The following is a 102694-nucleotide window of genomic DNA, read 5'->3' on the forward strand; positions in this document are numbered from 1 at the left end:
CCATTGTTTTGATTTTATGGCTCATTTACAGTATGCTTCAGTCTAATCAACCCTGATTCAGTCAAAGTAGGACAATGTTTTCACATGACAAGTTCTTGTAAACTCATATCTGTGATAGGCAAATATCAGCTGGTAAAATCTGTGTGGCTATCCAGTAGCTTTCTTCTCCCTGTTCCTCAAATTCTTTCGGTTCCCGTTGCAAAGTCTCTCCCCTGAGCACCCACTATATGAAGAAAAATGAGCAGCCAAGATGTTGTTTGCAAAGAGAAAAAGACTGGAAATTTGTTTTACCGAATGAAGCTACTTGTTACGAGTATATACTGTAATGTTATCACCTATTGTAAACACAAAAAACACAAAATGTTGAGAAAACCTTTTGTTCAACACCTGCTTTGTTAGTAAAAACAGAGGTGAAATAAATGCAATGGTCGTCTGCTGTCTTGGGCCCTGCTGGATATTTAATTGATGAGGAGAACGTGTTAGTACATAGTAACACACACACACACACACACACACACACACACACACACACACACACACACACACACACACACACACACACACACACACACACACACACACACACACACACACACACACACACACACACACACACACACACACACACACACACACACACACAGGTCTCTCAGGTGGTGGTGTGAAAGACTCCACCAGTTGCTGTTTGCAGCCATATCCTCTTGCACGGCTAATGCAGCCACCAACTATAACATATAATATTAGTATATTAGCAGTATCAAAAGTGATTTTTCTTTTAACTACCTCTGTTGAAAGGAGCTCTTCTGGTAATGATTTGCTTCTTTTTCTAAGGAGGACAAATATTTAACATTCCCTGGAACTCCACTTCTTTAAAAGAGCAGGATTTACCCTCTGGTTTGTCACATCCTGGTAAAGTTTGATAATCATAGCTACTCTTTTCTTCATTGTTTTACTGTGACAATGGTCAAAGCATGGTAGTATCTGGTGGATTTTCCAGTTCAGCTGAATTTGCCTGAAAGGCATGACTTACTGAGTGGTCTTGTGAAACTATTTTGAACTTGTCATGGATGGATTATGCTATCATATGGTGGACAGACAAGGCTACATTTCCTGGTTGCTGAAAGACTGCAGCCATCCAAAAACTGGGATGGTTTGAAAACAAATATTTAAAGGTGCACTCAGCTAACATTTTACTATTATGTTGTATTTCCACTATTATTATGTCTGAGCCACATCCTAAACATCAAGAAAGGACAAACTCTGGACTCATAACTCATACTCCCTCTCAAATCATTAGGATGTATGTTTTTGAAATAATGATAATTATAAAAGGCATAATTCAATCTTAAAATATTTATGAGTGTGGGCCCAATAGTGAGAGCAAGAATGTGATGATGACACTTTGGCAAAAACAATTAATGATGTGAAAAAACTTTGCTCAATTGCTTTGAATTTATTTGAAAACAGCTCATCTTGCCATGTTTCTTCCAACAGATGGCGCTGTACATCCAAAATATATGTATCACGGGGGAAATCCCTGCAAGTGTCCCATTATGAAGCTGCACTGATCCTCGAATACATTACAGAGAAATGCTGGACAAATATTACAGAAAAAAAACAACAACGCTGCTTTTGAAATGTTACAAGAATGAGCTACTTTATCATTTGAAATTAAAAGACAATCAATAATATCTCACTAAAGTCACATTTTACCAGTAGGTTACCACAGACAACTATATGATCAAGAAATATAAAATAATTTTGGCACATTTTTGCTGGTTCTGTTGAAACAGAAACCAAGACAATAATCAGTTCAATGTGGTTCCAGAAAGTAACACATTTCTCAAGCCTCAGGTTTTCCAAGCCTCTTTTGGTACAGCCAATTTATTCATTCAAAATATTAATAATGTATGTGTAGGCTATATCTTAATATTATTTCAACCTATTTTTGTATTTGATAGATGTTAACTTTTGTTTATGTTTTCAATAATGTCTACATATGTATGACTTCAATTCATGTTGAAATGTGTGTTCAAGCATAGACCCTGCCAGGCATATCTCTACAATGACTTCGTTCAGATGATACAATAATGCTGAGAGAAATGATGGCACAGCAGTGGAGCAGTTTGACCTCCCACCGGAGGAGTGGCGTTGACAGAAGGATGGTTCAGCAGATAGAGGCGGCAGCATGCCGCGCAGTGCCACAGACAAACTTACCGGTGCAGTGAACCCAGGCTCTTTTTTCCTTCATGCCACTGGAGGGAAGACAGCACACAGAGCCAAAGATCAATAATACAGCGGTAAGTCATTTACACCTCGAGACTGTGGAAACAGTTTCTGTTCAAGCCTTGTGAGCATGCGTGAAGAGGCGCTTTGATCACAAGTCACTACAATGTTTCTGCTCCTTTTCCTACAGGATGTTTCAGGTGCCTTCAAGACTTTTATAGACCTTATAGTGCTTCATGTCGCCTTAAATATTTTTCTAATCATGCTGCCTGAATGGACTTAAGTTTTGTTGAAATACTTGTATTAATGATCACACGATCAAAGAGTGAGCTGCGCGCATAAATGCGCAAGTGGAGTGTGTTTTGTTTTGGTAAAGGGGTTTGTAGGGTCAGTTACTACTATGTGTGCGTTTAACTTAATTAATCGTGTATAAGGCGACCACTATATTTTTGGAGCCAAAGCTGCGTGATAGGCCCATAAAGTCAGTCATGTTGTGGGACTTTATATCACAGCAGTTCTTGAGATGTTGTCAGCATCATGTTTGTTGCATTTTTCAGTATTGTGCTATTAAATCTCATCATTAACACGTTTCGACCAAAACCAGATGTATGCTAAATCTTACTATGATAACCTGTCTGTTATATCCTACAGAGGCTTCATGTTGCAGTTGACTGAGTGTGAATTTGTAGCGGAGGAATAACCACTCAATGTGTTCCTTTGCCAGGTCAAACATCAGCAGCTGCTCTGGTGATCCGCTCTGCTGAGCACATTCAGTAAGGAGATTTATCACACGCAACCTGAAGACATGAGTGGCAACAAGAAGTAAGTAACTCCATCAAGCTCTAATGATTTAATTCTCTATGCAGAGATAATTCAATTGTATCTAGCACACCTGTGAATAGAAACAGCTGCTGGTTCTTAATGTGAGGAAGGATAAATTAAAAAAAAATTCAGAGCAGTTCATTAGTGTTTTGATAACAAGGCTGAAGACATTTTTCTGACTGGTAAGAGTGAATGACTTCAGTCAGTGCTGGAGGTCGGTGGGTTGTAGGTGACTTCTCTCTACTTCAAGGTCAAATACAAATCAAATCATTATATCTGACCTCAATGTGAGCTACTCTGTTAAATAAACTCCATCTGTTTTAGCAAAGTACACAGAGCTGGGCATTAACAAACCCTTTTAGGTCATTTTAAGTTTTAGCATGTTAAAGTGTAAACACATGAGCAGCCATGTAATTGTTTTTTTCAAGAATTGTAGCCTCAGAGAAAAACAGACCTCAGATTTAACAGTGCGCAAACTTGAGTGACACACACACCAGTGCTGAACGCTAGTGTAGAGCTAAACAATCCCAGATGCCATTTAGAAGGATGTAATTAGTATAAAACCTTGAGCTTTGATTTACAAGTATTTGTGCATCTTTAAAAGGTGACAAGGTGACAACAACCAAACTGTTGGAATATTTTTTTTTTCTGGTTGCAGTCAGAAAGCCATCAGCCTGCCAACACAAAAAAACCAAAATACAAGCAAGTGTTGGTATGAGTTCAGTCATCTAAGTCCAGAGCATACTTGTGTAATTCCCAATAATGTTGACATCATCTGGTCGAGGAGACATTTTAAAACTGATAGCAACAAATTCAGCCAGGATAGTATGACTGGAGCGATTATTAACATCTTCAATCGTAATCATATTGGAACCACAGTTTCAATATCTCTGTGTGAGGGTGTGACCCCTGTTGATTTTGACTAAATAATGGAAACTTTTGGTCTAGTTTGTGTGACAGTTACCAAGAAACAAAGACTCTAAATTGTGCTCAGTCAGGGAAAACCCTACTGTGACTATCGTAAAAAAAAAAAAAAGAAAAAAAACTCTAGATCTCCTTTATTGTGTAGAGAAACCCTCTAACTTTCAGAGAAATATGATTTTGGCTTTTTGCCTTCATTGCACGAGGGATTTGCCTTTTCAAACTTGATTGCACTACAGAATACTTGTTACATGGCCCGGACAGATTTATTCACGTGGAATGACTGTAGCAGATACTGTATCCCATAACACAGTCTGAAAGCCTTCAGGCTGTTTGATGTTTCCATGGTTTGGACACACAGTTGACACTTATGCTATACAGAGTACACTCTAGAAACAGATAGGGAATGTAGGCTACATGCAGATTACTATAGGTTCTACAAGGACGGAGCGACTGATAGGTTATCTGTCACAGTGACACACAGATAGTGCCTAATATATAATGACAAGTGCAAAGTAACAGCCTGTCTAATTCTGATGGCTTGCACAGTATGTAATAATATTGGTTGAAGGTTTAACACATTAATACATATGTATGTTAAAATATTGATTAAAGGGAACATTCAGCCTTAAATAGTTTGAAGCTCTTAAGCTCTTGGTGTGATCTGCATTTGTGGGTTCATTTTCCATTTTTCCTGTTTCCCAGTTTGGAACAAAGGCCATCATGTTAATTTAATGTTGTTGAGCGGTAGAGAAAGACAGAGAGGGAGAGAGAGAGAGAGAGAGAGAGAGAGAGAGAGAGAGAGAGAGAGAGAGAGAGATTATCTATCTATCTATCTATCTATCTATCTATCTATCTATCTATCTATCTATCTATCTATCTATCTATCTATCTATCTATCTATCTATCTATCTATCTATCTATCTATCTATCTATCTATCTATCTATCTATCTATCTATCTATCTATCTATCTATCTATCTATCTATCTAGCTAGTATACTATACTGTATCTATATACAATCTATATATGTTTTATATGTATATAAATGTGTGTAGATCTTTTAACTGATGCTTTGTGTGTGACAGTATATATTTTTAAAAAATAGTTAAATTACACCTTTAAGGTGACTTCTTGTTGCAGCTGTGACTGACACCAGGCTGGTCCTCATGGTATCATATCCCATAATGTCTCTGTGATTTTAGTTTAGTTAGTTGATGCTTAAAAAGAGCTGCAGAAAATGTTAACTTCAGTGGAGGCCAACTCAATCAACAGCAGGCTGATATCCGCAGCCACGCAGAATACACAAGTATTAAAAGACAAGATTCTGCAGCTTCCCATTGGTTAACCGGCTGTCTTTGCCTGAGAGCTATTGAACACACAAATGATCAAAACATGAAGTACAGTTATCAGTCAGTCATTTATGGTCGCTTGCGGTATTTTTCATGATGCAATTTAAATCCAGTAAAGAGTTTGTGACATTAGTGAATGATATATATATATATATTTTTTATCATAACATAATCTTTAAAGGTAAGGCTTAACATTTTTTATTGCATGTGAAAACCACTAAAACCAAATCCAGAAATTCTGTCAACTATTATTTTTACTCTTCTGCTACTGAAATGGCTGTCCAGCCATTCCATGGGAGATTTTATTTTGATTGTTGGAAGATTGTCTTGGTTAAAATTGATTATAGGACAAAATAAGAGTTTGGTAAAAAGTTACAGGCTCCTTCACTTATGCAAAATTCAGTGTAGACATGTGAGGGCTGTCAGTTCAGGCTGAGTTGTGCCTGTTATGCCCAGGGTTGTTCCATAGGTGGCAACGAAGGAAGTAAGAACACCGGTATCAGCAGGACAGCTGGTGAAGTCCAGAGATGAAAGACCTCATCTTTTAGATGTGGCTGAATTATGGTGTTATTTCAGAACTCTTTACAAGATGACCCAGAGCAGACAGTTTCACATCATAATTTGTCTTTTGTTAGAATACTTTTTAGTAATCAGTCAACTATATCTGAATTTGGAGTATTATAATTAAATGTAGCAAATACAAAATTTCTGTTTTAGTTTGATCCAAATAGGTGTATAAGTTAAGGTTGTTATGTAAATATGTTCTGAAAATAACATAAAACTAATTTGAAGTTGAACAACTATGTCTTTAGAATAATTTGACTTCAGCATACTTGAAATCATTCATATTTTTTACTTCCTAAATGTTGACAGGAGATTTTTTTGTCCACACATCAAGCTGATATGGTGACAGAGTGGCTGCTTAAAAAGATTAGTATATGTTGAAATAACTCTGATTACATACAAATCCTGATAAAGAAAAAATAACAGGTAACTCTGCAGTGGTATTATTGTTGCAAATACACTTTTTTTTTACCTGCTCTGTCTTTAACTTTTCAAAATAAGATACTGATAAAGTGAAGTCATTATAAGCGACATGTCAATTATACATAATAAAGCACTGAGCATGGATTATATTATATATGTACCCTCATTCTGAAATCCAAAACAGTTGGTACAAAACTGTTCTGTAGATGACCTTTGACCCCCCTCATCCCACACTTACTTGGCCCATGTTGTCCAGCCCCCTGTGACCTAGAATGGATTAAATTGCTGAACACGTGTTATTAGCATTATTGTATCAAATGGACAGTATATCATATCTTCAGTTTTTGGATATTATGAAAAGATTTGACCAAACTTGAGATAGTTATTTGACCATGTATGTTTTGATTTAAAGTCAGATTTTTTTTGAACAATTCAATTAGCTTGTAATCCCATTACAGTAAAACCCACTGCTTAAGTAGTTGTGTGCTGTCTGTATTTGTGCATTGTGTTGGTGGATTAATGGGGCGCCATTAATGACATTTTTATTGTTTCTAATAAAAACAATAGATGTGAGATTTCAGTAATAAAATATGAAGTTTATGATGAAGATACAATGGATTTTTATTTACTATTTGTTCAGGTTCAGGAGAGTGCAGAGGAAGATCCAAACACACAACACGGAGGCATTGAACTTTATTTAGGAAAAGCTGGTTAACAAGAAAAAAGGCAGACAACAAAAACAGGCAATGTCCAAAAACACAAACAGAAATGACCAGAACCAGAAATAACCAATCCAACATATCTATCAGGCAACTGGGAGGTGAACAGATAAGTCGGAGAACTCGGGCTGAAGGACTGGGGACTGGAGAATGGGTGTTGTTGAGTGTCCCAGGGACAGGAGAGGCAGTATAGAGCAACCCAGCGACAGGAGAGGCGACTTTGAGTAACCCAGGAGTAAACTTGGGATGAGGAGCGGCAACTTGATCAGGAGAAGCTTTGAAACCAAGAGAATGATGGCCAGGGTATTGGGCAGCTGCTGGGCCCAATTTCAGTGAGATCGTCTTCATGGGGGTTCTTTGAAAACTAAATTTGTTTTCCAGAATAGTGACTTTTGTTGATATTAGGGGCAGGAGAAGGCAGCAGATCATCAGGCCAAAGGACTGGGGGCTAACTCAGGAGGGCAATCAGGTAGTGTTGCCTTTGTTAAATACAGAAATGACAGATTTTCAGCAGGCGCTTGAGAGGGTGCAAAATCTGTCATTTCTGTATTTACTTGTATTTACAAGTGTCTTGTGTGAGTTCAGCTGACTGAGAATTCATACCATAATGCCCACAACACAAAATATAACAAACAAAACTTTTTGTAACTGCCAGCCTAAATGAAACATGGTGAAGTCTTTTTTTTTTACATTTTAGTGTTTGTTGGGAAACAGTACGATATATTTTTGGTGAGGATAAATGTGTGTGGGGACTTCTTGGAGAGCGCCAGAGGCTCTGACACGCCGGCCTGCTATGGGCTTGTGTGTGTGTGTGTGTGTGTGTGTGTGTGTGTGTGTGTGTGTGTGTGTGTGTGTGTGTGTGTGTGTGTGTGTGTGTGTGTGTGTGTGTGTGTGTGTTGTCACTTAAGTAAAGCCGGCATAATCCTGTAAGGGCGGATGAGTAGACAGACATGTGATGCCCCACTTGTTGGAGTATGGTGGAGAGGGGGGCTGGCAGGCATTACCAACCAGATGGAAAGGCTTTGTAGCGTGTGTGTGTGTGTGTGTGTGTGTGTGTGTGTGTGTGTGTGTGGGCGTTTGACCTATTAGATACAACATTAGCCGATTCCTTTTCTGATGTTATTTCCCCAATTATGAGGCTAAAAAACCACCTTGATTCAGTGTGAAGTGGAGACGGAAGCACATGCAGATTTCGATGAGTTCAAGTCTCTTGTCAGTTGGACATTTTTTTGCGCATGACAAACACTTGTCACGCTGCCCATCACACTCAATTAGCAGACTTCCTGTCCTCTCCCTCACCCCCCATGGCCAGATTAAAGCCATGACACCATACTATCGACTGCTCACTTTGCCCTCCTCAAGGACAACACGCATTCTCACAGTTAGGGTAGTTTACCTGCTGAACGTCAGATCATTAGGTGCTATCTCAGAGCTCCGAGGTTGTCTCATAGGTTGTCTGTCAATGATTCTTTAACCGGTAGAGATGAATGCCACCAGCAGCACCAGACTGACCCCTAATCCGAATTTATTGCAGGTGAACGAGCCAAAGTGTTATGGCTCCACATTGTCGTTGGAGGAGAAGTGTGAACAGTCTTTCTTCCTTTTTTACTACTACAGAATGGAAGACGAGGCGGTGCTGGACCGGGGAGCGTCCTTACTCAAGCACATTTGTGATGAGGAGGAGGTCGAAGGTAAGTTTACCTGCTCCAGTATTTCTCTGCATGTGACACACACACAAAAAAAGTCTCATTTTACCTTTAACTTGATGTAAATGGCAATATTTAAACATGACTGTGGGGATACATTTGAAATCTCCATTTGGAGAGTCACTAGTCAATAAGCTATGTTACTTAAAACAGAAAATCCTTTTCCTAAATAAATCACAGAGTATCAGGAAGGATGTTCTTTAGCCTTTTAGCGACTGCTAAATTCGCATACTGCATGCACGTACACCCTGATGCTTACCTGGTTAGTGAGCTGGCATGAAAAAGATGTAGAGCATAGAGCATGTGAGGTTGTGTTTACCTCACTAATCCCCTCAAATACCTACAGGACAACAAAGACAAATAAGAAATTATACACTGTGTTGGAAAATGTTTTCAACATGTGCAGGTTAATAATTTAAAAAAAAGTAAAACTAACTGTATTTTCTCTGAATGCTTATAACAACGATTAATCCCATCAGGGAATGTAGTTAAATTGTAAGTACAATTTCTCATCAGTTTAGGAATCTGTCTTATAAAGTAGATTTCAAAGTTGTGTTAACACAGCAAAAACTGTAGTATGTCAAAATATCTCCATTTTGACATACTCAACAGCATGTGAAGTGGTCTCTTTTGTAGCTACTTTAGTGTTTCAGTGAATTTAGCAATTCACCTTTTTTTTTTTTTTTTTCTTCATATCTCAGTCTTTCCTTGCTGCTCATGATGCTTCTTGATGCCCAGCAATGAGTCTAAGTGTGTGATGACAGGTTTCTTGGTTCAAGTCCAGCATATTAAAGGCCCTGTCATGGACCCATTTTTAACATGCAAGAACCTAATATATTGTTTTGGGTTTTATTTGGGAGAAGTACTGAAAATGGATCCAGAACAGAAAAAGTTTTGTCCTTATCAAAAAAGTATTAAACAACCAACAAAAACCCAGATTCATTCTTCCTAAATGACTGAATTTGAACTGAAGAAACAACAAAGCAAATGAATTGTCTCCAATCATTTTCATAATTGCTTGATTAAAGGGCCATGTAAGTAAATCAAAAAAATGTAGCTCCTTTACGAGAGTTTATGCAATTTACATTTTTGTGAATGATTTTAAAATGCCTGGTTTCACATTTAATATACAAATATATATGTACTGTATATATGGATTCCGTTCATCTTTCTACAGTTTGAATCTGTTTAACCTTTGGAATATGAGTTATGTAATCCATCACAGCAAACTACAAATTCATTGTTTTACAACTGTAAAAGGTTCGTTGTGATTTGGTGGGCCCTATTTGCAAAAATTAAATCATAAATATGTTGTTTTTTTGTTTATTAAAACCTCAAACTAAGAATATTTTTGTTACCATGGAATATGAGCTGTTCTATCCACCTCAGTAGCGGCTTTTCTTCATCAGAGTCCGCCATGTTGCACCACCTTATTTCTATAGAAGCCCAGAACGAACAAAGCAAACACCGGCTACTGCTAAAGAAGGCCTTTTGAGTTTTTTGTGAGTTTTGTAGCCACCATAGATTCTCTCATGTGGTCGGAAGGTGAGACACAGGCGAGTGGAATTCAATTGGTTACAATATAAAACCTCATTGCTTGATTCCCCTGAACCTTAAAGTTTGGTGGCATTTAAGTTGCTTTGTTAATGCATGGTAACTCATATCACAGAGCAGACTGTACAAATTAAACTGCAATTGCTATTTAGCAGTAGGACGTTGATGTACATTGTGATCGATTACAAGCTTCAAGAGTTTGATAATTGATTTTTTCACAAAAATGATTATGAATTAATGGCTTTTTAATGGCTGTTTAAACAGTGGCATTGTTTGATAACTGGGATGTATGGTATATTTGACTTGGACTAAAACATTGAAGACCACAAGAATGATAAATTACATACCTATACCCATAATTATCATAACAGTCAACACTGGGATTTACATAGCAGCGTCCCTCCTGCCAGAGCTCAACATTTTGTCTGGCAGAATCTCAGCTGGGAGCGTACATCATCTCTCCAACTTCACGTATGTAACCAGCGTCTCAGCTTTACCTTCATGTGTCCTCATCTGCTGTCGTAGTTTCGTTTTGTAGTTGAGCTCGCTGAGTTCAGACTGCTCCCGCGTTGCTCTCTCAGAACTGACAGCCGACTGATCGGACGAACAAAGAGAGCTGAGGTAGCTTGACATTTCTCACGTTGTACAAGCTAATTCTTGGAGAGAATCTCTGTTCCAGTTGCCAAATCGCGTTTAGTCTCACTCGGTATCTGCACGTTGCGTCACAGACAGTGCTGATGTTCAAGATACACAGTTTAGTTATGCAGTTCAAGTCCCTTCTGACCGTTGGCTGTATAGTTTTATGACTCTGTGCTGGTGATAGTTATAGCCAGAGGCTTTATGCATACCGATGCCCCATTCTTGGTCACAAGGATAAACTGATTTGATTTTGGGGGTTAAAGGTCACGGTAACGGGGCTCTCCCTTCGACACATTCTTGTAAATGTGGCATCTCAGGACTGCTTCAATGGGGTTGTACTTCGTCTCTTAAAGAGTCTGCGGTGTGTTTTAATCAGCATCATCTCCCATTGTCTTTAAAAACCAGGTGTGCTTGCACCCTGATTGATTGCTATTATGACAACATATTTGCCCAAAAAGAAATTAAAAAAAGGGTTGCATGTTTGTGTGCTCCTGCAAGTCCCTGTGTGTGTAACAGGCAGTGTGTATGTGCGTTTTCCACCCACCTGTGTAGGCAGATATTACTCTCCTTATAATGCTCCCCTCCAGTTTTTGTTAGTCAATCATGCACTCCATGAGTGGACACATGGCTGCAGGTACATTTAATATTTAAACTTTGTCACTCGGCGGGAAAATGACTGACATGAATGTCTGAAACTAGCAAAGACTCTTGAGCTGCGCTTGGTGCTCCTTTGTGCCAGGTGTAATATAGAGCTCATAAGTGAATATAATAGTAATATTTGTTCTGACAGAGAAACCCAGAAACCAACATCAGCATCAGTATGCTGTCAGTGCTGCGTGGCGTGTTGCCATCCTCCCCACTGGTCTGGGCAGGTCTCAGCAGAGCGGTTACTGGGGAAACTGGTGGTGGCGTTGCCTCTCCTCAGAAATCTAGTGAGTTAAAACAAACCTCCCAGCAAGCAAAAGGATTTCATTTCATTCAGTGTGCTTACGGGCAGCTCCAAAAGAAGTTCCTCTTCCACTCCAAAAAGGAGGAGGAAGTTGTTTCACAAAGCTGCTCTGGCAGTGTACAAATCTTCCTTTCCAGCTCCTTGACTTAACTATTTTTTATTCGTTCTCCTCCATCACTCTCTTCTCATTCTTTCACCTGCTTTCTTGTCGCGGTTCAGCCTGCGCGAATGTCTTCACGCTCTTCTTTATTGCTCATCTATTAGCTCTGCTGCTGCTGTTGGTCTTTATAAACTCTTTCTGTCTGTGTCTCTGTTCTTCTTTTTGTGTCGGTGTTCAGCCTTCTGCTTCTGGGTCTTTCTGTCCTGCCCACTTGTTGTTTGGCAAATCTGATTTCTTCTTTGGCCAATTTTTACATTACTAAGCAATTTGCCATTAAAGTAACTGAATTATTTTTTAACATTATGCATGCTATGTTCAGTGTATCCCATGATTCAGTTCATCCACCTCAGATATCCTTGAAATTTTTCTCAGCAAGTCTGATCATCTGATCCATTGTTTTATTGCATATTTGTAGTTGACTTAAATCTTTTACTACATACCATTCGTACACCAACAGATGTTCTTACTTGGCTGACTAGTCTTCTTTTGAGCACAGTTTGGATGTGTACAGTCTGACCTTGTTTGCGTGTTTACTTGCACAGCAGGCTACCAATTTTAGCCATGTAGATGTAGCTTCCACTACATTTAATTTGGCACTCAAAATGGCAGCTTATGTTCAGCATGCAAACAAAATAACACTTGTAGCATTTGGAGTAACAGCATTGTAACCATACGGACTTTTTATGTTGCTGCAGCAAGGTCACAACTTTCATATTCCTCATTCATCATATTTTAGTGGGATTCCTTGCTCTTGCAGCTACATAACCAGCACACCAGCTTGACTAAATAGAGAGCAGCCATTCTTAATGGTGCATGATCTTTGGTTACCGAGTGTACAATGCCTATAAAAAGTATTCACCCCCCTTGGATTTTTCACCCTTTTGTTGCTTTTATACATGAAATCATGATCAATATAATTTGGCTCTTTTGACAAGAATTTGCAAAAAAGCTTCTTTCATGTCAAAGTGAAAACAGATTTTTACAAACTAATGTCAATTAATTAAATATATATAGTGTAAAATAAGTGTTTGCATAAATATTCACCCCCTTTAAAGTGACTGACCTAATTCAACAGAGGTCCAGCTAGTTGATGCCAGTAGAGTCACAATTAGTGAAATGGAGATCACCTGAGTGCAGTTGATGTGTGTCCAGTGATTGTAGTATAAAAACACCTGTCTGGGAGGTCCAGTCCCTGGTTCATCAGTATTCCTGCTACAATTGCAACATGAAGACAAAAGAACACTCCAAGCAACTCAGAGAAAAGATCATTGAAAAGTATAATTGTAATGATTTCCAATTCACTGGACATCCCACAGAGTTCAGTTAAATCCATCATTAAGAAATGGAAGGAGTATGGCACTTGTTTAAATCTGCCTAGAGCTGGCCGTCCTCACAAACTGAGTGACCGGGCAAGAAGAAGACTGGTGAGGGAGGCCACCAAGACACCTACGACCACTCTGAAGGAGTTAAAAGCTTCAGTGGCTCAGATGGGAGAGACTGGACATACAACAACTGTTGCCTGGGTTCTTCACCAGTCAAAGATGTATGGTTAGAGTGGCAAAGAGAAAGCCACTGTTGAAAAAAGCTAATCTAAAATCTCGCCTGGAATTCGCCCAAAGGCATGTGGGAGACTCCAAGGTCAATTGGAAGAAGGTTCTTTGGTCTGATGAGACAAAAATTTAGCTTTTTGGCCATCAGACTAGATGCTATGTTTGGCAAATACCAAACACTGCACATCACCACAAACGCACCATCTCCACCGTGAAGCATGGTGGTGGCAGCATCATGCTCTGGGGATGCTTCTCAGCAGCAGGCCCTGGAAGGCTTGTAAAGGTAGAGGGGAACATGAATGCAGAAAAATATCGCCAAATCCTGGAGGATAATCTGACTCAGTCTGCAAGAGAACTACGATTTGGGAGAAGATTTATTTTCCAGCAAGACAACGACCCCAAGCATCCAGCAAAAGCAACACAGAAATGGTTCAAAGACAACAAGATGAATGTTCTGGAGCGGCCAAGTCAAAGCCCAGATCTCAATCCAATCGAGAATTTGTGGCTGGACTTGAAAAGAGCTGATCATGCCCGATCTCCGAGCAACCTGACAGAGCTTGAGCTGTTTTGCAAGGAAGAATGGAGAAACATTGCAGTGTCCAGATGTGCCAGCCTGATTGAGACACATCCACACAGACTCAGTGCTGTGATTGCAGCCAAAGGTGCATCTACTAAATACTGACCTGAAGGGTGTGAATATTTATGCAATCATTTACTTTACCTTACCTAACCCTAACCCTAACCCTTGACTTTAGTTTGTAAAAATCTGTTTTCACTTTGATATTAAAGAGTTTTTGTTTGTAAATTCTTGTCAAAAAAGCCAAATTATATTGACCATGATTTCATGTATAAAAGCAACAAAAGGGTGAAACATCAAAGGGGTGAATACTTTTTATAGGCATTGTAAATCCCAGCAAAGCTCCATTTAATGTCAAACTGAGCAAAACTGAAATATATCAGAAATCATTTGTGGATGAGCAGAAGCCTTTAAAATGTAGCTTTTCCCTGTTAAAGGTGAGGTGGATCACTCTGACTCTACTCTATTTACTCCTGAAGACTGTCACTCACCCTGACGTTTGTAATGGTTTAATGTAGCAAGTCTTCATAAAATTGTGCAAAATGACAGATGTTTAAAACTGGCACAGATCAGTACTTCCAGTACAAAAACAGTAAAAGAAACACATTTGAACCATTTTGGAAATCTTGCATGAAGCTGTTTTCCAAATCTATGCAATGTTATGCATGAGCAACAATGTGTTGTGATTGGCAACATTCATATTTTGGAGCTTCAACATCTTTTGTTGTTAGTTTGAGAGGCCACTAATTCATTTATCCAGTCTTTCCAAATTTGATTGAACGTATGGTTTTTTTGTAAGAGTAAGTGAATTCCATTTTTATTTATGTATTTTCTTTTTGGCAGAGGATGCTGACAGGGTTTGAGCTGTGTATGATTGCTCTTGTGTTTTTATATTATCACATAAACATGGAACAGGTGACATCTTTGTTGAACCTGGTGGACAGCAGCTCTGCTATGGGTTATGCTGGTTCTGTCTTTGTACTTCTCTTGTTCTTTTTTTCCCCATTTGTCATTGGTTTCCAGCATTAATTTAACTCTCATTCATGTTACGTCATTTGAGACTGAAAGTCACCATAACAGACTAATGGATTGAAGGAATATATATATATATATATATATATATATATATATATATATATATATATATATATATATATATATATATATATATTAGTTTATAATTTTGTGTCATAAAATGTTCAGATTTAAGCAGTTCAAGCAAATCAAACTGTTTGTTTTAGTCGGTTTCAATATAATTTTTAAAGAAAGTTCAGTCACATCATCAACAAAAAAAGCAATCAGGAGAATATCTAATTAGTGTATTTGTAACTCACTAAGCCACATTGAAAAATTGAGCAAAGACAGCGAGGTTGACCAAGTAAAATATTCTTTCTGGTTCACAGTGTCCTTTCAGGTATCCCTTTTGGATAAGACAAATCTTTTGGGATTTTCTTCGTCTCTGTTGCTCAGTATTAGCTTGGTATGGTGATCTGCCCGTTTCAGTGAATTTAGATGAACCCCTAAAAAACAAGGCATTGTGGTACAAGTGAATAATGAATGCTGTTGTGTTTCAAGAGAGATCATTGTTTGTTGTGCTGAGGGGGCTGAGCCGCTTCCTGGTTCGGTCATGTGCAGTGCTTGGTTCAGCTTTGCCCGTCCTGCTCCGAACGGAGACATTTGACACTAATTGCATAGAGCCTTTTGTTTCAGAGGCACTTTTGATGTTTACTCTAAAAGGTATTTTTCTATAGTATTCTTCTGCTACAAAAGGAGAAATTCCTTTTAAGGTTGAAGGTTTCATTTCAACTCCTGGTTGACCCAGACAATGAAACATAAAAGCATGCAGCTATTTAAGAGACAAGGAAGGATTCTTGATTATTCTTATATTTTCTATAATAGTATTTTATACCCTTCAGGGATGAGGAACTCCACATTGACATATAATATGGAGTATATGTAAAAAAATAGCATTCAAATGATTCAAAATCATCCTGTAGACCAAACAGTTGCCAGTTTCCCGAACAAAAACAAACACAGTTTAGTAGCTCATTTAAACTTTAAGAACTTTTCCTGGATCCAGGAACCACTTGTGGTTCTGTTGGGTCTAAATTTAGTACCACAGCAATGATTTCTGATGCCAAAGGAGTCCCTCTTCAGGGATTAGGACTTTGTGTTGTTCCAGTGTCTTATGTAGATAATTTGCACTGATTAACATGGCCGATTAAACAGATACAAAACATACACACAGCTTCATTCAGACTGCAAATAACATAAACTTATGTTGCATCATATGGAGGTGTATCTAATATTACTTCCATTTCATCAGTGATTGACGAGTAAGTTGTAGAAACACTTTTCAGCATAATACAAAACGATTTACTAGCAAAACTGCATCCACCAAAATGACAATAGTGTTGAATCTGTCTTAAACAGTTTAAACAAAAACTGAACTCGATTATATTTATAAAGGATTTATTGCAAGACTCTTGAAATCAGATGGTAGAGCGGGTTGATCACTAATCGTAAGGTTGATGGTTCAATCCCCGGGTCCTCTGGTCCACATGCTGGTCACGACAATGAACCCCAAGATGCTCCTGATGGCAGGCAGGCTCCTTGCATGGCAGCTTTGTCACAACTGGTGTGTGTGTGTGTGTGTGTGTGTGTGTGTTTAAATGGGTAAATGGGGGGCAAATTGTAAACCGCTTTGAGACTGCTGTGGTGAGAAGGTGATATAAAGGTGCAGACAAGTTAGGTTTTGGCCAGGTATACTAACAAACTTGCAAATTAATGTATAGCTGCTTTCACTTATTACCCAGAGGAGCTGCATGTGAGAACACGACTGTCTGAATCAGTTGGACCAGACATTAAACAGACTTTAGTCTTTCACCTCCCTCGTACAAAGTCGGTGTAATTCCTGACTTTGCCCACGTGAGAATAGAGCAGGTCACCGTCTGCAGAACTCACAGTGAGGAAGAGAGACTGTTGATGACAATTCAGTTGCGTCTTCTGCATACTCCATTAAGGTGCCATTTCTTACCTGAGCTGAACAGAGTATTTGCAGTAGGTGGGAATGTGTCTGACACAAACAATCTCCTGCTGTTGCTACATGTTTAAAAGGGCAAGTTTATATGAGAAAATGTCTTAAGTGAATTTTTTTGTATTCCTTCTTAGAGAAGAAAACTCTGATTAACTTGATATCACTGACAAACAATGAACTGCATTTGCTAGTTTTAGAGGCTAAAACTGTCGTCCATATAAATCGTTTTAAACTAATGTTTCTGAATAATCCAGGCCTTCTAAATCCATTTTCGCATGTATGTATATTCTAAATAATAACTGATTCACCAGCTTGTCATTAAATCAGCCGGTCTCAGTGGGACTTCAAATCCTTTTGTATTTATAGCATGTTGGAATGAAATCCACATCCATCTCATGTTGGCTTGTTATTAGCAAACAGTGTGGTCTGCTTTTCATTATTTACCCTAAACCACCCAACTACAAGTAAAACTGGAGGTCCTGTTGGTATTTTGCCAGCATGTATAACAGGGATGTAGTTGTGCAGACAGGTTTGGCGTCTTAGCTGCTACGTGCTACTTCTTTTTCTGTCCAAATATTTGTTTTGACAGTGTACTGCAACCTCTATTACCCTGCTCTGCTACACTGTCTCGGGTCTGTTGTGGGCCGTGTGAGAATGTTCCCTCTTGAACTGAGTGGAGAAGTGGTCAAAATTAGGTTTGGGTTATTAATAGTGTTGTATTTCAATTATTCAGCAAGCACTGCAGACGTCATATCATAATTTGTTTTAAATGTTTAAAAGCCTGATGTCACATTTCTCAATTTTGATTATGATTGTCAATTTCAGAAAGTCACTGAAGTTCATCATTGCATGATCATAGCAATCTGAATTTGTCAGGATGTTATGTATCAAAAGTATTTTTTGCTCTTTACAGGTCACCACACCGTTTACATTGGCGTGCGCGTACCCAAGAGCTATCGACGTCGCAGGCGTCACCGCCGGAGACCCGGCCACAAGGACAGAAAGGAGAGGTTGATGGAGAACGCCTCTGACAAGTCGGACACAGAAAACAACGATGAGGCCAGCAACAGCATCCTCAAACCTCTCAGTAAGTTCTGATGGACTCCATGTCAAGGCAGATTAGGTTTCATGTCTGTCTTATCTGAAGGCTGCTCTCTTTTCCAGAAAAGAGCCCTACAAACTCCCCGTGACCCCAACAAAGTTGCTGTGTCCACTTAGTGGCCAGAAATAGCGATGCGTGTCCTGCTGGGTGACGAGTCGGTTTGGACAGAGCAGAGTGAATTTTCATCGGAAGTAATAGCTGCTCTGACGCAATTGTACTTGTGCTGAATGAGGCGGTTGAGAACAGTGTGTAATAGACTTGTCAACCAAACTGGCATATGACAATGTCTACAGAGAACCACCACCTTTGTTGTCAGCTCCTTTGCTGGTCTAAAAGCTGGTTAGAGGCACCTTGACTGTTTCTTGGTGTAAATTGCAGCTCAGTTTTGTCACCACAACCAGTAAAATATATCTACACAAAATTCAGGAACTCTGCTTTGCAAAGGACTGCATTATAATAATAGTTTATTTTAATTGCAAAATGGGGATAATAATACGCACGTAGCTACGTTCATATTTTATACTGTTCACCCAACTTTGTCCACCCTGATGGGAGCTACCATCCCACTCTGGTAAATTATCATTTACCAGTTTTTCTGCACACTGCAGCTAAAACACTACAGGTGCCTCAAACTGTCAAGACGAGTCAAATGGCAACGTACCTGCTCTTCAACACAACTCTGAACAAAATGTCAACTGCCAACATCATATTTGTTCTAAGTTTGTTTTCACCGTCTCACCCTCTCACAGACAGCTCAGCTGTCGGTCGCTGCCAGTCAAAAACATCCAGAGTCCCGACCAGCTCCCTCTCTGTGTGTCCGCCTAGCTGCTCTGCTCCAGGCAGTCAACTTATGATGCTAAAATGCCCCAAAACTGTGAGCTGTGTTATGATTCACTGCAGTCAAGTAATGCTGCTTTCAGGGGAGGTCAGAAAATATGATAGGATTTGTTCAAAGGCAAATGTAGGCACGAAAAGTTGATGGGTTCGCTCTGCTGTTGATGTGAACTCCGGGGGAATAAGGGGAGGCTGGAGGGGTGTATAAGGCGTGCAGTTGGGGGAGAGGAAGGGGGGTAGTGGGGCATCATCCATCAGCCCTACCCCAAGTGTGTGTGTATGGTTTTGTCCCTGGTTTTAGATATAAGTGTATCTGCCTTGGTTGTGCATGCAGGTGTGGTACCATCCACTGTATATGTGTTAGTGCTTGTGTTTTTGGACCTTCTTCTGTCCCGTAGAGAATAACGTGCAACACGGCCTCAGGCTGCTGAGATCTGCGGATGCTCGGACAAAGAAACAAACAAAGTTTAAGGGTAACTTCCAGTGTAAGGTTATAGTCGGTGACTATGAATTGAGAGCTGAAGTTTCAGGTGTAAGCCGTTCTTCTGTCCAACGATTTAAAGTAATTTTTAAACACAATGTGCCACTTGCAATTTATAATTTTGTCTCTGAGCCTGGGCCTCAATATAAATCGGAAGGATTTGCAAGATAATTAACAGTTCAGAAAAGTTTCAGAAGAAAACTCGTGGATTCTTAAACTTGACCCAATGATAGAATGGAACTGCTGAGGTCATAAACATACAGGCTACCACAGATTTATGATTTCATTTTGGTGAAGACAGGAAGCTCCTGATAACAATAATATGCAGTCATTCTGGAGAAAGTAAAAGATGGTAATTCTTTGATTACACCAGGTTTCTGTGTAACTCTAGTCCGCTGTGAACAAATCTTAAAATGTCCTTGCTTTCGGTCAAATCCAATAATAAGGCAGGCCACTGTCATTCCCAGAGACTGGTGTGATTCTACACATGCCTGCTTACACATGATGTGATGAGACCGAAATATGCCGAAACTGGATTTTCCAGTGTGTACACATCACCTGATGAGGGGGATTGGGCATACATCCACTCAGAGAATAGATTACAGCCAGCCCATCTGGTTGTTGCTAGCTACTGACGGCAATGATGCATATTGAGCAAGATTTCTTAGTTTTATTGATTTTTGGGGAATGTTCCTTGATCACAGTGAGAAGTACTGACCTACATGGAAACATATTGGTGTATAATAGGCCAAAAAAAAAAAAACGGATTTCCTTTGTGTACCAGTGATTCAGATATCATGTTGCTTGCTGTTTGGAATGGAAAGCCCCCCAAAAAGTGTAATCTGATTTTTGTCTAACTCTGACTCAAAGAATAAGACAAGTCAAACAGTGACACGTTGTGAGACGTTGAATTATGATTTGTATGATATGTTTTTTCTCCCAAAAAACTGCCATGATTGTTCTTTTTAAATGACAACTCAATTTAAATTTTTTTTTTTTGTGTCAAACCTTCCATGTATCATTCTGCACAGTTATTTTCATATATCCAAGAGAATCAAGAAAAACACTGATCTTGTGTATCCACTTTGAAACTGTGGCGATTGTATAGATATTTTGTGCTGTCAATGTGTGTGAAGCTTCCACGTCTCCAAAACCAGAATTTGTAGATTCTTGGCAGCATAGTCTATATTTGAAGCATTGTCTGCTGTTAATCAACTTGTGATCAGTATGTGAACACGTATAAGGATTTTTTTTTTTTAATTTAATTTAATTTTTTTTTTTTTTTTTTTTTTTTAAGTCTTCACTCCTTACTGTATTATCTGAGTCTAGACAGACATGGATGCAACTTGAGTGGTTGGTCGAGGCATACAACAGTGAAGCGGTAATTCTAGTTTTCACAAACCCTCAGGTTTATCATGCTTCCCCTTTGTAGGTCTCCATCCCTAATTTGAGAACCACAGTGAATACATGACAAAAATAAAGAATAGATACTAAAAAAGGTGATAGATAGTCAGCTTATACATATATACATACATATATATATACACACACACACACACACACACACACACACACACACACACACACACACACACACACACACACACACACACACATATATACTGTATATACACATATATATACATATATACATATATATACACATATATATACATATATTTCATTTCTTTAATGCAGTTACAGAGATGGATGATTGATGCTTAAGAGACATTTTAAACCATGAATGTTCACCCCACACCTGTACACTTGTAAAGATGTACATTAATATTTACAGATCCATGAGAAAAATCATCTGGGAATCAGTAAAATAACTTTTTTTTTTTTATCCAATAGTACTTAGTGAAGGCAGGCTATGATGAGGTAACATCTGAAACCCGACACCCCCCATTTGTTTTCGGCAATGGTGGTATTTCTCTTTTCATGGACAATGTGCTTACGCTGGCAAAAAAACATGAGCGTTGAGACTTTGTTAGCAGTCATCACTAAGACAGTTTGCTGGTTCTTATTGGTGAAATAGTGTCAATGCTGTTGACTTTGTGGAAAATCTGTCCTGGAATGAAGGTGTTAATGAAGTGTATAGTCAAATGGCATAACAACACAGAGCATACAGTACAATACAGTACTGTTATACAGTCAACTATTCATTTATTTCATTATATGTAAACATATTTGTACATTCTATATTCCATTCGATATGATTTAGTTGCCAAAAGTCCCTTTTAGAGGTATTTACTGATTATGTCGTAGATCAGCGCTCTTTGTTCTCAGGCTGAGCAGAATGTATGAACAAAATGGAGATTTTGTTGTAATTATGAATTTATCTTTTCTTCTTTGGAAAACTATAACAATAGTAGATTCCTGGTATATTTGTACGAGCAGAGACTTGATAAAGTAAAAACAAAACATTGATCCTCAGCAACAGAAATATTTGCGGTTTTTTTTTTTTTGTGCTAGAAAATAGAAAGAACTTGAAAGTTACCTGAAGAAAAAAAAAAATGCAGCCATGAATGAAGTCAGGAAAAGGGCATGTTAATGTCTGAACCTACATGGATAATGCTCTCAGAAAAAGAAGCTGGATTTCATTACATTTATTTATTGGAATTATTAGATAAACTTCAGAGGATGGAGCTAAAGACTCTCAGTTTTACATAAGTAGCAACAATGAGTCAGATTATTTATATACCCAAATCCCAAAGTGATTTCACAAGCCTTTATACTTTATATATATATATACATTTATAAATAGCATAACTAGCGCCTTGATTCCTATAAGCTGTAGAAATGGCAAGATTTCCCATGTTTGTTTAATTATTTGCAAATGTTTATGCCATAATTTTGATGCTCAAAGGATAGTTGATGAGAAGCAGACTTTGTTATTTAGCAGCTTAATTATCAGCATCTATAGAAATTAGTAGGTATAAAATGAACAAATGTTGTTGTGAACAGTCTGTATATCTTGTTTGGCTAACTGGTCATTCTAACATGTCAGGTGGTTCAAACAAGCCACATCAGCCAATAGCTAGCTATCTAAAAAGGTCATGTGCTGTCCCTCTGACCTTCTAATGTTGTGAATGTCATAGGCATGAAAATACAAAATTAAAACTTGCATTGATTTACTTTAATGCAAGGCCATTCTATGAAGCTGAAATTTCAGTTAGTTACTCCAGAAACATGGTTTGTATTGTTTGAATGTTTTGCCATTGATGACTCGTGAGCAGCTCTGCCTGTCAGACAAAAATGTTTATACAGCTAAAACTCTGCAGGCATCTGTCAGGCATGCAAAAACTGACAGGCATGCAGTATCCCTAATGTACTGTTATTCACTGCCCCGCTCCGTGTCACTCTCTCTGGGAAACATGGCCGCCCCAGGGGAAGGCCCTCGTCTGTCTGGACTGAAATCCTCTTGTTTGGTCAGATGGACACTGCAGGGACTGCAAGTTCTTCCTGCTGGTCACATGCGTGTCCACTACACAGCTATTTGACCCCTGCTCATTTGGATGAGTTTTTTTTTTTTTTTTAAATATTTTTAAATGCTTTTCCTATCTTTTTTTTTGCATCCAATGTTCTCTTAGAGTGGATTACAGAGATTACTTAGAAACTTTGCTTGTACACAAATGGTTTTAATTTCCTGAAGTCAGGGAGAACCTGCTTTGACAGTCATGACTTTTTGTGACAGACCTCCACTTTCATGTTCATGTTTCATTGTATGGATAGAAATCTTTGGATTTATAAAGATTTTCATGATTGAGTTGATGAATGCAAAAGTCGAGATAGAAATCATTTTTTTCTTACTGGTTCCTAAAAAGTTGCGACAGTAATATGTACGGCACCTCTAAACATTTGTAGCTACCTTTAAAAGCAAATTATGATTACTGGTCACAAAAATTACTGTATTACCACAATTATATATGCTCCAATAGGCGCCGTTTCACACAACAATTATATATTTCCCTGTTCATTGTCTGGTCAGAGAAACTTAGAAAAATCACTTTTGCTTCTTGATATTTGTGTGCTAGTTGTAAAGCCTGTTCCTAACTGTTCTTACTGGGTTGGTTATCATCACAGATTGTTTGCATGCTCTGTAAGACCTATATTATTCGCAGAACAGCTGTTTGTTTGGCAAAGGAAAACAGATGCAACAGTTAAACATGTATTTGGTGTTGATTGGATAAAATACTTAAACCCTTGAAAGGCCACCACCTTATATACCGGTGTAGCTTTTACATTAACCCACTGTTAAGTCTTCTAGTTTGTATTTACTACAAAATAAACAAGATAGGATATTTTAGACAAAGACAGAAGATCAAAATGACCCGGAAAAGACAGTTACACAGTATTTCTCATTCCTGACAGTTAATTAAAAACCAACGGCTCTGAATGAAGGCTTTCCTTTATCACTACATTCTTAAAGATGTGATAATAACTACCAACGTTTCTGTCTCGTTTCGCCTACTGTTGGTTTGGGCCTCATCTAATTTACTTCAGTAAATTACATTTGTTGTGATCAGCTATAGTTGGTTTTATTGTTGGTTTGTGAGCAATGCAGACGTTTTGTGATGGATTTTGGGCCAAAGACTCTTCATTGGGGCAGAGTCTGGAATAAAGGTTTTATAATTTCATTTTTAGGGAGTAACACCAGAAGATGCTAATGGAAGATTTTTTTGATTCTTGAAAAAAAAAGTTCTATTTGATTCGTTTAAGCATGCACTATACTGTTTCTGAACTGTCAAGAACAAGGCAGATTTTTTTTGTCCTTTAACTTGAACATCTTTTCTGTTGAATTCTCTCTTCTCAGCCAGTAAACAATAAGGCAAAGTCAATTACTTTTTTAAATATTTTACTCACTTTTTTCAGTTAGTGGAAGCTTTGAATGTATAATTAAACCAAATAATTATCATTAACTTCTTTTAATTAGATTTGGTATGAATATCACTACCGAAGATGATGAAGATTTTTACGAATGACGTGTCAGATTTGTGGTCGTGGTACCTTTCATATGTTTCCTCAGTGTGGCTGAACTCTTCCATGCCTTTGTAAAAGTCCATTTACTTAATTTAAGCGCTGCTTAAATTTATTAAGCAGGTTAACAAAAGAAGTCAGTCAGGCAGACCGAGGAGCTGTTTAATCTAGAACTGAAGTAATTATAACTTCTGTTGTGATGGGTTGGATTGTGCTGTGAACACTGACGACACAAAGAAAATGTGGTTTTACATTCAGTAAACCTGCTGACAGGAAAGTGGCCATTTCATTTCAGGTTATTTCAGTGCATCTCTCAGATCAGGTTGTCAACTTCACTACCAATTTTCAAATATCACAAAACATATTTATTCTCACTGGCATCTCCAGATTACGCCCAATTTTAATTGTAGTTCTTTTTCAGTGTTAGTCATTCTTGGGTTTTGTTTGAGCTTAATATTGTTCCTAGTCTCTTTGAATTTTGCTTCATTGCTAAATTGTCCCATGACCCACCCTGTTCAGGATAAAGCGGGTATAGATAATGGATGGATGGATGGATGAATTGCTAAATTGTTTCTAGTCTGATTTGTTTGTTGCTGTGCAGCACTTTGGTCAATTTCTGTTGTGTAGAAATGTAAAAGTGACCTTAGTGTCTTGATTATTTCCCCCCCCAGCTGGTATTTGTTACATTCTCATCAGAAGTTGCCCACCTCAGCTATCACAACAAAATACCAGCACTGGATGGTCTGGGTATAAATACTGTGCTCTCAATGAATCCCCCTCAGGGTGTCACTCTGCATTCAACCCAGTCCCTTCTAGCTCCCTGTGTGCTAGCTGCCCTGCATACTGAATGATAGACTTTGTGGCATGGAAAACATTTCCTGCACTTATTGCTTTGAATGAGGTGACACAGAGTTACATTATCATTTCATAAATGGTCATAAATAATGAAAATGAGACTAGATTTAATTTGGCTTCTTTACAGTGCTGTGATTTTCAAAAAGGTCAGAGGAGAGAGAAGGTATTTGTGTAGGATGCATGTCAAGAGTGGGACTAAACAGGCCTTTAGTGGCAGTAACACTAAGCTTTCTGCTGGGCAGCAGGCATTCTTCCTCCATCCACTATCCCATGAGCCTCTGCTGCTGGGACAAAGTCCTCTTTGTATGTCCATGGCTCTTGGCTAGAGCACACAGAGCTTTGAAATTGCGTTTGAACGATGGGATTTTCATTTCTAGCCCTCCTTTTCGTGCTTGCTCTCACCCCTCTTTGCTTTCACTCTGCACTGAACCTCACCCTACTAACCCCCCCCCCTCCCCATACCCCCCTTCCTCTTAGCAGCTGGTTGAATGGGACAGTATTGCAGTGACACCAACACTGTGCTTGTTACCAGCTTGGTTTTTTTGCTGAACTGCATGGAGAGGCAGCACCAATCTTTCATGAGGAATAAGAAGATCTCTCTCGGAAACCTTTCAGTGAAAACTGTTTATAACTGTTTCCAATGCAAAATGTATTTACCTTGACTTCATATGGAAGAAGGATTCAGGGATTATTTAATTACAATTGTATTATTACTGTAAAAATTATAGTATTTCGTGCTGCTCTTTGTGAGGAAAGCACCTTTACTGCTGTGCACTTACTTTCCTACTTTTTTTTTAATAAACTTATATGCATTTAAGGAATACAGCAGTAGGTGCTTTGCTAAGTCTACATCATTAAAGTCTTTGCCCTCACCTTGCACTGCTTGCCGTTGTTTGCATGTAATTTGGCTCATATAGGTATTTAAAGCGTGTGTTAACTGTTTATTGTAATCAACGTAAAGCGCTCTGGCTGTGAGAGTCAGCTGAATGTGTGTAACGCACATGTAAATTATTCATTCTAAGAGGTTATTAAACAGGTTGTGGTGACTTAAGCTAGTTGCGGCTTGTGGGAATGTTTGTGTGAGCATGTGTGCCGGCAGACAGTTTATCCTCCACCTAGTAATCTTATAGCTGCTTGTCTGGCTCGTACCTGCTGTTGTTGTTATTGTGTCAAAGAGAGCACAAGACGGGGAAACTGCAAGCCTTCACCTCATTTACTATCTGACCATGGTATGATGTGCTATAAGTTCTATGTGTATGCGAACATCTAAATTTCACCCGCAAATCAAAGTCCATTTAAAGACTCAGCTCTTAGGTTAAAGTGGATCACTTGCCTACTTGCCGTTTCGTTTCTTTTTGTTTCCGATGGGATTTTTTTTGTTCATGGCAGTTGTTTAAGATGCTTTTTTTAGACTGACGAGATTTAGGACAAATAATTTGCATCTTTCAAATGGGCTTATTACCCATGGAGCTTGACATTTTCTATAGGCCTGGAGTTCACGAGTTGTGATGTTTTTGCTTACATTTTCAGAAATGGCTGAGCCATTTTTCTTTCTCACAAGTTCCAAGCAATAGTAGCTTAGTGGCTGTGGCTACACTATGAGGTCTAATGCATGATGAGCATCCTTCTGACTGAAATAACACAGCAAGAGTTCAAGTTGCGGTGACATTGGCCTTAATAAATCTTTTAAAGGCAAACATTTGGACATGTCATAGCAGGTAAACCACAGGTGTGATCAATAACATTAATGGGTGCTGCGCTGAACTTTTCTGTTAATAAGCTGGAGCTCTAATGATATGGCATTCACTGGTCTTGTATGGTTTCATTGCTACTGACAGTTTTTATGTTTGTACAAACATGGGCCTGTTTCCATGTTTCCATCCGTGATTATTTGCGGGCTCTCACTCAAAGTTCAAATATTGTTTGCACTTTTAGGATCATGTCGACCATTTACAACATGTTTGAATAGCACTGAAAAGTATTATTTATATATCACTTTTGTTGAAATTGTGTTTGGCTGTTTTGTGTTACTCTCTAAATATTCAAATGAGAAGACAAGGGAAAGGAAAGCCAAGCCACAGCTAAAGAATAGGCCAGTTTGTGGAACCATTTCCTAATTGTTAATGAGGGGCTCCAGGGCACCTTGCCAAGGCTAGAGGGCCAATGGTGAAGGGCTGTTTGAATAGGGAAAGGGGGGCAGAGAAGGAGAGGGGGCTAGTGTTGGGGACACTGTCACTGAGGGGACCCCAAAACCCCATCGGCCCCCTCCTACCTGGTTCACAAAGTGCTGGAGCAGGCAGCCGAGAGTGGCTTTCACTTCCACCAGAGACTTTAATGAGGGTCTAGCTGCTACTTTGGGACTCTGGTGAGCTTGTGTCGCTTGCACACTTCTGTCTGATCATCAAACCCTGGGTCAGCTGACTTGGAAGTAAGGGGGTACCCTGATTCTAAGGATGTCCGACAACAATAACCAAAAAGAGAAGGAGGAAAAGGAAGAGAACACAGAGGAAAAAGGAGAAGAGGTCGTGGTGAAAATTCCACCACCTCCACCTCCTCCTGAGGTCAACGGGAAGGGTCCAGCCGAGGACGAAACGCCGGTGCTCAAACCCTTGCCCAATGGATACCATTGCCAGCCTGTGAACCGCAGTATTTTTCCTCTTTCCACAGTCTCACCAGCAGCCGAGAGGATCCGCTTCATCCTTGGGGAGGAAGATGATGGCCCGGCACCCCCACAACTCTTTACTGAGTTGGACGAGCTGCTGTCCGTGGATGGACAAGAGATGGAGTGGAAGGAGACGGCCAGGTAAGAAGCCCAGTCCTCAGACTCCTCTCAAAGTTTCTATGTACACCTTTGACACAGTTGTAATCATGTATAATAAAACTTCTCCATTACTTTGAGTATGTAAAAATATGCTCTTTCAAGGTTACCCTAAACAATTCCTAATATCGTTATAGCTTTAAACAGCCATCCCAGAGCAAAGAAGCTGAACATACATTCAGTCTAAAATCGGGCTACGAGGGTTTCACAGGTTTCGTCTGTGTGGCCCACTAGTGGGATGTGATGGGATAGAGATGGGATGAGTGTTTATACATCATTAGTATTGGATGCACAAAGCGTTCTCAGGGGGAAGCTGGATCCCCCGGGCCACTGTTTGAGGCACCAAATGAGTTGGTTTGTTCTCCTAACCTCTGACCAATTGTACTGCAGATAGAAGTTTTGGTTCACTGTTGGTTGAACAATTTGCAGAGAAACTCTACAGAAGAACTCTCACTACACTCAATATATTGTAAAAGGGTTTCTACTTATATTCAGAGATTTTAGTGCTGAGATCTGTTATGAATTTAGTTGAAATTCAATTTAGACTTTTCCAATTTTAAGGATGACAGATGATAAATGTGTCCAGCTACAGTCCCCTTGCCTGAAGGTGACTGATTGGTGACAAATTAGCACAGATTGACCTTCATTGAACTTTTAAATTCAAACGATGACACAATTGTCTGTCCGCCCTGGAGGAAGTTACATTTCTATTCAACCTGGATTAGACCAAATACTTAAAATGACGTGTATTTTTGCATTTGTAGGAACAATGTGGGAAAAATATTTCTGATCATGTCAACCATCTGAAAAGGGTAAAAACACCAGGTAACCAGGTAAAAACAGACCAAATATTTATCTACCTGGGATTGTTTTCAAGATTCAACAAAGTACTAGGAATATTTTATTGTCATTCTCTCAAAATGCAATATTGTATTTATAATCAGATAACATTCTTATTATTAACATAATATTTTCAGGGGAAGAAAGTTGTGTTTCTTCAGTTCACTTTACAAAATAATATCTAATAAGACGATAAGTACATGTATAGAAATGTCCACAAAATAGCTTCAGAAATTGTCTGTCAACAAGAATTGCTTTTATTTTCATGAAGGCAGATTTTTTTTTTTTTTTTCAAGGGTTTTGACAAAAAAAGGTTTGGCTTCAACAAAATTGGGCCACAATATAATTGTACTTGTAATAAATCAATAGGATTTCTTTGTATTGGGATCAGCGGGGTTAAATGTTAAAAGAGGATTGCTCATAGATTGCTAACAAAACTTGGGAAAAAAAAAAAAAAAATCAATCCTGTACTTTTATTATTCTGAAAATAATTTAAGAGATTAAGAACTGGTGCAATGTGTCACCAAGTGCACTCAAGGGACTCAAAATGAATAAAAGGTCTCACAAGTGCTGGGTAGTGCTGGCTGTGTGCCAAGTGCAATTTTGTCTGCCAAATTGGCCAAATAAAACTCTGCTATAGAAACAGCTGCTTAGTCCCAGTGCACTTTCTCATCTCTCTGACTGCAGGAGGAAGGAGGTGGGAGGGGAAGTGATTAAAAACATACATGAATAAAAAAGAGATCAAATACTGCATTTGACTGAAATAATTGCTCATTTAACTTTCAGGATAAAACAAATAAAGTTTTCAGGTTTTTACCAACATAATCAGCAAGATGACCTCCATCAGACATTTTCTCATGCACCTGTCTGCCAGCGGTGAATTAAACAGCTCTCAATTTGAGCGCTAAGAATAAAAAAACATAAATTAAAAGACGAAATGAAGACAGTTTGAAGTACAACAGTGCATTTATTCACCAAATTGCATTTGATTTTTGTTTTTTTCATTTGAGAATTTATCACATCTTGTCATTTTCGGAGTTATCAAAGATTGTGGAAAAGATCATTTTAAAATTTTTTTAGGTTTGCATTTTTGGTTATTGCCTGTAAATGTCTGAGCTCTCAGTTTGTTCCAGCGCTTTTTTCTCACACGTTTTCATCCCTCCAGGTGGATCAAGTTTGAGGAGAAGGTCGAGAAAGGAGGTGAACGCTGGAGTAAACCACATGTGGCAACACTGTCCTTACACAGCCTGTTTGAACTGCGGACGTGCATAGAGAAAGGCACCATCATGCTGGATATGGAAGCTTCTACTCTGCTTCAGGTCGTTGGTAAGTTCAGCTCCTACTGTACAAAGGTAATAAAAAGTGTTTATGTGTACTTAGAACTTTAGCAAATGATGATTTTGTTTTGTATTAGCTTGCCCATTTTGACTATAAAATTGTACTAAACTACTTACAAAATAAAAAACTACAAATCTTCTGTAATAAGCTCATTACTATGAATTATGTTCATATGGTCATATTGCAGTGAAAAGTATTCAGGAGAAGGCCAGGCAGGGTGGACTTTTATGGACTGATGGGTCTTTGTCCCATCTCGCATGCCAATTTAGAATTTACTTCTACACTCTTTGCTCAAGATCATAATCTGTCCCTAAACTTTAGTGTTAGTACCATGAAATACTTTGAGTTGCCTACATGATTACAGAGTGAAAAGGCTAATAATTATTTTGAATATATATATATATGTGTCAAAAAGTGTTGACAATGAACATTTTGGGAGGTGTGAATGGATTTTTTTTTTTTTACATTTTCACTTCAGTCAACTGTGACCCTGTTTAGGATAAAGTGGGTATAGGTAATGACACGTGCACATGCCCACACACTCGATACAGTATTGGTGTCAAATTTAAGGACAGCCAACCCCCTCCAGTTGTTCCCAGAATGCTCTGAAATTGAGTTGATTATGTCTCTCTGGACTCCTCATCTCATCTCAATCTCATGCCATCAACCCAACGTTTTTGTCTGCATGAGGAGGCATGAGGAAGCGTTACCTCTTGGAGTGATTAATGTGAAGTAATTGACTGGGCTGCGTGGACTGCATGGGCCGAGTGGTGCTGGGCCTCTTGCTTTGTGGCGTGCACACTTGACTGATGGGCCATTAACAGCACTACCCCTCCACAACAAGAGACACTCCCCGAGGCTGCTCCCTGTCAGCATTCAGCCTCCTGACCTTCTTTTTAAAAATAGGCTAGACCGTTAGATTGAGCCTTTTCATGATGCCACGAAGACGCTCATACAGAAGAATTGCAGGCTGAAAGGCATTAATTGAGTCCTTACAAGTATGAAGCGACTTTTAATGTTGACTCAGTCATTTTATTTTAGTGTTGGTATATCGAGGCTGTCGGGTAGAATGCTGCCTAAAGGGGAAAATAGTCCCCAAATTAAAGCCTGGTTTAAACGAACAGCCAATGTAATATTAAGCAAAATGTACACGTTTCACAAAGTGGTATTTAACAGTTCTTTCTATTCATTTAGCTATTTATTTATTTATTGTTGTTCCTGTTAACTTTTTAAAATACTGTCTGTCTCAAAATGCTTGATGAGTTTATTGTAGGGCTGAAAGAATATTTATTTATTTATTAAATAAAGAATATTTTGCTAAATACAACAATACAACATTGTTAAAATAGAACAATTTACTGTTAACTTTGGAATTTGACATTATTTTGATTAATGGAGGAAATAGTCAATAAATTGCACTACCATTTAAAAAAAACCCTAGTTTGTTGTTTCATTTTATATTATCCTGAATACTAAAATCATTTTCCCTCATCTTTTTTTCTTGTCTCTCCTCTCTTTGCTTCTTAAGAGCTAATCACTGACAGCCAGATAGAAAACGGCCAGCTGAAAGCAGAGCTGAAGGATAAGGTGATGTACACGTTACTACGGAAACATCGCCACCAGACTAAGAAGTCCAATCTGCGCTCTCTGGCTGACATCGGCAAGACGGTCTCCAGTGCAAGTAGGCTGTTTTCCAACCAGGAAAACGGTAATACTGATGCCAGTGTGGTGCAGTCTTCTTTTTTTTTTTTTTTAATTTTTTTTTAAAAGAAATTATAGCAAAATAATAACATACATGGGTTCAATTGAGAATATTTTTTTTATATACCCAGGTTACATTATATTTTTTGTTTATTTAAGTTAGGACCTGAGGTGTATAGGGAGTTTTGAGGAGAGAGAGGAATTCCAGTGTATCTGCTGCCCTCCTCTGCATAAAGTCACTAATGTGGAACTAAATAGTCCCTCTCTGAATTTGTTGTCCTCATTTTAAGTGTCTTAACACAAAAAAACATAGTATAACATGCTTACTAAACCCATCATTTAAATAGTGAAGTGAAACATAAGCTTATAGATGTCTTTTGGTAATTCAACATAAATATTTGATTTGATCACTTGAGCAACATTGTAGGCCACTGTCATAACCGCATGCACAAGTACATGACTTATTTGAGCAAAGTTTGTCAGCACCTGTAAGTTCAGGTGTAGCTAATTTCAAACTGACTACAGCTGTAATTTTAAACACTGAAGAACTGAGTCGATGTCTAATTTGATGACCCTGGTGAGAAAAGTCTAAGGCCATAGGAACTCGGGAAATGCATGTTATAATTACAATACAAAGTAACACCTCTTTTCATTACACAGGATCTGCTGTCACTTTGTCTGACTGAAAGTTATGAGATAAAGAATTATTACAACAAGAACTTAAGATTTATGCACAAAACAACAACAATGACAACCCATGAGAATGGATGAAATTGCATTTATTTATCATATTCAGTTGGATTGTATGTGCTGCTATATGAAAAAGGTTCAACTTTAAGCCAGTGCATTATGAATATCAAGTGTACTGAAATTTAATTCGGTCTCAAAATCATTTGTGAAATTGAAATAAACAATTCAGTTGTCTGAAATAATGAATATTTTTCTCAGAGCAACTGCACTGAGCAAGAAGTTAAAACCTTGTACAACAGCAGCAAACATCATACAATTTATTTGACTGTAAAATTAAAGGAACAGTGTATAGGATGTAGTGGCATCTAGCAGAAGGTTGCAGAGTGCAACTAACTCAGTACCCCTCCCCTCGAGAGACAGTGTTTGGTTTGTCAATTCTGGGCTACTCTAGAAACATGGTGGTGCAACATAGCGGGCTCCTTGGAAGAGGATTCGCTCCCAGGTAGACATAAGGGCCTCATTCTGATGTAACAAAACATAATTATTCTTAGTTTCAGATGATTATTCACTAATGAAAATATAATGAGAAATATTATATTCCATTTCTGCCAATAGATCCCCCTAAAGCCTACACACTGGTCCTTCAAAGTCATATGCAACCCAGGTCAAACTGACATTAACAGCATTTGTATAAGTGCTTTGAGTGTAACACAGTGAGTAACTAGATGTTTTACTGTGTAAATAATATATTACCAGCCACGGGCCTTTGGAAAGTGAAGATATTACTGCTTATCAGATTGAAGAATCATTTTGATGATCAAATAAACGTCACCTTCTGTTTATGATCCCACTTGTTTGCAGGGGTCGAATGAAAATTCACAATAAATGCCTGAATCTGTCATCAAGATCAGACTAATCCTAATATCACTGATAATCATTAATTGATTCCAACTTTTGAAGGATAAAGTGCATCTGTTCAGTGCTACTTTCCAAGGGCCAATGATCTCTTTATTTAATGACTACACTCCTCTTGCCTCATTGTTTCTCTGCACAGCTTGTAAAATGCATAAATCATGTTGTTCAGCTCTTTATAACAGGCACTTGATTTTGTTCACCGAACAAATCTTTTGCTTTGGCTCAATGAACTTGTCTATCAACTGTCCTGTCATCTCTCCCTTCCATCTCTCTTTCCTCCTTTTTGCTTGCCTGGGCTGGGTTCGATAACCTGCTGCTTCTACTAACAGCCCGCAGTCCTCTTGAGAACTCTGTGACTTGCCTCTCGGGTCGCATCTCAATGGAGGACTTGCAGACCCAAAGGAGTACAAGTATGGACTGGCTTAGTAAGTTCACTGCACTGCAGTCTTATGTCACATTGCTGACCACTGATCAGTTCTGATTTGTAGGTATAGAAACAATAAAAACAATAATATTAACAATAACCTAAAAGTTCATTTTTTCTTCTCTGATTTTTGATGAAACAGAGGCATCTTTGAAAATACATAGCTTATGTAGCTTATTTGGCTTTGGGTAAATATCATAACGTTCACTCAAATGTACCAAACCAAAATTATATTTTTGTTGTTAGTTAAATGCTTCATTTATGTCAAATGCCTCAGTGTCTCACTTTGTAAGTCAGGAAAATGAGACTCTGCAGCTTTTTTTTGTTGACGCAGATTCAAAAACATCAAATTTCCCTCGAGACATCAGAACTGACAAAATGGTCACCTGCAGATTGAACGTAATCACGACTAACTTGTAATTTAAAAAAAAAAAAAAAAATGTATGCAGTAAAGTAGATTTTTATTGTATGTGCTTCGTAGTGTTAATCAATAGTTTTTTCATAAGTTTCCTATTTTTTTCCTTTTAATAAAATGTTCAGTTTATGCTGTAATACATTTTATTTAAAGAGATTTTTTTCCCCCGATACAATACAGCAATATTTGATCCCATATACAGTAAGTGTAGTTCTTTTATCTATGGCTTCTAGGCTATATATATATACACCCAAAAAACATGCACCTCAGGTTGGTTGGCGCCGCGGTCGTGTCAGCCTGTTGCAGCAGCTCCCCCTCGGGATGCTGCTGTAGTGAAAGAATTTCCCCTCGGGGATTAAAAGAGTACAATAAAATTAAAAAAAAAAAAAAAAAAAAAAAATATATATATATATAAATATATATTTGTAAATATTTTTTTGTTTATAATTTTTTACATAAAGGACTTAATTTACACTTGCTGCATCATACTGACACAGATGTTATTACCCACAATGTTGAGGAGAGAGATTTTTGGAAGGCAGTGGCCCCAGATTTTGCACTCTTAAGGATTTTTTCCGCTCTTTATACCCTCCTTGAACTCTGGCAGCTGCAGGGCTGAAGTGAGGTCACATTCTGGTGTCAAATCTGATGCTGGAGTTGATGAGCTAAAACTAACAGTCAGCAAAGCGTCTAATGTTCACCTGCTGTGGATGGGGAAAGCACTTAGTGGAAGACTATCGTGTCAAAGAAAGGGCACTGAGAGGACCAGATATTCTCAACAGTAGAACTCTGATTATTAAAGAATGGATACCTGATAGTTACCGTACAAGCTGATTCTGCACACACTAAAAAAGCTTTGAGAAGGAGGTATGAAGAATAATAATTCCACTGTGATATTTGAGTGGATTGATTTAAGATAACTGCCCATTTTAATTGGAAATCTAAAGAGAAAAGTCTACATCATACAACTTTTAAAACTTTACTTTTGATTTTGTACTCATAAATATGATGATGTAACACTAGATTGTTAAGTTTTTTGATCAATAACTGAGATACTCCCCCTAGCGGAGGATGTAGCAACCTCAACAGTCTCAGCTGAGAGCATTGAGAGTTTTGGTTGCATCGGCATCGGCATTTTAGGTGATGCATTGAATATTTGAATAATTTAACTCAAAACTTTATTGGCTATTTCATTATTGATTAAATGTCAAAGTAAGCAAAGAAATCAGGAGGTGAAACGAAATTGAGGAGGGACTAAATTAAGCACACTCAAAGCCCCTGATGCAAATAATTTACTCACAACACAGATGAAGAGCAACGTCATTAATTTTATGTTGTTGATACATTAATTGCATTGAGAGCTTTGAGTGTTCTTTGAGTGCACATTTTGTGTATAAATTATGCAGTATCACACTCCATGTCGTTATTTTTCTAATTAATTAAGTCTATCACAAAAAAGAAACATTTTAATTATCCACCTTTTGAGATGATTTTACCTCAAAAGTGAGACTAAGATCTCACAAGCGTATCGTTACCAACAAACACCTTGTTGCACCGTTCCATCTATCTCGGCTCAACTGGGTTCATGTGGAGCCACCAAAATAGTAACTCGACACAAACACAGAAAAAAAGCCCCTTGCGCTGTACCGAGTTGCAAATATGCTTAGATCCTTGCTTAGACCAGCTTTTCCCTTGTATGAAAATAGGGCCCAAAGTGTCAAGTTTCCACATTATACCTGTGTAACTTGAATTGGTCTCGAATTGGCTTCGAAACTAACTTCGATCCTGCTTGTAGGCCCATCCCTGAAAATCAGGTTTTCAGTGAAACTTTTCACTATCAGCAGATACAGTAAATGTTGAACCAGCCTTGTAGCTTTAAACTTTGCACAGACAATGTTCTGCACAGTGAAGTTCAAACCTTCAATTGTAGGAACAAAAAGAAAAACACATTTTTGGCGAGAGGGGTATTTGCATTTTTCAATTGGTGTACTACATGATTTATTATCAGTCGTTTTTGTTTCTGTCCTGAAGTTTGCATGGAAATTACTGCTGTCTTTGTTATTCTTTTTGGCGCTGCATGTGGAGCAAACTGTCAGGGCCACTGTCCTTTCCTGGGTCTCTGCCATCCTCTTTTCCACTCAGTTGTTATATACTAGAGAAGGTGAAGCTGGTCTAACTACTCAGTGTTGCTATGTCTTAACAGACAGTCCTACTACGACACACCGAAACCTGGCATCCAGCAGCATGAACGACATTTCTGACAAACCGGAAAAAGACCAGGTAAGTTTGACCTGATAATTAATTTTTATGCCTTGAGAGCCCGCAGACACTGAAAATCTGACTGCACCCAACGTCATAATTCCGAACATAGCGATCTCCGAGTCCTAATATCTAATTGATTCTGGAATTCTTTTTTGAATAGACAACCAGAACACTGATCAGAAGGAGATAATTTAGCAACAGATACCATACTTATTTGTGGAATAAACTAATTGACTTTGTATTTCATGAGAGAAGTTGAATGGGAGTCTTTGGATGAAAAGGTTTTTTGGTGTCAGACCCTAGTGGTCCTCAGAGGTATTGCACTTCAAGGAACTGTAGTATTACCTTCACTTTTCAGACCTAGAGATCACGTCACCTTTTATATACAGTCTGAGCACGCCTTCAGGGGAATTCCTAAAATAAGTTTCAGAATTCATATGTTAATTCGGACAACATTTCCCACAAATATCCAATACAATATGATGATGGAGTGATAAAATTCTATATCAAAAATTTAAAAAGGTCAACTTAAAGGTCATGTTAACTATGATTTCATTCTGTTCTGCAAAAAACATCTTTTGGCCATTATTCAATGCCATACGTCATTACAGAAGGGGAGATTGCGATCATATTTCACATTTGGTTGGATGCTAATCTTTGGTGTACACCTTTAAACTGTGGGGATTGCATTAATCTTCTGTCCTGCCAGGTTAATGATGAAGCATCTATGTTTTAGAATTCGTAGCGTCTTAACAGCAACGTCCATATTTGTAGCATTATCTACTTTCATTACTACAGGTTTGTGTTCTGTCAGAATTAATTTTATTGGTCAAGCATGTGAACACATAAAAAAAATCCTTCAAAGTCTGCATTACATATCAGAGTTTCCCCATATGCTTAAAACAGGGGTGCAGCGTCCCAGGTAAATGATTTTCTGTTTGTCATTATGGAGGAAACATGCGTGGTTTATCACGCATGTTTCCTCCACTTGGAGCAGCTGACTGGAGTTAGGGTGTTGCAGCTTCTCCTCTCTGTTCTCTCTGCTGCTCCCTGTGTTTGACCGCAGACAAACTGCGGAGGCTGCAGAGGAGGCAGTGAACCAGGTGAAGTGAAAGATTCTGTTTTACTAAATTCGACAACAACTACGCTTGTTACTGAAAGTGCAGTAAAAATCCAGCTGATAAGTATTTTATGAAATCTCCTGTTCAAAGAGCATAAAACTGTTGAATATATATTTCTCATCTTTGCCTGCAGTGTCCCTTCAATCACTGGTATGTTGTACATAATCACAGCGCTCTGATTAAGTTAATAGTAAATTGTTCTGAACAAGCAAAACCAAAGCTGCCTGTGTGTAGTCTTATTGTTCATCAGTTTGTCACATATGTTAAAATTTGGCAAAGTCTTAGTTGCTGGCTGATTTCTATGTTCTATGTTATGTAACTTCAGTCAGTGCTTTGGATGCACACAAAACTAATCAGTGAACAGAAAATTAAGATGACTTCACGAAATAAATAGGAGCATTAGCATCTGATTTCAAGCCTGAACAGACCACAAGGACAGAGAAGCAGAGTTTTAACCTGATGTAGCTTCATCCACTGCAGAATGGAAGAAGCCAGCTGGAGTTTAACTGTGGCTGCCGGTTCAGAGCAGAAGTAACTTTGTCTAAAGTACATTGTTTCAGCAACTGATGTCATCACTCAGGTTGTTGTAGCTGCTCTTAACCTGCTGCAGCTAAGTTTGTAAAACTATTTTGCTTTTATAATTCCTCTTCTTAGCTTAACAGTTTATTGCAAGGACGATTGGGCTGTGGCTGATAAATGTGGGTAAAATCAACATTAGAAAGAGAGAGAAAGAAAAAGTAAATGATTAAATTAGAATAGAAAGTACACACCCACATAGATACAGTATGTGTACAGTATATGTAATGCCTTTTCTTACTACAACTTAACACTCCACTGTCACACCCACAGGTGAGATTGGAGTGACTACATGTTTTATCACAGTTTTTATCAATGAATTTCATTTGCAACATCTTTCTGGTATTTGTATGGGCCACACTCTGATCCATCCTACTGATATGCTAATACATTTCCAGTAGAAGTAATGGCAACTAATGACAACGTCTCATTAATGACAAAAGTGCAGTAGCAGAAATATTTTAGCTCCTACAATATTTTTTATTCTAGTTTTTCAAATGGGTCAAATATGTGATGTTGAAACACTCCTTATGTAATAAATGCAAAACATTTTGTTGGCGGTGCAAAGATTTATTCACAATGCATTTACATTTCATTTTCCATTCTGAGTGGATTTATATTTAAGAAAATTGGATTATCAGCAAAACAAATCAATTTATAGATCGCTGCCTCACGAAGAAGGCTGCTGTTGTATTCTACCATTTTGGATGCATTGGCCTTGTCCAGAATGGATAAATCACACTCTGTTTTACTGTACTGTATTCTCAGACTTGAAAAGTTAGATTACCACAGTTCACAGCAGCTGTTTATGCAGATGCTCTTATCCCAGACCAGGCACCAAGAACAGAATAAGGTCAGAGCGACCCAGTAAGGACTCCTGTGAGACCAACAGAGTGTGAAAGACACAACTGGATAGGAAACAAATCTCCTAAACTGAAGCTTTTCCACACCCACTCATCCTATAAATACACTTCAGAAGTTTCCACATGCAGTTGTCATTTCCTTAGTGGCCATATATCTGATCATTTGGTGCTAAAATAAGATAAGAAAAGAAGATAAGAGCTGGAGAGATTCACATTCCAAAACTGGTATAAGATTAGGTGCACACCTAAAGTATGAAAATACAATGTCCATTTAATCTTGGTTTATTGGATTAATGGTTTGTTAATTTCCATAGTTAAAAAAAAAAAGTTTATTAGAATTAAACTGATAATGATTTTAACAGTGTTCAGAAATCTTGTTTTTCTCTAATAGAATGTTTGTGACTTATATTAATCTAATGTATAATCTAATAAACTAATCAAATGTATATAAAGAATAGTACTCTTGCTTGTGTCGAGCCATGTACACTTTGTTATATTTGTTTGAGGTATTTGTCAGATATTTTTAGTGCTACTCACAGCATTGTTTTTGTGCTACCGAATTAATACAGTCACAGTCCCAAAAAGAAATGATTATTACAACACAAAATACCTTCAGATTTAAATTTTAGAACTGATAACAAGAGTACAGTTACCTAGCCTACCTGTCCTTGGTTCGCGACAAACATGAAACTATCTTTACTTTCTGCTTTAAATAAATACATTTTATAATGAAATTTGCTGCAGATTACATTTTCTGCAGGAGATTTAAAGTTTTTTTCTGTGAAGTTTCACATCTCAGAACTTCGTCTATTTAACGTTGAAGGTTTTTATATGAAAATATCAAAACGCTCCACGGCTTGCTGGTTTGCGACACGTCTCAGCTTCAGAAACAAACAGCCTGTAAACCCATCAGACCATTTAGATCCTCTGGCTCTGGCCCTGTGGTCTTTCTAATGGTTGAAGCAATTTTAAGATGGTGCAGCTGTTGCTGTTTATCATCCTAGTTGCTCAGATAACTTTCTACATTGCGTTAAAGTTTGAATTGAAAATCAGATTCATGTAATTTGGGTGCACTAATACATTAGCAGTTAAAGGCACAACCATATAAAACCCCCTAAAAAAGAACAATATTTAATGTCTAAGGTTGTTCTATTTGTTGTTTGCCATGAAGAACAGATGCGGGTAGATGTCGTTTACGAGGGCAGTGTGGTGTGGATTAGCAGGGATGGGACACAGGTCAGGGTGTGCAGTTACGCAGGTTTAACCTCTTGATCATTTACAGACAGACTCTTTGCCAAGACTCTGATTGGATCTGTTTGGACATCACCAGTGTGGGGTCATAAGATTATGGGATTTCAACCCTCCGAGGTTGAGGACAACCAGTACCTGATCTGGATATGGTGGACATGATGATGACTGGTAGACAGGAAGCCAGCCTTCATTTAGTTTACTTTGTGGTTTTATTCTCTTCCACTATTGGTTGGTCCTAGAAAAACATAGGTCCACTCTCTTTTCTAAATTAAATGATTATTTTACTTCTTTAAGACTCTATGAGCATGTTTCAGAATGTCAAAAGTGCTTTCAGGCTTTATATTTTTAACCTGTTTGTACAGTAGGCTACGTGATGTGTACTAACAACGTCAATCTGATCGAAGTGTCTGCGTTGTTTGTGTTCTAATCCAATTTAAACCTTGGCACAGACCATTTTCAAGCCACATTTAAGATGATCTGATATTCTCACTCAGTTTGGTACTTTAAATCTTACTACACTGTTGTCTGGACTGAGTATTGTTTATTTTGCCATCAAAAAGTCAATTTTAGTTAAAAATAAGGGTCACACAAAGCAGGATTGCAGCAAAGAAAAAAAGAAATATAACCTCACGAAGCAACAGAAAAAAAGGTGTATACAATCCAAATTGTCCAAGTGAGGTCATCTGTCTTTACCAGCTCACTATGCTTTTAATGCTATTGTTCCCTTTGTGTTAAAAACACATACCAGTTAGATATAAAAACAACTCTCCTTGAAGCTGTCAGAATATATGAAAGTGTTTCTCTTAATAGTCCATCAAGCTGTGTTTTATTTTTTTTGTGTTAAAACATAAAAATTATTGTGTTTTTATCCTGTTGCGACTCATTGTTCTACTACTCATGGCATTATGCTGTATTTAATACAAGGCATTACATTTGGTTATTGTTAGTTTGCAGATGCAGAGCTTTACTAAGAAAGTGTTTCTGTGGGGGTAGAGCTAGTCGATGTGGTGAAATACAGTGCAATATAAACATACACCTGTATAATACCTGTGCGATTTTGAAAATTCAAAAAACAACCTTGTGCAGAAAGTAGATCTTTGAGAAGTCAATGAACATTTTGAAGATTATCTGTTCATTTCATTCAGGATAACAAGCAGCTTGGTTAGTCGTTGTGAATGGACTGTGGTTTGCAAGGAATATCAGATTTGTTTAAAACCTGTTGGATGCTGAAACTGTCTCTTGTGACAGTCTAATGTAAATTTCTGGTTTGAGATGAATTAATAAAAAAATTCAGAAAACCTGACTGAAACTGACAGTGGTGTAAAACATCATTCTGTGTGGGCATTTAGGGCACATACAGTATGAAGCGTCACCGGCTGTGTGAGAAAATGTTCCCAGCCTGCTCTCAGCTGTTTTAATCTTAAATATATAACACTGTGGTTTTCCATAGAAATTCATGATTCATTGTCTTTGAAGGTTTATTTTTTATTTAGCTCATTCTTCTCATAACAATGCCACTTTTTAGCAGCTCTAACAGTACCTGTATAATACACTAATATGCAAATCAAATACATACTATGCTACAATATTGTACTAAGAGCAGTCAAGAAAAAAAACCCACTTTTGAGCTTCTACAGAGAATCTGTTACCTCGTTCGTCCACAAGTTCGAAGTTTTCTTTATACAAATTAGTTAAATGCAATTTGTAGCACATTTTGGCATTTGCTTATAAGCCTTCGCTTCTTTTTATAATTCTTAATACAAACACAAGTAAAAGGATACATTTTTGTGCCACATAATTCTCAGTTATGTGGAGCACCAACACCAGATCTTCTAACACATTATTAGAAAACACTAATACTGATGCAATCTACACACAATTTCATACACAGTGAAATCATAACTGAACCGCATCTTTAGGATGCCTCATGAATTCCAGTGCAGATGATTTTGTGTGATGGATTAGACATTAGAGCAAGATTTGTCTTCATTTTTACATCAGGAAGTGTGACCGAGGACTGCTAGAGCATTACAGGAAGAAAATAGATTTAGTCCAACATGTTCATCTTTAAGCATTTTTAGTTTAGAGGCTGAAACATGTTAAAATACTAGTTTCTTCCTTATATGCAAATGTCCACGACATTAGAGACGGTAGCTTACATACCTGCTTAACGGCTCTCCGGCGAAGTTCTTAGATTCATTCAACGTATTTGCAGCAGAATTTCAAGTTATAAATTAGATTTTGTTGGCATAAATGCTATTGCAAGACATTTAAAGCTGTTTCTCAAACCGTAAAAAAAGGAAAAAAAGAGTTGTGGCTGCACTCATCAAAGGCACAATGGTATTGCTTTAATGTCCTTTGGAAGTAAAATGTTGCCCCTGTGGAGCTCAGCAGGTATCTGACTTTCATCTTCATAAGTCTCACCATCGCCATGTCAGAAAGATATATACAGACCTCCTGTGACTACTTGTTTCTTATTCAGATACGCTGGGAGCCTCCTGGTTTGGTATTTAAACTGAATGGGATTGTCGTGTTTGATATAGGTTGTTTAATTCGGAGTACACCATCGTAGACAGCTTGCTGGTGTGAACATAACATATTATGTCTTCTCTTTTGTGCTTTTAGCTAAGGAACAAGTTCATGAAAAAGTTGCCAAGAGACGCGGAGGCCTCCAACGTGCTGGTGGGGGAGGTGGACTTCCTGGATGCACCCTTTGTGGCATTTGTTCGTTTGCAGCAAGCTGTGATGCTGGGAGCCCTAACAGAGGTTCCTGTCCCCACAAGGTGAGTAACATGTTTGAGCACCAGGAGTTCATAAATAGGAGCTAAAGTTTCATGTATAAAAGGGGCATCATTTCTTGATTTCCAAAAATTGTAGCTGTCTGATTGTCGGCTTTACATGCATGTATTTGTTCGATAACAATGATAGAAATGTGGGAGAAATTCTTTGTTATATAAAAGAATTATGATACATATCACTAATTCTCAGGAAAATGGATTACATTATGTTGCCAGGTAAAGGTAATACTACATTCCCCTATGTTTACTTTGAATTATACAGAAATCTAACGCACCGCTTCAATCTAAAGCAATTTATTGCAGTGCTACTATAAGAGATTAGCTTGTTTAGATGTTTCATTGATTGTGTTCACCTGCTGTTTGTGCTCTGGTTGTTAATGAGGGTCATAACGTGTCTGTAGTGTTGCAACCGAGGAGCCATGAAGCTATTTCATTTTCTGTACTTCTTATTGGAAACCTTTCAAGCAGTTCTGATGAACTAGTAAACCGACTAAACAACTAGAGGAACAGCTCTGGTGACTTATCTAATGCGTCACCATTGGCAGTGCTCATGCTCTTAGTAAACAACATCCTTTATAGTTTGATTGCTATAATCTACATTGGAGGGTACTTGTGAGGTAATCCAGTGGATAGCCGGCACATGCAGCTGTCAAAACAGAGTAAAATGTATTTGTGCTGTGAATATGTTCTTAGACAGCTGTGTAAATCACAGGTGCTTCCTTATGAGAGTAAACAGCATTGATATATATATAGTATAGTATAGCATAAAGGTTGCTAATATTAATACAATTATTTTTCATGTTAGATTGGATTTATACTCTGCTTCATTACGTCTTTCAGATTTTTATTCATCCTCCTTGGACCCAAAGGCAAAGCCAAGTCGTACCATGAGATTGGCAGAGCAATCGCCACGCTGATGTCAGATGAGGTTCGACTGCCTTTAACATACTCTATCTGTGATTTTTTTTTTTTAAATTTACTACTGACAGTAAAACTCTGGTACAAATATAATTGTTTTTTTTTTTTAATGCAATGCAACATTAGTTTCATTCAAATCCTCAGGTTTTTGATAGTTAAAGCCTCATGGCTTGCTCCCTATCAACAAAACAGAGTAGACTGTATAATAGGAAGGTGAATATGATGCATTCCAGCATCATAATTACGCTTTTAATACCAGTTTCAACTCCAAGGTAATTATTTAGGCAGTTTATGGTAATGTTGCATTCAAATCAATTGTCAGTTCCCCCCAAGGCTAACAATCAGTTACCTAAAACAATGTTTAAGCGTAAGCTGCTGTTCTACTTGCATTTTATTCCTATGTGGTTCCGTTAATTTATAATTTACATACATAGTAATAGAAAAAATAAAAATAAAGATTAGGCTTCAATCTCTGAATAAGGTTCTGATTAGGCCTTTAATTGTTTAGAGATTTTTATTCAGAGACACAATGTAAAGTATTTATAAACTCTTGTACCCTGTACAATATGTGAGTTGATGCTGCACTGCATTCACATTTCATACATCTCTGTACCTTTCCGGAGTAGTTGTTCATGTCTGGTGTGCATAGGAAGTCACTCTTCCCCATTTATTAATCCTTCAGATCTGATGTTACAGTTCACTCCGATGACTTTCTTTTACACTCGAATGCCTCGTTCCTCTCTGTCTGTGCTCAGGTCTTTCATGACATTGCATATAAGGCCAAGGACAGACAAGACCTACTGGCTGGTATTGATGAATTCCTGGATGAGGTGATCGTGCTTCCTCCTGGAGAGTGGGATCCGGCTATCAGGATAGAACCTCCGAAATCCCTCCCCTCCTCTGACAAAAGGTCTATAAACATGAATAAATATAAAGCAATCGAAGACTATCTTATTTGTTTTACATTGCCCAAATTTGGTGCTAATATGCTTTCTAGAACAAAGTGATAGCCTGCACTGCTATATTACTACAAATATTGGTGTGTCTTAAGAATGTACAGTACAAGTAGTAGGCATGCAGTGCAAGTCAGTTCATTTTTTTAAAGAGGATTTTTACAAATCAGAGGAATATAAACAAGTACTAAGTGACAATAATCCAAAGCTTACCTCCTGAGAAGTCTCCTTGTGATCTTATCTGAAACCACATGTGTTCAGTGATTCAACACGGACCTCAGGCTGTTCAGTATATTAGTCTGCTGGTTATTTATTAAACCCATTTCCACCCAGATGAAACACGACATGAAGACTTGCATACTTCAGTTGATACAACTTCTGTTTTAATTGTTGCCCCCCATACATGTATAACAGGAGTGGCAATAATCAGCACAAGTAACTTTAACAGTAAAGTGTATCTATCTGTATCAGTAATAGGATTCAACAACCAAAATATCCTGTTACTAAGTTTTTGGTTAAAAAAGAAGTTTTCTATCTTCATTAGATATGTAACAAGCCAGAGATCTGTACCAGCTCTGAATGCTGTGTGTGCACACATTATATAATGTTATAGAAAAGCAGGAGTTGCAAAATCACTGAAGTGCATCCAGGTGTACGGCACAGTGTTCAATTATGAAACAGCAGCAGCTGGTTTTATATGAAGCTGCAGTTTTATACAGTAAAGCATGAATGTTTTTATGTAAGCGCTTATCAATCAAAGTTCCTTATTCACCGATATCATTATCAACAGATATCAACATTGTCTGATTGACGGCTTGAAGCAGCTTAAATGTTAAGTAACTGCAGGTTGTGTCAATATCAGTGGATGTTTGAGAGGTTACAATATGACCTTGATAAAATAAGTATTTTTAATTGATCAAATGTTTATCAGAAATAAAATGTGTGCCGTGCAGACTGAACAAAATGATGAACATTTGTATGTATTTTAGGAAAAACATGTATGCAGGAGGGGACTCTCAGATGAACGGAGACATGCTTCATGATGGAGGTCACGGAGGAGGCGGACACGCCGTAGGAGACGAGCTGAAGAAGACTGGGAGGTATGAAACTGAACAAAAGCACATTTTCAAGTTGTACTTTTTTATACGAGAATGGGTACTATTTATTTGATTTACTATCTACCTAAAACTCCACACAACTTCTAAAAGAGAGTTTAGCAGTTTAGAGTTGTGTAATGAACCAAAGTGCAACATGACTCAGAGAATATCAATAGTTTTACAGCTACAAAGCTGAAAGACTGCTTTCAAGTGTTGTATGTCATGTTTAGCCGAACAAAAGGAATCATACAGTACATTGCAGTTCTGTAAGTCTGTATACTAATACTGCAAATACATGTTGAAATTTTGTTAGTAAAAAAAATGCACCTTGTGTTTGTCTATATTCAGGTTTTGTGGCGGTCTCATACTTGACATAAAAAGAAAAGCGCCTTTCTTCATCAGTGACTTCACAGATGTATTTCACATTCAGGCCCTGTCGGCCATCTTGTTTATTTACCTTGGAACTGTCACAAACGCCATCACCTTTGGTGGTCTGCTGGGGGATGCTACAGAAAACATGCAGGTCAGATGGAGATTTGAACCTTTTAATTATTTGAAGAGTGTCAACAATCTATGCTCTGAATGGTTTCCTGAGTTCTCTCCCCCGTTTGTTCAGGGTGTGTTGGAGAGTTTTCTGGGCACAGCCATCACAGGGGGGGTTTTCTGTCTGCTGGCTGGCCAGCCTCTCACCATCCTCAGCAGCACCGGCCCCGTTCTGGTGTTTGAACGACTGCTCTTCAACTTCAGCAGGTACGCTCTGTATTTTCTCGGTTGGCCAGAGGTCATTAATCATAGAACACTTCTTTGTGATTTTAAAACAATAATCCATCATGTTAATTCAGACACTCAAAACAAGTCAATGTTGTGTATTTGAAGTCTTTATTGATGTTAAAATCTGACTATTTAGAAAATAACATTTCTTAAAATTACAAGAATTTGCTTCTTTATGCTAAAAGCATAATGATCTTTTTTTTTTTTTTTTTTGTAATGTTTGAAACATTAATACTTTTGTGATTTGGGACTTTTTGTTGTTGTTTTTCTTCATTCAGAGATAATAACTTTGACTACCTGGAGTTCCGCCTGTGGATCGGCCTGTGGTCAGCGTTCCTCTGCCTGGTGCTCGTGGCCACTGACGCCAGCTTCTTGGTTCAGTACTTCACCCGGTTCACTGAGGAGGGCTTCTCCTGTCTCATTAGCTTCATCTTCATCTACGATGCCTTCAAGAAGATGCTGAAACTAGCTCATCACTATCCAATCAACCCTGAATTTAGGATGGAGTATGTCACACAATATGACTGCCTCTGCATGGCCCCTGCTATTTTAGGTGAGATATTACATACCTTTAGGGTATTGTCTTTATTTAGAAATGATATCATTGTGGTTAATGCTGATTACCGCCAGATAAATCTCTCCGTATTCCAGAGCATACAGAGTTTTTACATGATCATTTTGTAGTTGCTGGACGTGGAGCTAGTTTGAACCACTTTATATCCAGTTTGATATACAGGAAAAAAAAAACATCCAAAAAATTCTGATAGACAAATCTGTTTTTGGGCTCTTTGGTAAGCTACTTGATCATTTAAACATGAATTGAAATGAAACCACGTAAAACGTTTCAGGGGAAAAATCTGTACTTGCTGAAAAATTGGAACCTCGCCTTTACAGATTTTTGTAAAATGTCAGAAGCCAAAAAAGGTGAAGAACCACATCTTTAACAATGCGTTGCATTTTAAAAGTTTTTTTTTATACTATCAATTGCTCATTTTTAAATTTACTACTCACTAAATAAAGTTAGTAGAGTAGAAAGCGGATTTCCCTTTGAAATGTATTGGAGTGGGAGATTAAAGTAGTCCCTATTGAAATACTTGAGGAAAGTACAAGTACCTCAAAATTGTTCTTATGTTATACTACTTCAGTATAATTGTTTAATTTTCAATTCAATTCAATTTATTTATATAGCGCCAAATCACAACACAGGTTATTTCATGGCACTTAACACAATAAAGTCCTTACAGCAAAACTTTACAATATTATACAGAGAAACCCAACAATTCAACAATTCAACAATTCCCACAAAAGCTAGGAGGGAAAAAAAACTCCTCTTTAAGGGAGAACAACCTCCAACAGAGGGAAGGAAAAACTCCCTCTTAACAGGAAGAAAGCTCCGACAGAACCAGGCTCAGAGGTGGGCGGAGCATCTGTTAACAGAACCAGGATCAGGGGTGGGCTGCCATCTGCCTGGACCGGTTGGAGAGAGAGGAGAGCAGAGAGAGAAAAGGACAGCATAGAGATCCAAGAGAAGAACTGTTGGTGGAGACGACAAGCGCAGGACAGAGACATGCAGCTCCATGACGGGACATCTGCAAAAGAAAGAAGAGAAAATACGCGAGCGAGGGAACTGAATGGAGACAACAGACAATAAGAAAAAAACTATGGGAGAGAAAAAGATGGTGAGGTATGAGTCAGTTAAAGAGTAGGAGGAAAGAAAAGAAGCTCAGCATGTAACGAGGTCCCCCAGCAGCCTCGGCCTATAACAGCATAACTAAGGGTTGGCTCAGGTCTACCTGAGCCAGCCCTAACTATAGGCTTTATCAAGAAGGAACGTTTTGAGTCTAATCTTAAAGCTAGAGAGGGTTTCTGCCCCTCGAACACAAACTGGGAGCTGGTTCCACAGGGGAGGAGCCTGAAAACTGAAGCTCCGCCTCCCATTCTACTTCTGGAAACTCTAGGAACCACAAGTAGACCAGCGTACTGAGAGAGAAGTGCTCTGCTAGGATTATATGGTTCTATAAGATATCTAAGATATGATGGAGCCTGGTCATGTAGGGCTTTGTAAGTCATCAAGAGAATTTTAAATTCTATTCTTGATTTCACAGGAAGCCAGTGAAGAGAAGCTAAAACTGGAGAAATATGATCTCTCTTGATAAATCCCGTCATTACTCTTGCTGCAGCATTTTGGATCAGCTGCAGGTTTTTAATGAGTAATTTGGACATCCTATCAACAAGGAATTACAATAATCTAGCCTAGAAGTAACAAACGCATGAATGAGTTTTTCTGCGTCACGCTGAGGAAGGATTTTCCTGATTTTATTAATATTACGTAGATGAAAGAAGGCAGTTCTGGAGATTTGCTTTAACATTGCTGCATGGGCTGCTGACTTTTAGTTTGTCTGGTTTTGTCACAAGAGACCAGCAAAAAAAAAAAAAAAGTTTTTTTGGCTTTGACTTAAAAGAAGTGAACAAACACAGTTCATCAGGCTTCTCTACAACACAACATGCCTCTTGATTTTCTTTTAGGAAGGAGGACGAGAGAGGACGAAGGGGCAGCCCTAAATTAGTGGTACTCCCCTGCTGCTTTCCAAAATAACTTATCTCTGACACATATACACACACACACACACACACACACACACACACACACACACACACACACACACACACACACACACACACACACACACACACACACACACACACACACACACACACACACACACACACACACACACACACACACACACACACACACACACACAGAAACATGCTATACCCAATACCAACCCACATAAAGTGGAATACACTGTATACCAGAAAATGGAAACAACAGATGATTATGTTAGATGAGTAAACAGCTGACATATCATCACGACAGGCCGATGTAACACCGACAGTCAGTCAAGGAAACTCCTGGCTGCTATCAAAGCCAAGTGTCTGGTTTTATTTCATAGAGGGAAAAGTTGGTCGGATGATCAGCTGATCTTTTGGCTCAAAACTTTGTCTCAAATTCTTTTTTGGGGCATTTTTAAGACAGCCACACTCGTGAGAAGAGAGGAATTGGGTGAGACAGAGATGCACCAAAGGTCCGCAGCTGCATCTGAATGCCAGCGTAAATTCAGGGCATGCCCGCATCTACTTTCGGTAGTTTAATGGCGGATAAGCTGAGCTCAAAGTAAGACGCATGGTTCAAAGGAGTTTTATTTAGTCTCTTAGATAATCATCATAGTTGATCGTGCAATGTATGGGTGCACATATAGGCAGAAGAACATTTAAACAACATGGGGACTGTGTGGGAAAATGAAAAGTATGTCAGTCTCTCATTATCAAAGACACTTAAGTTGTTCTTGTCACCACTTTGTGCCAGGTGTAAGATAAAGCCTATCATCTCACTCTCCTAACCGAATCAAAATAGTAATATTTGCTCTGACATAGAAGCCCAGCAATCAACATCTAACGCTCCTAAATCAGCTCTATCTTTTTTAAATGGTTTAAAATCAGTATGCTGTCAGTGCTGTGTGGCATGTTGCCATCCTCCCCACTGTGCAACCATCTATATCAACCATATTACTATCGTCACAATTTGCCCCTAAAATAACAGTAAAATTCGACAGTATTTACTGAAGGCCGGGTTTTTGTTGGTCAGTCGTGCAACCGCTTTCCGTTGTCTCAAGATAGCAGTCCTCCAACGATATGCTTGACCACACATTGTGTTTAGACCAACACGTTCATCGGTGCTCAGATGGCCACAAGTACATTTGCTATTTAAACATCGTGGGTGCTGGATGTGAAAAAGATATCTACACAGGTCTGAAGACAAAGCCTGATATCGTTTGGCTGCCCCCAAAGTAGAATCACAAAATTAGCTTGAGATATTGGTCATTCCTCAGAACAGCTAACATGCTAAATAGAGAATTTGGATATAATAATTAAACTTATCTTGGATATGTGTTAATTCAACAGGCGAACATGCATGCTACATTTAACACATCACCATTAAACTCCAGACTAAGCTTTGATTAATGAAAGTTCAGTGTACTAACGCAGAGCTCAGTTTACCAAGCTGAGATTCAGTTATCATAAAACGGCCATTGAAAAAGGACAACCCCCTTATTTTTTCTTAAATTTTTTCATATTACCATTTAACATTTGAGTCGTGTTGCTCTGGAAACTTGTTTGTTTTTACCCATGATAAATCAGAACTTATTACAATGCATTGTACATTGTTACAAACTAATGCTGAGAGTAAATGTTTTTGTGTGTTTCTGCAGAAAACACTACAGAGATCATTGGTGATCCTTTAGAAGGTACTTCAGTCTGGTACTGGAACAACACTGATCTGGTAAGTGTCTCCTGTTTTTACTGCTGCCCTTAATAGATGCATTATATACCCTACTGTGTACTGTCTCAACCAAACCTCTAATGTCTTGTATTTTAGCATATATCGTCCACCTTACTTAAATAACTGTTTAAACTGAAACAATCCTGGAATTATTTGACAATCTTCAAGAGACTTGTTGGAATGGGCTCACAAATCTCATGCCAACCCCAAGAGACAGATCATGAAAGAAAAAGACAACTGTATTGTGTTTGTTAGCTCAACATTGTTACAAGGAAAAGTGAGCAGTCTGATAAGATACGGACATTGTTTCCAATTTGAGGTTAGTAACAATACAGTATGTCTTTTTTTTTGTTAGTCTTTGCTCCAAAACATGGAAAGTATAAGGCAGATACTTGAATGAATGAATTGCTAGAGTACTTCAACTTTCATTTGCGTGAATATTTTTTTCTTTATAATGAAGATGCTTTTTTTTCTTTCTTTCTGTGCAGCCAATGAATGCCACATGGTCGTCGCTCACAAAGACGGACTGCTTGAAGTACAAAGGAGAGTTGGTGGGGAAGGCCTGTGACTTTGTCCCAGACATCATGCTCATGTCCTTCATCCTGTTCTTCGGCACTTACACCTGCTCCATGTGTCTGAAGAAGTTCAAGACGAGCCCTTTCTTCCCCACTACTGTGAGTGACATACAATGTCACCAACGTGCTAAGATAATTTAACCAAACGAGTCACATGTAAAGAATATAAATGAGTTTTTACACCTGGTTACGGAGCAGCCGATTACAGAGAGCATCTTTGTGTTTCCTTCCTCCCAGGTGAGGAAACTAATCAGTGACTTTGCCATCATCCTGGCCATCCTCATCTTCTGTGGAGTTGACATGCTTGTAGGAGTTGATACCCCTAAACTTATTGTGCCAACTGAATTCAAGGTGAGTCCATTTCTGTGCGCCACATGATCAAAATGTATTCAAAGGCAGTTTTTGTTATTTATAGCTTTATAAAAGCACAAATGTCAAAAGTCTTGCAGGTCTCCACCTTGTATTAATGCTATTTGTAAATAAAGGAGTAATTATTGTTATGATGGTTTTCTTTTTTCAAGTCAATCAAAGCAGTGGCTGTTTAACGACCGGAAGAGCCAGCAAAAGCTTAGATAGTAGAGCAAATGAAAGTTACATGTCGGTTGCTGGTTTTATCGCTCATTTTGAAGTTTCTGTCCTTCTCCTTGATAGCCAACAAATCCAAACCGGGGCTGGTTTGTGCCCCCATTTGGAGGAAACCCCTGGTGGGTTTATCTGGCGTCTGCTCTTCCTGCCCTTCTGGTCACTATACTGGTCTTTATGGACCAACAGATCACTGCTGTGATCGTCAACAGGAAGGAGAACAAGCTAAAGGTAAAAAAGAGGCCTTCTGACAATATGTGTAATAATTTGTAACCCATGAGATATATGTCTTCAGAATGCTAAATGTCATATAGCTGTTTTAATAGTTATAGAAATAACGACATTAAACAAAAACAAAACTTTTATTGAGGTACAAGGTTTTCTTCCTTTTGCTTTTCTGACCTGATTTATGTGACGTGAGGATTTTCATACATTTCCCACAACAAATTGCAGGCTGTACAGGACACTGGCTACCTTCACACTGAAGTTAAATATCATTCTTCTCAGGGGAGTGAGAGATGTTTCATGGGAGTGACTACACATGGTACAGTTCAAAAGCAACTTGCAGGGTTCTGAAAGTCACTGTTGTAGTTGAGTAATACTTTTCTTTGAATTGAATTGGGTGACTTGTCCCTTACATTTATTTAATTTTTAGTGACTCAATACGGAGAACTCTGCAGCAGAACAACACTTTGGTTATCTGCTGCTGTTGTATTACTCTGCAAACTATAAAAATAAACCATATAAGAACAATTTTCAGGGTTTTAATTTGATCTGTATCTGCAGCTGTGCTCTGCATACTGTCCATGCCTCAACATGCACATACTTGACCTTTGACCTTGTGTTTGTTGTCTGTACCAGAAAGGGGCAGGTTACCATCTGGATCTGTTCTGGGTGGCTGTTCTGCTCGTGGTTTGCTCCTTCATGGGTCTGCCATGGTATGTGGCCGCCACCGTTATCTCTATCGCTCACCTCGACAGTCTGAAGATGGAAACTGAAACATCGGCTCCTGGAGAGCAGCCAAAGTTTTTGGGTGTGAGGTAAGAACAACATATTTACCATAAAGTGAGCATTGTACTAACAGATACTTTTTTCTATTTTTGTTTTGTTTTTATCCTTGTCTGGATCCACGTCAAAGTACACATATGAACAGACAATCATGGTCATAGCATGACAACACATTCATAGTAAATTCAATGTACTACATTGCTGCAGCACCATCTACAGGTAAGATGCCAACAGAAGAAGGCAGAGTCACTTGGTAAAGTGTTGTGAACCTGTCACAAGTTTTTGTTGCAGTTAAGTCCATGAAATATGGCAACCAATGTTATAATACAGTAGCATATCGTTAACTATTGAGACTCATTCACATATTTCATGTACCAAGTTTGTTGAAGATAAAAATAAATGTATTTAAATGGTGGACTTTCTTTAGGCAGAAATAAATGTGGTGTATACGCTAAAAGATTTGCTTTGAACTAAGACATCCAGGAGAAAAAAAAAAGTTGCTGCACCAAAAATTAATCTGTCCTTCTTTGGCCACTTCAATCTGTTCAATGATTTTGGAATTTTTAGCTGATGAACACACAAACATAAAACTTGGACCAAAAGCAGATATTAATTCTTTAGTTACTTACTCGAACTGAAGCCGATTTGGGCCATAAGTGAATAAACGGATTTGGTTTGTGAGTTTAGCCAAACTTCACAAACATTGTTAATCCTGCTGGTCAAATACGGTTTGTTTCAGTCTCTCTTGTTTTAGGTGGAGTTGTTTACAGCACCTCAGTCAGATGCAAGAAAAATTACAGCGATCTTCAAAATTAACTGTATTTTAATAAATGCAATAGGGGAAAATAAGGGGAAGAAAATAATATGATAATATTATTTTCATCCCCTTTCATTTTAACTGTCTCAATGGTACCCATGCGTGACCCTGTGCACTCCAATTACGTTGCCGAATTTGCCCCGATTACATCATTTGTTGTTTAGTACATTTTTTGCCTTTTCTGTTCACTGTGTTTTTCTGTGTCTTTCGAGGGCTTTTTGTTTTCTTTTAATGACTGTTTGATGACCTGCGCACCCTCCTGATGTGTCAGCTGTAAGCTGAGCTAACAAGCTCTTGTGTTACCAGACACTGAAAATGCTACACCAACTTTGAACTTCCTGCAAACATTGGTGTTGTTTTTGCCTTTGCTGAATGGAAATAGAAATTGACATTGACTTACATCTTCAAGTACTCAGTACCAATATTCAGGGTGCTTCAACTGGGATTTTATTGTTGCTAAAACAGTCAAAAGGCTGTCCTGAAAGTCTGAACATGTTCTTATGACATTCCTTTTTTTGTCTTTTTCTCAGAGAACAGAGGGTCACTGGTGTGATTGTGTTCATCCTGACAGGACTCTCTGTATTTATGTCTCCAATTTTAAAGGTAATTAATCCAAAGTTGTTTTCTGTTTTCAACTGTTGTTAGCCACTTGTTAGTCACTGTTGTTAGCTTGAGACAAGCTTAAGGTTTTAATCTTTTCAAGATCACTACTGCTGATGATAGACAGAGGCTTTAGATCATTTCATGTTAACTGGCAGGTTGTTTAAAGGTTGGCTAAATATTTTTATTCTCATAATCATAACATTGAAAGCCGCATTAAAATACAACAACATAAATAGCTTGACATTGAGAGACAAAAACTGTGATCTAGTAATAGTTGTCCTACTGACAGACACCTAATACTGTTATTACAACCTAAACAGCTTAATACAAAATTACCAACACAACAAGGAGGAAAATAACCTCCCTGACTGTCACCACAGGTTTTTTTTTCTTTAGACTCAGTCTGCTTTTATAAAATATAAACAAACAAATTATTTCTTTTTTAATCTGTTCACAAACCTCTAAACTCTCCAGATGGCTGCAACATTAGAGTCCATGTGTGTTGAGGTCAGAACTCAGTGGAGCATAAAAGGCTTTTTTAACCGTACGAGTAAATTAAGTCTCATTGTGAGACTGTAAACTAAGGGATTATTTTAGCCTCATTAACCTTTATCTCCCACCGCTGAGAGACCTGTCTCATTCATAAACTTGAGTACTGCAATTAAAGGTAAATGTTTTTGTTTTTTTATTATAACCATTACGTAAACTGCAGTGTACAGTTGCCAAAAACAAATAATTTCTGCTGCATTTGATTGATCTCAGTTGCACGAGGGAGTTTTATCTTGAACTAAATCTCAACAAAACCTTGTCTTGCATCAATTAAGATACGTTGTATGACATGTTTTAAATAAACAACTTTTGAGTTGGAACAAGAAATGGAAGCTATGATAGAAATCACCCAATCTTTCCCTCATACTTTTAAGTTTCTATTTATGTACATTGTTTTCATCTATTTTATCCAGTTCATCCCGATGCCTGTGCTGTATGGAGTTTTCTTATACATGGGAGTCGCATCGCTCAATGGAGTGCAGGTACATTTTCAAATGTTTTTACTCCTATTTTGGAAAATATAAGGATAAATGTGCAGTGCAGAGAGATGGAAGCTAATCTGAAAAACAAAAAAACTTTGATGATATTGTCGTCTAACTTCCCTACCTGTCATAAAAGAAGTGTTTTAAGGCTAAAATTAGTTATTAACAAAAACCTCTGAGTATTCAAGAAACTGTGCAAACCAGCGACGAGCTACTTATTGCTACTTTGATAAATGAATGCTTTCAGGGCTCCCTGTCATGTGTATAGTATCTGTACCTCTCTTTCTTTTTGTAGTTTATGGATCGTCTCAAACTGCTGCTGATGCCAGCGAAGCATCAGCCAGACCTGGTTTACCTGCGACACGTTCCCCTCAGGAAGGTCCACCTCTTCACCTTCATCCAGATCCTTTGCTTGGCTCTGCTCTGGGTCCTCAAGTCCACTGTGGCTGCCATCATATTTCCTGTCATGGTAAGACTTTCATATTGAGATTCAGTCAATATATATATTTTTTTAAAGATTCAGTATTTAAGAGACTACAACTATACTTATTTCTACTAATGGTTACTCCATTCATGAATTTTGTGAGAAATTAATAACAGTTTAGTAAAATGTTAGAATAATGTGCTCAATTTGTCATTAGGTATTTTGTTGTAACTTTGATCAGCATTTAGTGACCCTCATCAGTAGAGTTGTCATGCAGATTCACGATTCAGTTGTCATGAAAAAAATGACATTTTTGGTCATGTAATAACAGCTGCATATCTGGTAATGAATGCCACAAAGTTAAAAGCTCAAAAAAAATTCTGGTGAGCAGGTGGACGCTCACCGGAATAAGTATAACATTTTGAGATAAATATCAGTATATATATATATATATATATATATAAAATATAAAATATATATATATATATATATATATATATATATATATTATATTATAATATAATAATAAATATAATATATAAATATAATATTTTACCTTTAAATTTAAAGGTAAAAAAGAAGGCTGATATTTATCTCAAAATGTTATACTTATTGTAGTGAGTAGTCAAGGAAGTCACATTGATGTAAGAATGAAAAAGACTGCAGTATATCTGCATTCTCATTTGAAGTCCAATTTTCTGCAATTTCAAACTCACCTCATAAAGAGGTTAAAACTGCCAATTTTATAACTTTATCAACTTTATATTGTATTGAAACATCTGCTTACATTTAAAAAAAAAAATGTCAGTAAATTAATTATTGAACTGTTTTGAAACTGTATTTCATGTGCTTGATAGATCTTGATCTTATAATGATCATAATTGGCACCCAGTCCACTCTAAGCCCTGGATCTGCTGCTCCTTTCAGATCCTTGCTCTGGTCGCTGTGAGGAAAGCAATGGATTACATGTTCTCCCAGCATGATCTCAGCTTCCTGGATGATGTCATCCCGGAGAAGGACAAAAAGAAGAAGGAGGACGAGAAGCAGAAAAAGAAAAAACGGGGCAGCATAGAGAGTGATGCTGAAGACGTAAGCTTTTTTTGCGTTCCCATTGGGATACATTAGTATGTACCAGCTTCTATCTTTCCTTAAGCCACAAAAACAAAAACACGCCTTTATCTTTCTTTGATTTATTTGTTTTACATGACAGCCCATGCCAAGCTCAAGTTTATCATACTCATCAACAATCTCCAGCCCTGCTCTCAAATCCAAATTTTCTTCCTTTGCAACAGCATGTACCGACTGAAGGTTTATCCCCTGGCGAACCAAACTCCAGATTTACATGTCAGTTTCTTTCATGCAGTTGTTTATTCATCTTGTGGAGTCATCTTTATTTCATTTTCATCTGGTAGTTTCTCCAGTTCGTAAAGCTAAGGAAGTTTGACCATGCAGCATTAGAATTCCCTCATGCCTTTGCCTTACAGAACTATTGTACATATTAAGTGGAAATTCAATTATTATTTTTATTATTTTTTTTTTTACACTGAAAGTGTAGTAAGACATGCGTTTCCTCAAGTTTCTTGTCCTTGTTTATCGGACTCATAGGGAGTGCAATAATATTGTATTTGTGTTAATATTTTTTTTGTTACTTATTTGTTCACACAAACCATCCCAACAGGCATTTGGGATTCAGGAGCTCCAATATCAGCCTTATGTGCAACAGGTGGATGTGAGCATGTGAAGAGATGTTGGGGCATACACCACAAAATTGCTGCTTTATTCCAATCAATTGTACTGTAGGTTGGTACTCTTTACAAGAACAGGACTAAAGACTGCGACATAAAATATCAGGTCTTGTGACCAGTGCTTCAACCCAGAGATTTTCAAAGTCTTGTAATCAGCTCTTGGCTAAACCAGTACTCGACCCTGGACCCAAAAGGGACCAGGTACATTTTGTATTTGGTCTGATGTGGTTGGGAAAGGTTCCATTGGCCTCAGGTCTTAGGTGTGTTTGCCAACTAACATTCTAGTGGATCAGCTCTATATGCTGAATCATCATTATAACTGACTATTGCTTGTTTTCTACAGGTGGCACATCATGCTGCTGTTGACATTACGTTGTGTCTGTTTGGGCCTGTTGCTTTTTTGAAACACGTTAATGAATTATCCTCAGGTCTGTGTGGAACAGGGTTATGATGAACATATGGACATAGTGCTCAGGGATGGCCTCTTTCAGATTGGATTAAACATTTTGGAGCAATGAACACCCGTAGCTGTGAGGCAGATCAGAAAACTATCGGAAGTGGTTCACACGATAACGTGACTTTACCCAGCTTGTGAAACCAAAAAATAATAAAGTCGCCGAATACAGTAAATCATCTCAGTTGCAACCAGCATCTCCAGAAGAGGTGGCGTGTATTTATGGTTTCAGATTTGACAACAGATCACTGACAATTCAGTAAGTGAGCATTGTCCAGTAAACAATGGAATAAAGCAGTCAGCTATATATATATATATATTGTTCTTCTCTCGCCAATTTCTTTTCATGCTTTACATCTCTTGGTTTAATTGTTATAAAATTTAAGTATGAATGCTCCAGAGAGAAGCTCTTATGTTTAGATTTTTACAAGTCTATCAGACATCTTTCTTCAACTCAGTCTAACTGGATTGCAGCTGCACCAGAAATCTCTTTGGATGTTTTTTACATTGTCTCTTTTCCCTTCGGTAAATAGGAAAGTGTAAAACGTATCCAAAGATTCAATGTGCATCACCACTAACTGGTTTGTAGTCAACTGTTTGCACTTCGTAGTGGACGTTTGCTTAAAAGAAAGAGTTAGGAGACAAATGTCACAGATTTAGTTCCATAAATATGTCTGTGTACTTTGATAGTAGCTTACTGACACCACAAGAGGTCCGATCTCAGGATCTGTCTCCTCTCTCCAACAGTCTGACTATCCTTACAGTGAGAATGTTCCCAGCATTAAAATTCCAATGGACATGATGGAACAGGAGCCCTTCTTAGGTGATAAGGCCTCTGACAGTGAGTAGACCGAAACGACCTGCCGCACCAGAGGAAAAATACTTCTTCCTCCTCTTCAACCTGCCTTACTCCAGAAGGTCTGTACTACGAAGCTGGTTCAACATGCCCAGGATACATTTCCATTATTTAGCTCATTAGAGAAGTATGAAAAAGTTAAACAAATATGAAGAAGTTCATCCAAGTTAAAAGCAGCTCAGCTACAGATACCAAATGAAGGAAGAACATTTTGGGAAGAAAATGGCCGGATCATTCCAGGGACACACTGCCTGCATGGGGTTTACATTACCTCTACCTTGCTGCACAGCTCGATTAGCTCGCATGTGTGTGTCCACACTGGCAGCGTGTCTGCTGTGGCGTTGCGACTGCCACTGTTGCTACACTGAATCATTGAGTTTTCCTCGGTTCATGGCCTTCAGTTTAAGGTTCAATGAGGAAAGTGTTCTAACCCAAAAGCAGGCATCGATACAGGGGATAGAAAGAGGGAGAGAGCAAACTATAGATAAGGTCGGCAGCATAGGTTACCATGGCGATGTATCCCAGCAAGAAGTGAACCACCTTCATAGTACTGAGAACCCAGAGTTTACCTGAGGTTGCCATGCTAATCACTGATCCTGCTTCGCTGTAAAGGCCTCTGCTCTGTTTCCTCACTCAGTGTCGCTGTCACCAGGGTCAACGCTTTTTGGCCTTTCACACACTGCTTTAAATTTTACTGCATGCGATTAACATTTTTTTCCCGTTTCTCTTTCTTTCTCCATCCTGTCTTTCTCCAGCCTGTCTTGTGCTCCAAAACATGCATGAAATCTAATCGATTATGATGTCTTTTTTTTTCTTGTTTTCATTTGAATTCCCACCCGCTTGACCTAACCTCCTTTTTCCATCAGTTTACAGTTCCAGCATACCTCTTTTTGAAATATACCTTGTTCATTTTATGTGTTTTTTCAAAGGTTTTGACCAAATTTGGACTTTATTGTAATCAATGCTTGTTAAGTTCATTTAAATCACAGATTTAAGACAGTAATTTCAGCTTGATGTACATTGACAATTAGCACATCTTTATCTAACTTTTGCCCTAATATTTAGATGTGGAGGTTAACATTAGAACAAATTCCCATTTACAACATAAAATCAACTCACTGGCTGTCACTACTACAAACTATAGTAAAATGTGTTTTACTAACACTAGGTATTATTAACAACATCTTTGGGCAAAAGGAAATCTTACAGGAATACACCAGTGAAAATAACAGTGGAGTATGTAAACAAGAGGGGGGAAGTGCATTATTGCTATAACATGTCTAAAAAAATAAAAAAATAAATCATACTTAGCATGGGAGGATATTTGCCTTTTGTGGTATACAATTATTCTAACCATCAAGAAATATTTAAATGTTTTTGGATTGTTTTAAGTAGGATGTTCTTCTTAAAGGTAGGATCATGTACTCTAAAACATTTTAAAAACATTTCTAGAATTAGGGCACAATAGTATAAAACTTCTTTAATAATCTTAATATACAGTATAATATTTCCAAAATGTTTTTCGAAGAACGTTAAAGAGAATGTTTTAGGAACAAAAACGAAGAAAAAAAACCTTCCTGCTAAAAGCAACCCTGGAGAGTTTACGTTTTTTTGAGCTGGGTAGTGTGTTTGTGTACAACAAAAGGTTTATAGTGTCCCATGCTAAGGATAAACGGTGTTCAGACATATCATAGCAATATTACTTTTTTACCCCTCTTTTGCTGCCACTCTTTTGGAACTCTTCGCTTTGAAACATAAACTAAATGTACTAACTTTGAGTAGATAATCTGATAAATGCTATATGAGTGTGCACGCTGTCTACACATCCAAACACTTCTGACAGCTAGTTTCGTTGGATGGTTTTGTCCTCTGGTTGAAAGTGTTTTCAAGTGAAATCTCATGCCACTGGTGTTTGGTTTGGCTGTTTATAAGGTGCTGGTTTGAATGGATGTGAAACTTTAACATGGGTCAGAAAGGAGCCAATATATTTGCTTGGGTACGTATGCACTAGTGGTGTTTTTATTTTTTCTTCCACAGGAGAGAAGTCTCAGTCATTCCTTGAACGACACACATCGTGCTGAGCAGCTTCGCTACTACCAAGCCAACTGCTTATCCAGGTAGGAAAAAAGTGTGTGTGACAGAGAGTGGGTTTGTAACGTGCAGACATGGACGGCCACAGATTCTGACAGATCAGCTTACCCAACTGGCCAAAACACAATGGCAACGAGTGAACGAAATCAAATAGACTGTCAGTGATTTACTTTTACATTTATTCATGACAGTGACATCAAAGGTTCTAAAAGGTCAGAAGGCGAGCGAAGTCGCTAACATATATGGTTTGTCTGAACTTTAAAGGTCAGCCAGGCTAATTAGCTTACCTATGGCCAAAGTGTATTGTTTTCAACAGAAATCAGAGAACTAGGCGTCATATGTCAGCCCAGCTGTCTCCTCTGACATGTCTGTCTTTTCTCTTTGGACTTCAGTGTTATTCCACCAAAAAAATGTAAAGCTTTGGCTTTACTCACTGAGATTTTCCCTAATGTATGTAATTAATCTCTAGAGCAGTTGCCCATTGCATGCAAATTTATAAACATTTATAGTGCTTGTTGGAACTTAAGGTTTTTTTTAGTTTAGATATAAACAAAAGATGGATTGTATTTAAATATATGCATGTATATATGTACTTTTCTCATTTGATTTGTTTATTTTCAATTTAATTTTTCAATTTAAGTTAATCTTGTCTGTTTTAGATTTACAACTGTGCAAATTGTGAAAGGGGTCTGAATACTTTCTGAAGCAACTGTAAATAAACTGACTTTGTTTGACAGGAAATCAGGTAGAAGAGCACCCAGAGGACGTTTCCACTCTGTCACTGTCGTCGTGCTGATGTGCCTTTAGACCAGAACTGTGAAACCTTCCGAATTATACAGTTACTAACTTTTACCGTGTATAAAAGTGGATGTAGTCTCTGGGTATGGCCAAAGCTAAAATGCCTTAAAGTGTAATACCACTGAGGGCTGCTGTCCTCTGCCTCCAATAGACTCCCATTCAAACGGCATCAACTTCTCTCATGAAATATGAAGTAAATCTTTTCCACAAGTCAATATGATATCAGTATTGAAAATAATTCCATCATTTATTAGATATTAGGCATCAAAGGCCAAGATTGACTGACAGACCTGGGATGCCCTCACGTTGTTGGTATAGGTGGATGTGCATAGTGTCGTCCAGTTCTCAGTTAGATCGATCAGCTAGATCGAATCGTAGCTCCTCTCCAGCTCCTCCCCCATATCTAAATATGGTCACTTCTTGTGCCAAAACAAGATAGTGAAAGTCACAATGTGCAACTTGAGGCATTAAAACAATAGATTAAAAACCAATGGGTGACATCACAGTGGGTTGCCACTGTTGGTACCAACACATGCAGTTAAATGGGTGCACAGGTTCGTGAGGTTTAATAAAAAAAAAAAAAAAAAAAAGTCCTAACAGTCAAAAGTCACTACTCTTAATTATATTTACATCAGACTTTTTGGCGCTAACTGTCTTTAGCTTCATTTCGAGCTGCTTTTACATTGTCTTTTGTTAATTACAAAACTTCTCTCGAATCTCTGGTGAAGATGTTCGATTTCTTTAAGCAACAGTAAGTAAGTAATGGTTTGAAACTACAGGACAGGTATGCTTTGTAATATATGCACACTGTTCTGCATTGATTTCAACTTAACAGGAGACCATGTATTTTTTATAAAGGAAGAAACAAACCTTTCTTCAAATATTTATGATGTTCAAGAAGAGATTATGTTTCTGCATCATACCCACAACCTCTCACGATGACCAGGATCCACGGGTCACGTTTTGTTCTTGTGTCAGCCCATCTGCTCTACGATGGTTGTAACATTGCTGATGAAAGAGGATTAGTGCTTAGGACAACGTGTGAAAAGCAGCTGTGATCACAGGACATCTGTGATGCCAACAAACAAATTACAGGATTTTTCTTTTCCCTAATTGGTTTTCCACTGCGGAAATCAGACTGGTTTTTGGTCACATGAATGCTGACTAACTGAAAACGTAATCCTCTGACTGTATTACATAGACATTACTAGAAAAGTATCTTCATCTATTTCCAATCTGAAATATAATTATTCATTTTCTTTTGACTAATTTAATTATCTTTGTGTTTTAATTGGCTGAGCGCTGATTAATAAAATAAATCATTTGATCCCATGTTACCTTTGAACATTTCCGGCATTGGTTTGGATAAGTGTCCATTTGCGTCAGTGACATCAGACTGACTGGGTATGAATCGTAGTAATGGCATTACACTGCCCCTCCTTTAAAACTAATCCTGTCCCACTAAGACTGAAGCCAAATTGCTTTGAGCTTAAATGAACTCAGGAACCATCAAACAGAAATCACTGGTAGTATTTCTCAGTTGCATTGAAATACCACAATGTATTGAGGTAAAGAGAAAAATTGTCAACTGAAAAGTAATTGTAAACAATTTTGATAGTTGATTCATTATTTAAGAATTTTTAATTTTTTTATTTAAAAAAGTCACAGGTTCGAAGTTCTAAAATGTGAATAGTCCTTCTTTTTTTTTTTTTTTTTTTTTTTTGCAGACATCCAAAGTAACAACTTGAATATTTTGGGGGTTTTTAGGCAGTTGGTTTGACTGTTGACTTGACTTTTAATTATTATCTAAATTAATTGACGATAAATAGAATAGTTGCCAGTTTGTGGCCCCTTACCGAACTGATGCTGTTTCGCTCAAAATACCTCCTGCAATAATAGTTTCTTATTTAATCAAAAAATGAATGTAAAGCGTTGCGTAAAATAAAGTTGTTATTATTATTAACCGCGTATACAATATCAAACTGCTCCACCACCCGAACGTATCTGTCTTTAGAGCAGCACTCTGAGAAATGTCAGTATATCCAAAACTAAAGTTTATGCTATCTGTATCATTCTGATTGAATCTAAACTAACTTCCATTAATTAAAGTATGACGGATATTTTGTCCACCCCATTAATATACACGTGGGGCAAAATATTAGGACTACTTATCAGTAAAATGCAGCACAGTACACCACCATCCACTGCAACCACAGTATTAAACAACAAGTAGAATAATAAAAAAAAATCTGACAAAGTTAACAAAAACTGAAAATTTTCAGTTTTCATAAATTATGGCAGACTTTTTGTATTGTAGGAATTGTTGCTCCAGACAAAGTGCTTGGTGAGTGTATGTTGTTGTTGGGGTTATGTACCATCTCTTGGCCAGGAGCAGTGTCTTTCTGGCTGGAAACTTGTCTTGGCCAAGAATTATTCTGTCACATGACCACCGCCAGCTGCTGACTCCAGCTACATGTATCTCAGACAGGCCACAAGGGGCATATCAATCTTTTTATCTAACGCTTGACAAGAAATCAAATAACTGTTTACTGAAATGTTTCTTTGATTTAAGATTAGCTACTCTACATCTATACACATGTCTTGACAATGGATCTATTTGTGTTTCAGCCCTGAGATGAGTCCGCTGAAGTCTGTGCCTCAGATTAGAATAGACATGGACCCAGATGATGATAATTCCTTCTACTGGAAGAGCAGAGGATCTGAAACATCACTATAGAGCACCGAACCACTGGCAGGCAACCTGCAGCACCCGCATCACAACTTTCTGTCTTTTAATAACCTAAAATTACTCGTTTGTTTTTTTTATGCAAAATTTCTATGATTTCAAGATTTAGTTTTTAATTGTGGCGCTGGAAAAAAAAAAAAAGGAACTCATTAGAAAAAAAACATGACAGTTACAAGAAAAAAATGTGTTTTTTCAATTAATGACAATGTTTTAAAAGTATATTTTCCTTCAACACCTTCTCTTGGTATCTTTCTCATACCGCCATAGTAAACAGTCTTTGTGTCTGACTGAAATGCTGATAAACGTAACTTCTCACTATTCTTCGATTCAACTCCTCCCACATATTGCTGACCAACAGTAAATGCTGCAGCTCTCTCTGACCATGCATGGAGTGCCCTCCCTGCTCTTTTTATATAAATATTTATAAATATCATCTGTCTGAATTTTTATATAAACGGAATTACTCTAATAACATTTTCCTGTAGCAGGAAAATTATGTTTTTTATAGCTCTACCTCTTATTTTAGATTCAAGCTTATTATAAACAAATGCAACATGTTGATTTTTGATCCAGCATGGTGTTTTGATATTTTCTCTGTCCTCTTGTAGAGTTGAAATGATTCAAGAGATTCACTGTATTATAGCTTGTAAAGGAAATAAAATAGATATTTAAGTTAATTAATGGATAATTAACAATGCACATCTGTTTGTGCAGATGAGTTCAATATTTTTATTTTCACTTTTTGATGCAGTCTTGATTGTTTCACTTTCTGGATCTTTCTTTCACACTTTCACTTCAAAGCTTTTGTTACTTGTTTAAATTAAATCATGTTTTTGTTTTTGTTTTCCTTTTTTTAATGATTGTGTTGTGTTTATGTTGGTAACATTTCTTGTGTCTTTGTGGGTAGAAAACGGCTCAGCGATAAATAATCATCTGATTTTCCTCAGCCAAACTTAAACTCTAACTAGGAATGCATATAATATAATTACTTGTGCTACACAAACTACTTTACCTAAGTGGCTTAAAAAGAGATTGATCCATTGTTACAGTAGCGATATGAAAAATAATTCCGAGACTGGATTCAAACCCACGGACGCTCCATGCAGTGCGACGGCTTCAGTTCACAACAGGTTTATTTCTGTTGGAATTATCCCATGTGAAAATGGTTTCTTTTTGTTTTATACATCAAAGTTTTGTTTAGATGTTAAGACAACACTCACATGCCACACTGTACGTATATTCAGGGAATTATCGGATGCCGGCAAGCACTCTTTCTGTAGAGAAACTTAATTGAAAAATTTGAGGGGACAAAATTTGTAACAAGAACACAACGCTTCAGTTCATAACGTTCAACCCTTCTTTGAGTCTTTGAGTATTGGGTATTAAGTATCGTGTCCTGGCAACAAAATATGTTTCTTCTTTCTAACTCAAAGTGCTGAAGCCTCATTAAAGTTTTGTAATTTTCTGGCACAGGACTACACACTTTGGCCTCCCATCTTTTACCAATGTACTTGTATCACGGAGGTACGAAGAGTATGAATTATTATATCTCTCATGTATATATGGCATGTGATTGTTACGTTAAACCCAAATAGATAAAGTTGTCATGATGCAATCTCAATCTGCAAAAAGTGAGTGAGAGGGTGTACAAACTCCATATTTCTTCCATGTTTCTGCTGAACAGCAAGTCCTACAGAGTGGCTCGTCAGCCCACAGTCAAAGAATGAAGCCTTTCAGTTCTCACAACTTAACCAGGTGTATTTCCCATAATGTGACTATTGTGGCCCTATGTGTCATGCTAACTTTTCCCTCTTAACCTATGTTGTAGAGATTCCATGAAAGGAGCAGTTGCACAAAATAGTTTATATCACGGCACCAAACGCAAAGTTCCAAAAATGTTTGATTTTTAGATGAATCCTTAATTTGAAGTTTTGTTTTGTTGTTTCAGGTCTTACAGAGTCTTTCAGAGTCCTCACTGTAGATGGCTAGTGCTAGTTGTGGATGTAGCTAGCGATTAAGGGCAAACAACAAACACAGTAACAGAAAGTCATTTAATTGTGTACAAGCCATACATTTAGGATGTTCTGATCCAACAGCATGCACATAGTCATGGCTTTTGAAATGTTCACTACATTCATGGTAGACTGCTAGAAGGAGTTCCTTGATACTTGTGTTAGGTTCAATTGCCTTAACTGCAGCCTGGCGTGCAGCTAGTGTGTATCTTGCCATCCTATTCATGCAATCCGGAAGCTTGCAGCCACAAGCCATTTCATCTTGTTTGTTACTACCTCTCCAGTACGAACACACGCTAAAGGGAAAGCTATCCAAAGCCTAACAGATGTAATTCAACCTGACGAATGCAGGGAGATTAGGTCAACCAGCAAGCTGTCACAGATGGAGATCCCTAATCGATGGCCGCTTCAAATGGTTCATTTATTTGTTTATTTTTGACTCAATTGTTTAAAAGTATTTACATAAAAATTATGTTTTCTAGAAGGAACTTGCTGCAGTCATGCCAATATATGCTTTTTTTTTTTTTTTACCACTTCTCATTCTCCAGAATCTTGACAACAGAGGTAGAGAGTGCAAAGTTAGTATAACCCATCAAGACACAATGGCCATATTAATGGGAAATATACCAGGTTGAGATAAAGCCGAATATTTCTTCAACCACAGTGCAACAATCCAAAACGTCTTCCCACAGGAACACTAAAGCACTTTCTCACTTTGTGGGTTTAATTTGAAACTGGAAATCATGTCTTCACTTGTGTAGACATAAAAGTGTGATAAATGAGCCGCCTTCTTCTTCTGTAAATCCTGTACATTAAAGGCACATTGGCTCAAACTATAACGCATCAGGTCACTTTGTACCATAACGCTCAGCATGTTAATTTGTTTTCTTCAATTTGTTACAGTTCATGAGATGAAGTCACAATGAAATAATACTCATCAGGGTCTTCACCCGTCAACAGCAGTGAGTGGAAACGAGTAATCTAACGTCTGGGATATTATATGTGGGAGTCATTAGTTTTAAGTATCATACTGTGGAAGCATGTCAGACAAAACCCTACAATATGAAAAGAAAAAATTAAGTTCATTTTAGCATACAGAATACTGATACTTTTTTTTAATTATTATTATTTTGATTAACTTTTTGTGATTTTTTTTTTTTTAGAACAGGTGAAATGGTTTATTTTAGAATTTATATTTTTCACATGAAATGTATATTGAAAATAAACAGAGTTGTCAAACAGTGATGGTGTGCGGCTTTTCAGTCAGAGTGAAAATAAATATAAAGAACAAATGAAAAACTGAGTTAACTTCAAGCAATATATTGACTGTGTATACTATACAGCCACTATTAATATATTTTAATGTCAGTTATATAATTCACAATATGCAGTAGGCCTACTTTGTTGCAGTGACAGAGCTAAAACAAGTAGGTGATCAATTAATTGAGTAATTCCTTTCTATTCTATTCGACTGTAATGCCTATAATGCACTGAAAAAACTAAAATGGAGAACCTATAGTACTTACACGGTCAATGAAATCAGTTTTTTTAATGTTTTTTTTTTTTTTTTTATCTTGGTCCAAAATGCTATCTGTTATCCACACATTAAAGTAATATCTTAGAGCCATCATTTAGTCAGTAATTTCAGCCAACAAATTATATTCCGTATTATTACTGATGCAGTTGCTCCCTCTAGTGTTAGTCGACGGTGTTACAAACTACAGAGAGAGGAAACAGCTTCAGGAGAACCCTGATTTATAATTCCTGAAGTTAAATAAAGGATGAATGCTCCAAAATTAATTCAATTCAATCCAATTCAATTCAATTTTATTTATATAGCACCAAATCACAACACAGGTTATTTCATTTCACTTAACACATTAAAGTCATTACAACAGAACTCTACACCATTATATAGAGAAACCCAACAATTCAACAATTCCCACAAAGGAGGGAAAAACTCCTCTTTAAGGGAGAAAAACCTCCAACAGAGGGAAGGAAAAACTCCCTCCTGATAGGAAGAAACCTCCGACAGAACCAGGCTCAGGGGTGGGCGGTCATTTGCCTCGACCAGTTGGGATGAGAGAAGAACAGAGAGAGAAAAGGACAGCATAGAGATCCAAACCATGAGCTGTTGGTGGAGACGACGATGACAGAGCAGAGACATGCAGCTCCATGACGGGACATCTGCAAAAGAAAGAACAGAAACTACGCCAGTGAGGGAACTGGATGGAGACAACAGACAATAAGCAAAACCTATGGGAGAGAAAAAGCATGAAGTTAATGAGATGTAATGGTGAGATATGAGTGTATAAAGAGTGAAAGAGTGAGAGGAAAGAAGCTCAGTGCATAACGAGGTCCTCCAGCAGCCTCGGCCTATAAAGCATAACTAAGGGTTGGTTCAGGTCTACCCAAGCCAGCCCTAACTATAGGCTTTATCAAAAAGGAACGTTTTGAGTTTAATCTTAAAGCTAGAGAGGGTTTCTGCCCCTCCAACACAAACTGGGAGCTGGTTCCACAGGGGAGGAGCCTGAAAACTGAAGCTCTGCCTCCCATTCTACTTCTGGAAACTCTAGGAACCACAAGTAGACCAGCGTACTGAGAGAGAAGTGCTCTGCTAGGATTATATGGTTATATAAGATCTCTGAGATGAGATGGATTCTGGTCATGAAGAGCTTTGTAAGTCAGCAGGAGAGTTTTAAATTATATTTTTCATTTAGTAGGAAGCCAATGAAGAGAAACTAAAACAACAATAAATTCAGTGGTTTATTTTAACGGCCCAGCACTTCCACTCAGGTGTTTTCTGCTGTTACAGATAATTAGATCATTTTAAATCAAAGTGATCAGGGTGTAACAACAGCAAAGCTGCCAACGAAGAATAAATGAAAAACTGAGCTAACTTCAAGACATATATTGTTATGCTGTACCCTACAGCCAGTATTACATTACATTACATTTCATTTCATTTAGCTGACGCTTTTATCCAAAGCGACTTACAATAAGTGCATTTCAACCATGAGGGTACAAAATATGAATAGATTGACTCAGTGAGTCAATGTGAAAATGAACTTTTACTAAATATGAATAGTGGACTTAATTAATATATTTGATTTAAATCAGTTTTAGTGATTAGAAGTTGTTTTTTTAACCAACATAATAAAACTTTGTAAATTGTATTGAGTTTATTGTGCCTTAATACTACTACTACTACTACTGCTAGTATTAGTTATGATAATAATGTACTAGTATTAGAATATGAATTACTACCTCCTACAATACCGCTACCACTTCCACCACAAGTTTTGCCACCACCCGTAACTATGACCTGTACAACTACTATTACTATACTGACACACTAATTCTACTCCTCTCACTGCAACCAGTGCATCTATCACCAGTCCTACTACTAGTCCTCCTTCAACTACCATTACCACCAATAGCACTACCAGTACTATTAATACAAATACTTCTTAACCCTACTCCTAGTCCTACTCCTCATAATACTAGTACCACTAACACTGTTTATACTACTGACATTACTACTACAGCAACCAAATTTAACCAGCAGTAAAGCTACTACCAGCACCAGTACTATTCCTACTACAACTCATAATAACAGAGTGTTTTTCATCGGAGGTTACTTCATATCAATTTTGCAGAGCAGGTTTAAAGACTCGTTTGTCATACCAGACAAAAATTAAATAGTACTGACTTTTACTGAGGTAAAAGAGTCAAATAATTCTACAAACTGCTGCAGATACATCAAGTATTTCTAAAACAGAGTAAAAACTGCAACATTTAAAACAGAACAGACACCAAAGCACTTTATTTCTCCTTCTCTTTGTAATCATGTCCTTCAAGTTAATTAACAGATAAACACCAGCTAAAATAATCACAGAATGTCTTGAAAAGCATGACTGAGCTGAATACAGAACCCCTGAAGGGGAAAATAAACTGCTTTTTTTTCCCACGAGAGGACAAACAAGAGCTGTGGAAGAGACATTCAGTGTGTGTGTGTGTGCTCATGCACTTGTGTCTTTGTGAGGACCCGGTTGCACTTAAGTGATGTCAGCAGAATGGGAAAAACTGAAAAAACAGACCTGTTAGGCAGACTTCACTTGTAGCCACATCATATACACTATAGTATATGGTCTAAATTAGCTTCCCTTGTTGTGTTGCATATGTTTATCAGTTTGTTATCAAGTGAAAAAAGACAGTGTGGACCTCCTACAAATTGAGCAGAATGGATCCTAAAGTACAAATAAATTGAATTTGAAAATGCTTGACTTTAATCAGATGAACTGAGTGAAAATGTATTCATTTTTGGATGAATAGACAAGCATTTTGACAGATATGTGTATTCAAAAAAATTCCTCTATTTTTGAGTATTTAACACAGTTTTGTCTGTAAATGCGTTGCCAAAAATGATCAACGTAGGCAGAAATGACAAAATCACATTATTCCATCTTCCGTGATCGGCAACTGCCCCTGCACTTACAAATAATGAGAATGGCTTCTTTCAAACTGTTTTTACCAGTCAAGTGTGAGATACCCTCAGTTAATGTAGCTTTATGCATTTGGCCATTTCAGTTCAACAAACCAAAATGACAGTCTCTCAGGTGTGTCATAAACAAGCCCATCAGATGAGGATGCAGCTTGCCAGTAGTTTACCAAAGTTTGAGTGGGTTATCCAGAGTGCAGTTTGAAGCCATTAGAGGCAGCTTCAGTTTCAAAGGTTTCTGGGTCTGACAACTCTCCACTGTAGCCTTTGCATGGCGCAAATCTCAAAATAATAACAGTAACCTACATGTGAGCCAATTCCACTTGTTGTAATTTCGTTTTTCGCTTGAGTTGATTATGCATATCACTGCAATGCCTTTTTGTTTTTAATTATGTATTATCATCACTGATTAGTTATCATAAATTGTTAGCCTCAATGGCTGGCTAAACTGAAACATGGGATACTTGTTAAAAATGTTCAACAGAACTTTTAATTTGACACTATTAGTCTCAGCTGGTGTGGCTTCTTAGATTTCTTTATGGAGTGGTAGCAGTTATACTGTTGTCAAGTGAGCCATTGTTTGTTCAAACCAATTCAAGAAAGCCGCCATTTGGATTTTGATGCATGTCTGATGATTGTGTCAATAATTGCTAAAAATATGTCATAAATTGAGTAATTTTACAATTATTAAGAAATAGGGGAAAATCTGCTCATATCCCAACAGCACACATTCATAATTTACTCATATTTTATATTACATTAAACACAAATCTTCAGTACGTGACAAGAAACTTTCAGTCGATTACTGTTCAGGATCACTCTCACTATGTCCATGTTTAAAAGTACACGGCAAGTGTCAAATCAATGTGAAATAACACTGAAAGGGTCAAATAACTCAATCTTACTACCTGTCTTCACCTATCAAACGCCTCACTGATTCACAGGGCACCAACCTAAATAAACCCAAGTAAGAACCTACCAAGTACAGAACCTTAGCAACAGGGTGAGAGTATGCAGTACCCCACTGTTAGCAACTGGGCACCTCCTTTCCCTGTTGTTTCTTTGAGTTAGGGCCATGAGAAGGCTTAAAGAAGGCTCAACAGCAGTCCTGGTGTTCCAGAACTACTTCCCTCAGTACTCACACCCACCACCTCAGCTCTACCTGTTTTACATCTAAACCAGTATGACTTGTGCCTACATACTTTGGAAACGTCTTTGCACAAAGGCACAACTTCATACCTACATACCTTCATGACCACCAATACTTCCCAGCCAAATACCCTGCTAGTTTGACTTTCGCCTGAATACTTTGGCAGCATTATATTCGCTCAAAGCCACAGGATCATACATGCCATACATGACCAATTAAATCACTTGATATTCGGATAAGGATTCTCCTCTCTAATATTTAATGACATCATTAATCGTGTTGCAATAACATTTGAATAAACTTTCCCTTTAAATTTCTCAACAGCTGTCGGTAAAACATTTGATATTCAAAATGGGCAAAGTCCTGGCCATGCTCACCAGGAATCCACTGTAACTTACTTGTCACTATTAATGATTTTTTTTCTGTAATTTTGAATATGAAGACATTATGAGTGTCATATAATGTGATTTGAGTGGACTTTCCTTTTGTCCAGTTAAAATCACTTGATATTCGCCATTGACATCCTGAACAGGAATCCAAGGAAAGTTCCATGCCATGTGTAGCCTACAAACCTGAATAATTCTCCCCAAATACCAGACCCCCACATCTCCTCACCATTTATCTCAGTGATCCTAAGAAGGATCCCCTTAATCTGTTTACACCACCAAACCTTTGCAGGATGTGAACTTTCGTTTAACCTTTTAGTCAACTCTTTCCCTCATAAAAACCCCAAACTTTCTGTCACAAGTGACGATATGCACACCTTTTTGGTGAATAAAACATGTCACGGTTGGGCGAAACATCCTGCCATCCCTTGACCCAGCCGATAACACCACATTTCGGTTTCAACCGCTTCAATGCACACATTCCAAAGATGAGATTTTCCAGGCTACAGAACAACTCCAAATGGTCCTCACTACTGACTCGCAAGGGACCACATTGCCATCCTGTGGTCAAATGTCACCAAAAAACTCATGGAGTCCATATACAAAAGATGGACTTGGTGAGTTCTAATCATATCCATTGCTTTATTATGTATTCTATGATATTATTCTGCTAACAGTGTGATATTAATAGAAAGTGTTCTGGATCATCAAACTATGTCCTTATGTTAGCTGTGGACACTTTCTACTCCTATACATATGTCTCTCACCCCTCTCTCTTCCTCTCTCTTGCTCTTTTGTACCCTCCTTCATCTCTGTATCAGATTAACTAGGTAGAATGACATTATCGTTTGAAATGGGATCTATGTTATGATGATCTATTTCATCTTTAATTTGTCCATGGTGGAGTGAAATAAGGGATTTAAAAAAAAAATATATATATATAGTTTGAATCAAAACATGCCCAAAGGGGGCCTCCCTCCTCATCCTCTGAGACGACGGGTGTCAATGAGTGTGAAAGTCGACCCCATCCTTCCTTATTAAAACCAGGGAGACTTGGGCTGTTCTGTTTTTTGTTTGTTCAAGTTCAGTTCAGTTTGTTTTAAGTTTCAGTTTAGTTTTGTTTTCAGTTTCTTTTAAGTTTCGTATTGGTCATTTTTACACGTCTTTGTTAACCTTTTTAAGGTTAACATTATCTAGCACATAGATAATCCAAATTCAGTTTGAGCCTCCTGTTTATTATATGAATCTGCGATCAAGCCAGAATAATTACTTCAGCTATTTCGCTGATCAATAACTTTTTGCATCACTATAAGTATTTTTGCTAGTGCCAAGGGCCCGGCCAGCTCTAAGTGTTCATCAAAGTTATAAGTAGTGAATATAAGTAGTAGGCTAATGGTTTCTTTGGTCCTTGGGTGTTACCTTAGTTACTATAGTCCTACATTAATTAATTCAATCCTTTTCCCGTTAGTTTAGTCTTTCATTTCCTCTTTCATTCCACCATCAGTTTCTCTTGAGGAATTTGTCCATTATCATTTATCAGATATGTGTATATACATATCTACCATTTAATCATTTCATGTGTGAAATTATTCAAAAAAAACATTTTTAATTAGACCCAACTGTATCATGGTGATAACTTGCTGATTATGTCAAAGGATTAGAATTCCAATACGAGAATTCATGTTTCAGATTATGAATGACTGATTCTATTTTAACTTGAATTAATAATGTGTCTAATATTGGAGTGGTGCCCCTTCTAACAACGTGAGCAAATCTAATCTATTTTGTGAGGGATTCAATTTGCATGTCACATATTAATGATATATATATATTTTTTTATAAATATATAATATGGGGATATTAATGTTAAGATGTGATTTGAGTTGATTTTCCCTTTAAATGTAATGGGTTTGACTTGGATCCACAGCATGTCAGTAAAATTAGAATTCTAATTTACAAAATACATTTTGCAGTGCAGAACAAGTTTTTAGCTTTAACACCAAAAACAAATACTAGACGTGAAGAGTAGAAGTGTTTTCTGGAGACTCCCATCATAATGATTCAGCTGTCGTTTTGAATTTAGCTTATGTTTCTTTATCTTCCTCTCTAAGCACTTCTGTGTCACTGTAAACAATGTACTATTCACAATATAATACATTTATGGACCTACATTACCAACACTGCTCAATAATTAGTTTATGGGCGCAAGAGCACAAGATATCCATGAAACCCAGATGAAACTGATTTACATTGTTGGTGCGACAACTTCCTGTTTTTCTATCTTTTTTGGCTTGCACGTCTGTTGCTGTAACAAGATTGTAAATGAAGCTTATGTATAAATTCAGTAAGGAAGATCTGTCACCTCCGCAGCCCCATTCTGTCCCAATTACTCATTTATAATTTGTTGTCAGTATACATACCCAATAATCTTTCTGCGCGCAGTTTTAGAACCTCTTTTCTTTAAATAATATCCTAATTGTTATTTGGCCTTGCAGACCTTTTAACACCCAGTCCTACTCTTTTCCATCATCGCCTCATCCTTCTGGTTGTCATTGGAGCCTCAAGTAAAGTTTTCATCAGCTATCCGGTAACTCTGCTCCACCACCACCAGCGTCTGGACTTCGGGAGGTCCCAATATAATTGCTTCCAAATGATCTCTCCTAATGAATCAATAAAATGTCAGTAAAAGGAATATGTTTAATATGAAAAACAATTTATCGAAGAAATTAAAGCTTGAGTAAATCATTTACATTTACATTACACTCAGATGATGAGGGCCGCTTTATAGAGCAATGTTCCAAATGGATATTGGAGATGGGACAGGACGCCACGGAGCCGAGACGCTGCAGGCAATCAAGCCAACAGACCTGCATCATCTGCAAAAGGCATAGATGTGATCCTGAGACCCCCAAACCAGATTTTCTATTTCCCGCAGCTCCGCCTTGAAACTCTGTCCACATATATCTCAATCAGGATTGATGACAAGGGACAAGCCTGGCAGAGGCCAACACCCACTGGAAACGTGTTTGACTTTGTGCCGAGTAGAGAGAGTTGTGTCCATACTCTCGGCACAAAGTCAAACATTGTATGGGGACCAAATGCCTGGTAACTCCAAACTGCCGCTGTTCAGCCGGTGTTGCACACGCACACACACACATACACACCAGTCAGCCTTCCTCTGAGCAACAATCACAAAGTCAGATGCTGCTAACACCTTCTCTTTTATGTGAACACACTTAGAGCTAGATTGGGAAACTCTGGTTGACTTTGCTAGTTGATAACCGGCTATGTGTCTCTGTTGGTCTTCTCATTTGTTAGGTTTAGTTAACCCAGATAATGGAAAGATGTCCTGGTTAGGTAGAAACTGCTTCACTGTACAGGCTTCAAAGAGTTCAATCTATGTCGCCAGGGATGGGCATGCCCAGGCACCTGGCCCAGCCTCGATGTTGTGCATTTACAAAAAAGAAGAATTTCAGGTACACACCAGCTATGGACCTGCAGCCACAATCCAAACCGACATTAGACCAACAAACAGGTTAAAGTTGACCTAAAGGTGTTAGTTATAATCAAATTATTATGCTAAAGATTTTTCTTCAGCTCCCACAAAGATTTAGCTCTACTAATCAGAACGGAGCGGCTCCACCCCAGAGAAATGTTACACAACTTACGTACGTCACCGCCTTCGTGCTGAGGTAAAAAAAACAGCTGTTATATTTCATATTTCATGTTTGATGTGGTACAGAGAGGGGGGGGGGGTTGTAGAGAAAGCTGTCCTGCAAACTGCTCACCTGTAAAGAAACCTCTCTGCTCCTGTTCCCTCTATGAAACAACCACATCACTTTCATAGCCCGACGATGTGAGGCACGTTCAAATTTGAGCCTGGCTGGGTGCACAGATACTCTGCTCGTCCAGTGATTCCAGATGGTGCCATGAGTAAGAGGGAGAGAACCAACACATTTTTTTTTTTTTTTAACAATCCTGGTGCTCTGAATCAGTTTGTTGTTATTCTCGGGTGATTGTCAAAACAGCTAAATAAAATAATTTCTCCATTGCTTGACCACCATCCGAACCTAATGAATCTTCCTCTTCCTCCTCAGTCCACCATTTACCCTGGCTGCACTTCAGTGTTGTATGATATGAAGGTTATAGCAGCAAATCAAGCTGAGAAACTGAAAGGACTGCTTCTTTAAGAAGTTTAGAGCTCCACAATTGAAAAAGACAAAGAGCCGAAGAGCTAAATTGAATAAACTAAAAGGTCAAAGGCAAAGGTTTCTCGTTTCCAAGCATTAATGGCTGCTGTTTTGGTTTTTTTTTTTATATTCACTAAGAATTTAACTGTTTTGTCAACATGAAACATTGTGGGACATGAGTGTGGAGTCCAGAGTCAGATTTAAACTGAAAAAAGTTACGATGTTGTTTTGGCAATTTTCTTCCTTATTGATCAAAGGCAACACAAAATGTAAAAGAGTACAGCAGCAGTGCTTCATCTGTGTCTATTTAGCAGGTTTCATCAAATATATCTATCTCTACTATATCTCATGCCAATCCACCTAACTATTGTCAAGACATTTCCTTCTCAGCCAAAAATGTAAATTACAAGGTGGCCTAGGGAAAAAAGTCAAGGGATCAGGAAAGCAAGTAATCTTTTAGGGATTGAATGCCTGTACAACATTTAAAACTATTGTTAACCTGGAATAAACGGATGGGTCAGCAACGAACTGACAGACACCGCCATTCTGAGAGTCTTAGCGATATCACAGCATGTGTTTCCACTAGTTGTCAAATGCAAAAAACACACTGCTGGGGCCTTTACGGGGAGTCTGGGGAATAATCTCAGTTTTGTTTGTTGGCAGGATTGTGATTGATGATGGAAGGTCTTAAAGGTGCCCTCTGGAGTTTTCATTTGGTAGCATTAGGTAAGCCAATATACTATCCAACCAACAGTGTCACACTATTTCACTGATCTACTTATGGAAGAAGACAGACTTGAACAATGCAGGATTCAGACTTAAAGAACTTTCCAACATTTTTGTGAAGATAAACACAATCCATTTAGGTGAATAACACTGAATGTAAATTTAACTTTTGTTTGTTCACCAGAAACCTCCTATGAAGCATCATACATTTATATAAATATTAATGGTTGATTTCTTTGTGAAATGTCATATTTTTAAGCCACAGTCCAAGAAAGAACAGGGTACAGTCCATTAAGACTGGAGCACCTGTCATTTGGCTCATTACTCCTAAAAAAGCAGTTAATAAATTCTACTTTAGTGAATTTTTTTAATTTTTAAATTTTTTTTTTAGTTCTTGGCAGTTTCCCCCCGACCAGCTCTGCATAAAAACACGTTTTCTTTTCCCCCAATAACACTATTATTCTCTTCCAATACTTCATTTGGTACACAAAATATAAGATTAAAAATCATTCTTCATGTGGTGATGTACACTTATATAACTTCTAAAACATTAAAAAAAATGTAGATGAATAGGCATCTATATTTTAATCACGAGAGCACCCATGCACTAGTCGGGTGTACACAGATCCAAATTCTCTATATGTGTCTGGGTATGCTTCGTCGGGAATTGTTTGCAGTTGTTGCATCCTTGTAGTTAGACCTTGGGTACATTTTATAACAATTGGAGCAGCTTTTTAACCAATCAGTATCCACCAACATTTTACCACTGCTGTAACTACTTTACTACAGAAATAAACACTGGACAACATCATCGTACGTACCCACCGACACTCGTCACTGATTGATCCGCACTTTGAAGTGGCTGAGCGAAGGTTAATGCAAACTGTGTTTCCAGATTATAATCACACTGAAGAAAATGGAAGCTGTGAACAATGGTGTGGCGGAAACATGCTACCCATGCACAGGAGCCCTTCAAAATTGGTTGGCATTTAACTTGGATAGTATACTTTATGTCATCAATTAATGCAATGAAGTGTCAGTGGCTCTGGGAAGCCACTGCAAAATCTGCTGTTCTACCAGCCACCAACTGTCTGGGATGCCATGGGATGTGCTCCAGATGCCGCTCAGAAAAACACCTGGTTCTCTTTGTTTGTATTACAACCAGCTACATTTCAAGCAGCAAAAATGGAATCCCAATGGCAGTTTATGTTGGATGCTGTCACCACCCCCCAACAGAGAGAGCCGTGTGTGCGTTACTATGCATTAGTTTTAGTTTCCTTGTTAGTTGTACAGATGTGTGTCGGAAACTGAAAAAAAAACAAAACTTAAACCATGAAGGCAGATGATCATTGAATGGGAATTTACCTTTCACCTGACGCAATATTTTGCCCAACAGTCGGCCAGGGTGATGTTAGATGGCAATGCTGGATGAGTAGTTTTCTTAGCATGTTGTGTTGTTTGTGTTTACGATATTTGCTGTGATTACAGTTAATGATCAGTGGTAGCTTCCTAATGAACCACAATTTTTTCTGTCTTTTGTTCTCTGCAAACAATACTACCTGACTGCTTACTATTGCTCGGTTGATTAAAGGAAAAATAAACTGTAGGATTTGGGGATTGGGCATCAGAAACTTATACCCAATGCATACTTGTACATGAACGCACTGCTCGCACAAAACCACTAGGTGGAAAAAAACCACAGCTTTTTCTGTAAATATAGTACACACATACTATTGCTTCAAGTTACAACAAAAACCTTGAATTATTACAAAAACAGTCTTTTATTTGAGCTTTTGTCATCGCACGTTTAAACAGTTGCAGCATTTTAAGAGCACTGCAGCTTCAGTTTTTACAAAGACAAGGATAAAGAGGTAGCTCAGATGTTCTTGGTCTGTGCAGACAAAATAATTAAAAAAAATAATTTTGAATGTTGACTGACATGATTAAAAAGTAAAATAACACAATACAAATAGAACATGTAAAGAACCAAAAGCCTTTCAAATGGAGCTGAAACCATTAGTCGGCCAGCTAAACATCTACGGGCAAAAATTATAAATGAAAGGTTCTCAAATATAAATATTTGCTTCGTCTTAGTCTTCACTAATAGTGATCTGAATATCTTTGTTCTTTAGCTGAGGGTTGGACAAAACAAGCAGTTTTAATATGTAAACTTGGTCTCAGTAAAGTGTGAGGGGCACTGTTTAGACAGTTAATAGCCATCAGCTCCAATTTAATTCTGTCTCATTTATATAGTGCCAAATCACAATGAGTCATCTTAGTGAACTTAACATGGTAAAATCCTTACAACAAGAGGAACACAAAAATTCAACAAGTCCCACATAAGTAATAGTCGGAAGGAAAAACTCACTTTGAAAAGAAAGAAAACCTCCAACAGTGGGAAAGTAAAAATACTCCTGAGCAGAATGAAACCTGCGACAAAGTCAGGCTCAGAGGCTGCCTCAAACCTGTGGGTTCAGGGGAGAGCAGAGAGATGAAAAGGACAGCATCGAGATTTAAGGTACAATAAAAAATTGTGTATGTTGGTGGAGCTTGTTACCACAGACCAGAAACATGCTGCTCCAGGGCCAGAGATACCTGCAAAACGCCGACAAGACTACAGGAGTGAGGAGAACTGTATAGACACAGAAAGACAAAAAACAATAAATGAAACTAGGTAGAGAGAAGGCATGAAAACAATGAGATGCAATGGTTGGATATAAATGCATAGGGAGCTCTTGCATGATGGAAGGGCCACTAGCTGCAGCATGCAGTATGGTGGAGCTGGAAGGTGCAGCCCCGCCCACTTCTACTACACCACTTATGCTTTGTTCAGACCCACTGACAAAACAAAATGTTGAAGTCTGCCAAAGAAGAAGTTACAGACAAGAATAAAAAAAAGACCAAAAAGGATAGATAATGTCAGTGAGAGGTAAATTTCCTGATTCCAGTAATGTGCAGTCAACCAAGTTGACCTTGCGTGTGGTGCCCTACTCAATGTTAGCTGACGTTAACTATATACATATTAAGAAACATGGGATGAACTATGGGCACCAGAGTTGAAAGATTTAAAAGTAAAAAGGATTCATTTTAACTGTGTTAATTCTTACGCTAAATCAGCTCCCGTGGATTCTGATCCGATCTATTCTATTATTTTTAGCAGTAGGATGGTGAAGTTTAACTAGTTCAGTTTCCTCATTAGCTCTATCAATTCTACTTGTGCTTTACTATTTCGCAAACGGAAATATTTTTGTTTGCTGACTCAACTCTGTCCATCCTTTTATTATGGTCTTGCAATTTAGTTTCTCATTCCTCCTGTCTTCTCTCTTGCTGCCACTTTGCCTGTCATAAAAAGACGGCAGCGTTTCCACTCAGATGCGCTCATGTCCTTAATGCACCTTGAAACATCCATACATGATCCCATCCGTCATGCACACCTTACACAAGTGATTCCACTGATAGACACTCCACAACTGGTTTATGTTGAGGTAAACTGTGAATTCAAAGGAGGTTATTAATTAAATTACCTTTCTTAAACCATTCATAATGTGTGTTTTCTACATTTGTAATGGCTCAAAAGCCAGGCTGTGGCAGTGACAACTCTGCAGAGTTTTGTTTTTTACTTAGTCAAAAGAAAATCTGTTTATGAATAGAATAGCCAGCCAGACTGACATGTTTGTTTCTGGCTAATCAAACAAATGGAGTAATTCACAGATTTAGGTGGCTAAACACATTGATGCAACAATCATATTAAAATAAAATATTGTATTCATGTCATTCCCTACCATTTCCCTATACATTCTGATACTATACAGAAATGATAATGAGGTTTAAATAGCATGGGGATTTTTCTGACAGTTGAGAAGTAAAAGCATTGTTTAATGATGACAAGTACATTTTAGCTTTTAAAGTTGTTTTTTTTCCCCCATTATTTAAACTACATACTTTTGGAAACTCTAGTAACCACAATCAGGTCAGGATAAGAGCTTTGAATTAAGATGGGACTTGACCATTAAGAGCTTTGTTAGTCAGGAGAAGAATTTTAAATTCAACTCTCCCTTTTACGAGAAGCCATAGAAATATAATCTCTTGCTAAATACTGTCAGTATTCTCACAACAGCATTTTGGATCAATTGCAGGCTATAGAGTTATTGCAACATCCAGACAGCAAGGAATTACAGTCTAGTCGGGAAGTAACAAATGTATGGATTTTTCTGCGTCGTGCTTAGAAACGATAGAAACGATAGTCCTATAGAATTGCTTCATGGATGAGTTGAAAGACATCATCACCAAAAATGACTCTGAAAAGAAAACTCGTTTCATAGATATAACCCGGGTTTGATCTACATAGTAACAATGGAAAGTTAAGCAGTGTTTCCTCATATAGTTGTGAATACATTTGTTGGTATCATTCCATGAAAAAAAAAAAAAAACTCGTAAAATGTGAAACTGAAAAAAAAAAAAAAAAAAAAATTAGCCTGTGTCATTGTTTAGTTCATATTTAATAAGACATTGCTTTTGAAAACAAAGGAAAATGGCAAAGACAAAATGACAGGAGCCTTAACCTGATATTTTGTTGCACAACCTCCGAAGGTTGACATGAAACATGACTTCTGTAGCTGTTAAGGATAATTCTGCCCCGTCAGCAAGAGTTATTCTTGTATTTGTCTTTGGCCAAAGTTTTGAGGAATGCGACAGTTAATATGACTTCGAGTAGTTGATTCATTTATATATTCATGGTGGCATAGTGGGCAACATAGAATCAAACTGACAACTGTGGAATATGTATAACTGAACAATGTTTGACACTGTAGTTATTTTTCTGAACAGCCATGTCCTCATTCAACCGCTGTCTATTGAGGCAGTGTCCAGCAAATGGTGTTGGCTTCACAGGGAATTGGAAAACTTTCTGAGGAAAACCTGGTCTGATTAGGAGAGATGGCACCCATTCCAGGTAGCTCTAATGTCAAGAAACATAGCTAAGTTTATTAGAAAGCTTAAAATATGGCAATCCATGAGACCAGCAGGAAGAGTTGCAGTCTTACACGCTTACAACAATACCCCATGGTCTGTTAAACTAAGAATCTAAGAAAAAATAATACTCGTAATTTAACAGAACAAAAAAATATGACAATTAAATGTGGACAGTAAAATATTACATATTTTCCTTTGTAAGTAAATTATTTGATAACTGATTATCAAATTGATTTATTTTTCTTTCACTGAAACCTGATTGCAGCAAGAACAGCATGTTAGTCTAATGGGCTGATTGGTGTTGTTTGACTGTTTTCATCACAAAGAAAGCAGTCAAACAACAGGAATTGGCTGAATTGTTTGACTCTTTAGATTTCCATGGACTCACAGGAAGCTTCATCATCCAAATGAAGCTCAGTGGTACATTTTAAAATGCTGCACGTGTGTCACTCTAGCGTTATTACCTCTCACATGCAGCAGTGGAGATCTGAGCCTCACCACTCTCTTGGGAAAGGCATTGTTTACACATGAGAAGTTAGCACCGCAGCCTACATCACTGTCTCGTTTGAAGCGAGAGAAGAGTGAAATTAATTTTTATGTGACAACCGCTTCTCTGCAGATGCAAAAAGTACGTGTGTGGTGTTCAGACGAAAGCCAATATATCTCTAAAAAATGCTTTTAGATATGTCTCAAGTGCTGGATGTAATGTTATAGGAAGCTTGCAAGGCAATAACATTTTGGCTTGGAAAATCTGTTTCCTCTCATATATGAAATGGAGCACACTGTGAACCACTGAATTTTTCAATTCCACTCGCATTAAGGTTTAAATTTTGTGTGCCATTTACTGACAAACAATCCATTTCATCTTAATTTGACCTTGCAATGATTTGTTCTCTGATACAGTTTAACGTGCGTTGCCACCATTATCAACAATTCTATTAAATTTAGAGTAAAGTCTTTTGGTGACGGCAAGCATCAATCCATGCTACGTGTTCATCATCGTTTTCAGAGATATTGAACTTCTTGTTATCTGGACACGTCTTGTAGTTTTAAAGAAAACAAATAAATATGCTCAGCCTCAAGTCAAATCCTGTGTTTCAGTGATACATATTGTCATCAATTCTCTTGATAAAATTCATTTTTATTAGAATTAATAGCGTGCATGGAAACAATCACAGTTTTGTCAACATGACCACTCGAACAGCAGATAATAACCTCTAATTCATTCAAATGTATTATAATGGGGGACAATGAATACCATGTTTTCCATCTTTGTGTGTACGGGTAAAATGTAATGCATTTTGTTCTGATAGCTTTAGCCTGCTCATCACGCTGGCTACGATAAAACCAATCAGTTAGTTAACTGTTGTCCTGAACTCAGCAGAAAGTGATTAGGTCTGTTCAACAGAATCGGGAATGAAATGGGAACAAACTTTTGATGTTCACAAGAAGTAACTGTGCTGGCTGAGAAATAATTGCGAGTTTTTCTTGTAGCCTCACTTATGAAGCAGAGAAATTCACACATAAATCTACAAAAAATCTCTAATACTATTTGTGGTTTGTGTTTCCACATAGAACACTTGAGCAGAAACACTGGAATGCCGGAATAGCACAAAAACATTTTTGCCCTAGATGGAAAAGTTGGTATATTAATAAAAGCAAAATGCAGTACATTGTGCAATGGAATCAGATTAGCAAATACATCATCAATATACTGTACGTAAGGTATGTGATGTCCACTGAATAGTCAAAACATGGTGGAAGATATAAATATCAGCACTGCAAAATTACACAGATTAATACATGAAATTAACATAAATGCTAAATTTCTGTCATGTTTTCCGTATTGTTTTCATTCTGTTGAGATTTGACTGGAAGTCTTTTATTGCGTCAACTTGTTGTACCCTCTTTCTCTGCAGAGGTTTGATTGGATCAAACTGGAGAAGTCACACTGCCAGCTGTTTTATGCACCAACTTTTAATACTAACCGTTGTGGATGAAAATGTGCATTCAATTCAATTTATATAGCGCCAAATCACAACACAGGTTATTTCATGGCACTTAACACATTAAAGTCATTCCAACAAAACTTTACAGCATTATACAGAGAAACCCAACAATTCAACAATTCCCACAAAAGCTAGGAGGGAAAAAAACTCCTCTTTAAGGGAGAAAAACCTCCAACAGAGGGAAGGAAAAACTCCCTTTAACAGGAAGAAACCTCCGACAGAACCAGGCTCAGAGGTGGGCGGCCATCTGCCTCGACCAGTTGGGGTGAGAGGAGAGCAGAGAGAGAAAAGGACAGCATAGAGATACAAGAGAAGAACTGTTGGTAGAGACGACAAGCGCAGGACAGAGACATGCAGCTCCATGACGGACATCTGCAAAAGAAAGAAGAGAAACTACGCAAGCGAGGGAACTGAATGGAGACAACAGATAATAAGAAAAAGCTATGGGAGAGAAAAAGATGGTGAGGTATGAGTCAGTTAAAGAGTAGGAGGAAAGAAAAGAAGCTCAGCATGTAACGAGGTCCCCCAGCAGCCTCGGCCTATAACAGCATAAATAAGTTTTTTTTTTTTTTTTTTTTTATTTAATTTTTTTTATTTTACTTTATTAATCCCCGAGGGGAAATGTCTTCACTACAGCAGGGGGGCTCTCAGGGGGGAGCTGCTGCAGCAGGCTGCCACTAGCGCGGCGCCAGGTAACCTGACCTGAGGTGCATGTTTTTGGATGATGGGAGGAAGCCGGAGAACCCAGAGAGAACCCACGCAAGCACAGGTAGAACATGCAAACTCCACACAGAAAGGCCCAGGACCGGATTTGAACCCAGAACCTTTTTGCTGTGAGGCGACAGTGCTAACCACTGCACCACCCAATGGCAGGTGAGCACTTTGATTTGTCACCATTAGAGCGTAAGAAGGTAAATTTCAGGCAAAAATTGGAAAGTCCTTTGTATAACTCTATAAGGTGCTGTATGAGTACAGACCATTTACCAAATACAGTCAAAGAACTGAAGCCAGAGGAAGAAAATGAACAAATCATGATATTCCACTTTTCATCTGTCCTTTTTGTCCACTCTATTCAGCTGTCATGACACAAGAGTGATGTGCATCAGCCCTTTCACGAAAGCGTTCAATTATGCTACCTTTAATTGAGGCACAGGCAAAAATGCATTGTTCCATAAAACCATTTTCTGTGTTGAAACAAAAGAAACAAGTAAGTTTCTCTGCAGCTTTATACATTCTGTTGAAGTCATGTTCCCAATAACACTTTGTCATTTAATATCGTGCTCCTGAACACCAACTGAATATGAATACAACGATTCTGTAGCTGGCAGTAGTTACTGGTTTGATGGAGCTTGTCAGGATCCCTGTCTACCCCTATGTTCTCCCCTATCACCTCTTCTTCATGTCCCTGTCTCTCTCCCTGTTTGTTATTGTCTGTCATGTGTTCTTGTTTTGGTCTGTGTCTGGAGGGTATGGACTTGTCCACTTCCTGCCTCCAGACACTTCCCACTACCACACCTAATCAGGTTGGCACAGCTGTCTCTCATTCTAATAATCACCACCTCGCAGTATATGAACCTCGGTCCGACACTCCACCTGTGTCAGTCTGTCCGATAACCTCACCTGGTACTATCAGGTCCCGGAAGTCAGTTTGCATGTTTTACAATTCCAGTTCTGATCCCCTGCCTGCCGCAGTTCTATCAGTGTACCTGCCAACCTGTGGTACGTACCTGCTGTCCAGTGTCGATCCACGGAGATCACCTGCGAAGTAGAAGCCTTCCTCCGTAGTTCCTCAGAGATCACCAGTGTGGTGTCCAGCTGTCCTGTGTCAGTCTACGGGAACCACACAGTTGATCCTGCCTGCTGTCATGTGTCGGTCCACTGAGACCACACAGCCAATCCTGCCCTTGTCCTGTGAATTTGAGCTGTTTCAATCAACCCAGGCCACTTCAGAAAGCTACAATGTTTTCTTCTCATCTATTCTTGGTGCCTTTTAATGTATGTTTTGGCCAATTATCCTGCTGGAGGAGCCATGACCTGCAGACAGACCTTACTGATAATTGGTGTTGTGTTTCCCTTCCGAATACCTTAATAGCCACTGATTTCATGTTTCCCTGCATAGGTTCAATTATCCCCCATCCCCATAACATACCTGAGCCTCTGTCTACTATCTGAACGATCTTTCTGTTTAATCTGGAGTAAATTTGAAATGCCCAGGGATGATCCTGTGGGTTTTAAACTTCTTGGAGATGCTACACAGAGGCGTTTGTGTTGCCTTTTTACTTGAACATACATTGCAATTAATTTTTCCCTCATCTCCTCAGTCAACTCTCTTCCTTTATTTCTCTTGTCCATGTTTGGTGTGGTGTGCACAATGATACCCAACAGCACAATTTTGTCCTTTTAAATAGGGTTAATGACAGATTAAAAACACATGATACTAACTTAAGACAATGGCCTGCCTCAAATATTACTGCAATCCCCTTAATCATGACCACTTTTGTTTTGCCCAGGCCCTTTTAGAAGATTTTTCCAGAATAAGCAAGATTTCAACAGAGAAAGTGTAGCAAAGCTTCATCTTCCAGACCTGCGCATTCTAAATCTGCTTTCTCTGTTCCAGCTATAAAAACATACTGTATGATGTAATGTTGCTGTTAGGCACAGTATATCTTGAAAGAACTGCAATGGCACACAGGATGGAACGCAACTTATTAATTCTCACTTGTGACTCATTTACCCGACAAATTGCCTCATTATCTCAAAGAAGCTCAATTTTATCTAAAAGTTTAAGGTTGTTGGTTAGTGAATGCATCTGTGGAGATGACTTTGGTCAGATGTAGTAAGGTAATACAATTTCACAAACACAGCGCAGATAAAAACTCAATGTCCAAAGCACATTGAAATGGCATGTTAGAAAAACAATGTAAATGGTGAAGGCTGAAATGTAATTTTTTTTAACAACCGAAACTAGAAGAAACATTTTCAGTTTTTGACTCATATCTTCAATTCTTCTGGTATTTGGCTTTTTGTTTCAGGTGTCATTTGGTTAACATTGAACTTGACCTTCTGCACTGCACATAACAGTCTGTCTCTGTGACTTCATGCCCTAAAATTACATTGAGCTAAATTTACACAACCTGAGGTCACTGTCACTGCCTGAGAACATGTATACATAAACAATCACATCCAGAGAGACTGAGCTGTCTCTTAGCTTTTGAATCCTCAAGCAAGGACAGTTGTCTCCAAAAGTCTAGACTTAAAATCAGAATGTGACTTTGCCATCCAGCTCACTTGAGTAAGGATACCACAATAAAACAATGTTGAACTGGTCATCTCATTCCATAGCACCTGTCACTTTACATTCATCATTCCAAACTGTATTTATTTATATTTATTTGTATTTTATTTGTTTTTGTGTATATAGTCTGTGTTTTTTTTATTCATTGCTCTTATTTTATTTTATTTTTTTCAATTTCTTTCAATTTTTTTAATCTATCTTACAAGTATTTGTAAATTTGTTCATATTGTGTGCACTTTTTTTTGTCTTGTCAAAACTGATGCTATAAGTAAACCTTTCTTTTAATTATTTTGTGCATGTATACACTTGTCTAATTCAAGCAGCACTTTGAAGACATGATGAATAGTCCCTCTGTGGGAATCAGAGGTGAGAGCAAATATCAGAGAAGGGGTGGGCGTGAAGTGGAAACCCTTTACTAATTAATAAGTCTCCTGTTTGTTTTCTTCCACTTCAAAGGTGCCATGCAGCTCCGGATTCCTGACAGATAAACTGCAATATCACCTGGGATGCAGCACTGTAACTCCCTTTTGCTATGTGAGTTTTTGTGTGTAAAATAGGAGGAAATCTCTTTTTGTCTGATATCAACATGACATTGTTTGAGAGCATGAACTCTCAGGTGAATGTACTATATATTCTGTATTTTCAAGCTTGACAGCAGACTCAAGCTTCTTAAGGAGGAATCCCAAAAGGAGCCCAAGGTTACTGGCAGAAAGTTGTGAGATTTGGATTTAAAGTCTTGTGATATTCCATATTATTCTTATTGTCAACAAATCCCATGAAAAGACAAAGCCAATGATGAATTCACCCCACGGACAAGTAATCCAACTTGCTTGACAAATGTAATATTTTCTCTTAACTGAGTAACACTGGAGGAAAACTAAAGTTCGGCTGTTTTAGTAAATTGCTTTTAAAGTTTTACTTTCTCGGTAGAAATAGATTGCCTTATATTGTGAAGTCCCAATGAATTGACTATGCATTGACACATTGTTTAATTTGGTTTCTTTAGTGGTGGATGAAACTTGGCCAAATATTATGTGAACACACCCACACACACACATACATATATACCTGGGGAAATAAGCCATGGTAAAAGAAAAAAAAAAGTATTTATATTTTTTCCTCAATGTTGACGACACTAACCACCTTGTTTAATAAATGAAGAGTTTTTAATTAACATCTAACCTGTAGGCTACATCCCAAACTTTAAGAAATTAGGTTACAGCTTGTGTGTATGCTCCAAATGCATGAGCAGATATAGATAGAACCAACATTTGGGATGCTGATGAAGCTGTGGCTCCAAGCAAACAACCTTGTAGGTGTTAAGAGGCAGATGTGTCAGTTGGCATTGGCTAAACCTGATCCTGATGTCTGTGCCAATCAGCATCCAGGCTTTGTTTCTGCTGTGCACTTTTGGTAACCCCACTGTGCATTTCACCCACTACTGTTCTGCACTCTTTTTTGAACACATCCCCTCAAGTTACTTCACCTGACCTTATGGTTCAGTCATATGAACTGTAGGTTAAGCAGTTAGTCTTTTACAATGACTGATATTGTCTGCAGTAAATAAATACAGCACTGAACATCCTGACAGACATTTCTCTTGGTTCATTCTGTTTGAGACAGAGAGCAAATATGGTGTCTCAAGCAACCAAGACTTTTTTGAAAATATTTTTGCTGACTCATGCTGAACTCAGGGATAATATACATTATGCATATTAAATCTGATAATTGTTCATTTTGCTACCAGACTGATGTCATGTATCATGAAAGTTCTCATTTAACAAGGAACATTTTTTTTTTCCCTGTTTCATTTACTAAAATATGTGGTTATCTTTCTAATCTTCCTACTTTGGATCTAACAGCATTGGTGAGATGGTTGTAGAGGCCTACAGCCTTCTATTGCTCTGCATGGTACTCATACTACACACTGTGCCATATTCACTCAACTACACCTGCATTTGAATGAGCCAATCAAATCTGAAGGACCTAACGTACAGCAAATCATTGTTAATTAAACCCATTTTCCCTCAAATATGTGTCACATAAAGGTAGATAAAGGACCCTAAATGCCATTTCTTTCTCACTTTCACTTCTAAAACTGACATTAAAAAACTTTTAAAGTATTATATTTTTTGTTGTTTGTTTATTTTAGTGTTGATATTACAAGAACCTTCAAATTGTGTTTTAAGTATTGTACATGCCCTGGGTGAATAGATACTGTTGTTTATTCTATTGTTCAGCATATGGCCCTGTTCCAAAGATGGGAAATCCCAATACTTGAGTTTACAATGATACTTTAGACAATTGTGCGCTTTCATCCTTATGGATAACAAATTGTGTTTGGCCCTTTCAACCCGATAATGACTCCTTTCAAAAACCAGAACCAAATAGTTTTCCCAGTTTGGTGTGGAAGAACTAATTTGACCGCAACACCCCTTTAAACACTTTTGAGATGAACTGGAACCCTGACTGAGAGTCTGTCTTTACTACCCAGTAACTGCTGAACCTTATCAGTGATGTTGTTGCTGAATCCCTGCAGCCAAGCCTGAAACGTTTGGGTGTCCCGGTTTGACCATAGAGCATGTGCTATCTTCCTTATTAAGTATTTTATGTTTTATGACTTGGTGGACTGAAGACTACCCCCTATAGAGAATGATGTATAGTATTCATGGGTCCAGTTTACAAAAGCACTTTGTGGTCCATTCATGTCACAAATGGTTGCAGCATTATGTTTTACACAGCATTGTTGGTCACACATTGCTGATAAACCTTTAAGCCCTATGAGGCTGTAGCTTGGTCATGCACAGGCCTTTGTTTTGTTTCACATGGTATGTGTTAAATAACTGAGTTTAAAAGAAGAAAAAAATAAGCATAAAGACAAAAAGAGTACAGTACAGAACAGAACAGTAATGCTCTCACAACAGAGATAAGTAAACTCCCCCACAGTAGAGATCCAACAGAAATGTCTTATGGACAAAAAAGTGCTCAAATTAATACACGTTGATAACAATAATGCTGGTAAATTAACTTGTTTAAGGATAATGCATTCTAGCTTTTGGCAAAAAAAAAAAAAGAGCAGCTGACAATGCAGAAACATCCTTCTAAATCACTTTAGTTCATAATAAAAGTTTATTACAAAAACAGTGTAATTAGGCAAAACAAAACTTTAAATCCCTGTTGCAGTTGTAGTTTCCTCTTTCCTGTGTGTCTCCCTTTGCTGCTAGACACTTGTACTGACATCATTCAGCCAAAGATTGAGATTTTTTTTCGTCATCCTGCCTGTTCTAAAACTCAGAGCTCATGAAGTCACTCCGGGGGTGAAGCAGTCAGTACGATTAGCATCCTGCCTGCACTGTCACCAGAGACAAACACCCTGCTGTGTGTACAATACTTTAGATGGAGAAATGTCTGACAGATGCTTCCTTCTATAACCCTGTACCCTGAGAAAAACTTGCTTTCACATTTCCTCACATTCCTCCATTGATACCGTAGCATAAGACTGGATTCTCACCGATAGCAATGACACACAATTTGCATTTTAATTTCAACATACCACACGTGAGTTAACGTTGACTGAGCCTCAGCCTCACAAAATCTGACACTGCTCTCTCTTGTCCAGCTATTAATACCAAGCATCCAAGAAAGGTTATGTTAGAAGGAAATTAACAGTCTGATCTTACATTCTTCTGAAACATTAGCTACAATGCAATGCAAGAAGAAAGCTGTTTCTTAATTTTTACATCTGTTAAATGGATTAACTGATGAGGACACATAATTCGACCTGGAATTTATAGCTTTATCCTTAGCTTTTATCAAACCCTTTTACATGGTAGTCTAAAATGTGTCCGTTATAGATGATATTTTGGTTGATTGTTGGTTGAAAACATATCCTTAGTTTGGCATATAGTTACAGCTAAAAAGAAATGTCATTTCAATAGAAAAAAAATAAGACCAAATCTGTTTTGTTATATTCCCGCTTCTAATTATATAAAATATTATTTATTGTATACACTATTTCAGTCCAAACACCAAAACAGATGGGTTAGATTTTGGTCTAGATGGTACAAATTATAGGGAAGACACATCCTCAAGTTCAAAATACAAATTCAATTTGAGGGACAATTTTGAACTAAAGACTGAATTTGAGTGGCACAGTGGTGCAGTGGTTAACACTGTCACCTCACAGCGAGGAGGTTCTGGGCTTGATCCGGGACTGGGGCCTTTCTGTGTGAAGTTTGCATGCTCTCCTGCTCCCACCGTCCAAAGACATGCATGTCAGGTTAATTGGTGAGTCTACAAAATTGCCCTTAGGGGTGAATGGTCTTTATTTCTATCTGTCCATAAGTGTTGGCCCTGTACAGTACTGGCCACCTATCCAGGGTGAACTCTGCCTTTGCCTGAAAGTACGATGGGATAGGCTCCAGGCTCCCGTGACCCTGTTCAGGATAAAGCAGGTATAGATAATGGATGGACTTAATTTGAAGGGCATCAACAAAACGAAGGAAAGAGACAGGTTGAAGGAAACAATATGAAACCCTTTTTAAAGTAGAATGTAGCTCACTTACCCAACAAAATATGCAAAAGAATATTCTAGAAATTAAATATGGCTCAGTTAAGTGAGATACAAATCAACTCCCTGTTCAGATTACAACTTCAGATTCCTGGCACTAGCTGTAATTTAGACATGATAGGAGAGAGCACAGTGAGATGAGCCACAGTTATATAAGACATGTACAGAATGTCAGGATGTTATGTCTTCTTTAAAAACGTCAACCATTTTACCTGTTGTTCTGTGCTCTACAGATGAGAGCTATGTCAGACAGGGTTTCTTTGCATTTATTAAGGCTGAGACATGTCTGTCAAGGAGTCAACGAGAAGTCTGATAGAACTTTGATGTATGTCTGGATTTGAATACAGTACAGTGGTTTTGAGAATCTTTGGCAATCCACAGGATAACTTGGAATCAATTCCTGATTCAAGAAAAGATATTTTGCTTAATTAAATAAAAAGAGGCAGGCAGTAAATTAATTTCTTCACTCAACCAGAGTTTGCTGACGTTTTGTAAAGTGAAGCAGTGTGCTTTGTGTTTTGGCAAGCTACATTTTTTTAGCTGGAGTTTGTGCTGCCCTCGCTAACATTAGTCACATTTTATGAGGACTACTTTTGCATTCCCTTGCAATATGTTTCGTGTTCTCTCACAAGATATTGCGTTTCCTTAATATTTCAAGATTGGGATAAAAAAAAAAAAACACCCACAAAGCATCCAAACTTGCATATTTGAATACTAAGTAAAAAAAAATCCAAACATCATTTTTGACCAATGTTAGCTTAACAAAAATAGATTTTGTATTTTTTCGAAAAAGTGAATCACAAGAAAACAGAATATTATGCAAAGTTTTAACTGAAACTGATCTATGTGCAGTGGGTTAGATGCAAACCACCTCTGCCAGGTCTTAAACTCTAACCACATGTCCAAGACGGCTTTCTGACATTTCGGTAATGAAATAGTGTGAGTAGCAGCAGAGTGATCATGCTGCTCTTCATTTTGTTTTTATAACTGATAAGTGATAACACATGTTCTCATGCTGAATCAGAGGCAGATTTTTGTTGACTTATTACCACTTGCTGGATTGTTTTGGCAATCTGTAGTCAACCATGACTCATTTATAAACATATCAAAACGATTCAAAATTTTATCAACAGCACCAACTGTTGCTTTTATTTTCCTCTGGACCTACCTCTTGTTTCTCTCAGTACTTTCATCATAACTAGTTCATATGTTTACTCAAGTTGAAATATTTTAAATATAAACACTTATGATGCATGACACCAAAACTAAATCTAGTCAGTCAGCTATTTTATAATTTTTTTTTTTTTTATAAAGGACACTTAAAAATGGTCTTCTTTTGTCTATTCAACAGTCCAAAACCCAGCAGTGGCAGTAGTCATAGAAAACCAACAAACATCTACATTTAGGGAGCACTAGTTCATTTTTGGGATGTTGTTCAAATATTGACTTTAGCAGTGTGTCTTGAGGAAGCATTGGAAGACCACTCAGCCAACATGATCTGAATGTTAGTACAAATAAATGCAGCTCCATGTTCCCCTGTTCGTATCTGAACCGGTGCTCCATCACGTAACAGCAGGTTTGTTAGTTTTGGATATTTAATCTCTTGTGTGATTCTGCAGCTGAACAATACTAACAGCAGGATATATTTACTGATTAGTTCTTTGAAGCACAGACTGTGCATGACGCTTGTTTCACCAAAGACCCCTGTGGGTTTACCTTTTTTTCCTTTAGTTTATTTCGTGTTCTTTCCGACACACATCAGACCCACTGCTGTGGGAGAGCCGCTTCGTCTTAGCGCAGTTTATTTTATCCCACAACAGCGCAGACGCACAAATTGATCTGACCTGAGCCAATGAGGTTCTCACGTTTCAGGCTGTGAATTAGCCTTATAAACTCAAGGTGAAATACGCCGTATATTTCTCACAGACAAGAGGCTCATTAAGCACAGATGTCTTGTTTTGTTGAATTCGTGTTGCTTAAACTGCTCTTCTCATGCATATGTCCATGTTCTTGTGCTTATTTACTTGTTTACCTCCGTGGTGTAATACGTGTTCATTTGCATACAGAGCGGGGAAGTGAGATCCAATCACAATCACTCGAGAAGCATTTGGAGATGCATGAATTGCAAGGTGAGAAGACACATCTTAAATCTGTCTACTTGTGATGTGATCTTGCTGGGATGCAGGTTGATGCAAGGTGGAAACTCCTTATTTGTGCTGTTGTATTTGAGGGTAGATCTCATCATTGATCTCCTCTCCTCTCTCTTTCACTGGATTTATATGATACCATTGCATCTTATTATCTTTATGCCCTCTCTCTCCCATGGTTTTGTTTCTTGTTTTTTTGTTGTCTTCATGCAGATCTCCGCACTCGTTTAGTTTATACACCTAAAACAGTGGTGCAATTGCACCTAGTGTAAATTGTGCTGATGCGGTTGGGTGTAGTGCAAAAAGGTCCAGTAATGTAAAACATTTTAATTGTTTAGCAGAGTGACGGCCTGCAGATAAAAATTGTTCTTGCTTCTGGTGGTCTTGATGCACAGTGCTCTGTAGCGCCTACCAGAGGGGAGGAACTGAAACAGAGGGTGTCCAGGGTGGGATGGTTCTGCAGAAATGCTACCGGCCCGTTTCCTGACTCTAGATGAGTATAAGTCCTGAATGGAGGGTCTGCACCGATGATTTTCTCTGCAGTCCTGACTGCCCGTTGGTCCTCTCCTGTTTATCCTCTCCATGCTCCCCCTATGTAACATCATCCGCAGCCACAGTCTCCACTTCCAAATCCATCACCGCTGCGACTCATTCTACCCTGACCACCTGCATCACTGAAATAAAATCCTGGATGCAAGCTAACTTTCTCCAACTGAAATCAGAAATGATTACCCCAAATCCCTCACCAAATGCACTCAGAACTTTTCTCTCACCATAGACAACTCCAATCTGTCCCCCTCCCCACACATCCGAAACCTTGGAGTCATTTTCAACAGCAACCTCTCTTTCTAACACCACATCAAACAGATCACCAGAACTGCCTTCTTTCACCTCAAGAACATCGCCTGACTCCGTCCCTCACTCTCCTTCTGTGCTGCCGAAACCCTTATCCATGCCTTCATCACATCCAGACTGGATTACTGGACATTATCCAAAGTCCTGAACAAACTCCAGTATATCTAGAACTCAGCTGCACGCCTGATTACACACTCCCGTCCCCGTGATCACATCACTCCTCTCCTCCAGAACCTCTACTGGCTTCAAGTCCCTCAACAAATCCAGTTCAAAGTCCTTCTCCTCACCCACAAAGCCCTCTACAACCAGGACTCTCTCAAAAAATGTTTTAGGAAGTGATTTATGACATGACACGGACTTCTAACAGCAAAGCTCCTTATGCAAAGCAAAGCTGGATGCTGGCAGAAATGGACAAAATTATTAAAGCCGGATGTTTGCAGAATGAGAAAAACTGAAAAAAAAAAAAGTTAAGGCACGAATGCTTATAAAATGTATGTAGCTGTATCATTCTGAAAGCAGGGAATGACCTAAAAAGTTACACAGACATATGGAAACATTTAAAACACTTGAGTGTAAGAAACAAGCAAGAAATCTGTTTTATAATCCTAAATTTCATATAAATGTTCACATAAGAACATAAGAGACAGAGGTCAAGTGTGAAGTATAAACACATCGCCATCAACCCACACAGTTAACAAAAAATTTCCTCCCTCCTTCAAAGCACACCACACGTATACCAACACACAATACCCCGAAATTAAACAGCTGTGCTCCAGTGAGAATGAATCTCACACAGGTACAGAATCTCTTCTATATTTTTCCTCTTTGGTTTATTCCTAAAGCTGCATTCAGTTAGGATATTTTCTCTTGGTAGGTTGCTGGGAAACCAAGAACTGAACACAAGGTCTGTGTTCCTAAGATTTATGTCTATTACACTGAGTAACAACATGTTATTTTTTTCCCACAAACTATAGGTTGACCTTTATAATACGTTTTACAGTGAATTAAAATCTGTTTTTAAAACTTTTTTTTTTTCATACGGCATTGCTCTTAAGTGACAGAGGAATTAAGCTTACATTACGTGCTCATATAACTGTTATCACACTTAAAATATATACAAACTTACTTAAGTGTACAAGTGTATGATTTTCACCTATATATGGCCTGAAGAACTAAGGAACATTCCTGTCTCAGATATATAGGCACTATACATTGTAAGTATCTTGGATCAAAAAACCTAAATGACTTCTGAAATCCTATTTACATTCAACATGGAAAAATAAATAGGAAACAGATATTTTTTGCATGGGACAAAGTCTTTGTTAACCAGTGTTAGTGCACTTGGTAGCACTCAAGTTCACCAGAATTTCACAGAAAAACAAAGCAAAAAAGTTTTGGATTCAGTTGGATTCATGAAGAAAGCATTATTATGCTGCCAAACCAGCAGAGGTATTGATTTTGAGTGCATCTTATGTAGCATGCAAATCTGGAAGATAAAATATTTTAATTGTTGCGCACTCTGTCAGATGAAAACTACATACGGGTCAGAATTCACAGTCCTCGGAGCTCGGTGCTTCGGTCTGGCTTCCGGTGCAAAATGAAATATAAAGACAGATGTGGCCCACGGAAAAGGAAAAGTGAAGCTTCAAATTGTCCTTAAAGTGTTGATTAAAGTGGGTTGAATAAAAGGGACGTCTATTGACCGCAATATTAACTATTAGTACACTCAATAAAAATGCAAAATCGACATGTGTTCACTCCTATTTTTCATGAGTTGAAGTAAAATATGTAAAGCTTCGTTTATGTACAACAAAGGTTTATTTCTCTTAATTTTTGATCAAATATTTGTTCAAATCTGTTGGTGAGCGTTTCACCTTTTGCAAAGATGATCCAGCCACTTGACAGGTACAGCACATCAAGATGCTGATTAAAGAGCATAATGTTGCACATATGTGCACCTCTGATCCTGGTTCTGTCGGAGGTTTCTTCCTGTTAAGAGGGAGTTTTTCTTCCCTCTGTTGGAAGTTTTTCTCCCTTAAAGAGGAGTTTTTTTTTCCCTCCTAGCTTATGTGGGAATTGTTGAATTGTTGGGTTTCTCTGTTTAATGTTGTAAAGTTCCACTGTAAGGACTTTAATGTGTTGTTAAGTGCCATGAAATAACCTGTATTGTGATTTGGCGCTATATAAATAAAATTGAATTGAATTGAATTGAATTGAATTGAATTGAATTGAATTGAATTGAATTGAATTGAATTGAATTGAATTGAATTGAATTGAATTGAATTGAATTGAATTGAATTGAATATGTACCTTGGACTGGTCACAAGAAAAAAAAAACACCCTGAAATGCATAGTTTATCTTATATTTTATGAGGTACAATTTCACATGTGGCTACAGATATGCATTTTTTTTCTTGGGGGGTGGGGGAGAGGTCAGTATAGAGAGTTAATCAGGTTGTTGACTGTGGCCTGTGTAGTGCTCGTTCTTGCAACGAAGATGTTGTTAAATCAGCTGAAATCAAATTATAAAACACAGGCTAAATTGTGATTTGAAGTTTCTAAACATTACTATGTAACGACATGAATGACTAAATTGATGCCTGTCGACAAAATAGCTCCACGTAGTTAGCATACTTGATAAAGTAGTTTACCCTTAACTGGGCAGGAGACCAGTTTTTGTTCTTTGCAGAAAGTCACATACATGTCGCCTGTTTGCACTCTAGCTCCACAGGGAGGAATTTAATGTTGAGGAGGACCAAAACTCGGAAATTATCACTTTGTGTTAAGTCATAAAATCCTAACATTAAAAAAAGAAAATAGCAGGGGACACCCTAAGTTAATATTTTCGTCAGGTATGTGGGAACCTGCTGCTTTTATGGGACACCGCCAGGGGTGTTTTCCTATTTGTTAGAGCACGTAGTTAAGTTATGGCCCATTTCTAAGGTTGTGTAACTACTGTTTCTGGGGGACACATTTATAGACAATCATCAACTATAACTGATCACACAATCAAATGTGAGCCTGAATTTATGAATGATTGAATAATTCATTACTTTACAACAGTTAGCATAAAGCCATAGAAGGTATATAAGTCTCAATTTATGCGAAATGCAAACATTGTATTTCCTCACCTTAAGAAATAAAAGTGGCTCAGCCTCCAGTGCACTATTGTAGGAGGTCTGTCCCCTTCTCCATTCACACCCTGCTGCCCATAGTGAGGCAACAGTCAGCATGTTGCAGCTAGAACTGCAAAAGATTTGACTGAATAATCTTATGCAACCAGTAGCTGCTTGTTGCCATTCATCGGCCCCATTCTTTACAGTTACTTCTTTACATGCTCTATCCACGTCACTTGTGTTCAATTTCAGATCTTTTTTTGTGGTCGTATTTGAAGTGTACGATGCAGCAGCTGAGCTTTGTTCTGGACACAATAAAGATTAAGATTCTTACCTCAGACAGATTTATTAATCCCTAGTATGGAAGCTCATTTCCCACCACATCAATTTATACTTTCAACAAACAATATAGAACCTGCATTTATGATACACAAAAAATAAAAAACGCAACATGAAAAGCCATTTGAGACATAATTAACAACCGAAAGGTGCAATAGATCTAACTACATGTAAGCGTGTTCATAAAAAAAAAACCAAACTGATTTAATAGAACATTTAGTCATCATTAAGCACTCACTGAGTCTATTAAAAGCACAGTAATGAATGGCCTTCATAATTTTGTCAAAAACAAGATTGGCACTCGTTCTCTTTTCATAAATTGATTCTGTATACCCCATGATCCTTTTCAGACCAGTTAGTTTAATCAATCAATGTCACTATAATAGCCTTTCTATTTATTTGTCTCTACACATATACACATGAAGATAAATATAACATTATATGTTATATAACATTACATTCACTTATTCACTTTTATCCATTGTAGTGTACACGGGTTTATTTTCAAGCTGAAACCCCCCACCCCACCACAGCCCCCACCTCCCCAATACAAATAAATCATAAAATAAAAGTAAGGTTTGATACTGGCTCAGATTAATTGCTTATTTTGTAAACAAATTTCATCTTTAATTGCGCTATACAATTGTGGCATTTTAGGGCTTCCATATCTTAGTGGAGTGCTTCAAATTGGATGTATCTGTTCATTTCAGCCATTAGTCACTTGACTTAATTGGCAGTGTCCCCTCAGCAGCGTTATTTAATTTTTTTTTTTTTTTTAAAGTCATACAGGAATATTTACAGCAGCAGAGCGCTTTCAATCGCGGCTGCTAGACCATCTGTGATCTGCCGTCTCACTTCAGCATTACATTAGACTTGTCTTAAAAGCGTCCTCTTGACATTTAGGAGACAGCGTCTGGAAGAGATCAGGGGGGATGTCATTCAACCATTAGCCTGTTCATCCAGCTCTTATCCCTCCCCTCCACTCTCGACGTCACCGCATCGAACACGAACGGATCTAACTGGTATTCCTCCACTTGCGCTCTGAGCGGCAGGCAGAGCGCATCATGTACCAAGAGAAGCGCGTCCCAGCGACTCACATCAATCCGGACTGATACTGAACACAGCAGGAGTCTGAACTTGATTATTTTTTTCCGTGCTGCTCGTCTGTGTATTTTCTTTTTCTTAGATTTACGTATGCCTTATTCAGAGGAAAGTGGACGTGGTTTTTTTTTTACTTTTCTTTTGTTTTCTGAGAGCACACTCCCAGTCATCACCTTGACTTGAAAAAAACAAACAAACAAGGTAAGACAAATTAATAGAAAGCACACTATTTTTACAAAAATCGGTACAGACAATGGAACACAAGTGATAAATGTGTGGCTACAGGTGGTTATTTATCTTTTCGATAGTTTTTTTAAACTCACTTCTGTTTTGACTGAGTTCTTAAAGTTACAGTTGGTCTTTGTCACGATTAAAGCTCATTAAAGGTTTGACTGGGTTTCTCAAGTCAGCGACCTATGTTTCCATGCGCACCCCACTTACTCTGCGTCCAGCCAGTTTCCACCACTTTGATGCGCAGATCTCCATTTGGTCACAGACACCTCTTTGTCTAAAAGTGGTCAATCATGCGTGTTGTTTCGCTCAGTCACCACCTTCAAGTCCGCTTCCAGTTAATTAACGCGCCATTTGATGCGCAAATCTCCCAGCAGGGGATATTAATCAAAAGCAAAATAGCCGTGGTAAGTTTCGTCAACGCATGTGAATGCTGCTATGCGCATAATGTTGGCACAGTAGTTTTATGCATCTGTTTTCTGGTCGTTGCTTCGCTCTGATCTTCCTGGTCGCTGTTGACAGAGGCGAACCGCACAAATTCATGTTTGCGTGTTACCATCAGTACGCAGGGGCAAACAGGGGCGTAGCTACATGGTTGTCTTTGGGGGCAGGGAAATTACAATGGCTGATGGTTTGATGAGCAGTGATTAAAAAAATGAACAAATTACAGAACAATTATCTTCTTGTGGCTTTTAAAACGTTCCACATGCTTTATAAAAACGTCCACTGGTTATTGAACATTTACTTTGTGCATCTTATGCAGGTTACTGAGTTAGAGCATGGGACATATTTCAAAATGAAAACAAACATCCTCATTACAGCAAACTGTCAATTATTTTAATACATGCAGCAAAGGAAACCAAAATATCAAACTTAATCATACTAATAAAATGGGAATGATGTGGAATTTAAAAATGGAACGAGGTGTGTAACTGTTTTTTTTTTTTTTTTTTTAATGGGATCTCTTCATTTTCATATTTATTTGAGGCTGTATATTTGCCAATAATCTAGTAATGAAATTATTTTTAATATTATTAATTGTTGGTTTAGTTTACATGTGGAATAAATTCAGTGATCACAACATTTTTTGTGGCATATTTAGGACGTGTGCAAGTGTAAGTTCTGGTGTGGCTTTTGTAGCTAGGTAATGTTAGTGACATCATAGTAGTGTAATAAGATGACATAATGAGAAGAATGTTGATGACAGCAAGAGAATTTCTGCAGTTGTGCAAGTTATTATTTAGTCAACATGGATCAGAAGGAAAGCCTCACAGGCCTGGTGTCCTGCTCTGGTAAAATTGGTGAATTGATAAACAGTCCATTCCAGTTGGTTAATAAGATTAAATTGTGTGAAATGTTAAAATGATAAGGTTATGGTTAGTTTTGAATTCTGAACAATACATTTTTTCACCAATAATATATTTCAACCTACCAAATTAAAAAAAACAAACAAACATAAAAACCAACCAATTCCATTTCATATTTAGGAAAAAAAAAAAAAAAAAAAAAATCCAACTAACAAGAATCTCGCTGTTTACCATTTAACCATTTAACTTTTTATAGAGTAGTAATCCGAAATATGGCAAACCTTTTATTCATGGTCAAACTGATTATTTAAAGCAAATCCTAATCCAGATCTGGGTCAGTGAATTATTGAATACAGTTTTTCTCAGTTATTATGATGCGGGCCCACATGCTTCCTCGACCATGCCACCTCCAGACTTGTGCTTTTGAGTGATGCTCCTGATGAGGAATAGGAAGCATTCATGAATCTGGACAATTAATCACACAGTTATGGGGCCAAAGGTTTAAACATGCA

The 102694-nt window shown here is 37.9% G+C and overlaps 1 protein-coding gene across 3 annotated transcripts; it reads left to right on the forward strand.

The window, feature by feature from the left end:
* Nucleotides 1-2205: 2205 nt before the first annotated feature.
* On the forward strand, nucleotides 2206-68531 carry slc4a4a (solute carrier family 4 member 4a). Of its 3 annotated transcripts, none has more exons than XM_069705993.1 (27): nucleotides 2206-2300; nucleotides 2951-3048; nucleotides 8644-8717; nucleotides 18112-18285; nucleotides 28118-28253; nucleotides 30274-30434; nucleotides 31975-32154; nucleotides 34082-34177; nucleotides 36795-36871; nucleotides 43290-43447; nucleotides 44303-44390; nucleotides 45136-45290; nucleotides 46323-46433; nucleotides 46779-46953; nucleotides 47047-47180; nucleotides 47480-47754; nucleotides 51476-51546; nucleotides 52035-52220; nucleotides 52359-52472; nucleotides 52773-52934; nucleotides 53565-53743; nucleotides 55059-55131; nucleotides 56094-56162; nucleotides 56458-56631; nucleotides 57514-57675; nucleotides 61679-61758; nucleotides 65159-68531. In XM_069705993.1, the coding sequence occupies exons 2-27, from the start codon at nucleotides 3032-3034 to the stop codon at nucleotides 65265-65267; spliced, it is 3390 nt and encodes a 1129-aa protein (XP_069562094.1). In that variant the 5' UTR covers nucleotides 2206-2300; nucleotides 2951-3031; the 3' UTR covers nucleotides 65268-68531. The 3 variants fall into 3 exon arrangements, with proteins under 3 accessions (XP_069562094.1, XP_069562092.1, XP_069562093.1); XM_069705991.1 differs by lacking the exon at nucleotides 34082-34177 and adding an exon at nucleotides 59533-59626 and having other exon boundaries at nucleotides 65159-65247; XM_069705992.1 differs by lacking the exon at nucleotides 34082-34177 and adding an exon at nucleotides 59533-59626 and having other exon boundaries at nucleotides 31975-32127; nucleotides 65159-65247.
* Nucleotides 68532-102694: the final 34163 nt, after the last annotated feature.

Source organism: Brachyistius frenatus, unplaced genomic scaffold (assembly GCF_029030835.1).
Source record: "Brachyistius frenatus isolate BFR_SWC_R1_liver_20210118 unplaced genomic scaffold, ASM2903083v1 Contig_60, whole genome shotgun sequence".
NCBI classification, from domain to species: Eukaryota; Metazoa; Chordata; class Actinopteri; family Embiotocidae; genus Brachyistius; species Brachyistius frenatus.

What these genes read in the sequence shown, in the direction of transcription:
- slc4a4a (XM_069705993.1), top strand. An exon ending in CTCCCCTCCTCTGACAAAAG is followed by an intron (nt 45,291 to 46,322) that starts GTCTATAAACAT and finishes TATGTATTTTAG; the next exon opens with GAAAAACATGTATGCAGGAG. An exon ending in TTATGTCTCCAATTTTAAAG is followed by an intron (nt 55,132 to 56,093) that starts GTAATTAATCCA and finishes TATTTTATCCAG; the next exon opens with TTCATCCCGATGCCTGTGCT.